Here is a 126,540-nt window from a genome sequence, read left to right as displayed (position 1 = left end):
AAGCATCTGTTTAGTACATGGGATGGATAACCGCATCTGGTCAAGTTAAACTAACAGTTCTATAGTTACTCGTATCACCTTTCGAACCCGCTTTTTGAATTGGTGATACATTTGCACACCTCCAGTCCATGGGGACCTCCCCTGAGTCCAAGGAAGCTCTCATAATTATGGCTAAGGTTTTGATTACTTCCTTTGTTGCCTCCTTTGATATAACTGGATAAGTATATGATATAAAATTCTATGGGAATATATACATATAAATGTATATCCATGAGCCAAAACATTATAACCACCTATAAAATAGTGTGTTGGGCTGCCTTTTGTGATGATAACCACTTGCACTTGGCATGGTTTAGACTCCATGAGACCACAGAAGGTGTTCCGAGGTATCCTAGTCAGGGATATCCATCTGGACAGAAGGACATCCCAGGGTTTGACAATGGAACAAAGCACTGGCAATGACTGGCAGCTGCTGTGCATCCCACAACTGGTTGATGGGAATGACATTGAGGGAATTTGGTGAAATTGGCATTAGTAGAGGCATACAATGCAAGAAAGCAAGCTTATGCAGCCTCAGCCAAAAAAAAAAAAAAAAACTCCCATTTCACCATTCCATTCATTCCAAATGCCTGTCCAGCTCAGCCTTAAATTTATTTAGGCTATCAACTTCCACAACAAAAGATGGAAGTCTGTTCCACTCATCAACTATCTGCTGGCTAAAGACAAATTTCTGCATATCTATTCTACAACTATCTTTCTTCAATTTGAATCTGTGTCCCCCCCCCCCTCAGGTTCTTAATCTGATCAAGAGGAAGAATCCCATCAGCATTCAGCTTGCTCAACCCATTCAAGGCCTTATACACCTCAATCAGATCACCTTTCAGATGCCTACTCACCGGGTGCTGTAATTTGCAGAACTTAATCCTCTCTTGGTAAGAGCACCCCTTTGTTCCTCTCACCAATCTTGTTGCCCTTCTTTGTACTCGTTCTAGCAACTCTACATCCTTCCTAAAATGAGGCCTCTAGACCTGTACACAGTACTCTACGTGTGGCCTTACTATTGCCTTGTATAATGGGATAATCACCTTCCTGTCCCTGCTAGTAAAATTCCTATATATCATTGACAAGACTCCATGACCTGCCCTGGCAACCCGTCTGCACTGCTCAGCAAATTTCATATTTGACTGCACAATTATCCCCAGGTCTTTTTCACTTTCCACTTCCCTGAGTGTAGTACCACACAGTTGGTACGTTTCTCTTCGGTTATTGCTACCCATATGCAGTACTTTGCATTTGACAATGTTAAACTTCAGTTGCCACTTCTCAGCCCATTTTGCCCAGCTTATCTAGATCCAGTTTGAGTAGCATACTGCCGTTAACAACCCTGCCAACCTTCGTATCATCTGCAAACTTGGACATTAAACCTGATATACCTTCATCAGTATCATTGATAAATATACAAAACAACAATGGGCCCAACACCAAACCCTGTGGAACTCCACTAATAACATTGTCCACGAAGAGCAGTGTCCATTGATTACCACTCTCTGTCATATTCCACTCAACCATCCCTTTATCCATTGTAGCAACTTTCCCTTAATGCCATATCTCTTCAATTTGTATAGCAGTCTTCCATGTGCAACCGTATCAAAAGCTTTCCTGAAATCGAAGTATATGATATCAAAATTATTTTTGGCATTCAGTTCCTTTGTGACCACATCGTAGTATCCAATCAATTTGGTCAGACAAGACCTCCATTTAACAAACCCATGCTGTGTCTTAACTATTACTGCAGTCCTATCTAGATGATCCTGCAATGCTTCTTTAGCCAGTGATTCCGTTATTTTCCCTGGAACACAAGTTAAACTAACAGTTCTATAGTTACTCGTATCACCTTTCGAACCCGCTTTTTGAATTGGTGATACATTTGCACACCTCCAGTCCATGGGGACCTCCCCTGAGTCCAAGGAAGCTCTCATAATTATGGCTAAGGTTTTGATTACTTCCTTTGTTGCCTCCTTTGATATAACTGGATAGCATGAGAAGCATACGAAATGCTTTGACATGATTTTTGAACCATTCCTGCCCAACATGAGCCTTGTGACACGGCATTCTCTTGTTGAAAGTATCCACTGCCATCGGGATACACAGTCACCATGTAGGGCAAAGCTTGATCTGAAACAATGCCGAGGTAGGATCTGGCAGTTAGGGTGTGTTCAATGGAAATAAAGGGATCCAGTGATATCCATAGAAACATTCTCAGACCATGGTACCATCCCCAGCCCATTTTAGTCCAATTGTGCAATCTGATTGCAACTATTCACCTGCTCACCATTGAATACATACCTGTCCATTTGGCATTATATGGAGCTGAAATCTACCTTGATTCATCAGGCCAGACAAATCTTTTCAACTTTTACAGGAATAGTACACCCATGTCCACTGCAGATGGAGGTATCGGTGACAGTTAGTCAACACAGGCATAAGTCACCTGCTCCATAGGCCTATCCACAAGAGCATATGCTGGATGGTGTGCTTAAAACATCTTTCTGTGCACCCTGGTTGTAGTCTGCCATTAATTGAGGGATCGTGAGCCTTGTGTTGTCCAGACAGCACTTGCTAACTGCTATTCACCTTGGCTGTCTACCAGTGATAATCTCCCCATCTCAGCATGTGTGGTATTCCTCTTCAGACCATTCATTATGGCCTTCAAACACCCAACAATATCTGTGGATGCTGAGATGCTGGTCTCCTCTTTCCTAGTGCTGCAAAACATTCCCCATTCAAACTCCATTAGACCCTTCTTTTTATCCATTATACAAGCTTCATACTGACAGACAAGGACTACCCATGCTCTCACTATATATGCTGCACTGGTCAGTGACATCACTCAGGTGATGTGGGATGCATCGGCCCATGTAGACAGGTGTGGCCATAATGTTTTGACTCATGAGTGTATATAAGATTAATGGTTTATTGAATACATTCCAATCATAGCCAGTGGCAGAATAATGTTGGTGTGGTTGATTTGGTGATCAATCCTAGTCTTCATTTTGATTAGGCCCAAAGTTAATATATCTATGAAAGCTTTGACAAAGCACTTTTAATTACATCATTCTAAGGCGCCTCCGTAGCCAGGTGGGAAGGAGCAGCAGTGCGTAGCACACGCTTCTTGATTAGACCGGGGTTCGAGCCCGTCACCACCAAATACGGAGGATGCGGAAAGATCAGGGAATGACCACCGCACCGGAGCAATATGGCCTTAGTTGCTAATGCTCCTAAAAACCAAATAACAACAACAACAACATCATTCTAAACTATTTATGGTCTTAGTATTAGTTTTAATAGTGGCATTGATGCAAGAAAGCGTGCTTATACAGCATAAGCCAAAAAATAATAATAAAATAAAAATTTTAAAAAATTCCTGTTTCATCTATCCAAAGCCTCCAATAGTTTGTCTAGTTCTTCCTTGAATTTTTAAACTATCCACATTCACAACAGTGAATGGAAGCGTGTTCCAGCAGTTAACCACCCATTGGTTGAGGGCAAACTTCTGAACATCTATTCTGCAGCCATCCTTCCTCACCATTTATGAGGAAGGATGGCTTGAATTTATGCCCCCTCGTGTGCATAGGCTGAGCAAGAGGAAGAATCCCATCAGCATTGAGTTTGCTCAAGCCATTCAAAGCCTTCCACTCATTATATATTTATTAACTTGTTATTATATAGTAGTGAATGTCTAAACATTACTGCAATGAGTGATGTGACATTGTTTTTAGCGATAACCAAAAATTATTTGGCTATCTAATCTACCTGTACTGACAATAGGATTAATTATAACTAACTAAAAGGTTAAATTTAGCTGTCTCTTTTTTTATGATTATTTTATCATTACTGTTAATCAGTCGTTGCCAAGAATGTATATAGCAGCCAATCCTTATACAGCTAATTCAGTAACAAGAATGTCTTACCTAAAAATATAACAATAAGTATAAACAAACAGGATATTGGGTTATTCTTTAAAGACCAAAATAAGCTGTATATTTGTAAAATTACAAGCCATGTGCAAATTGCGCAGTGCAAGTAAGTTTGATAAAACATGAGGAAAAAAATCAAGGTGTAGTCTTCAACCTGAGGTCTGCTTTGTAGAATAAGATTGACACATTAGTTTAGTTGCTTTGAATTGTTAATAGGTGGGTCAGTATTTAAGATTTTTAATAATTTAAAGTGGAAATGATTGTGAACTGTCCATTGTCTGTGGCAGAGCAGCATGAGGACCTAAATTTGTACAGTATCCTAGGGAACTTTCAACCAATTAATGACGCACAAATCAGGACAATCTAATATGGAGTTATAAAGTTTGCAGAATAAGACAATTGTTTTTAATTACACATTTGTGGAAGAGTGTTTATTTAAGGCATTCAGCTATGAAGGTTTTGGATTTGATAAGCTCATTGCTAAATTTAAAAAAAAGATCCAACAGAGGAACCAGTATTCAAGTGCTGCCATGTGTTTGAAATTTTAGTTTGAGATTCAAGACCAAATTGGAAAAACATAGTGAGAGTAACTGGGTTTTACAATTTTACTGAAATTCTTAATGATGACATTAGCCAAATGTGTGTGTGTGTCAAAGCTGTTATTTTTGAAACCCAAATAGCCTTGATGATTTGCAAGGTGGCTTTGGTGTTGGGCAAAATTTAATTTTTTTTGTCGCTAATTGTTGTCAAATCATTGAATTGAATTTTGTGTCCAAATCCTTCATGAAAGGTAACCGGAGGGGATGTCTGCTCCTTTCAAGGAAACTGCATGCTGAGAGGGGATCCATTTATAACTAATATACCAATATTCTGATTTTGAAGGACTGATTGACTAGTTACAAAATATTAGCAGATAGTCAAAAAAATTCATTTAAAGTGCTTCAAAGAAAAAAAATTTGAGAACAGATTGATGAAGGCAAAGAGAATCCAAGGCAGAAATAAATTTAATATCATCTGCATAAAATAAAACATTTCTATGAGTTGGGAGAAATGGTTGAAGGAGTCATGAAAAGAATACATCTGAAAAAATATCCCCTCCCCCTCTGTGCAAAAGGCCAGTAGACATCAAGAACCCTTGCACCCAAAAAGCAGTCACTAACATCCTAGCACTAATGATATTAAGAGTAGGAGATGGGCAGAATTACTTAACAAGTATAGGTCACTGTTGAAAAAAAGCCATGAAATAGGGTTGAATTTGAAAGTGTCTGCAATTCTGCCCAGACACGATAGGAGGGAGTATATGATGAGAGCCCTGTTGATCAATTCAGCCCTGGAAAGATTGTGCAAGGATCAAGGGTTAGAATTTTTTTCAGCCTGGTCTGTACTTGTTAACAGGAGAGACTGCTTCTACAGGGATGTGATACACTTAACTAGAAAGGGTGCAAGTATATTTGCTGATGCTATCGAGGCAGTGTTAGGTGGGTTAGAAAACTGCTAGTTTGAAAACTGTTAATCTATTAATCCTTGTATCCCCATACAAAGACTAATAGATTAACAGTAGCCACTGGCAGAGGTGAAAGTGATTCTTGCACTGCTTCTATTGAAATGAGCTCAGCCTGGAAAACAAGATGCAGGGTATTTCAGAGACTGCTGGGAGTCATTGCGGTACAAGTAAACACATGGGTTGTGTTAGGGTAACTAAGAATAGGAACAGGTGCATGTATACTTGTGTTTACACCAATGCTAGGAGTTTGGTAAATAAATTTGATGAATTTGAGGTATTGCTCAAAACATCAAAGGCGGATATTGTTGGGATATCAGAGACATCGTGTCACACAGATATAAGGAATGCAGAACTGGAATTTGGGGAGTTCAATGTGTACAGAAAGGATAGGAAGAGAGGAGGGGTTATACTATTAGTTAAGACACACATAAAATCCCAGGAAGTGAAGACAGTCGACATCGCTGGACAGTGCAATGTTGAGTCAGTTTGGTGTGACATAAGCATTGGGAGATCAAAATTGAGAGTAGGAGTGTGCTATAGGCCTAATGACTCTGATGAGTATAATAAGAAACTGTACAGGGAAATAGAGTGGGCCAGTAAATCAGAGAATCTTATAATGGGGGATTTCAATTTCCCAGATATTGACTGGAATTTGTGGGTTGGTCACTCACACACACTAGAAACACTTTTGTGGATTTATTGGATGATTGTTTTCTACATCAGCATGTTCGGGAGGTAACTAGAGGAAGTAATACTCTTGATCTGATTATCAGTAGTGATTCTTCATACATTAAGAATCTGCAGATAAAAGAACCACTAGGTGGCAGTGATCACAGTGTGCTGAAGTTGGATTTATTCAAAGAGGTAACTACCATTAGGGATAAAGGGAGGGGTTTTTGCTTTCATAGAGGTGACTATGATGGTCTGAGACAGTATTTAAATTCTATACAGCGGGAAAAACTGATGATGTTACCAACAGCAAATTCAAAATGGTAAGCATTCAAACAACTTATCTTGGAAGCTACTAGGCTTTACATACCAACTAAGAAATATTGTTCAAGGTTTAGGCCTAAATGGATGTCAGATGAACTAATGAGACATATGGCAGAGAAGAAAAATGCATGGTATACATATAAATTAATGGGTGACATGGAAGCCTATGATAGATATAAGCTGGTCTGTAACCAAATCACAAAGGAGATTAGTCCACTGGATATTGATGGTTCATCAATTGAGGATCCTGCTCAGGTGGCTAACAAATTAAACGAGTATTTTGCATCTACATTCACACGTGAGGAGTTATTCAGGAAGGGGAATGCCAGAGGTGAAGTAAACTCTGGCAGTGAGCTAGATGATTTTGTAATAACTGAGAGGAAAGTGGAGGAGAAATTGTTGAGGATAAACATAAAAAAATGCACCCAGTGTGGATGGGATCTATCCAGTTATATTAAAGGAGGCAGCAAAGGAAGTAAGCAAACCCTTAGCCATAGTTATGAGAACTTCTTTACTGGAGATGTGCAAATGTGACCCCAATTCACAAAGGAGGATCAAAGGCTGACACAAGTAATTATAGACCTGTGAGTTTAACTTCTGTTCCAGGAAAATTAATGGAGGCACTGGTTAAAGAAGCACTGCAGGATCATCTAGACAAGACTTCAGTTACAGCTCGGACTCAGCATGGTTTTGATAAGGGGAAGTCTTTCCTGACCAATTTGATTGGATACTATGATGCAGTCACAAAAGAACTGGATGCACGTAATAACTTTGATATTATATTTGGATCTTAGAAGGGGTTTTGATACTGTTGCACATGGAAGACTGCTGCACAAATTGGAGCAGTGTGGCATTGGAGGCAAATTGCTGCCATGGATAAAGGGATGGTTGAGGGGGAGAAGACAGAGAGTGGTAATCAATGACTAATGTTATTAGTGGAGTCTCTAAGGATTCGGTGTTGGGTCCATTGTTGTTTTCTGTATTTATAAATGATACTGATGATGGTATATCAAGCTTGATGTCCAAGTTTGCAGACGATACAAAGGTTGGCAGGGTTGTTAAGGACACACTACTGATGCTATGCTGCTGCAACAGGATCTGGAAAGGTTGAGCAGATGGGCTGAGAGGTAGCAAATGAAGTTTAACGTTGACAAATGTAAAGTACTACATATGGGAAACAGTAACCCCAGAGCAACATATCAACTCTGTGGTACTACACTGACAGTGGTAGAGAATGAAAAGGACCTGTGGGTAATTGTGCAGGCAGATATGAAGTTTTCTGAGCAGTGCAGGCGAGCTGCAAGAGTAGCTCATGGTGTCTTGTCAATGATATACAGGAATTTTTCTAGCAGGGATAAGGAGGTGATTATTCCCTTGCATAAGGCACACCTTGAGTACTATATACAGGTCTGGAGGCCTCATTTCAAGAAGGATGTAGACTTGCTTGAACGAGTACAGAGAAGGGCAACAAGATTAGTGAATGGAACAAAGGGTGGCTCTTACGAAGAAAGGCTTAAGTTTTGCAAATTACAGTGTCTGGAGACTAGGCACTGGCGAGGTGATCTGATAGCGGTGCATAAAGGCTTGAATGGTTTGAGTATGCTCAATGCCAATGGGATTCTTCCTCTTGCTCAGAATAATCACCTGAGAAGGCATAAATTCAAATTGAGGAAAGACAGATGTAGGATAGATGTGCGGAAATTAGCCTTTAGCCAGCGGGTAGTTTGTTGGTGGAACAGACTTTCATCCCTTGTTGTGGAAGTTGATAGCCCAAATAAATTTAAGGCTCAGCTGGAAAGGTATTTCGAACGAATGGAGGGGTGAAATGGGAGTGGGTTTTTTTTTTTTTTTTTGGCTGATGCTCCGTAAGCTTGCTTTCTTGCATCATATGCCTCTACTAATGCTAATGCTAAAGATTCTGAAAAGTGCCTGAAATTAATAGGATAGAAGCAGTGTGACAAGTAAGTTTGGACAGACAGTGCTGAAGTGATATATACAAAGGGTACTAGGAAAGTTTTGCAATATGACGCAACAATGAATCACAGGAAGCTGCTTGTTGCTGCATGTTGAGACATGTTCATACGTGCATAGTAGCCGCCGCGCCAAGTCGATGGGCTCAGTTATTCATTAGTAGTGAGAGTGTAAAGTGCTTGCGATGGCATCGTGGTCACGAAATGAGATAAGGACAGTTTTGCGGTATAATTTCGTGCGTGGTTTAACCATAGACCAGTGCTTAGAAGAAATGACTCTTGCACTAGATGATGATTGTCCACATTGTACAACGATATTCAGGTGGTATAGAGAATTCCAAAGGGGAAATTTCACTCTGGAGGATTCTGAGAGGCTGGGAAGGCCACGAACATCAGTTATGGAGGAAAACGTTACTGCTGTGAGGAAAATGCTTGACGAAAACAGGCGAGTGACCTACCAACAGATAGAGGAAACTTTGGGCCTAAATGCACCAGCAATTCGTTCGATTCTGCAAGATCATTTGCACGTGAAGAAACTTTGTTCTCTCTGGGTGCCGCATCAACTGACTGAAGAGCAGATGACACGACGTGTGACTTGGTGCCGGGAGATGTTAAAAAAGTTTGATAAGGGACAATCTCTGTATGTGAACAACATCGTGACAGGTGACGAGACTTGGCTGTACTATTACGATCTGCCGACCAAGGCTCAAAACAAAGTTTGGGTCTTTGATGATGACGACACACCCGTAATTGTCAGAAAATCCCGATCTGTAAAGAAGAAAATGATAGCTGTATTTTTCAAATCGAGTGGAATTGTGGAACGTGTCGTTTTGGACACGCAGAAGACAGTCACAGCTAAGTGGTATACTGAACAATGCCTGCCTAAAGTCATTGGATCTATGAAGAACCTGCGGCCAAAGTCAAGAATGGACACCTGGTACCTCCATCACGATAATGCTCCAGCTCACCGCGCCAAAGCCTGCACCGAATATTTGACCACGACAGGACTGAAACTTCTCGAGCACCCTCCCTACAGTCCAGACCTTGCTCCCTGCGACTTTGCACTGTTGCCGCATGTGAAAATGAAGCTAAAAGGGAGGCGGTTTTCCAGTGATGAGGACCTTCTACGGGCTTGGGACAACTAATGTGCTTTACTCCCTAGTGAAACTTGACAGAACTGGTTTAAAGATTGGTTTCGGAGGATGGAGAGGTGTATTGAATGTAGAGGAAATTACTTTGAAAAAATTAAATAAACAAAGCTGTATTGCAAAACTTTCCTAGTACTTTTTGTATATAGGTAAAAAATGTATATGTGTATTTAATGGTTTTATAATTAAGAGGTTTTTGGTGAGTAGAAATGTTGTGGCAGATGTACGAGCAATTCTGTAATGAGTGTGATCAGTGTAGACTGGAGAAAATTGTTTTGAAAAGTTAGGCAGAATGCAGCATTCAAATCCTTTATGCACTGATGATGAAATAGAGATTGGGCAATTGCATTTAACTGTATTGACATTATGACATTTTGGGAGGTGGGGAGTTGAAGACACTGGCAATTTTGAGAATAAAAAAAAAGTGAGTTATCAAGCCTAACTGTATTTTTGAGGAATATGGAAGTGATAACTTTTTTTTTTAACTAAAATGAACCGAAATGAGCAGACTGAATTAAATTTATGCATAATGTGCTTCAAATAAATCCAAAATAAATGCTTTTTATTCTTGCATAATTTATACATGACTGAAAATTCTTCAAGTTTACAATGGAGAATCTCTTTTTGATTCAGTTTTATTCCTTCTCCATCTCACTGGAATAACATAGAGTTTTTCCATCTTTTTGCAGTATCTTTTTCTTTTTACAAAAAAATAATAAGATAGTGTTAAAATGGGAATTTGTTTTATTTTTGTTAAACAAATATGGCCATTGGCCATAATAAAAATGCAAGAATAAGTTATTGCAATTATTCAATTAGCCAAGGCAAAAAAAACACACACTTCGAGTTTTTCATTTCTAATGCAGCCTCTCTCCATTTTGAAAGCAATAAAGATTAAAGAATTTAAAGTTTGCTAAAAACTAATATCATTAAAGGCTTATTTTTAAAGAAATTAAAAGAACAAGATGGAAACTCCTCTACTCACATTGCTGATAGCCTTGCGACTGCAGATAGGTTGCATCTTGAGTGCTGCATACAGGCTTGGAAGCCTTGTTTTAGGATGAATGAGGATGTGTTGGCAGGAGCACCAAAAGGTACTACAATGCATGCCACTTATTGTAATCAGGGATAATGTTATCTTTTGGAGAATGTTCTCACTCTTTTGAAGTCCCGAACAGAGAAATACACAGAAAGAATGCTGTTTATTGTAATCAGTGCATTTTATGTCATAACTTTTTTTTGCTTCATCAGTTTACACATGTGCAGTGGAAGTGATTATGTAACATCCTGATTCGTTCTTGAACTCTGAGATATGTGGCTAGCTACTGATTTTGCTTCATATTTGTATTGGTTGTTGGTGTCATTACTCATTGAAAGAATTTGATGTAATGGTTACTGCAATTGTTATACGTAAGTTATTGGTTACTGCAATTGTTATACGTAAGTCATTGTTATACGTAAGTGAATCAACAAAATGGTGAAAGTGGTATAGTTTTTTATCATATCTCATATTGTGAATACTTTCACGAGTTACATACTATTGCACTACCTCGAATAAGCAATACAAGTCTTCACCAGTGAAGAAGACTTGTTACTTATTCTCGGTATATACCACCACCCAGATGACTGTTTCAAGGCTGTTTGACCTCTGATCGAGACCCTGTTGTTGCAATAAGTGACAACCCAGTTATGAAGTATAACTTCACAATATGAGAGACACCAGATGGTATACAACAGTATAGACTGAAAGAATTTGGAAGGGCTATGGCTGCAACCTACGGGGAATTCAATTGACATTGGTTAGTGCAGTAGAATCATTGTTACACGTAAGTGAATTACTGAAATGGTGAAAAAAGCATCATTTTTATCATATCTCATATTGTGAATACCTTCACAACAAGCCTCTTAGAGAGACAATATGAGATAGCAATAACAATGATGCTATTGCATTAACTTGAAGGACAGGGTGGATGCCCTCGAAGGAACTAAATTGAGGGGCCCATCAAACTCTCAGCTGCCCACATCAACACCAGAGCTTGCACTTGGTCATCATGCAACACAGCGGCAACCCCCAAAGCAGAATGCGCTGGTCCCACAGGAACTAGTAGTTGGCAACTCTATTGTCAGGCAAATGGAGAACATGCTTTGTAAAAAAGGATAGGTGGAACAGGACCAGGGTATGTCTGCCAGGGGCAAAGGTTGATGATGTTGTAGAGCGGATATCATCTTTTAAGGGCACAAAAGGTGATATAGTTGTACACGTTGGCACTAATGATACCAAGAGTAGGAGACCAGCAGAATTACTAAACAAGCACAGGTCACTGTTGAAAAAAACCGTGATGTAGGGTTGAAATTGAAAGTGTCTGCAATTCTGCCCACACACTATAGGAGGGAGTATATGATGAGAGCCTTCTCGATCAATTCGGCCCTGGAAAGATTGTGCAAGGCTCAAGGGGTAGAATTTTTTTCAGCCTGGACTATACTTGTTAACAGGAGAGACTGCTTCTACAGGGATGGGATATACTTAAATAGAAAGGGTGCAAGAATAGCTGATGCTATCGAGGCAATGTTAGGTGGGTCGGAAAACTGCTAGCTTGGGGGGAGACAAAGACTAATAGATTAACAGTAGCCACTGGCAGCGGTGAAAGAGATTCTTGCACTGCTTCTATTGGAATGAACAGAAGCCTGAAAAACAAGATGCAGAATATTTCAGAGACTGCTGGGAGACATTGCGGTACAAGTAAACACATAGGTTGTGTTAAGGTAGCTAAGAACAGAAACAGGTGCATGTATACTTGCGTGTACACCAATGCTAGGAGTTTAGTAAATAAATTTGATGAATTTGAGGTATTGCTCAAAACATCAAAGGCAGATATTGTAGGGATATCAGAGACGTGTCACACAGATATAAGGAATGCAGAACTGGAATTTGGGGAGTACAACGTCTACAGTAAGGATAGGAAGGGAAGATAGGTTATGCTATTAGTTAAGAACCACATAAAATCCAAGGAAGTGAAGCCAGTTGACATCGCTGGACAGTGCAGTGTCGAGTCAATTTGGTGTGACATAAGCATTGGAAGATCAAAATTGAGAGTAGGAGTGTGCTATAGGCCTAAATACTGATGAGTATAATAAGAAACTGTACAGGGAAATAGAGTGGGCCAGTAAATTAGAGAGTCTTATAATGGGGGATTTTAATTTCCCAGATATTGACTGGAATTTGGGGGCTGGTCACACACACACTAGCAAGGATTTTGGGGATTTATTGGATGATTGTTTTCTACATCAGAATGTTCGGGAGGCAACTAGAGGGAGTAATACTCTTCATTTGATTATCACTAGTGATTCTTCATGCATTAAGAATCTGCAGATAAATGAACCACTAGATGGCAGTGATCACAGTGTGCTGAAGTGGGATTTATTCAAAGAGGTAACTGCCATTAGGGGTAAAGGGAAGGGTTATTGCTTTCGTAAAGGCAACTATGATGGACTGAGACAGTATTTAAATTCTATACAGTGGGACCAACTGATGATGTTACCAACAGCAAATTCAAAATGGGAAGCATTCAAAGAACTTATCTTGGAAGCTACTAGGCTTTACATACCAACTAAGAAATATTGTTCAGGGTTTAGGCCTAAATGGATAGCAGATGAACTAATGAGACATATGGACATATGGCAGAGAAGAAAAATGCATGGGATACATACAAATTAACACGTGACACAGAAGCCTATGTATAGATACAAGTTGATCTATAACCAAGTTACAAAGGAGGTTAGGCAGATTACAATAAATCTTTCGCTAGGGATGCAAAGAAAAACAGCAAAGAGTAGTTCTTTACTTATGTTAAACTCTAGAAGGAAAGGGATGAATCAGATTGGTCCACTTCATATCGATGGGTCAACTATTGATGATCCTGCTCAGGTAGCTAACAAACTAAATGAATATTTTGCATCGACATTCACACGTGAGGAGTTATTCAGTGAGGGGAATGCCAGAGGTGTATTCAACTCTGGCAGTAAGCTAGTAATAACTGAGAGTAAAGTGGAGGAGAAATTCTTAAAGATAAAGACAAGAAAGGCACCTGGGGTGGATGGGATCTATCCAGTTATATTAAAGGAGGCAGCAAAGGAAGTAAGCAAACCCTTAGCCATAATTATGAGAGCTTCCTTGGACTCAGGGGAGGTACCCACAGACTAGAGATGTGCAAATGTGACCCCAATTCACAAAGGAGGATCAAAGGCTGACACAAATAATTATAGACCTGTGAGTTTAACTTCTGTTCCAGGAAAATTAATGGAGGCACTGCAGGATCATCTAGACAAGACTTCAGTTATAGCTCGGACACAGCATGGTTTTGTTAAGGGGAAGTCTTACCTGACGAATTTGATTGGATACTAGGATGCAGTCACAAAAGAACTGGATGCAGGGAATAACTTTGATATTATATACTTGAATCTTAGAAAGGCATTTGATACTGTTGCACATGGAAGACTGCTGCACAAATTGGAGCAGTGTGGCATTGGAGGCAAATTGCTGCTATGGATAAAGGGGTGGTTGAGGGAGAGAAGACAGAGAGTGGTAATCAATGGAAACTGCTCATCGTGGACTAATGTTATCAGTGGAGTCACTCGGGGTTCGGTGTTGGGTCCATTATTGTTTTCTGTATTTATAAATGATATTGATGATGGTGTATCAAGCTTAATGTCCAAGTTTGCATAGGATATGATGGTTGGCAGGGTTGTCAAGGACACTACTGACACTATGCTGCTGCAACAGAATCTGGAAAGGTTGAGCAGATGGGCTGAGAGGTGGCAAATGAAGTTTAACATTGACAAATGTAAAGTACTACATATGGCAATCAGCAACTCCAGAGCAACATATCAACTCTGTGGTACTACACTGACAGTGGTAGAGAATGAAAGGGACCTGGGGGTGGTTGTGCAGGCAGATATGAAGTTCTCTGAGCAGTGCAGTCGGGCTGCAAGAGCAGCTCATGGTGTCTTGTCAATGATATATAGGAATTTTTCTAGAAGGGATAAGGAGGTGATTATTCCCTTGTATAAGGCAATGGTCAGGCCACACCTAGAGTACTGTATACAGGTCTGGAGGCCTCGTTTCAAGAAGGATGTAGAGCTGCTGGAACAAGTACAGAGAACAGGCAACAAGATTATTGAATCTTGTACAACAAGGCAACAAGATTATTGAATGTAACAAAGGGGTGCTCTTATGAAGAAAAGCTTAAATTTTGCAAATTACAATGTCTGGAGACTAGGCACCAGTGAGGTGATCTGATAGAGGTATATAAAGCTTTGAATGGTTTGAGCATGCTCAATGCTAATGGGATTCTTCCTCTTGCTTAGAATAATCACCTGAGAGGGCATAAATTCAAATTGAGGAAAGACAGATGTAGGATAAATGTGCGGAAATTGCCTATAGCCAGCGGGTGGTTGGTTGGTGGAACAGACTTCCATCCCTTGTCGTGGAAGTTGATAGCCTAAATAAGTTTAAGGCTCAGCTGGACAGGTATTTCGAACAAACAGAGGGGTGAACTGGAAGTGGTTTTTTTTTTTTTTTTTTTTTTTTTTGGCTGATGCTGCATAAGCTTGCTTTCTTGTATCAAATGCCTCTACTAATGCTAATGCTAACTTCAACCAAATACGGAGATGCAGAAAGGTCAAGGAATGACCACTGCATATCCCCGGAGCAATATGGCCTTAGTTGCTAATGCTCCTAAAAACCAAATAACAACAACAGCATTAACTTCACAGTCTTCTCCACTGGTGAAGCATTGCTTATTCCAATTAGTGAAATTTAACCCCAAGGGCTCACATCTGGTGAATATGGGCTTGGCAAACCCAGCATCCTGATTTGGATATCATCATTCTTCTCTTTCAGGATAATTCTGGAATTTTTTTTTTTTTTTTTTTTTTCTGGCTAGTTCAGCATAAGCCTCATTGCTTCCTTGCACCACATTGCTAATAAAAATAATAAAATAGTATGAGGCAAGTTATTGCAAAGATATTCACAATATGAGATATGATAAAAATGATGCAGTTTTCACCATTTCAGTGATTCACTTATGTATAGCCATTAGCATTAGTAGAGGCATATGATGTAAGAAAGAAAGCTTATACAGCATCAGTCAAAAAAAAAAAAAAAAAACTTCCCATTTCACCCATCTGTTTGTTTCAAAAGTTTGTCCACTTCTTGATGCTATTGCAGCAACCGTTACCTCAAGTTGTAATTACCTCAAGTGGTAATAAGTGTTGAGGCCATAGCCCTTCTAAATTCTTTCAATGAAAGAATACATTGTATCTGTACTCCTACCAGTTTGGCTAGTTTACAGTAGAACATTAACCATTTTCTAGATTTTAATATTTTTTATTTATTTTTAATGGTTTGTATGGATTTGCAAGAGCATTATGACAGTTTCATTTTGATTGATGACTTCCTTGAAAAAATATGATCAAAGGTATTTTATATTACTTGATTTTCATGTTTTCTTTCTATTTACTTCCACCTTTTTATGTACATATTTCCACTCTGCATCAGTGAACAATGCTGAACAGCTGCATTTTTGTTCCATCAGTTATTTTTTATAAATCCATTATTGTATTATGTACTCTATCTGAGTCTCAAAGTGATTGCAATTAGTGGCACTCACTCTCTCTCAGGGTAACTCGGGAATTTGTTTTTGGCCAGGGCATCATAAGCCTCAGGCTTCCTTGCACCATATGGCTAATAATAATAATAAAAGACACCAGTTCTACAAAATGCAGCATCTGGAAATTGGGCATCTGAATATAGTGCTTAAGGCTTTAAATGAATTGAATAAACTAAATGCTGATGGCATCCTTATTCTTTCTCAGAAAACATAAGGGGACTTAAATTTAAATTGAAAAAGGATGGTTGCAGAATAGATATGAAAATTTGCTTTCAGTCAGTGAGTTATTGTTTGTCAGAATAAACTTCCTTCTGATGTGGTGGAAATAGGTAGTTTGAATAAATTTAGAAGGATTAGACATGTTGGTAGAGGGAATGTACAGATGAAGTGATGGTTTTTTTTTTTTTTTTTTTTGGGCAATCTCCCCTCACAAGCACCCAATGATCCAGTTCATCCCAGAGGTTCTCTGCAGGACTGACATCAGGGCTCTGGGTTGTTCAGTTCACTTTTCGATGCTAACATCCTGAAACCAGTCTGTCAGTATGACATTGTCCAGGACATCTACATGGATGTCAGCTCAGGGAAAATCATGAAAAACAGTCCCAGACCATCACACTGCCTTTGCCAAACTTCATTGTCAAGATGATACAGTCCAACAGGTAACTACCTCTGGGCATTTTCCACACCTTGGCACAGCCATCAGACTAGTAGACCATCTACCATGACTTGCCACTCCAAAGCACAGCTTTCCATCAGTCCACTAAGCTAGACAGCATTAGTTAATGTGATTAGTGGCTTGTGGACAGCTGCACAACCGTGGTAACCCATATCATGTGGTGTCCTGAGGACAGAACTGGTACTGACATGCTCCAATCATCTCACTAAGGGCCTAGCCTATGCCTGTTGCATTAGCATTAGTTTTTTTTTTTTTTTTTTTATCGTATGAAGTGAGCAATACATGAAGGAACCAGTTTTTTTCCTGTATCGTGGCCGTGAGGTCCAACCAGAGAGTACGGCACCATCGTAATATCCAAGCCCGAGGCGGGATTCGAACCCGAGACCTTTGGGTTGCCAGGCAGGCAGGCACATTACCCACCCCGCTAGCCCGGTCGGCATTAGCATTAGTAATGGCATATGATGCAAGAAAGCAAACTTATAGAGCATCAGCCAAAAAAACTGTTGCGACAACATCAATCTTTGTTCCAAGCAAATGACACTTTGCAGCACTCTCCTGTCACATTCTGCCCGCTTCAGCAGCTTTCCAGGTCATTTTTGCACCAGTTGAAATGTCATACACAAACTGATTGCTTGTGTGGCACCCTACTATCATTCTTCACTGGAAGTATTTTACTTCCAGTCACAGTTATATTAGTGTCTTCTCAAAGGTATGTGAACATATTTATAATTGTCTGGCACATGGTGCCTGGATAAGATGTGACCAGCTATCAACAGAAGAATGTTCGGATATTAATTAAGTTCCAAATTAAGTACTGCATGGTGTATGCTAAGCAATGCTGGATTAAAGTATGGGCTAGCAGAGCCTTTGCCCAGGGCACCAAAAGCAGAAGAACAATGCGTCCAAAATATCTATATCCTTAGTAAAGGGTGCTGAAAAATCATTTTGCCTGGGGCATGGAAATACCTTAGTCCGGCACTGATGCTAAGGCGGTTGATGACTAATCACTTGCTTAATTTGCTTAGTTTTCTGTTCTACTAAATAATCTATGATACAGTAGCCACCTTTCTTGTATTTATAATTGTCACTCTCTAAATATTAGTACCCTAAATGCTTAATGCTACATCCTAAAACCTCCGTTTCCTTTTTATAAGTTTTGTAGTTGGTCATGTAATCAGTGTGTATTGTATATAATCCTGTTTTTTTTTTTTAAACTTACATATGTATGCTTGCTTTTTCCTCCCTCATTAAAGCATATTAGGAATGAAGAACGGTTATGTTACAGATTTACTGTTTTCCTATTATTTCCCATAATTTGCACTTATTAATGAAAAATCACACACTTGTATTAGGTGAATTGTTGCATCTCATTTGTATAGTTGTTGCATTTTTCCTTCATTAATGCAATCTGGGAATGAGGGTTCATGATTATTGCCAAATCAAGCATTTCTTGTTATGAGTTTACTAATATCAATACTGTTTTATTTCTTCAAACATACACTGAATTCAAAATGATTTATTCATAGGTTCAGATGACTTTATCTGTTTCAAGAAGATATTTATCATCTTGAAACATAAAATCAGGTACACGAAACTTTGCATGTCAGTGCAGTTTCTGTATAAGGACTTGTGGCATTGCTTATGTGGACGTCTGCTCAATAAACACATTAATTCCTTTATTTCTTAAAAAAACTAAACTTTATATATAAGAAAATTAATTTGCTAACTATTCTCATATATAAGAATGGTCAGCAAAGAAATTTTAATGTGAAAGCTATGCAAGAGCTTAAAACAAGTTATAAAGGAAGTTGTTAAATAGACAATTACAGTACTTTAAATAGAAGTATTACCAGAATTTAAGGCAGTTAAAATGTAAATTGACAGTGAATAAACAAATATTTTGAATAAAAATTTTTAGTTCATAAGTGTGATATAAGGCACATTTCAGAAATCATTTTGAACAACCTTGACAAGTAAGAGCAAAGACTAGGTATAGTCCCAAATTAGATGTGATTATAAGGATGAGCAACAATAGCCCTATTAACACAATTTAGTAAGCATTTTATGTTTAACACCTTTTATGATATTTTATAATGATCTGGTTTTGTTTATCACCTTTGAGAAATTATAACAAATGTATATTACAGCTTGATCATCAAGTTTTTCTTCTGTCCAAATAAGATATTTCACGAAATCCCAGATTATTCTAGATTCAACTAATTTTAACTAGATTCAATCAACATGCTGTTTTTAGACTATAATGATCAGCAAATAGGTAATATGAAGGTAATTCATGATCTGTGTGCACTTTTATTTATAAAGAAATTTGTGAAGATTAATAAAAGTGACCATAGTCTTATCACTGTGGTTACTTCTTGCTATACTCTGTTACACTTCTCACACTTTTCCTCTTTATGCTGAAATACTTTATTCCCTACTGTCTAGAATTCTCTGGGTTTGATAACGGAATCTTGATTTCAAGGTTGATTTCCAAAGTTTGCTTGACTTAGACCCAGTACTTGCAACCTCCAGAATGATACTTAAGCAGTCTAAAGAATGTAATCAACAAGAATATCATTTTGGATGAATGGAGAAATAATACATGATCTCTAGTTCCATTTCTAACAGTCTTGATGATCACATTGCTGAATGAGAATAAATGGCATCCTCACCTTACTGAATTTCATAGGATGATTCTCTACACTGCCAATGTATTTATTGCAGCAAAAATATTATGTCCTGAGGACTACTCGTAGTTACTTGTGCAATGTGCTTAATGTTTAATCAAATCAGTTGGTTGCTTAAGCATACAATAGAGATCACCCACTTTTTGTTTTTTTTTAATTCATATTTGTGGAATATGTTTGTATGCATCCCTGTGTGACAAGTGATTATTTCGGGGGGCTCACATCTGGTGAGTATGGGCTTGGCAAACCCAGGGTCCTGAGCTGGATATCATCATTCTTCTCTTTCTTGGTGATTCCTTTCTACTTCTCTCTCTCTCTCTCTCTCTCAGGGTAACTCGGGAATTTTTTTTTTTTTTTTTTTTTGGCTGGTGCAGCATAAGCCTCAGGCTTCCTTGTACCATGTGGCTAATAATAATAATAATAATATTTGTTCTGTTGTACCTAATCTGCAAGTTTTTTTTTTTTTTTATCCACAAAAAACTTGATAACATGTAGTTGTACTAATATGAGATGAATTGTCTAATAATTTGTATTTAATTCACATTCCTTTCTCTACCAGTGTCACCTCTTTCTGCACTGTTTCATGGCCACAGCATTATTCGTTGCCTTCCTAGAAAACATTACATGCAAACTTTGAATGGCTCTTGTAGCAAAATATGTGAAATGAGAAAAAAAATCTTTTGTTTTGCATTTAATTATCAATTTGAGAAAAGAAATACATAGCCATATTGCATAGGTCAGTAGAAATTGCCTCAGACATTTATTGCAGATTTTTCAGCATGTCTGACAAAATTTAGCTCAGTCAATTAGTGTCATTCATAGAAAGTCGGGATTAGAGGAAATGATTTGGCTGACATTGCAGCCAAATCGGCAGCCCTGATGGATAATCTTGACCTGTTAGTCCCCTATACAGACTACAGGCAAGTGATCCGTAGCAACCTACAATCTCAGTGGCAAGATTCATGGCATCGCCTGGTTACTACAAACAAACTATGTCGAATTAAGCCTGTGATCCATCCTTGGCAGTCCAGCTTACGCAGGGATCGCAAAGAGGAAGTTGTTCTTGCTCGGCTCTGCATAGGACACTGTCATGTGACACACTCCTTTTTGCTGAGGGCTGATGACCCTCGTATGTGCGAGCAGTGCGACACCGTTTTATCCGTCCAACACATTTTATGCAATTGTACCAGTTTTATAAATGCTCCTTTTAGCACTTTTACCCCTTTTAAAATCTGACTGAGCCATATACACTCAGTCAGATTTTAAATGACAACGACAATGTGTCAGCAGTTTTTAAATTTTTAAAATCGATCAATATGTATACACTCATATGAAATATACAATTTGCTTTTATCATTGTACTGATTTTATGTATTGATATGTCTGTATATATATATATGCAACTTTAGACGAAGTGACCTTTTTAAAAGTAACCAGTCTAATCTTTTTTGAATTTTAATCTTTCCATGGCGCACTATAACCTTGCTGTTTTTGCACCACAAAAAATCAAAATCAATCATAGAAAGTTATGATTTGTATTTGGTACAGAACTTTCATGTAAAGTGAAACTGTGTGCTGTAGAGTTACGGTATTGAATTATACTGCTCATATGATATATATCGTTTGACATGAGTATTGTGCATGCATGTGAACCATATTATTTGACACACTAAGCATATTATCTTAGGAAACAGAAACCATTGGGAAAAAAAAAAATTTCGTATAATACTTTGCTCGTTTCCTTCAAAATTATAAATATGTTTTCACAATTAAAATGTATCTTGTATTTATACATACTTTATTTGTGCTTGTATCTCTCACTAGTCAACTACTACTCAATTACATTCAATTAAATGGTTAAAATATGAATCATTGGCAGCATATTACCCCTTTTGAAACAGTAAAATATTATTATTATTAGCCATATGGTGCAAGGAAGCCTGAGGCTTATGCTGCACCAGCCAAAAAAAAAATTTCTGAATTACCCTGAGATTGAGAGAGATGGTCAAAAGTAGAAAGGAATCACCAAAAACAAGAGAAGAATGATGATATATGTTTAACCATAGAGTACTATTGATGAATGAATAGGTATGAACACATTGTTATCACACTGAAGAGTAGCATTCTTCTTGGTGCTGTCCACCTATTAGTTTCTTGCAATGCTCACAGACAGTAGTGGTTATCCTCTGCAGTCTTGACGAGCAGAAGGGACACATTGTGTTAGTAAAAAATGTAAATACTACAGCTTTATAAATATCATCAGGAGAGAATAACACCACTTATGAATTTTTTCTGAGAAATTCTTTAAAAAAAAACATCTTTATGTAAAAATAAGTTACCAGATTTAAATATAGTACATTAAAATTTCCAACATGTGGTAATACTAACAATATGTAATGTTGAAAACACACTCTAACTGGAGAGACAAAAGTGTAGTTATTAACAAAATATAATTCTGCCATTATGTTTTTTTAAATAGATGGTAACCATAACTGCATCATAAATTTTAGAAGACATGGTAATCTAGGATTAAGAATGGGGTGATGTGCACTTTTAGGAACAAATTTGGAATGGAAGATGAAACATAAACAGTATGTGAACTGTCCATTGAAGCCATAGTTGAGTATAGACAGAAATATGACTGAATAATTTAAAGCATTGTTCAGTGTAATTTTTTACCTTTTGGGTTCAAAACCAACTGAAAATATTCAGTTTTAGTTTTTTATTTTGTTTTGATAAAAAAAAATATTGCATGATAACTGTACTTGAAAATTACTCCATATACAGAATTAATTATTGTCTGTCAATTATAGAAAACATTTTACAACTAAATAGAAAAATTCTTCAGTGGAGCAGCAAAAAGGATAAATGTTTTATGCAAGGAAAAGTAGAGAAAGATGGCTCTTCTGTGGGAAAAAAGTAGTCAGGCATCAAAATTTTGGACTGCTGCTAGGCCTAAATCTTCTGCAATATGACAGAATAATTATGGCTAAGGGTTTGCTTACTTCCTTTGCTGCCTCCTTTAATATAACTGGATAGATCCCATTCACCCCAGGTGCCTTTTTTATGTTTAACTTCAACAATTTCTTCTCCACTTTGCTCTCAGTTATTACAACATCACTTAGCTCCCTGTTAGAGTTTGATAAACTTCTGACACTCCCCTCATTGAATAACTCCTCATGTGTGAATGTAGATGCAAAATACTCATTCAGTTTATCAGCTACCTGAGCAATCATCAACAGTCAACCCATCTATGTTAAGTGGTCCAATCTGATTCATCCCTTTCCTTTTAGAGTTTACATAAGTAAAGAACTCTTTGCTGTTTCTCTTTGCATCCTTTGCCTAGGATTTCTTGTAATCTGCCTTCGCCTCCTAACCTCCTTTGTGACTTGATTACAGACTAGTTTATATTTGCCATAGGCTTCTGTGTTGCCTGATACTTTATATGCATCCCATACATTTTTCTTCTCTGCCACAAGCCTCATTAGTTCATCTGACATCCATTTAGGCCTAAACGTGGAAAAGTATTTCTTAGTTGGAATGAAAAACCTAGTAGCCTCCAAAATTAAGTCCCTGAAGGCTTCCCATTTAGAATTCAACATTGGTAACATTATCAGTTGATCCCACTGTACAGAATTTAAAAACTGGCTGAGACCCCTATAGTCACCTTTACAAAAGCCCTTCCCTTTAGCCTTGATGGTAGTTACATTTTTAAGTAATTCCCACATCAATACATTGTAATCACTATCACCCAGTGGTTCCTTTATCTGCAAATTCTTAATGCAGGAATAATCACTGCTAATAATCAGATCAAGAGTATTACTCCCTCTGGTTGCCTCTCGAACATGTTGCTAAAGAAAACAGTCATCCAATAAATCCACAAAAGCCTTGCTAGTGTGTGAGAGTGACCAACCCACAAATTCCAGTCAATACCTGGGAAATTAAAATCCCCCATTATAAGACATTCTGATTTAAAGGCCCACTCTGTTTCTCTGCACGATTGCTCATTATACTCGTCAGATTCATTAGGCTTATAACACACACCTGTCATTTTTCCTTTCCCAGTGTTGATGTCACACCAAACAGACTCAACATTGCATTGTCCACCAATGTCAATTAGATGCACTTCCTTAGAAGTTATGTGTTTCTTAACTAACAGCATAACCCCTCCTCCCTTCCTGTCCTGTCTATTCTTTCTGTACACATTGTACTCCCAAAATCACAATTCTACACTGCTTATATCTGTGTGACACCACGTCTCTGATATCCCAACAATATCTGCCTTTGATGTCTTGACTAGCACTTCAAGCTCATCTAATTTATTAACTATATTCCTAGCATTAGTGTACATGCAAGTATACATGCACCTGTTTCTCCTCTTAGTAACCCTAACACAACCCATGTATTTATTTGTTCCACTATGACTCCCAGCAGTCCTGGAAATCCCCATTGCTTTGCTTTCCATGCTGCTGCTCATTCTGATAGAAGCAGTGAAGAATCAAAGCACTGGTTAAAGAAGCACTGCAGGATCATCTAGACAAGAATTCAATTATAGCTCAGACACAATCGTGTGTTTGTTAAGGGGAAGTCTTGTCTGACCAATTTGATTGGATACTATGATTGTAGTCACAAAGGAACTGGATGCAGGGAATAATTTTGATATCATACTCATATATTTGGATCTTAGAAAAGCTTTTGATACTGTTACACATGGAAGACTGCCGCACAAATTGGAGGAGGGCTGCATGCATTGGAGGCAAATTGCTGCTATGGATAAAAGGATGGTTGAGTGGGAGAAGACAGAGAATGGTAATCAATGGACACTGCTCTTTGTGAACTAATGTTATTAGTGGTGTCTCCCCAGGGTTCAGTGTTGGTTCCACTGTTGTTTTCTGTATTTATTAATATTATTTATGATAGTATATCAGGCTCAATGTCCAAGTTTGCAGATGATACGACGGTCGGCAGAGTTGTTAATGACAATACGCTGCTTCAACAGAATCTAGAAAATTTGAGCAGATGGGCAACTGAAGTTTAACATTGACAAATGTAAAGTACTGCATATGGGAAGCAGTAACCCCAGAGTAATGTATCAACTGTGTGGTACTACACTGACAGTGGTAGAGAATAAAAAGGACCTGGGGGTAATTATGCAGGCAGATATGAAGTTTTCTGAGTAGTGCAGACAGGCTGCAAGAGTAGCTCATGGTGTCTTGTCAATGATATACAGGAATTTTTCTAGCAGGGATAAGGAGGTGATTATTCCCTTGTATAAGACAATGGTCAGACCACACCTTGAGTACTATATACAGGTCTGGAGGCCTCATTTCAAGAAGGATGTAGAGCTGCTGGAACGAGTACAGAGAAGGGCAACAAGATTAGTGAATGGAACAAAGGGTTGCTCTTACGAAGAAAGGCTTAAGTTTTGCAAATTACAGTATCTGGAGACTAGGCACTGGCGAGGTGATCTGATAGAGGTGTATAAAGCCTTGAGTGGTTTTAGCATGCTCAATGCTGATTGGATTCTTCCTCATGCTCAGAATAATCGCCTGAGAGGGCATAAATTCAAATTGAGGAAAGACAATAGAAAAGATGTGCAGAAGTTTGCCTTTGGCCAGCGGGTGGTTGATTGCTGAAACAAACTTCCATCCGTCTTGAATTAGAAGTTGATAGCTTAAATAGATTCAAGGCAGAACTAGACAAACATTTGGAGCGAGTGGATGGGTGAAATGAGATTTTTTTTTTTTTTTGCTGATGCTATATAAGCTTGCTTTCTTGCATCATGTGCCTTTACTAATGCTAATATAGGACCATTTATTTAAAAGCAAAAGTCTTCAGTTTTTGGGATGACAGTTTTTCAGTATTGTGCTAATGGACACTTATTTCCAGTTCTCTTACCTGATGGTATTGGTATCCCAGGATTTGGTTGGCCAGAGCAGATGCTGGAAACTCCTACATTAATGGTGTTTCCAGTTCTCTTACCTGATGGTATTGGTATCCCAGGATTTGGCTGGCCAGAGCAGATGAACAGAAATAATCATAGAATCTAGGCTTTTCATACCAACTAAGAATGGATGTAAGATTATCTATTGAGACATGTGACACAGAAGAAAAATTCCTGGAATGAATATAAATTATCAGGTGGTACAGAAGCCTATGGTAGATATAAATTAGTCTGTAATCAAGTAACGAAGGAGATTAAGAAATATAAGGCAGATTTTGAGAAATCTTTGGCAAAGGAAAACAACAAAGACTTTACATGAATCACATTGGTCCACTTGATATTGATGGTTCAATGTTGATGATCCTGCCAAATTGTTAACAAACTGAATAAGTATTTTACATCTACATTCACAACATGAGAAATTCTTTAGGAAAGTGGAAGGCAGAAGTTTATCTCAAATTCTAACAGAGACTAAATGATTTTGTAATAACTGAGAGGAAAGTGGAAGAGAAACCATTGAAGTTAAACATAAAAAATGCACCTGCAGTGGATGGGATCTATCCAATTATATTAAGGGAGTCAGCAAAGGAGGTAAGCAAACCCTTAGCCATAACTGTAAGAGCATCTTTGGATTCAGGGGAGGTCCCTGTGGACTGGAGATGTGCAAATGTATCCCCAATTCACAAAGGGAAATCAATGGGTGACATGAATAATTACAGCCCTGTTAACTTCTATTCCAGGGAAAATAATGGAGCCACTGGTTAAAAAAGTAATGCAGGACCATCTAGACAGTAGCGCAGTTGTACTTCAGTCACAGTATGGGTTTGTTAAGGGGAGACCTTGTCTGACCAACTTGATTGGATAATGTGATGCAGTAACGAAGGAACTGGATACAAAAAATAATTTTGATATCAAAAGGCTGCTGTACAAATTGGAGCAGTGTGGCATTAAGGGAAAGTTACTGCTATGAATAATGGGATGGTTGAGTGGGATATAGTGATTATTAATGGACACTTGTCATCCTGGACTAATGTTATTAGTGTAGTCCCACTGGGTTTGGTGCTGGATCCATTGTTTTCTGTATTTATTAATGATATTGATGAGGGTATATCAGGCTTAATGTCTAAATTTGCAGATGATACAAGGGTTGGCACAGCTGAGAAATGTCAACTGAAATTTAACATTGAAAAATGCAAGTTACTGCATATGGTTAGCAGTAATCCCAGAATAATATATCAACTGGGTGGTACTAATTCAAAGTAACGGAAAATGAAAAGGACCTTGGGTAATTGAACTATCTGATATGAACTTCTCTGAGCAGTGCAGAGAGGCTTCCAGGACAGTTCATTGGGTCTTGTCAAGGATATACAGGAATTTTGCTAGCAGGGATAAGGAGGTGATTATCCCAGTTGTTATAAGGCAATGGTCAGGCTACACCTTGCATACTGCACACAAATCTGGTGGCCTCATTTTAGGAAAGATGTAGAGCTGCTGGAACTTATATAGACAAGAGCAGCGAGATTGGTGAGGGGAAAAAGGGATGTTCTTACCTAGAAAGACTTCAGTTCTGCAAATTGTAACATCTGGAGACTAGGCACCTGTGAGGTGATCTGAGTGAGATATTCAAGGCTTTGAATGGCTTGAGCAAATTCATTATGGATGGGATCTTCCTCTTGCTCAGAATATCTCTATATTCTGAGCAAGAGGAAGTAGAGATAGGGATGTGATAATCCCATTATATAAGGCTTTTGTTAGACCACACTTGGAATACTGTGTTCAAGTATGGAGACCGCACCTAAAGAAAGAAAGATATCGAGCTTCTTGAAAGGTTGCAAAGATGGGTCATTCGCCTGGTGAGATCGGCAAAAGGGCATCCTTATGAACAAAGACTTCGAATATGTGGGTTGCAGAGTTTGGACACTAGACACCTTAGAGGAGATTTCATTGAGGTGTTTAAGGCTCTGAGAGGCATCAGTAAAATAAATGAGGACGAAATTTTCAAGGTTATAAATGAGGCTAGAACTAGGGGACATAAATTCAAGTTACGGGGGGGGAAATGTTTAGATTTGACTGCAGGAAGTTTTATTTTAGCCAGTGAGTTATAAATTACTGGAATAAGTTGCCTACATGGGTGGTAGAGGCTGACAGTTTTGGGAAATCCAAAGGTCATCTGGATAGCACATTCGGGTGAGGAAAGCGCATAGGATGATAGATTTAATTTCCTTTTTTTTTATTAATTATTATTATTTATTATTTTTTTTATCATTGTTTTGTTCGTTTTTTTTTTTTTGGCTGGTGCAGCATAAGCCATAGGCTTTCTTGCACCATGTGGCCATTACTAATACTAATATGCACACGAGAGGAAATAAAGTCAAACTGAGGAAGAATGGTTGTAGAATAAATGTCCAGAAGTTTGCCTTCAGCTACTGGGTGGTTTATTGCTGGAACAAGCTTCCATACATTGTTGTAGACGTAGATAGTTTGAATAAATTCAAAGAACTAGACAAACTGTTGGAGGGGATGGATAGGTAAAATGGGATTTGGGGGGGGGGGGTTGATGCTGTATAAGCTTTCTTTCTTGCATCATTTTCCCCCATCAATACTAATGATCCTTCAACCTATTTCATTCTCTGGTAGAGAATGAAAAGGACCTGGGGTAATTGTGCAGGCAGATATGAAGTTCTCTGAGCAGTGCAGACGAGCTGCAAGAGTAGCTCATGGTGTCTTGTCAATGATATGCGGGAATTTTTCTAGCAGGGATAGGGAGGTGATTATTCTCCTGTATAAGGAAATGGTCAGGCCACACCTTGAGTACTGTATACAGGTCTGGAGGCCTCATTTCAAGAAGGATGTAGAGCTTCTGAAACAAGTACAAAGAAGGGCAACAAGATTAGTGAATGGAACAAAGGGTTGCTCTTATGAAGAAAGGCTTAAGTTTTGCAAATTACAGTCTGGAGACTAGGCACTGGCGAGGTGATCTGATAGAGGTGTATAAGGCCTTGAATGGTTTGAGCATGCTCAATGCTGATGGGATTCTTCCTCTTTCTCAGAATAATCACCTGAGAGGGCATAAATTCAAATTGAGGAAAAACAGATGTAGGATAGAAGTGCGGAAATTTGCCGTTGGTTGGTGGAACAGACTTCCATCCCTTGTTGTGGAAGTTGATAGCCTAAATAAATTTAAGGCTCAGCTGGACAGGTATTTCGAACAAACGAAGGGTTGAAATGGAAGGTTTTTTTTTTTTTTTTTTTGGCTGATGCTGAATAAGCTTGCTTTCTTGCATCATATGCCTCTACTAATGCTAAATGCTATTTTGCACATTTGGCATGGTGAATAGTTGCATTGTTATCCTGAAAATAATCTGCCCATAGGGGGTAATCATGTAACATTGCCAAGTGCACCTGATCTACAGTGATGTTCAGTATCCTGTGGCAGAGGAGTAATAGTATGAGTCAGGTAACCAATATTATTATTAGTCATATGGTGCAAGGAAGCCTATGCCACAATAACACCACACTATCACCACCACAGCTACCTGTACTGTTGATACACAACAGAATGGTTTCCTCTATATTGCGCACCTTTCTGTTGGTGCACTGAAATATATAAATCAGCTCATCAGACTGTTAATAAAAGTTTTTTCTTTATTATTACAAAAATAAGAATTCTGTTGTGTAACATTGAAATGACACCTCTTCCCCATATTTGTCTGTTTTAGTGTTAGCAAGAGCAGATTAATTTTAATAGGAATTGGCAAGGGCATCAAGAGAGGTTAAAGCAAGTTTTTTTATGTCCAGGCCTGGACATCATATACAGAACCTGGATCTAAAGGAGCAAGAGGAAATGCAGGCCCCAGTGAGACTGTTGTTTGCCTCATGGTCCATAATGGGTCTTGACATCCCTGAAAGTCAGGACCTATAATATGCGACCAGTAATCAAAATCATAACTGCTGACCTTGAAAGTATTGAAACATGGGAAAGATTAGTTATTCGTGAATTTTAATTTAAGCATATAATCTCTATCAAAATGGTTAATCTGAACTTTTCATCTGATCTGCTAAATACTTGTTTATTTCATGCTGTTATGCACCTTGCATTACTGTATTCATTTTTTGTTGACAGCCACAGTTTATTTTTTATGCTATACTACGCACATAAAAAAAATTGCTTTGAATTTAATGCATGGAATTTGCTGCACTGAAACAAGGAGCTGGTGCTAGTAATCTGCTACACATCTCTAGCCTTCTGTATCACCAACAGAACATCTGGTGAGTCTGCTACTTATAATACTGAGATTAACAATCGCAACTAGTTACTGCAACATAACTGCCAACTCTGTGGACTTCATCATCATCACTGTCATTCTGATGTTCCATGGGTCAACATACGAAAACTCGCCATCATGCCTTGTCCGTGTACTTCTCTCCATAATTGATTTCATTCCAGTTTCCTCCTCTCTTAATGACATTGGTCTTTATGTCCTGCCACCTCATTCTTGGTCTTCCCTTTGGTCTTTTGTCCTTTAATTGTAAATCAAACATTCTTTTTTGGCAAATGCCTCTTGTTCATCCTCTTGACATGTCCAAACAATTTCAAACGGGACCTTTCAATCCTGTACTGGAGTTTTTCAACATGAATTCTCACCGTAATCACATCATTCCTGATTTTGTCGTGCCTTGTCTTTCCGGCTATGCCCCTCACAAACTCTGTGCACTTATGAGAGATAATTCTCCTTTTCCACTTGATTTGATCTCTCTTTCACCATTGTACTACACTAAAAAAAACCACTGCCCTCCATACCCCTTCCAAGAATTTGTCTAGTTCTTCATTGAATTTATTTGAACCATCCACTTCCATAACAACATATGGAAGCCTGTTCCAACAATCAATTACCCACTGCTGAAGGTAAACTGCATGTCTATCCTGCAACCATCCTTCCTCAACTTCAAAGCTTACACAATTTCTCACCGGTAGCACAGTAAAATCGCCATTTTCCTACACTGGGCAAAAAAGACCCGAGTTCTAGTCCCATCAATGGCATGAGGAATTTTTTATGTGCCCTTTTCACAACGTGGCTGAATTAGTTGGTCTCAGGTGAGGATGGCATGGTTTTTCTCCCAGAAACCCAGTTTTTTTTATCCAGCAAAACAAAATCAACCACAGAGCACACGCAATTTACAGACAATAAACAAGGAACAATATGGCCTTAGTCGCTGATGTTCCTAAAACACTACAATAACTTACTCAATCCATTCAAGGCCTTAAACATCTCAATCAGATCTCTCCTCAGGTGCCTAGTCAACATACGTTACAATTTGCAGAACAAGACTCTCTAGGTAAAAGCACCATTTTCTTACCTTCACCAATCTAGTTTCCTTCTCTGCACCTGTTCCACAGATCTACATACTTCCTAAAGTGAGGCCTTCATACCTGTATACAGTACTCAGTAAGCCGACCGGGCTAGCCAGGTGGGTAAAGTACCTGCCTGGCAACCCAAAGGTCGCGGGTTCGATTTCTGCCTCGGGCTTGGATCAAAGTACTGCAAAAACCTTGGGAGGTGCATTATGGCCACAGAAGCCTATGCGCCAACAACTACCAAAAAAAAAAAAAAAAAAAAAGTACTCATTATTGTATACAGTAGTGTGGCCTAACTGTGGCCTTTTACCACAGGATAATCTCCTCCTTATCCCTGCTAGCAAAGTTTATATCATTGACAAAACCCAATGGGCTATCCTTGAAGTGTCTGCACTGCTCAGAGAATATTCATATCTGACTGCACAATTACCCCAGGTCTTTTTCATTTTCCACTACCCTGAGGGTAGTACCACACTCAGGGTAGTATAAAATTATAAACAAATGGTACATTACTCTGGGGTTATATTGCTACCCATATGCAGTACCTTGCCTTTATGAATGTTAAACTTCAACTGCCATTTCTCACCCCATCTGCAGTAGCATACCATTATTAACCATCTTGCCAACCTTTGTATCATCTGCAAACTTAGACATTAAGCCTGATTTGCTCGTTCAGTGATTTTATGACACATCAGCATCTGAGGCTATATTGCACCAAGTCAACATTTAAGCCTGATCCCCCCTTCATCAGTATCATTAATAAATATTGAAAACAATAATGGGCCTAGTACCAAACCCTGGGGGACTCTGCCAATAACATTAATCCATGATGAAAAGCAGTGCTACCGATAACCATCCTCTGTCTTCTTCCACTTAACCATCCCTTTATCCATAGCAGTAACTTTCCCTGAATGCCACACTGCTCCAGTTTATACAGCAGTCTTTTATTATTATTATTATTATTAGCTACAAGGAAGCCTGAGGCTTATGCTGCACCAACCAAAAAAAAAAAAAAAAATTCCCGAGTTAACCTGAGAGAGAAAGAGAGAGTCAAAAGTAGAAGGGAATCACCAAGAAAGAGAAGAATGATGATATCCAGCTCAGGACCCTGGGTGTGCCAAGCCCATACTCACCAGATGTGAGCCCCTGGGGTTGTGCAACAGTATCAAAAGCCTTCCTGAAATCCAAGTATATGATATCAAAATTATTTTTTTCATCCAGTTCCTTAGTCACTGCATCATAGTAACCTATCAGAATGGTTAGACATGGTTGGCCCTTAACAAATCCATGCTGTGACTGCAGTATAATTGCATTCTTGGCCAGATGGTTCTGCATCACTTATTTAACCAGTAATTCCCTTATTTTCCATGGAACAGATGTTCGCTAACAGGTCTGTAATTACTCATGTCACATTTTGATGCTCCTTAATGAATGAGGGGTACATTAGCACATCTCTGGTCCATAGAAATCTCCCCTAAATCTAGGGAGGGTCATAATTATGGCTAAGGGTTTGCTTACCTCCTTTGCTGCCTCCCTTAATCTTCCAATTTCCTCTCAATTATCACAGTGTCATTTAGCTTCCCATTAGAGTTGATCTGGCCTCCCTTCCCCTAAAGAATTCTTCATGTGAATGTAGATGCAAAATGCATATTCAACTTGTCAGCAACCTGAACAGGGTCATCAACAGTTAATTCATTGACATCAAGTGGCCAATATGATTCAATCCTTTCTTCTATTGTTAATATGAACATAGAAGTCTTTTCTGCATTTCTTTGATGGAGATTCCTCATAATCTGTCTTGGCTTGCCTAACCTCCTTTGTGACTTGATTACAAACTAATTTATATATACCATAGGCTTCTGTACTTCCTTAATTATTTATATGCATCTCATGCACTTTTCTTCTCTGCCATGTGTCTCAATAGATCATCCAATCCCTGTCAGTATATTAGTAAAGGCCACCTTCCTTTGTCATTAATGATTACAAATACCAATGAGAGAAGTGCAGAAAAATGTTGCACATCAAAACTGATTTTTTATACATACCGTTAAAAAAAATTAAAAATAAAATGCATGATTCCACATTGCACCATCAAGATTTGCATTCTGATATAATCCAGTGAAATGTTGCAACCGAATATTTTACTCATAACAAAAGCTGAATTTTTGGTAAATTGTGATCTTAGTTTGGCATCTGGCAACCTGGCAGGCCATTGAAAGACGATGCTGAGCAGTTGCAGGCGGAGGTTTTGAATTCCTAAGAGCCAAAGTGTGTTTCCTTACAGCACGCAATCAGAAGTCTAGTCATTGGTTGACAAAATTAACAAAGCAAAATGTTTTTCATTAATATTTTATTGTGAACAGTGTCACTGAAAGCGAATATTTGTTATTATTGACATCGTAGCATGAAAATTCCAAGTAATCATAGAAATCGATGTTGCACCTTACAGAGGCACAATTTATGAAAATTATTTATGCCTATAAAATCACAGGTTGCAAACAGATCACTTCATTCCCATCTTTTGGCTTGCTCAGTGGAATAGCCAGATCTCCAGTATTCAGGAGGGCAAGTCATCATCGTTTAGATGGTTCATGGAAATAGCGGGCCTTTTAATGGTGATGGTGAGCAGTTTCAGGCAGAGGTGGCACGTTGGCTTAATGTGTCACGCAGTGTTTTCTTGGCACTATAGGAGCAGTTTCAGGAGACGAACCATTACAAGAAGGGCTGGCTAAAGTCGCCTGAGGGCTACACCAATCAGAACAGAGCACTATCTAGCTCTAACAGCAAGATGGAACCCTACAATGTCCTGTCATGAACTGCCTCTTGAGGTTGATGCAGCCACAGGTGAGAACATCTACAACCAGACTGTGTTAAGAAGGCTCAATTCAAGTGGACTCTATGCAAGGAAGTCAGCAATTTGTATTCCATGAACCTCAAGAACCATAGAACTCATCGAATCTAGACATTTCATAGTAATAGTGGCATGTGATGCAAGAAAGCAAACGTATGAGCTTATGTAGCATCAGCCAAAAAAAAAAAAAAAATTCACACAACCATTCCCTCTAAAAGTTTGTCCAGTTCCTCCTTGATTTTATTTAAGCTATCAACTTCCACAATGACAGTTGGAAGTTTGTTCCAGCAATTAACCACCCGCTGGCTAAAAGCAAATTTCCCCACATCTATTCTACAACTGTCTTTCCTCAATTTGAATTTATGCCGCCTTAGGTTCATAATCTGAGTAAAAGGAAGAATGTCATTAGAAAGGAGCCTGTTTACCCACTCAAGATCTTATACACTTCAATCAAATCACCTCGCAGGTGTCTAGTCTCCAGCCGTTGCAATTTGCAGAACTTAAACCTCTCTTGGTAAGAAGATCCCTTCATTCCCCTCACCAATCTTGTTGCCCGTCTCTGTACATGCTCAAGCAAATCTACATCCTTCCTAAAATGAGGCCTCCAGACATGTACGCAGTATACTCAAGGCATGGCCTGACCATTGCCTTATACAGAGTGATAATCACCTCCTTTTCCCTGCTAGCAAAATTCGTGTATATCATTGACAAAACCCCATGACATGCTCTGCAGCCTGTCTGCATTGCTCAGAAAACTTCATATCTGATTGCACACTTACTCCCAGGAGACAACGAGGTTTGTTGGTTGGTTGTTTTGTTGTTTATTGGCGCATTGACAACGGAGATCATAGTGTGCCGACAATGAGGAATGTCATACCATGCCTCCAACATCAGACAAAGGAACACTTATGGTGCAGGCGGTGTTCTCGTGTAGGGGGGAATAATGATCAAGAGTCACACTCCTCCATGTTTTTTATAGGGGTACCGTAACTGCGCAGAGGTACCGAGGACAGATCCTTGAACCCTATCTGCGACTTTCTTTTAGGGATGCAGTTGTCCCAGATTTTCTTTAATTGTACGACAATGCCACTCCACAGAGAGCTCAAATGGTGGAGGAATATCTTGAAACTGAAGATATCCAATGACATGGCCAGCACAAATATTCAAGATGTTGCATTGAATGCCAACAGCCAACTGTTTGGTCACTTGAGCTAAGGTCACTGCTGGTGGAAGGATGGAATTTGTTTCCACAGAATCTTATAAACAACTTTATATCAAGCATGGTTCACTGCTGTCAGGCCTGATTAATCGTTGAAGATATATGTCATACTCATGTCATGCGACCATATTTGAGCATCTTGTATTGACTTCTGTAATGTGACCCTTTTTGTAATTCTTATACAACCCCTATAAATGTCCCTTATACCTGTCCGAAGTTTCTTGCTTTCTCCTCATTTCGTTTTTATTCTATGGTGCACCACCACACCAAATTTTGTCCCACTTCATAACAAGCTGCACAAGTTACACCTCATTTTCTATGTGATTAGTTAATTTTGTCGAGCAGTATAGATAACAGAGCTAGGCAACAGCAAGTTGCCTAGCTCTGTTATCAGAAATGCTAAGTTAGATGTTGTAATTATAATCATATTTGGAGAACCAACTGGTCAATACTGCTATTCGAAGAACAAGTTGTTTTTTTTTTTTTTTTTTTTTTTTTAACCACATTAATACGTCATCAGCCATTTTCAATCCACTGCAGGATGAAGGCCTCTCCGGCAACTTTCTAGTTCCTTCTGTTTTGTGCAATGGATATCCATTTACTACTCACGAACTCGTGAATTCCATCTCCGTCATTGTCTTCCAGGTTTTCTTCTAGCTACTCTTGGGTACCATTCTGTCAATTTCTTACTCCATCTGTCATCATGTCTTCAAGCTATGTGTCCTGCCCAAGACCATTTTAGTTCTTTAGTTTAATAAGGATGTCCTTTACTTGAGTTTCCTACCTAATCCATGTGTTTCTCTTCTTATCTAACAGTCTGATTCCTAATAATATAATTCATTCCATTCTTCGCTGTGTAGTTTACAGCCTTCTCTTCCATTCTTTTGGTAAGTGCCCAAGTTTCACTTCCATATAAGTCATGGCGGGGAGTATACATTGGTTCATTATTTTACGTTTCAGACAAATTCGGATATTGCTCCTCAGTATGTGACTATATTTCCTGAATGCTATCCATCCAAAATTTATTCTTCTCTTGACTTCCAGAAATTTATCATTATTACAGCTAATGACTTGTCCCAGATAAGTATATGAATCCACCATTTCAATTACTGCTCCTTCAATGATTATATTCCTTTCTGTGGCATACTTGTTCATCATTACTTTTGTTTTAGCCATATTCATCTTTAGTCCACAAACCTTACTAACCCTGCATAACTGATTAAGATTGTCTTTTTTAAATATTTAGGATCGTGGCTTATGATAACAATGTCACCTGAAAATCGTAAATGGTTTAGGTACTTTCCATTCACATTGACTCCTTTCTGCGACCAATCTAATCTTCTGAAAGCTTCCTCAAGGGCAGCAGTAAACAACTTTGTCGATATTGTGTCTCCTTGTTGAACTCCTTTCTCAATTTTAAAGTTGCTACTGTCTTTGTCTAGTCTAATAAAGGAGGTAGCATTCTCATATATTTTCTTCAAAATCATAATATGTGGGGTATCCATGCCCTGTCTTTCCAGTGCCCAAAACATTGCCTTATGCTGTATGGAGTCAAATGCCTTTTCATAATCCACAAATGCCAGGCATAATGGTGTTTTATATTCATTTGCTTTCTCCATTAGCTGTGATATTACGTGAAGGTGATCCATAGTTGAGAATCCTGTCCTAAAGCCAGCTTGCTCTTTCGGTTGGTTCTCTTCAAATATTCTTTCTAATCTTTTAGTAATGACCCTTGTGAACAACTTGTAGATGTGGGATAACAAGCTAATTGGTCTATAATTTCCAATTTCTGATTTATCTCCTTTCTTATGCAGCAAAACTATGATTGCATTATTCCACTCCTTAGATGCATTTTTTGAAGAGTCTTGCCAATTTCTGTGTCATGTCTCTTCCTCCCAGTTTTAACAATTCTACAGTAACTTCATCCTTTCCTGGCTCTTTCTGATTCTTCATTTTCTTCAACACATGTTCTGCCTCATCAGGAAGGATATCGGATATGTTGTATGTGTTACTAATTTGCAATCCATCTTCCCCACTGCTGCCATCATTCCTTCTCTCCTTGTATAATTCTCTATAGTAGTCTTCTGCTATTTGAATTATGCCTTCTCTGCTATTTATAAGTACACAATCTTCAGTTTCAGTATCATTTGCTGCTGATTTAAGTCCTTTGTTTTCCCTTAATGCTTGTTCTACTTTTCTTGTGTTAAATCTTCTTATGTCCTCTTTGAGTCTCTTTCTAATGGCTTTGCATAACTCAGTATACTCAATTTTGTCCTTGTCAGCATTTATCTTGCTCTTCATTTCTTATCTTCGGTTCATCATGACAAGCGTTTCTTGACTAATTTTTTCTTCTTTGGATTTTTTTTACCTATAGGTTTCTTGGGCTTTATCACTTTCAGAAAGTTGTAATATTCCTCCTCAATATCTTGGTCCTGAACAATCTGCAGAAGCTCAAACTTTTTCTTTAAGATACAGTATATACTGCTTTTTCTCCTCTTCTGTTATCTCAAAGATCTTTGTATTATTTACTCGAGTCATTTTTTTCTTTCTTTTCTTACATTTATATCAAGTATGCATCTTACCATTCTGTAATCACTTTCAACATTTACCTTGTTCAGGACGGTAAAATCGTTCACAATATATCTTCTTTTAGTGAGGATGAAGCCAATTATATTAGTAGTTGTTAATCCATTTGAGCTCTTCCATGTCCACTTTCTGTTCACACTTTTCTTGAAAAAAGCGTTCATTACTGACATCCCCCGAATCTCGAGGGATGTCAGTAATGAACTCCAGAATTCCACAAGTCTTTCACCTCTTTCATCAATTCCAAAATTTCCCATAGTTCACCTTTCTGCGCTGTTTTCTCTCTTTCCAAACTTGTCTGCGTGCATAGCACAGTAGTATCGTCACCATCCTTCCCACACCGGGCAGAAAAGGCCTGGGTTCAAATCCCGTCGATGACGTGATTAACTTTAATGGGCTTTTTTCACTCTGTAGCTGAGTTAGTCGGTTTCAGACGTAGATAGCAAGGTTTTTTTCCCCAGAAACAGGGGTTTTTCTTCCAGATAAATAGGCAAATCGACCACAGAACACATGCAATTTACAAACATAACACATAAACAGGTATAGGTATTTACAGGAGACCCTAATATAATAATTTGATTTTTTTTCTTTTCTTTCCAACCTTATCATTGAAGTCCCCCATAATGTAGTGGGTTTTCTACTCATCTAGAAGTCAATTTCGGTGTACATTTCTTCAACCTCTTCTTCATCGTAGCTCGACGGTGGTGCATAAATCATTATGCCCTTTAGCTTGTACCTTTTAGAAATCCTGAGTATTAGTCCTGACACCCTTGGTGATGTACTTTTGAATTCCAAAATATTGTTTTTTATATCTTTATGAACCAGAAAGCCAACTCCACCTTTGCTTCTTTCACTGTTTCCATTGGTGTACAGCAGATTTCCACTTGATAAACGTATAACTGATTCATTTCTTCTTTCAGCTAAACCGATGATATTCCAATTCACATTTTGTAATTCCTTTTCCAGCTCTAATATCCTTTCTTCACCGATGAGCAAGCGATCTTATGTTGTAACAGGCCAAGTTCAGTTTCCGTGCATGGCAGTCTGGTCGTACCCAGGGATTCTTAGCACCCTCTGCTTCCACTCTGATCCTCTCGCTGCCGTAAAAGTTAGAGTGAAAGCTGCTTGGGGGCTGAGGGCCATTTTTTTCGTCATACTGTCATGTTCTGGAGGGTTTGGTCTTTTCCTCTTCACGCTGACCAGTAATCTTGAAAAGAACCACTCTACAGGTTCGTTGCCACCTAAGTGATATAACAGGGCTATATAACTGAGAAGGTGTGCATGAATGGATTTTAGGGAATCAGGCCAATCGGACTTCTCCTAAATCTTCTGAAATAGAAAGATATTGGATCCATCAGTGTTTTAGGCTGAGTGTTGATAACATTATTTCGACTAAATAAACTACAAGCAGATACAATTTGGCCTCAGTAGCCCTTGTTTCGTTAAGCCAAATGACAACAACAAACAGAATGCCTGTTCTCCTCTAAGCCCCTTAATGCCTGTTCAGAATGCCTGTTCCCCTCTAAGTCCCATTAAATTAATGGAGGCACTGGTTAAAGAAGCACTGCAGGATCATCTAGACAAGAATTCAGTTATAGCTCAGACGCAGCATGGTTTTGTTAAGGGCAGGTCTTGCCTGACCAATTTGATTGGATACTATGATGTAGTCACAAAAGAACTGGATGCAGGGAATAACTTTGATATTATATATTTGGATCTTAGAAAGGCTTTTGATACTGTTGCACATGGAAGACTGCTGCACAAATTGGAGCAGTGTGGCATTGGAGGCAAATTGCTGCTATGGATAAGGGGATGGTTGAGTGGCAGAAGACAGAGAGTGGTAATCAATGGACACTGCTCAACGTGGACTAATGTTATTAGTGGAGTTCCTCAAGGTTCAGTGTTGGGTCCGTTGTTGTTTTCGGTGTTTATGAATGATATTGATGATGGGATATCAAGTTTAATGTCCAAGTTTGCAGATGATACAAAGGTTGGCAGGGTCGTTAAGGACAATACTGACGCTATGCTGCTGCAACAGGATCTGGACAGGTTGAACAGATGGGCTGAGAGGTGGCAAATGAGGTTTAACATCGACAAATGTAAAGTGCTGCATATGGGAAACAGTAACCCCAGAGCAACGTATCAACTCTGCGGTACTACACTGACAGTGGTGGAGAATGAAAAGGACCTGGGGGTAATTGTGCAGGCAGATATGAAGTTCTCTGAGCAGTGCAGACGAGCTGCAAGAGTAGCTCATGGTGTCTTGTCAATGATATACAGGAATTTTTCTAGCAGGGATAAGGAGGTGATTATTCCCTTGTATAAGGCAATGAGTACTGTATACAGGTCTGGAGGCCTCATTTCAAGAAGGATGTAGAGCTGCTGGAACGGGTACAGAGAAGGGCAACAAGATTAGTAAATGGAACAAAGGGTTGCTCTTACGAAGAAAGGCTTAAGTTTTGCAAATTACAGAGTCTGGAGACTAGGCACCGGCGAGGTGATCTGATAGAGGTGTATAAGGCTTTGAATGGTTTGAGCATGCTCAATGTCAATGGGATTCTTCATCTTTCTCAGAATAATCACCTCAGAGGGCATAAATTCAAATTGAGGAAGGACGGATGTCGGATAGATGTGCGGAAATTTGCCTTTGGCCAGCGGGTGGTTGGTTGGTGGAACCGACTTCCATCACTGGTTGTTGAAGTTGATAGCCTAAACAAATTTAAAGCTCAACTGGACAGGTATTTCGAACGAACGGAGGGGTGAAATGGGAGTGGGTTTTTTTTTTTTTTTTTGTTTTTTTTGGCTGATGCTGAATAAGCTTGCTTTCTTGCATCATATGCCTCTGCTAATGCTAATGCTAATATGTATCAATCTCAAAAAAAAAAAAAAAAAAAAAGAAAGAAAAAGAAAAAAGTTTATATAACAGGGTCCTTGGTTGTAAAACTGAAAAATCAGATGGAAGCTTGAAATATAACGTAAGTTATTCGAAATCATTCTTGATATTTTAATAATTCCTCATAAGACTTCTGAGTATTCACAAAAATAAACTCTCAGCTAAGCAAATGTTTAAAAGCATACTGCACTGGAAAACTCTCCTGTGCAGGGAGGATTCCGGGTATGGGCTATAGCTTCTCCCCCCCCTTATTAAAAAATGTATTTGGATTTCCTGCTACATAATGGAGCCCTTGCAATTTTTTTTTTTTTTTTTTTTATTATTAGTGGAAGTAAAAAACAAAAATTTAGGCTAGTCTAGTGAACTCTGAACGTCATAAGCTGACTAGAATAGAATACACGCATATCACAGCCTCAAAAATATCACTTTTGCCCTGCGGCAGTAATGTACCGGATAAGTTTGCCTGTTCATTTATAAGTAAATGAACATTTTAAATTTAGAGTTCAGTTTTTCTTGAATCTGGATCCTGGCAGTAAATCCTTTAATAGATAACTTGGAATTTTAAATGAAATAACTTTTCGTCTTTTTTTAAGTCATTTTCATATATTGAAGTACAAACGTTTTGTGATGTGCGAAAGAGTTTTGGATAGTTCCGACGTGAATATAGGCATTTTATCTCGAATTGCCAACCCTTTCTAGCTAGCAAACAAGTGGAGCGGCTGGCAGCAACAACACAATACTGATCGAGCGACACACGGGGAATGAGGGGAGAGAGAGAGAGTATTTACAGTTTCCGCTACACGCCAACTAGCTGTTAGTTCCGCCTGCTTTGGACTGTGAATAAAGTAGTCCATTGTATTTTTTTATTTGTGTCCTGTGTGTACGAGACGCTCCGGCCTGCAGGAAACTCAGTAATGACAGGCTAAACTTGGTGTCGTGCATGATTTAATATTGCGCTGCAAACAGCTGCTAGGTCCTCTTTTTGCCGTCCGTGAAATATGCGGTGATAGTTGCCGCAACCAGGTATATGAGATCAGATATGAACAAAGTACATGATTTTTCGCAGGCGTACCCTCAGACGCACGTGGAGTTTTCTGTGCATGACCGTTAAATAGCACTTCCTTCCTCGATTATCCTGTCGATTTAAGCGACTCGGGAAAGACGGTCGATATCACAAAGCTCGTTCGTTACCTGTGATTTAAAAAGGAAACGTACACTGTACGCAACTTTTCTTCAAGAGACATATGAAGTATGATGCCGACTGCTTTAACAAATAAAAGGACATTATAATCACCACCTTCATGACACTGCACCGCATAAATAAAAAAGTGTGATCACTTTCGAGATTTCAATGGACGATTGCTTTTAATATAATGCATCCATCCTAGTGCTATCACCAATTATTTTTGTACAGTTTTTGTAATGCAGATCTTCATCAATTTTACCATACCATTATAGGAAATTTTTTCAAATAAATTTTTTTTAAGGTTGAGGTTTTGTCTGGTTTATTTTCCCTTGATAATAACAACATGTTGTTATGTATGAAGATTTTGTATCATCCAGCTTTTTTATTCCACTAAAATTTCTGGAGTTTAGTTTTAGTGAAACCAGTTCAATATTATTTTCAACTTTTTTTTAGACACTTGTTTCGAGCTTTTTCTTTTCTTTTTCTTCTTTTTTTTTTTTTTTTTTTTGCTGAACATAAGAACAACAACCAAGCGCTTGGAGCCAGAGCCGTGCCGAGGGTGAGGCGGACGAGGTTCTTGCCAGTGCCGAACCAAGCTATTTTCGCATCCCGGGTAGAAAGATTTTTCGGCGCCCCCTTTACTAAGGATAAAGGGGGTGCCGAAAAATTTTGGCCTATTAAATAGTTAAAAAATTGGAGCTGTTTTTTCATGATTTGTATTCCCCTTAAAGAAAGGCGCCCCAAGCAAGGGCCCTGCTAGCCCATGCCTTGATCCGGCACTAGTTCTTGCCTCAGGTTAAAAGCTGAAAGGGGGGTCAAAAGAAAGATTAAATAATTGCCAACGTTTACGATTTTATGTTTTGATTATTCCAATCCGTTTATCATCTTGCTTTTGCAAGGCGAAATCTTTGTACAGATACCGAGCCCTGCACGCTAGCGCTATCTGAGGCGACACCATGGTTTGTCGCCCCACTGATTGTCATTTTTATAACCACAATTTTAATTTTTTATTAAAACGTACCAGAAATGTATTTTAAATAAGTCATATTTTTTAAAATTATTATTTTTTTTAATATTTTAGAGGAAGGCGCAATTTTTCATTCTTACCTCAGGTACTAAAATGGTTCGGCACGGCCCTGCTTAAACCTATTGGCACTTTGATTATGTAGTGGCTGTTACTGAAAAGTGGATAAATTAAAAGGAAATCACGGGAATTAATAAACATTTCTGATTTTGTTCAATAATAGTTTACACTGGGCAGTATAAATTAGGTCAACAGATGACAATAATTTTTGTTACACAGTATAATGAAAGTTATTTATAGATGACGCATTTTAAGTATGCTAAATATACGTTCAAAATAGTTGCAGCTGTTCTCTATGAGTGTTTCTGTTGTCTTGAGTGTTTCTAAATATTTGGCTGATCTTTCAAATACATTCGTTTCGACATTTTAGTTCGCCGTAAGTGCTACTAACTGTATTCATGATTCGATGCAAAGTTCTTCCCATATCTGTGATTTTGTTTTCATTTATAAGCATGTCGTAACTTTAAATGCTTATAACTCTGTAAAGTTTGGGATACATGTTCAAAACGAACGTTTCCAACTCAAAATTACCTGATTAATTAATAACCTGCAGAACTTTGGTCATTATTTCGTGAACCCCAGGGACTCATATCTGGTGAGTATGTGCTTGGCACACCCGAGGTCCTGAGCGCTGGATATCATCATCCTTCTCTTTCTTTATGACTCCTTTCTACTTCTGAGTCTCTCTCTCTCTCTCTCACACACACACACACAGGGTAACTCGGAAATTTTTTTGGCTGGTGCAGCATAAGCCTCAGGCTTCCTTGCACCATATGGCTAATAATAATAATAATAATCACACCGCATGCTAAATATCTTTTCTTTATTTATTTTGTCATTTGAACTTATATTCAATATTTCTTAGTTTATAATAATTTAGCTAATGCTGAACTCATTTAGAATGAAAAACCTCTAGTGGTTTGTGTGTAGAATATTTTATCGATGATTACATTTTTGAAATAGTAACTGTTATGGCAAATATTACAGTTGCTGACCATTTATTTTTGCATTAAGGAAAATATATTACATATAGAATATAAACTTGTTACAACAATTTATTTGCCGCTAGGAGTCTTCAGGTCACTCCACCAAACGATTTCGTTTGTTTACATGATGTAATCGCGTAAGATATTTTAGATTTCGTATATTGGAAGCATTTGCTTTAAATATTTAATGTTTTAAACTTTTTTTTCACTTTGTAGGGTAAAATCTGCAGTAAACGTAAGTAGGAATAAAGAATCACTTTTACAATGTTGCTTTATTTACAAGTATTATTATTACAGTGATTCGGTAATGTGACTAGAACACTTGGAATTGAAAACATTGTCTACCTGAGCTCTCCATTGTAAGGAATTAATTTATTGCTTTCTTTTCTTTCTTTTTCCCCCCTCTATCTACGTGCTATGTCTCAGATAAGTCATTTACATGCATTTTCCATTACAATATTTCACTAACCTTAAATATCTAAAGAAAATAAACACTTTATAACGAATTAAAAAATAATCTATTAACAAAAGATTTTTGATGACTAGATTATAAGTTTGCATGACATTTGAATGTCATACTTAGGAAACTAGACTGGCACGCTAGCCTATCTTGTGAATAAGTAGGCTAAGACTAGATGTAGTGGGCTCTTGAATAGAGAAAATAGTCGCGAATAACTGACTGTTATTGGGATGACGCAAACAAGATCACAGAATTGTAGGGTGGACTCACAAAAATCGAGAAAAGTTACACTTTTTTTTTTCTTCTTCTTCTTTTCCGGTATGGTCACACAGCTGTATCACAATTACACATCAGAACAGCTTGATATTAAAAAAAAAAAAAAAAAATCTTGCGGTCATTACATGCCTATTAGGCAACAGTTTTATCACATAAGATTGTAAATGTGTAATTTATACACCTGTTGCGCACTTCAAACTTTAAAGAGACCTCTCTCACTTCAAATTTTGTTTTCCATTTTTACTTTCGTTAATCCTGTTATATTCCTGGATTCTTTAGTTGCTGTTTTCTTATGAAAGGATAAAAATCTGTCCGCAACTTCAGATAATTCTCACTCGGATGGTGTCTGCTGTAGGTTAACAAAAATGGACGAACGTATTATGTGCTCTAAGAATCGGAAGAGCTGTCTCCTGGTTGTTTGTTTTTTCTTGGATCTTCTGGAGTCCACACCTTAGCAATCATGATGTTGCCACTCGAAGAGCTATGTTTTTCACTTGACCACGAAAGAGAGTGCCCAGCTAGTGGAATATAACCATTAGGTCCTCCTGGAAATAAAATGAAAAACAAATTAGTAAGCGAAAGGATATTAATATTTTACTGATGAAGTTTCACTTATTATGTAACTCAGTTACTGTACGGTGTCACCTGTTAAAGATAAAATTAAAATTTTCTGTTTATACTTCGGCACGACAACCAAGTCAGTAGAGTTTACAATAAATCGTCAATGCAAATATTTATCGTATTTAGTAGACACGGGATTGAACCCCGGTCCAATCAAGGAACGTGAGCTATGTACTCTCGCCCCTGACCACTCGGCTATTAACCTATTTTGAATTTGACCAAACTGCATAATCATACCTGCCAACTTTTCCGGTTTGGTTGGAATATTTCTGGTGTATTCGTATATCGTTTAGGATTTTCTTCCAAATTTTAGTCAAGATTGTAGGTACTGTTTTATTGCATTTTTATATTTTTCAGATGCGCGTTTACGTTCAGCAGCGGTGACTGTAAGTTTTGTGTGATTTGTTCACTTATAATTACTTCTTCTAATTATTAGTTACTTCTAATTATTAGCTTTCTTAAAAAAAAAAAATATATATATATATATGTATATATATTACGATAATACCAGTGAGTTAAAACTTTAAAATATTATATATATACACACAGTATATTTATTTATATTTTTTTATTATTTTTATTTATTATTATTTTTTTTCAAAATGCAACTTTCTCGAAGACTGACTTATTCTACGAGTATTGCCTTTTCTAAATGCCAGAAGATACTTCCACTTCGGCGCCTCCGTAGCCAGGTGGGAAGGAGCAGCAGTGCGTAGTACACGCTTCTTGATTAGACCGGGGTTCGAGCCCGTCACGACCAAATACGGAGGATGCGGAAAGGTCAGGGAATGACCACCGCATATTCCTGGAGCAATATGGCCTTAGTTGCTAATGCTCCTAAAAAAAAAACAAATAACAATAACAACAACGCTTCCACTTCAAAATATAATCAGAGATTCTTTCTTAAGGAAGATTAAATAATATAATTATATTACCTACGATTATATACACTGAGTGATCACTGAATTGTGACCACATACCTAATACTTCGTAGGTTCTCCTTTTGCCGTCATTACAGCAGCTATCCAACGTGGCATTGATTCAACAAGATGTCGGAAGCTTTCGGGAGGTATGATCAACCAAGCTGTGTGTAACGCGCCCAGCAATGCAGGTGTAGAGGTGATTGGTGTATCCAGACGCCTGATATGCCTTTCCATAGTGTCCCATAAGTGCTCAATGGGATTGATATCGGTGGGAGTTCGGAGGCCAATCGATATGCTGGAAGTCAGAACTGTGTGCCTCAAACCATTCCTACACAACAAGTGCCCGATGGCTCGGCGCATTGTCATCTTCGAAGACACCATCGTCATTCGGGAAAAAGTGTAACATAGCGGTGTGTACACAGTCAGCAAATAAATAAATAAATTTTCTGTTTATACGACCAAATGATCAGAGGAGTCCACAAGATAGACAGAATTCAAGAAACAGCACCGTATTCAGCAGTCACGGGCTTGAACACCGGTCACTCAAGGCACGTGTACTTATGCACCCGCGCGCCTGACCACTAGGCTACAGCAAGCAGTTAACTATAGCGGAGACCAGTGTTACGTAGTTTCACATGCACCAGGGGTCCAAGTTCCTGCCAGTGAAATATGCCCCACACCATACAACCGCTTCCACCGGCCTGCACTTTTGATACCATGCATGATGGATCAAGAGCCTCATGTTGTTGACGCCAAATCCCTACACGACCATCCACGGTGTGGAGTAAATAACGTGACTCATCCGACCAGCACACCTCCTTTCAGTTTTCTAACGTCCAACTTGCATCCTCTTTGCACCATACGAGTCTTTTACGCCGATGAACCTTTGTTAGGAGAGAATGTTGTCTGCTGGTATAGCCCATACTTGCGAGCGTGCGACGCATGGTCATGCCAGATGTTGTTCCGGGTTGGCTCGTGTTGTATTGGGTAGTCAACTCTTCAACAGTGCTGCGCCTGTTCGCCTGTACAAGTGGTCGGATCCGCCGCTCACCTCTAACATCAACCTTTCGCTGACCTTTGCAGTTTTGCCGTCGGGTGTATTTGGCCATTTTGACGCTAGTCCTGATACACTAACTACGGCGGCTCTCGAACACCACACCAGTTCAGCCGTTTGGGAAATCGAGGCACCGGCTCGTCGAGCACCCACAATCTGTCCTTTATCAAAGTCCGATAAATCCTTCTTTTTGCCCATCACGCTCGGAATTTTCCTACTTACTGAAACATTGACACCTTATCTATGCTACGTAGGTCGACTAACTCCGCACTCTCGCCTCCTCACGTGGTCAACGGGTCGCATTCAGTTTTCATAGGAGTGGTCACAATTTAGTGATCACTCAGTATATATTTACCTAGGTTATATAATATATACACTCAGCGATCACTGAACTGGTGTTGTATGATTTAGGAGCATCGGCAACTAAGCCATATTGCTCCATGTAAACTGTAAATTGCATGTGTTCTGAGGTCGATTTTCTATTTTCTGGACGAAAACCCCGAGTTTCCGGGAGAATAAACAATGCTACTCTCACCTGAGACCGACTAACTCAGCCACGTTGTGAAAAAGCCCCATAAAATCCTCACGTCATCGATGGGACTCGAACTCAAGTCTTTTCGACCAAATGTGCTACCACGAGGGTTCACTGCACTGTGACCACCTGCCTAATACATTGTTGGGCAGCTGTTATCTGTGCTAACACCGTTCGCACGGATAACAGCCGCTATTCGCCTAGTCATTGACTCCACTAGATGTCTGAAGGCATCATCAGGGATCTGCAACCATGCTGCTGCAAGGCTTTTCGCAGAATAGATAACAGTTGCGTGTCCATACGCCTCAAATTTCTGTTCCAAAACATCCCACAGGTGTGTAATTGGATTGAGGTCAGGCGAATTTGAAAGCCAATCAAGATGGTGATATTTTTACTCTGTTCCTAGAACCACTGGTGCACATTGCAGGCCCCTTCACATAGCGCATTGTCGACTTGGAAGATCCCGTTTCTGTAGCGGAAAAAATGCAACGTGGCAGGGTGCACATGGTCTCCTAAGATCTGCCAGTAGACCTTACCAGTGAAACGTCATTAAGCACCAAGATTCCTAGTTCTTGCTAGCAAAACATGCTCCATATTAAGCAACCATAGCCACCTGCCTCGAAAGTGGGCACCATTCACGATGCCCACGTGGTAGCACAGTTGGTGGGATCGCTGTTCTCCCCAAACTGGATGTAAAAGACCTAAGATCGAGTCCTGTCTATGGCGATTGGCTGAATCTTGTTGGGTTTTAGGAGCATCCGCAACGAAGGTCATGTTGCTCCATGTGTATTGTCTGTAAATTGCGGTGTTCTGAGGTAGATTTTCTGTTTTTGCTGGACGAAAAACCCGAGTTTCCGGAGGAAAAACCATGTTACCCTCGTCTGAGACCACTAACTCAGCCCCGTTGTGAAAAAGGCTCATAAAAATTTCTCACGTCATCGACGAGACTCAGGTCTTTCCCGCCAGGTGTGGGAGGATGGCTATCCTACCAACTGTGCTACCCACGAGGGCGTCGATGGCGGGAGGAATTTTTTTATGGGCTCTTTTCACAACGTGGCTGAGTTAGTAGGTCTCAGGCGATGATAGCATGATTTTTTCTCCCGAAAACTCTAGTTTCTCATCCAGCAAACCTAAAATCGACCTCAGAACACGCGCAATTTACAGACAATATACACGGGGCAATATGGCCTTAGTCGCTGATGCCCTTAAAACCCTACCACTACCATTCACGATGGGTCCATGTATTGTGTTGCTTGCGCCACACGCGAAGGCGTCTGTCCCCATGTTGCGCCAGGTATTTGGACTCATTCAACCAGCATACTCATTTCCAGTCCTTCAGTGTCCAACCAGCTTGTCGTTGACACCACAGCATTCACTGTCGACGATAATCAGCGGCAAGGAGAGAGGGCGCCTCTTGGGTGGTCTGCTGCGGAACCCCATACGTCTGAGTGTGCGGTATCGTCATTTTGAACATTGTCTTTCATTCCCCTGTAAGAAGTAGATCTTACAAATATAATAGAAATATTTGTTTTGCTAAAATAAATCCAGGAAGGGCAGTGGAAAGTGAAAATTAGTATTAATGCACGAGTATTAATTTAAAGATAATAAATATTAAGATAGAATATTTAGGTTGAATGCAAAAAAAAAGGTTAAAGTTCGAAGAACACTGGATTTAGTAATGGACAGTTTTAGGTGTGGGAATTAAAATAGTGGCTAAATGGAAACAAGTAATTTAGATTAATGTAAGAGAGCTAACAGGGACAGCAGGACTAGGTAGAGGGTGCCATTTGATAACAGGTGTGAAAGGGTTGCTAACAATAGGACCATTGTCCTATTGTAAGAACAATAGGACCGTAAAATGGGATTACGAAGCGTCTGTTTTGGTCTAAGCCACCGTTAGGAAGTAAAAAGGAAATGAGTGGACGTCCAGTGTCGCTGTGAAAACGGTGTCAAGCTGGCCATATTTAGAGAGAAAGTGTGAACACGAAACTGGGTGTTTTCGTGGTGACCGGCAAACATGAAAGGGCCATACTGTCGTGTGAAAAAAAAATAATAATAAATTTCTAGAGAAGGGTTGGTTTGTGCGCTAGGGAGACAGCTGTGGTGAGATGTTTTAGCAAACAGAAAGGAATGAAAAATTAAACAGAGTTTGGGAATTGGTTACGAGTCCTTGGGGCAGGCGTTCCAAACTTGAGGGAAAAAAGAAAAGTTCGGGGAAGTAATTGAGAAAGTGTCAACTCTGTATCTGACTTCTCTGTAGTCAAGGAGAGAAAGTCGTGAGTTTCCGGGGTGAAGTGGAAGAAGTAGATTTTTTTGGTGGTCGGAGTTCACAAATCGTGGTAGCAAGATGAAGAAGAAAAAGAATAAAAGGGGGGGGGGGAGTGCAAGAAATGGGTAGTGAGGTGTAGGGGACGCGAGGAACTGCGGACTGAAAGTGATGATGTGTTTTTGGAAGCATGGAAGAGTGGGAAACATGTGTGTCGAAGTTTTAAGGCTAAGGTAAACGTGCAAGAAGAGAAAGAAAGCCTGGTCCGGCACCGGGAGGCAGTGATAATGGCCAGTTGTGCAGATATGTGAGCCAAGAAAAGAAAGAAAGCCCGTCCGCCCTAATGTAAAGCAGAGCCCAAGAAATGGAAGAAAGCCTGTTTGCCATGAAGGAAGCCTGAACGCAAAGGAAATTGAAAGTAGCGGCCATTCCGGAATGTAAGTCTGTTCCTGTTTTTTTTTTTTTTTTCTCACAATCCTGAACATAAAGGACTCATAACCTAGCTCTGTAAGGAATTGAGTGATAGTCCTTTAAAAAAAAGAGAAGAACATTCATGTTGTATTAGGCAAGTTAGTTACTAAGGTTGAGATAATTTGTTACGAATCTAAATGATTATAAAATAACGTAAGGGTGGTAAAGAGGATGACTAAGATGATAACTAGAGAGTAATTAAGGTAGAATGGATGATCTATATTGAATATTTTTGAGGTAAGAAGTAATAACATTTGTAATACATTTCATGTGTTAAAGGCTAGAAACAAATATACAAAAAGAGTGATAAGAGTTGAAATGAGTTTTACTGATGTAAGTCATAAAAATTGGTAATGTAAGGGAATGATTGAGTAATCATCGAGGATCCATATTTAGTAAGATACAACTGATGTTAATAATTTGTAAATTGAGAATAGTTGACGAGAGACAGGTAGTGTATTGTACTGTAGTATGGTTCAAATATATGGAAATTGGTATACATGTACTGTATATATATGTCCATTTTTTTTTTTTTTTTTTTAATGTTAAGTGCTGTATATGATGTTCATTAAAGGTTTGTAACTATTTTGTAAAAAATGTGTCTTTAATGTTCGGTTAACACCCGCTTTACACATCCTAGAATCTAGAATTTTCTGTGAATTGTAGTCAGATTTTCGTTTGTGGGGTGGGATTGTGACTTCAGTAGGGTGGAAGTCAAAACAGCAACAAAAACAAAAGACAAATTTTTTTTTATCCTCTCCCCCTCACCTCATATTGTATTGCGATTTCAACTGTCGCACAGTGACCTGCCGTTTAGTCCTTACAACCTGCTGCACCCTTCGCTTACCACAAATCTTGTTTTCAGTCTTTTCAGTTCCTTCGGCAGAAAGTTGTTTCAGCTGTTCTACACCATTCTTTATACACTTTAACCACAGTGGACGGTGAGCACCCGAAAAGACGTGCCGTTTCCGATAGGGAAGCACCGGACGCACGAGCTCCCACAATCATGCCCTTCTGAAATTTCTGAAATTCCTGGATAGATTTACTACGTCCCATAACTACTATTATTACTCTGTCTCACACGACCAGATGCAAATTACCACTGCTCTAGAGTAGGAACTGTTCGGCTTTTTATACGGAGAGCTATGTGGCATAGTCCATTACGGATGGGGTGGTCATAATTCAGTGATCACCGAGTGTAATAATATTACCTCGTAAAACTCATAAAATTGAGTTTTAAATTTTAAATACGGTCAAATTCAAAAATGCTTTTCTTACGAGTCTCCCTTTTAAAATGCGCCTGTGTTGAACTGCTTGACCAAACATTTAACCAACAGTAATTTTTGAATAAGCTATAAATAATATTAATTTCCTGACACGGATTTAACTTTAACAATAAAAATACTACAGAAAATCATTAATAATGAATTTATTTGTATTTCTAGTTATTTTTAGGTGGGTTCGCATATACAGGTTGTCCTTGAAATCGATGTCCATATTTATTGAGGGCAGGGGCGTTCCTATGGTATGTGGCGCCTGGGTGCCAGTTGAAATCTGGCACCACCTTCAAAATTTTCTTCATATGTGTATGTAAGTTTCATATTTTCAGGCGCTTCTTGAACGTTGACGCCCGGGTGCAGTGCATCTCTATCATCCTCGAGTCGGCCTGCCCCTTATTAAGGGAATAGTTCATTGATATACAAGAAGAAAACCCTACACTCAGTTTGAAGTAGGAGCAACAGGTTTTCAGTTAGAGCATTAAACAGATTAGTGACTCATTTCCGCTTCCAGCGTTTTGCGTATAATAGTAAATTAATGGAAAGCAATTATGAGAAAGCTTACTTTAATTACAAACGTTTCATTTATGTAAAAACGTTTTTATTTTAATTATTACAAAGTATCTGAATTATCTTACTTGTACCGTACATGATTATCAATAAATCCAGAACAATAAATGTTTGGTGATTAAAATTTAGCCATGAATTGAAGAACACTCAGAAACTCAATAATTGTACAGCAGGAATAAATGAATGTAATAATATTAGTACTGCAATCAAACTGACGCATGATCAAAATATGTTAAATGAGTGCCGTGTGGCAGGAGATAGGCACGCTGTGAGAAGGAATCCCGTACACAAGGAATCGTGTTGTTTATAATAGCAGTGGCAGCTTCGTGGATGCGATTCAAAAAGTCATCCTGGATGTTAACCTTTGTGGCGTAAACAAATTGTTTCGTGTAACCCCAAACATGAAAATCCAAGAAGGTCAGGAGAGCGTGGCGGCCTAGGAATGGGACCTCCGCGACCAATCCAGTGATTCCAGTAACGATCATTTAAGAATGTTCTTACTTGACGCCCATAATGTGGAGGGGCTCCGTCGTGCTGAAATCCCATATTGGCATGTACACTTAAAAAGGAACATCTTGAAGAAGCGTTGGCAATGTCCTCCACAAAAACTGTTAGTAGTGATCAGCGTTTAGGCAGGCAGGGAACGCGTGATGAATAAAATTATCTCCTACAATGCAGGCCCACATATTGAAGCTAAACACCCCCCCCCCCCACACTTGAAAACGGGAATGCCGAATGATGTGAGGATTTTCCACTGACCATGTTTGGAGATTGCGCATGTAAATATTGCCTCGTCTGTCCACAGGATGTTAGCAACAGATTCAGGGCTGTTGTTGATACGATTAATATCCATAAACAAAACTGCTTACACTCAAGTGAATCTCCTGCTTTCAATGCCTGAACTCTCTGCATATAGTATGCATACATCCCGTGTTCGCGCAGTGTGCGCCAAACGAATGTTTTGGGATGACCCGTTCTTCAGCAACTCTTCCTGATATGGTGGAGAGTTCTAATGTCACGATTTCCATCACCTCTTCTTCTGTTTTTGTAGTATATAATCGGAGCCGGCCTCGGTTGTGATGCCCTTTCACTGTACCTCATTCCCTCAAATTACAGTGGACGTTGACAAACACACCAATTAGGATGTCGACTTGTTGGAAAACGACGCTGGTATTCGGTGGCTGAAGCTCTAGCATTTTCTTCATATGCACATACCCAAAGTGAATGTGTGCATATTCTTCTAACGTTACTTCTGCTCGCCATACAAGTAATGAAGTTACTGTAACACAGCAACAATACGTTCTTTGCAGCCTTACATCTTCATCGCACATTTAAAAAAAATACAGTATGACAATTTGCATAACATTTTATGCAAAAATTTGATTTTCATACCCAACTTTGTGATATTTGCAAAACGTTAGAAGCGGAAATTACGTCACTAATCTCTTTAATCCTCGCAGTAGCACAGTTGGTAGGATCGCCGTCCTCCCCACCGGTAGAAAAGACCTGAGTTCGAGTCCCGTCGATGAGGTGAGGAATTTTTAATGGCCTCTTTCACAACGGGACGAGTTAGTCGGTTTCAGGCGAAGGCAGCATGGTTTTTTCCTCCGGAAACTCGGGTTTTGCGTCCAGCAAACAGAAAATTGATCTTGGAACACACGCAATTTAGAGATAATATACACGGAGCAATATGGCCTTAGTTGCCGGTACTTCTGAAAACCCTACTACTTCTGAAAACCCTACTACAACAGCAATCTGTTTAACGCTCTAACTGAAAACCGGTGCTCCTGCTTCAAACTGAGTGTAGACTTTCTTCTTGTATTTTAATGAACCATTCCCTCAATAAATATCGATGTCGATTTCAAGGACTCCCTATGTGTATACATGCATATGCTCCTATTGTCTTCACTGTCCGTCCGTCCGTCTGCATGTAACAACTGGGCTTGCACTGGACGGATTTTTATGAAATTTTATATTTCGGCCTTTTAAAAATACTTGTCCAGCCATTCCAAATTTCATTAAAATCGGACAAATGGAAATCTGTCAGTTTTTTTTTTATTTATATTATTATGTATACAATTTGTATGTAAAAAAGGTATTCATAGATTAAATATCGTGTTAATGTAGCATTATTAGCGTTATACAGTCCGTGCATGCGTCGCGTGTATTGAACGTGGTATCGCTTGTGAAGATATATATATATATATTTATTTATAGAGAGAAAATAGACTTAAAAGAAAAAAGAATACAGGCAGCTCTCGGTTTACGAAAATTCGCTATAACGAACGTCACAATTCATTCAAAATTTTTTAAAGTCGCCAATAGATAGAGTTCCTTATAAAACGAAATGCCAAACTTATAGCGGACATAATTGTAAGATTTAAATAAATAAACTTTTAAAAAATGTATTTATTACAATAATTGTCAGAAAATTATTATATGATAATTATACTGAACTGTTCTTAGTTAATAAAACTAATCTAGCCAGTAAAAAAACGTTGGTTTACATGTCACGGCGCGTAAAATGTTTTCTCGTGGGAGAAAATGGTTGCAGCTTTTAAATCAATTTCTGAGGGGTTGGCAATCTTTGAAGAAGAAGAAGAAGACGCAAATATGGAAACAATTGCAAAAGTGAAAAGAGGCGTTTATGACTGTCTAGCATGCTACAGTGAGATTTTTGAAAGAAAAAAAAAAGTTACTGTGCAGTCTTCTATAAAAACATATTTTAAAAAAATGGGAACCCAGCTGTTTCTTCATTATCAGACACCCTTCCATATACCTCACCTGCACCTAGTGTCACTTATGTGGAAAATATTGAACTCTGATGAAGATATTTACGAGTAAAAGTTGAATACAGTACATATGTATGTACAGTATTTCTTTATTTCTATTTTGCAACTCTTATTAATGTTTTTAATTAAAATTAACAAGTACGATATATTGTTTTTTTATTCTTTTCTTATTTTATTTTACGTTACTTACCATATACGATAAACCATACATTATAATAAAACGTATTGTATAGACCATTCGATGTTTAGTACGTAGTTTTAATGCTTTAAAATGGCTGCTAACGTACGCAATACGTATCGTAAGAGCTCAGGAATAAGCCAACCGGGCTAGCCGAGTGGGTAAAGTACCTGCCCAGCAACCCAAAGGTCGCGGGTTCGATTCCCGCCTCGGGCTTGGATCAAAGTACTGCAAAAACCTTGGGAGGTGCAATATGGCCACAGAAGCCGATGCGCCAACAACTACCAAATCAAAAAAAAAAAAAAAAAAAAAAAGCTCAGGAATACAAGATACACATAATGAACAACGTCTTGGAACGGAACGCGTTCGTATACCGAGAGTAGCCTGTATACTGGAGAAGAGTAATAAATATACAGTTGTAATTAAACAAAACGGCTAAGTTTAGAGAACGTAGAACTATAGAGTTTTATCAAGTGTTCTATAAAGTTATATTCTTCGTAATTAATCGATAAGGAGATAACTATATCTACTTTTCACTTCTATTAATTACAAAAGAAGAAAAAAAAAGTAATGAAAAAAAAAATTTTTTTTTCTGAAATCATTTAATTTAAGAAAAAAAAAAAAAAAAACCAACGCCCCTGAAATGTAATGCGCTGCGTTCATTAACTAAAATTTTGCTTTTGATATAATTAATGCAGCCTTGACGATTATGACCAACCTAATAAAGCGTATACTGTATTGCGATTCTCGTTAAAATATGTTTTCGCTCTTTTCGGTTTAAAGCCGATGTTCATTAAAATTTTTCCGATTTCGAAAAGTCACAGGTTTACACTACCCTTATGCAACCACCCCTTTTTTTATAGTCCATTGGACCTTCCCGGATAAACAAGTGACTCAGATCAGCATATAAGGGAGATATGAGCTACAAACTTAGCTATCCTCATCGTGGCACGTAGAACTGATCTGACTGATATGAGATGTTATTGTCCGATTTCACATTGTCGGCTTGTCGATTCGCGCAATTGTTGACAGCCTACACCATCTATATTCTAACCGTTGGTGATGTTATGAAATGGAAGCGTGGCGATACCACCACCGTCCAGCACTCAACATCACTACAACGATACAAAACATAAAACATTACACAGCACAATATCCATACACTTTTAAACCTCTGGCCTCTACCCTGTTCTGTATCACACCACAACGTACACTATGCGGAGATGGGGGTAACCCCTGGTGCCGTTAGACCCTAAACACACTAAACATTAAACTCCACATCACTAGAGGATCCTCGGGAAAATATTGCAAAATCTCTTCAGACATTCCTGCAGAACGTCAACTGAGAGCTCAAGGATTGTTTGAAAAACGAGGCTCATAAGCAAAACAAAAGCCGTAATTGATCCACAGAGCAGTTGAAACGTTCTTTGGAGTGATGAATCTCGCTACACTTTATTCCTATCGGGTGTGGAGGATGGAAGATCATCTGTTGCTGGAGTGCATTATGCCAACGTTGAAGTTCGAAGGAGGTGAGGTTATGGTGTTATGCTGTTTCTCATGGTATGGCTGAAATGTTAAGGTAGGCAGACTTGGAATATAGATTCGGTATCCTATACAGGTGAAGCGACGTCACACAATTTTGTTATTAGGCGCGGAACTGATTCTAATGGCGGCAAAGAATCCCATTCGGATCTGATACTAGGTATAATTCAGGCGACTAGGTATAATTAAGTTAAACGAATCGTGCCCTTACTCGGCCCGTGGAGTTTTAGAAAATTCCTGCAGTAGTTCGACATAAAAGATTTAGGACCGCTGCTTTAGACCACCTTACGTGCCACAGTAATTATACCATTTTTAAATGAAAAAAAGAAAGAAAACAAGTTCCAAGTGTTTTCTGACTACATATTGGATTATAAACAGAATTGGATTATAAACAGCCCTGGATTATAAACAGAAAAACTATTTTTATTTATTTTTTTTTTTTTGCTCAATAAAAGATTGTATTGTATTATTATTATTATTATTATTATTATTATTATTATTGCTCTTTTATTTCTCCCTGACTGGGGTTCCACCCCGTGACGGGTATTGCTATAACAAGTACACAGGGTGGTTGTTATGTCTGGTGTTACTGTTGGTCGAGAAACTCTGAATATTCTACAGGTGTTCAGGATTGCAACTTTCTAGAGTTCCTTGTAGGTGTTCTCTGGATAACCTATTGCTACTAAACTGTTATGCAGGGTCTTTGGCACCATACTAGTGGTTGACACGATGATCGGGATGGTCGTTACTTGATGCATATGCCACATCTCTTTGATCTCCTGTCTTAGGTTCGTGTACCTCCTGATTTTTTTCCCTCATGCGTTCTAACCGTTGGTGATGTTATGAAATGGAAGCGTGGCGATACCACCACTTCTTTACCCAGGTTGCCAGTGTTGGGCACCGCTATGTCAATTATAGGTAGCCCTTTCCTTCTTGTCAACAAGGGTTATGTCCGGTCTTTTGTGCAGGATTGTCTTATCCGTTATTATGGCGCAGTCCCAGTACAGTTTGTGGGTTGAGGTGTATAGCACTGCCTGGGGTTCGTACTTGTAATACGGTACACTTTCTTTGATCAACTGGCATTTCTTTGCTGGTTTCGGATGTATTATCCTGGCTACCTGGTCGTGCCTACGAATGTACTCAGTCTGGATGATCACCTTGCATCCCGAGGTGATGAGTTGGATCGTTTCTGAGGCCAGGTGGCATCGTCGACATGTGTCATCGAACACTCCGGGCTCCTTGGCGATGTATTTTCTATAGTTTCTGGTGTTGATCGCCTGGTCTTGGATGGCGAGCACGAATCCTTCAGTTTCGGAAAAGAGCGTCCCATTCATGAGCCATGCATTGGAAGCAGTTTTATCTATGTGGTCTTGATGGGGATCATTGTAGTGTCTGCCCTGGAGTGCCTTCTTTACCCATCTTTCTAGCTTCGTTGTGCCGTCTGGGCGGGAGAGAACTTCTAGCTTAGGTTGAGTGGGGTATGCCGCTTGTCTGTCTTCCTTATGGGCTGGTAGATTGCTGCTGCGTTTTTCTGGAAGTAATTCATCAGGTTAGCTATCGCTGTTTTCTGTTGCTCGTTGAGGTCAATCGGACCCCCTTCCTCCCTCTTTCCGAACTCTTGTTAGTCTCTCCACGGCTGACTTCGGGTGGTGTTGGCGGCTCTTGGCCGTCTTTGTCCCTGTCTTCCTCATGATATCCTCCAGCTCGGTGTTAGTCCAATCTATGATACATTAAAATAATTTTCCTCCTAGTGATATTTATTCAGCCAATGGAAGAAGAGAGAGAGAGAGAGAGAGAGAGAGAGAGAGGGATGCGGGTTAACCGGTAATACGTAACAGAAGCTTGTTTTACTGTGGTAAAATAAGCGTGGTAATGCTAGATAAAATAAGCGTGGTAATGCTAGATAAACCTCGTGCACCCGCTATGTTTATCTGACATGACCACGCGGTACCATTCTTGATTTCCATATGTAACGTATTTATGTATTCATAGCTCAGGAAGAGACACACATACTGTGGAAAGCTTCTGTAAATATTTTATTTCATTTTATCAAAAGAAGCGAGCGCAACGAGCAGGGGGCGAAGCCCCCCTAGTTATATTATTATTATTTGAATTTTTTCCTTTGTTCCCTCTGTACAAATATTTTGTCTAGTGCCCCTTGTCTCTGATGGCTTTTTGACCAGAGCCGCAAATTTTTAAATGCTCCCCTTTCACGCGAAATACCAGCCTTTAACCGGCACACAAAACATCATTAAAAGTGAGTTCGCAATGTTTGTTGAGGAAAATATTTTATTCTTAAGCGCACGGACTCCTGATCGCCGCCTTTTTGTCTAGTAACTGTCAGAATCAGAAACGTAGTTTATTCTGCAGATAATGGCCAAAAAATTATTTTATTAATAAATAATCGAAGATATCCCTCGTGAACATTTGTCAGATTGGAAATAAATTCTACGTCAATTTTCCTGAGACATATCTAAAGTATAGTTATCACCGCCCATATAGTTCCGCTACATAAAATAATTACCGTAATTATCGATTCAATATCGGTTTGCAAAGCCTTGAATTAATGAAGCATTATTCACAGCATCTAGGACACATTTGGCGCTTAACCTGTTAGTTACGTGCATTCGAGTGGTCTCGAATGATCTTATCAACTTACTGTCTATTTTGATATAAGTTGTCCTGAGCTAGCAAGTGCTGATGAGATTCAGATCACTAAAATTGCAAAAATAAACAAATAAATAAATACAACAAAGATCTACGTGTGTAACTTTAATGATAAAATTAATGCAAAGCCAGGTTTATTGTCTTTGTCTTATTGAATAAAAGCATTCAGACAGGACTAAAATAACTTCACAATTATTATTCAAATACAGGTTATTACTAGATTTTTGAAATACAAAATTAGGGAAAAAACTAGCCACATTTTGACATAATGGTGAAGACATCGGCAAATTAAACAGGAATTAAGTGTCAGTGGGCTCTCAGTCAAATAAAACTTTCGTAGTTCGTCTGTATGAAGAAGCACCAGAGATTGAAATATTGTTTACTTGTGCTTAGGTGGCATAATTTTCCGGTTAACACGGATGACGTTCTTCCTCCGTGCTAACCCGGAAAAAAAAATAAAATAATAAAATAAATTTATAAAAATAAATAAATAATAATAATAATAATCCGGAGAAGAGGAGAGGAGGAGGGATAAAGTCCGTCGTCGAGACTAAAGACGAATTAAATCATAAAATTTATCTCTAAATTAAAGAAATAAAATATAAAGAAGAGTTTATAGATTCAAGTAATTTTTGTGAACTGGGGTTAGCGGTTGTGACGATTGGTTAAGGGTTGTGATACGATGCCATTTAGAAGTACAGTACCACATTCATTTTACTATACATGAGCTGTATAGCTCATGGCTGCCATTAAAGCAGATAACTGATTAGTAGCGCAACCGGGAAGGGAGGGGTTGCAAGGGTGCATTTAAAATAATAAATAAAATAAATTTTCTGTTTATACTCCGGGACGACCAAACGGTCAGAGGAGTTATCCACTTTAAGATACTATCTGAAAATAAAAGGAAACTATACTTCATTTTCAAAGTCAAAAACAGAAATTGTTTTGTTTTTTTTTTTGTATATGCAATAATAAATTAATATAGTGCATAAATTAAAATTAAAAGCACTAGCTTCCTCAATATGAGTTTGCAATTCCCCGTGTAAATTTCTGGTTGCGTCCCTGTAATTGGTAATGATGGTGCTTAAACTGCAGAAAAGATAAAAGTTCTCGCAATAGTTTTCCGTATCTAAGCAAAGGGTTAGTGAAATTATGAATCTATTGGTAATTTCACTAATATTTGCAATGCACACATCAATGGAAAAGTTCACTGCAAATGATTTCTCTTTTCGCTTATTTTAATGCATGGTTACCAGATTTTTGAAATACGGTACTGTGTTTGCTTAGATCGCATGGTTATCTAAGATTATACACGTTAAGGGATTTTGCATTTAAAATAATATTTTTAGTTTTAAGTTGCATACTGATAGTATAAAAACAGATTCTTCCCTGTAAAATGAAGCAAACATTTTCAATTTGTTTCAAGACAAATACGTTGCTTCCTCCAGCAACGAAATTACTGCATATCAATACCCACATAATTTTTATGCGCATGCGATTTCTCAGCTGCTGTCTTTGATATAGTTTGAGTAAACCATTTATTTTATTTATTATTTTTTTAAGGTTTAATTTTTAATCAATCTGTTTTACATTTATCTACGTTTACCAGTTTAATTTTCCTTTTTAAAGTATTTTATGTTGTTGCCATATTCGAGCGATCAAGCGAGAATACAGAATTATATGCACTTTGAATAGTGGTATTCATATTTCAGATATATACTGTATTTTCAAAAAAAAAAAAAATTTGTGGCGGATACATTTGAGCAGATGTATTTTTGAAAATACTAATGAAGAAACATAGTTATGATGCTTTTATAGTTCAGCTCTTTTGGTAGTCTCTTTTTTTTTTTTTTATGTTGAACACGTTAACGAGTTTATGGCGAGTATCTAATCTACACGCTGCAGTTGTTAATAATCACAATAAAGAACACACAAGAAAATCATCATTCAGGTGGCGTTGTGTTTGGAAGCAACTTATGTTCGGAACGTTTTAAGTAGTCTAATACCAAATTAATCTATTAGCCATCAAGCGCAAGGGTATAGAAGTACACGCGCTTTGAGTTACCGTGGTTGAAACCCATGACTGCTAAATACGACAATGTTCTTGTATTCTCTCTATTTTATGAACTCCTCTGACCTTATGTGGTCATTCTGGAGCATAAACAGAAAATTTATTTTTATTTATTTTGTAAAATACAATATCGTCTTACCACTATATTGTATTTGATTCCAACATTATATGTAGGGAACAGCTCCATAAATGATATATCATTTCTTCACATCTGTTATTTTCATTTTTATAATTCTTCTTAACCACATACCTCTATATTGACTTAATACGTGGGATTAGCATATTAAACGTATCCTACTAACTTGTTTAGAAGCAATCAGTTATACCATTTGGGTAGTATTTAGGGTGTTTACATTATGGACCATGCGGAAGCAACTTCCATTATAAAAAAAGTTAATTTTTACCCCGTGAGTTTTTGCTGCCCACACAACATGAAAGGCCGCCCGTGAACATACATTTGTACACAGTTAATACACAAACTGGCATGTGAACTAGATTACCATTGAAACTGGCACATTACGTATAGCCTGCGTAGCCTATGCGCCAAAAATTCTCAAGACCAAGCAGCAGATTGTTCTTGGAAATTCTACATTGTTTGATCCTCAACATCATGTTATCTCTAAATTTACTACCTCTTTCGGCAACACACTAAAGAACCTGTGGCTCTCATGTTTTTAATCGTATCAGAAGAAACTGGCCATCGTGTAGCAGTAAAATAATGTGGATTATTTTACTGCTACACGATGATTAAAATGAATGATCCCTTACCGAACACTCCTTTAGCCACTTCCATAGAAAATCCCAATACCCCGGGTAGGAATCATTAACTTTAATCATCGTTCAGTTTCAGTTAAATTCATTTCACTTGGTTTCAAAGGCACAATAATTCCTTATTATTGATACATCACAGACAGTCAATAAAAAAGTTATTGTCTGTTGTATTGTATCTTATCCTTTGAATAATATTTTTTAATAAACATAACTGAAAAGTTCCTTTGGCAGTATCTCATTTTATTAATAACTTTATTTATTATTAAATATATAAATATTTAATATATATAAATTTTTCTTGTCCGTCCGTCTGCAGTAATAACTCGATTCACAACATTTTCATGAAATTTTATATTTCGTTCTTTTATAACAGTCTGTCGAACTTTCTCAAATTTCATTAAAATCGACGAATAGAAAACAGGCAATTATTATTGTTATTTTTTTCACAATATCACATATGCTTCTTATATACTGGATAGTCTATGTCAGCGTTTTCCAAACTGGGATCCGTCAACCAGTTCCAAGGGGTCCGCAAAACGTTGGTCGACCATATATATATATATGTGTGTGTGTGTGTGTATCCGCAAACGTTTTTTGATTTTTGAAAGGGTCCGTAGATCTCAGTAGTTGTTTGTGAACCACTGGTCTGTGATATTGTAGCTGAAGCACTGGATATTATGTTTGTAGCCATGCGCTGGTTGAAGGAATGAATGTGCAATATGGCTGCTGCACAGAAACGAAATGTTCTCAGTTTGCGCCTAAAAGTTGTTGATTTTTTGTCTTTTTTTGTTGTTGTTGTTGTAAATCATGAATTATTACTACTTGCTAACGCGCCAGAAATATAAAGCACTGCGTACATTAATCTACTTTTTTTTTTTCATACATATCACATAGGCTATCCATCTACCCGTATGTTGTAGCTGAAGCACTGGATATTGTTTGTTGCCATGCTGTGCTACAGCACCGACTGAAGAGGCCTTTAAGAATTCCTCCAGCATGCAATGGAGTTCAAACCCAGACCTCTCCAAACGAATGACTAGTGAATAAAATAATTGTAACGATTTAATAAAACGAAACCGAGTAAACCGTAGATTCTTATACTGTATATTAGTCTGCCTTCGCTTCCCTACATTTTGATTGAACTTGTTCAGCGAGGCCTCTTCCCCTTACACTTTCAACTCAAATGAGTATTGATTATCAGATTATCTGCACTTGAAAAGTTGCTGAATTTACGATTGTGGTATTGTTCTATGAAACTAAATAAGAAAAAGTGGTTCACTGTAAAGAACTTTTAACCTTTCAATCGTATGGTCGAGTTAGTCGATCTCGAAGGCGAGTTGCATGGATTTTTGTATCACAGAAACTAGGCAGACCGATCATATAATATACCCACTTACAGACACTACGCACTTACACCTCACAGGAGATAAAATAATGATAATTTGACATACTCTTAAATAAAAACAAAAATTAAGACTGTAGGGTACGGTAAGAAAATGGATATTGGAAAAGGGAAAGAAAGTTTTAAAGTTTCAAAGCTGGAAAGGGAAGAAAACATTCAGAACGAGCAATGGATGACTGATTATAATGAGAGTTCGTAGGAAAATCAGTTTAAATTCATCATAGCAAATTAAGTTCATCACTGCTAATTTTGCCATGGCCTGAAACTAGAAAAGTCAACTTAGTGCCACTGTTGAATGGGTAAATAACAAATGCTGTTGAATCAAAATCATCTAATACTGAACGTGTTTTGCGTTCTGAAGTGGTCAATGAAAATACGGTAACGCCTTTCACTTGATTAACTATACTTGTATATTATATATTGTATATTATACTATACGCTCCCATTCGACCGTTAAATACGGTTAATGATGGTGTTCTTGTCAAAATCTGTAAATTCTTTTGATCTATGTGGTTGTGCCAGAGTATAAACAGAATATATGCTTAATGAACTGCAATCGCTCATTGAAAGGGAAAGCTGATGAAATGTGGAGCAACTGTACAGTTTTGATAAATCTGTTTTCTAGAATGTTACTAAGAAAATATTTGGATCTGAAACCAGCTCCGAACAACTCCTGGAAGTTAAGCAAAGAGAGAATTGCAATTTTAGTTTGCTTAACATTTTAACTGCCGTGAGACCTGACAGCTGGGTCTCACGCGCTGCGGTTCAACATGCCTTGAGATCCTCCTTGCGGTTCCTTCACTGTTTATTCGTTCGAACTCTGCGAAACAGCAGGCTCTCCATCGTTCATTGTATGGATATTGGTGGTCGTTTGGACGTTTCAGAAAGGTGGTCTGGAGAACCTGAATATGATTTAAACCTGCAGTTATGTGAAATTAATAGATAATTAAGTTTCTTTCTTTAACACATCTTTTTATGTTTCCTTAATTATAATCTAGAGGGAGAACTATATGACAATTCTGAAAATACAATAATGCAAATACCGTATAATAAAGCACAATATTTCGAAGTTCAGATATTATGGCCAGAAATTACATTTTTTTCTAATTGGGCCTCTTGGAGCGGTTCTCATAAAAACAAATAAATAAAACTTTTAGAACAAATTCCGGAATGGTTATTAGGTTGCTATTTTATTGTAGAAATTCGTGAACTTATTTTCTGTAGGCTGGTTATTCTTTTTAAAGAATAGATTAGTCCTTATTCAAGGGATTAGATTATAGCTATGATGTTTTTGGAGACTCACTTATTGCGAAGTCCGGTGTGTATGAAGAGTATGCGATTAGCTTAAATTTCTTTTCTCTCAAAAATTGTTGCACCTGGGTAGCAGATAGGGAGAGCGTTGTCGGGATGGAAGCGAAGATGATTCGTAGGATGTGGGTTTTTGCTTCAAAGCCGTTAGCTGTTTCTTGTAGTGCTCTTAGGCATGTGTGGGAGGATGTTACCATCTCCAGAAAATTATGGCCACCGTCTCAAGTTCATTTTCTCTGCACTTGAAAAGACAAAATTTCTTCAGTAGCATGAATCAATGTACTTCCATTGGCCGACTGGCGATTGGTCTGTCGGTTAAATAACGGGATCCACGTCTCATTCATGGTGACAACTGTGGGGAAGAAAGTACTAATCGTTGCAGAATCTCCTAGAGACATTGCTTGGCCCACGTTGAAACGATTGCCTTTCTGGTTTTGGATTAGCATCCTGGGTGCTCATTTGACTGAAACATACTCATTTTAGATCTTCAAGCAAAATTGTATGCATGAGCCCGCATACAATTCAGTACCTAACGATGTCACGAGTTCTTCAACTGTCTGTCGTTTATCCTCTGGCTATCTATATGCTCTATCTGTGGTCTGGCTATATGCTAATAGGGTCTATCTTCCAACTTAGCATCTGAGAGTCGTGCTTCTAGAGAATCCCACAACCTAGGCTCAGATCCAGTTTGATGTTCGCCGGTCACGCCAATAGACTTTGCCTTGGCTGATATCCTTCCCAACCAAATGCTCGACACGATAAATAGATGCCGATCTGCACAGTTAGCGAAAGAGAAAAAGTACAAAAAGCACATTCTCCTTATCACAGAGATCCCTCCCACATAAAAGTACAGTGCTCACATCAGCAACCTTGAGATTGCCTGCACATGTTCTGCTTCGTATGGTGAAGTGTCCATGGGACCTTAACGAAGTCGACTCACCTGGATATGCTACTACCCAGTGCTGTAGTTGTAAAATTAGAAGAAGGTATACTTTGTGGGTTACGTACGCAGAGTATTAAAAATATTAAAAATAATAAAACTAAGTATTGCCTAAGAATCAGATTCCAATAAATTTATTTTTTAATTTTCAGTAAATATTATAATAATATTTATTTTTTCAAGTCTTTCAAAAACCAGAAGGTTTCTGAAAGACTTGGAAAAAAGACGCTATTCAGGTTATACGGCGTATACCCTCCACTACAGCCCTGCTACTACCTGTCTTCCACTTCTGATGCCTCATATTGTAAAACCCTGGCACTCCTGTGCTGTGAAGGGATCAGGGCTGTACTTACACTTCTCGGAACCCGAGGCGCTAAGCTCTTACGGGGTTCCCTTTAAGATACTGAGGTCCAGAGTCAAAGAAAAAAACTTGCATATATAAATATAGTCAGAAAAAAAACTTGCATATATAAATATAGTCAGAAAAAAAAAACACAATTATTTTATCGATCTGTTTAAACACAAACGTTGCAATACAAAGATTGCTTTAAAAATATGAGATTAAAGAGCCATGCGAGCCCCCCCCTATGGTGAGCCCCGAGGCCAGCGCCTAATGCGCCTGTTTATAAGTACGGCCCTGAAAGGGATTTGTCTGTAGTTTCTCTTAACACAATAAAGATTATATTTATTTATTCCATAACATTTTGCCTGAACAAGGCAATGTTAGCTAGGAAGGACTGGTTCACGGTCGTGGTTGACATGTTTCATTCTCACACGATTCTTGTTCTTCACGAAACTTAACATACCCAAAATTTATAAGACCTTCAAGGCGAAAGTTTAACTCGTGAATATTGATGGGATTCTTTTTTCCCTCAGATGCAAAAATCTGATTATAACAGGCTACGCTTACGAGGAAACGGCGCCATTTACAATATGTCACAAGTTACCAATCGAAATGTTATTTCAGAGTGGTGCACTTTTTTCTTTTTTTTTTAATGAAAACCCCAAACACGAAAGGAGTCAAAACCTATAGTACTTAGTACCGTGCATGGTTGAAGGAGATGAGGAGCGAGAGGATGCCGGAAACTTTGCTCTAGTGCCTAAACATGGGTTTCACCACTTTAAGCCTCCAATAAGCAAAGTGGTGGTATTACACCGGTTGATGAGAGTCAGCTACCACCTAGTGTTATTATTAGTACTATTTTAGTATTATATTATATTATATTATATTATAGTGTTGTATTATTAGTGCTATTCTATATGTGTATTAGTAGTGGTACTAGTTAGTATTAGTAATACCATGCATGGGTTGAAGGAGAGGGGGATGCCAGAAAGTTTGCTCTAGAGACTAAACATTTGTTACACAACTTCAAGCCTCCAATAAGCAAAATGTTGATATTGCATCGGTTGATGAGATTTATCTACCATCTAGTGTTATTATTAATACGTATTAGTGTTATATTATATTATAATATTGTATTATTAATGTTATTTTATATTAGTACTAGTAGTAACGTGCATGGGTTGAAGGAAAAGGTGAGAAGGGTGTAGAAAACTTTGCTCTAGAGCAGGGGTCGGCAACCTGCGGCTCTTTAAACTTTTAGCCCACTTGTACGACAAGAGCGGCGCGCAGCGGGCGGCGACATGAATATAACATTAGTTTCACGCAAGCCGCAAACACTTCTCAGTTTAGTTTCCATGCGCATTGCGAGAATTAATAAATAATATTTCAAAAAAATATTTTTTTTTTAATAAAACACCTTCCTACTCTATACAATTTCGTAAAAATCCCCCTCCTCCCAGCTTGAGCTGAGGTACGGCTCTTTGGATTTTTTTTTTTTTTTTAATTACTGTATATCAAAAATGGCTCTTCGCTCAAAAAAGGTTGCCGACCCCTGCTGTAGAAGCTAAACATGGGTTTCATCACTTCAAGCCTCCAATTAGCAAAGTGGTGATATTACACCGGTTGATGAGAGTCATCTACCACCTAGGAATTGAATGATTATATTATTCAATTAAATTAATAATATACTGCTTCCACCGACTTGACAGTCCACTAAAACAGAAGGCCAACCACACTGCCAAAATGGCAAAACATGCACAATCAAAACCGAAAACATGCACAATCAAGGACACAAAACAGTAGACCACGATCAAGATGGTGCTGTATATAATATATCTGTAAATTGCGTTGTGTTCTGTGGTCTATTCGCTGTTTGCTGGATGAAAAAAGCATTCTACCCTCACCTGAGACTGACTAACTTAGCGACATTGTAAAAAAGGCCTATAAAAATTCCTCATATTATTGACAGAATTCGAACTCAAGTCTTTTCCACCCAGTGTGGAGAGTATGGTGATTGTACCCACTGTGCTACCCACGAGAGCTGATATACTGAGGTATACTGAGGTCCACGAGTATACTGAGGTCCATTCTGTTAAAATCACTTTGTTTAAAAATATAAAGAACTGATTTTATCATGATTTTAAATAAGAATTAAAATGTGCTCTGCATTACTGTAAGCTTTTTTTATAATCTTATTTTTAATTTAAAGAAAAATCTCGATACATGTATGGAATGAATTTATGCAAATAATGACCGAAAAATTTATGTTTTTAATGTGCTTTATTTGGTGTCATTTATTGTAATTTTAGCTCCTTTCTAAAAATCATCTAGCATGATTAATGCTAGATGATTTTAAGTATCTAACAGTTTTCTGGTATTTGGTATGCTTTTCTGAGTTCATCTACTAGGGTAAGGGTCACAATTTGAGGAGTTCTTAGGCAATTGCTAAGTGCAGCCATTATCAACCCACTGCAGGATGGAAGCCTCCTCAACAATTTATGCTGAGGGAAATGGACCATAATCTGCCACGCTGGTCCAGTGCGGGTTGGCAGATCGACCGTATTCAGCAGTCGAGGGCTTGAATCCCGGTCTACTCAAAGAGCGTGTGCTACTGCACTCCCGCTCCTGACCACTCGGCTACGGAGGCCTTTTTTTACCTTTTAGGCAATTGCTCCGATTTACAGCACTGTTTTTCTGTACATTTAGACCGTCACACGTTTCCTTGGGCTTCACCTCACTCCCACATCTTTTAAGTAAATATCTTTTACGTCATTATTTATCTTTATTTTTTCCTTCTTTTATTTTAATTTTTAAATGTGGTTCCAGAAACAGTTTCATTTGATCTGTTGTTCAGGGTACATGCTTTGAAGTTGACCCAAACATCACTCATTATCATCATCATCATCATCATCATCATCATCATCATCATCATCCATCATCGTCCCGCTGTTCTACAGGTCGACGTATGATGCCTTGCCACCACGCCCTGTCCGTGTACTTTTCTCCGTCGTTGATTTCACTCAAATTTCTTCCTCTCTTAATGACATCGGTCTTTATCATGTCCTGCCATCTCATTCTTGGTCTCCCCCCCCTGGTCTTTTGTCCCTTAATTGTAAATCAAACATTCTTCTTGGCAAACGCCTCTCGTTCATCCTCTTGACATGTCCAAATCATTTCAAACGGGACCTTTCAATCCTATTCTGGAGTTTTTCAACCGGAATTCTCTCCCTAATCACATCATTCCTGATTTTGTCGCGTCTTGTCTTTCCGGCTGTGCTCCTCACAAATCTCATTTCTGCCACCTGAATTCTGCTTTCATCCTTTTTCTTCATAGTCAAAGTTTCAGATATACAGGGTGATTCACTACCAGTGCGACAAACTTGCAGGAGGTGTAGGGGGCACAAAGACGAATCGGAATCGCATAGCATTGCAGGGTCCGAAATGCCTTCGTCATGCCGTAGAGGACGTTCAACGTCCTCTACGGCATGACGAAGAAGCCAAGTAGCAAAAGTCCTCCGGAGTGGATAATCCGTAGGCTCCAATGATTGAACGCGTTGCAGATGGTATGAACTCATTTGGTTTGTTGACAGTATCCTCCATACAGTGGATTGGGAAATACTCAATCGTTGGCCTATCGCTCGAGTACTCGTACTCGGATTGGCTTCTGCAAGACGTAGGACATTCTCCTCATTGTCTGGCGTCCTCGTCGTTCGCTCTCGATTCATGGTACCTCTCGTGAAACAACCAGTCTCACGTAACCTTCTCATCATACGATTAAAATCGTATGATGAGGAACACGCCTGTGCGGGAAACGTTCCTGGTACAAGCGCAGAGCGACGCGCCCGTTACAGTACGACACGCGAGGTGCATGTCGGCCAGTTCAACGTTTGAATACTCGTCCATCCTACTGCCTCGGGAACTGGTTCGCAAATGCTGACTTCCAGCGGGATCGCTGTTCACGCGACCTCCCGTTCAACGTCCTCTACCGCATGACGAAGTATTTCGGACCCTGCACTGCTATGTGATTCCGATTCGTCTTTGGGCCCCCTAGACCTCCTGCAAGTTAGTCGCACTTGTAGTGAATCACCTGTATATGTCAGAATTGGTACGTAATAGGCCTGATATAAAATTTTTTTTATTTTATTTTAGGCCTGATATATAGCCTTCTTGCACTTCAGTGGTATGTTTCTGTTCAAAATCAGATCTCTTGTCTGCCTATAGAAATTCTCACTCGCTTGTATCCTTCTACTTATTTCTTCATCTATTACTCCAGTCTTTACGTCAAGCTCGCCACTCCTCTTTAAAACCATTACTTCAATCTTCTCCTGACTGAAAACAAGTCCAAATTCATTGGCCATAATAGCCCATATATCAACTAGGCATTGCACTTATTCCCTGCTCCCTCTCCATATTCAGAGGTCATCAGCGAAGAGCATGACTTTCATTTGATCCTGTCCAAGTTGTTCCACCACTCTACATTGCACATCATTCATGACAGCTATGAACAGTAGTGGTGACAGAACACCTCCTTGCCTCAAATTTTCCTCATTTATCCTCATATCGTGGATAAATCAAAATGGCTGACTCGGTAGAATTACTGTGACCTTGAAGTTTTCAAAAATTAATAACTCAGCAACAAGTGAGTATTTTTAAATACAATTTGGTATCCTGAAAACTTCTACAGCAAAACTATCATGTAGCACAACTGTTTCTGCTAAGAAGTCCCAGTGACTGATAATTTATCGATCTTGAAATTTCCTGTTTTCCTCTATTCAAGAATAATAATGGTAGCCATTTTGAAAAACGTTCAGTCGGAAAATGAAACCACCCTTAGGTCCCAAATCTTAACTTATCACTCACCAACACTTATTTTATCTAAAATATAACTTCTTTTTTGAGCAACACTCCCTAAAAACTTTATTAATTAATTTTATTAGCGCAATAATTTAGCTAGCATACAGCTGGTGCCACCAGCGCCAAACTATGTGCAGTAATTTTGCTTTCACTATAAAATCATGGTCAACAAGGCACAATGTCACGTTTAAATCGTAGTTTTTTTTTTTATTGTTGTTTTTTTGCTTTAATACATAAACTAAAAAAAAATCCCGTTATTCTCCAGATGGCTGAACATTCATTATAAAACTTTGGTCTACACAGCAGAATGTCATGTTTAAATTTAAGTTTTTCAGCCTTAAACTAAAAAAGTTTCTGTTTATTCTCCAGATGACCGAAGCCAGAAGTTTTATAAATTCATTGTGATTGCATTTATACTGAATTATTACAGGCAGCTCGATTATCAATGCCACAGTTAAAAATGGGTCGTTACTGTACTTAAACCTACAACCTCCTTACTTGTGGTTTCACATGCTGGCTACTCGACAATAACTGACCAGTATCTTTATTAAAAAATTGAAATTAAATAATAATAAATTTGAATTTATTAAAATTTGAAAATTAAGATCATTGCGCTCTACTGAACGCTATCACCTTAATTTTCAAAATATCTGTTTTTGGTTTTGTACTACAATTTGTCTTCTACTGATTGTCACTAAAGAATATTATTATTATTCCATATTTTATTCCATAAAAAATATTATTATTATTATTATTCCATAAAAAATAAAATGGTGTTGAAATCTCATGGGAGGTGCCTCAGAGGAGCACACACACACATGTTACCCAATGTGCCATCCATATTCATTAAACACATTTCTGAAATATAAATTACGAAACCTTATAGCTCGAATATTCCTCATACATTATTCCATTAATCCACTTCCAAGTTATAAAATACAATTGGTCCGCTTCACTAGATAATACGGGGATAAGTTGCAAACAGGAAATGATCCGAAGCGTTGATAAACGCTTCAGGCCATTTACAGTGGAAATATCGTGACGAGGTGCGCTGACAATTTTGTTTTTATTCCGAACAACCCAAAACGTTCACAGTTACGACTGCTTTTACATAATTCATCTCCATGGTGTAAGTATCATCATACTCCTTAACTACCGAGTCACATGTAAGGTTCGCCTGGCAGGTATGAAGCGACAAGTCAGGCAGACAGACGCTGAAGAAGCAAGAGTCTAGTTCTCTTGAAAGCTATTTAGTTATTTTCTTTCTTTTCTCATTGGGTCAGCGTGTGATCATTGTACACTCTGTGACATTAAAAATTTCGCATTCCGAAGGAACAGGAATACAGAGAGGACACTTAGAGCAATGATAGCCAAGGAGTTAAGGTAGTAGTGGGGTTTTAGGAGCATCCGCGACTAAGACCATATTGCTGCGTATGTACTGTCTGTAATTTGCTTGTGTTCTGTGTTCGATTTTCTGTTTGCTGGCCGAAAAACCCGAGTTTCCGGGGGGAAAAACCGTGCCATCCTCGCCTGAGACCTAACTCAGTCACGTTGTGAAAATGGCCCATAAACTTTCCTCGCGTCATCGACTGGCCTCGAACCCGGGTCTTTCCACTCGGTGTAGGGAGGATGATGATTCTACCAGCTGTGCTTCCCACGATGGTAGGAGTTAAGGAACACATGATAAAAGTCACAGACGCAAATGTGTGTGTGTGTGAATACATTTAATGACATAAAATGATGCCCAGTGTTGACAAATCAATATGATGAAGTTCCACCACGGTTGCGGATACATTGAGCCAAGCGTCTTGGCATTGAAGTCGTAGTTGTTGAATGGCCTCCTACGATATTTCTTACCTCTTGCACAGAGTCCGGCGCAACCAACAATCGTAATCTGTGTTTGCTATTGGGTGGCTCTGTATATTATTATTGTTATTATTATTATTATTACAAAAATTTTACTCCTTTATGGAATTTTTCCCGCCCCATGACGGGCACTGGTACTAAGTGCATGGGGTGGTTGGTTGTGTCCGGTTACTATGATTATTGTTATTATTACTGTTGATCAAGGAACTCTTACTGTCCTACAGGTTTTCAAGATCGCGGCTTTCTGGAGTTCCATATAAGTGTTCTTGGAGGTCTATTCCTGCTAGGTTCTTATGGAGGCTCTTTGGCACCATGCCGATGGGTGACACGGTGATTGGGATGGTCATTACTTGTTCCATATGCCACATATTTTTGACTTCCTGTCTTAGACCTCAGTACTTTCTGATCTTTTCGTCGTATGTTTTCTGGAGGTTTCTGGTGTGTTGGGCACTGCTACGTAAATTAGGTAGGTAACCTTTTCCTGCTGTAGATAAGGGTTATGTCTGGTCTGTAGTGCGTGATCGTCTTGTTCTTTATTTTGGCACAGTCCCAGTGTAGTCTGTGAGTAGAGGCCTCTAGTGCGGCCTGAAGATCGTACTTGTAATACGGTAAACTTTCTTTGATCAGCTGGTATTTTTGTGCAAGACTTTTGATGTATTATTCTGGCCACCTAATCATGTCTGTGAGTGTACCCCGTCTGGGTGGTCACCCTGCTTCCTGCGATGATATGTTGAATTGTTTCTGGGGCCAGGCAGCATCGCCGACATGTGTCATCTGTTACTCCGGGGTTGTTATTATTATTATTTTTCCCTGATGGAGGGGGTTCCACCCTATGACGGGTATTGCTACCAAGTGCACAAGGTGGGTGTTATGTCTTATGCTACTGTTGATCGAGGAACTCTCTGACTGTCCTACAGATGTTCAGGATTGCGACTTTATGGAGTTCCTTATATTGTTCTCTGGGAGACCGATTGCTGCTAGACTGTTATGTAGGGTCTTTGGCACCATACCGGTGGTTGACATGATGATCGGAATGGTTGTTACTTGTTGCATATGCCATATCTCTTTGATCTCCTGTCTTAGGTCCGTGTACTTCCTGATCTTTTCCTTGTGGATTTTGTAAAGATTGCCAGTGTTGGGCACTGCTGTGTGAATCAGATAGGTAGCCTTTTCCTCGTTGTTGATAAGGGCTATGTCCAGTCTGTTATGCGAGGTTGTCTTGTCCATTATTATAGCGCAGTCCCAGTACAACTTGTGGGTGGGGTCTCTAGTACAGCCTGTGATTTATTTGTTCGTATTTGTAATACGGTACACTTTCTTTGATCAACTGGTATTTCCTCGCTAGCTTCTGGTGTATTATCCTGGCTACCTGGTCGTGTCTACGAGTGTACTGCGTCTGGGTGATCACCTTGCATTCTGCGGTGATGTGTTGGGTCGTTTCTGAGGCCAGGTGGCATCATCGACATTCGTTATCTGACTCTCCGGGCTCCTTGGTGATGTATTTTCTATAGTTCATGGAGTTGATTACCTGGTCTTGGAGCAGTTTTCCTTTCATTTATTTTCAAAACCAATTCAGTCTAAGTATTCTAAAGTTTCCTTATTGTATTGTTTGCTTCCTTGCTAAGTTTAAATGCAATTGCTTGCTGTTTAGAGGTAACAAAAATTTTTAAATCATCTGCATATGCAATGAATTGTTTACAGTTTTGAGCTAAAAATGGAGCAATTGCAATGGCCAAGAAGGTGGCGTACTTCTCTGGGAACAGGACAATTTGCTGATTTATTTCCGTTAATTGCAGTAACTTGTCTTTCTTGGAGGGTGTTGGTTAGAACGCTTAAGGTTCTTCCTGTTATGAGAAAATACTCCTTCAGAATTACTGTCAGTGCTGGGATAGAAATGTTGTCAAAGGCTGCTGCTATATCCAAGAAAATTATATTTAACCGTGTTTATTATTTAATTCTTGCTGTATCCGTAGTAGTGCTTTCATTAAATTTGTAACAGTCGACCTTCGTGGAGCCATGGGACGTGAGCATTCTGGTCTGTCTCCAAAGCAGTGCTGATTGATGATGTTTAAGATTTCCTTTTCGAATATTTTTTTGTGCAGAGACCATCCAGTATTAGGCCTGAAATCTTTACTGGATTTAGAGTTATTTTTGGAACTGGTTTCACATAATGTCTTTTCCATGTTTTCGGAATAGCCCCCTCTTTTAGTATTCGTTGGATGAAGTGATGGAGTGGGTCAATTATGTATGCACTACATATTTTGTAATGAATAATGGAAACTACCCCGATCCTATCATTGCCTTACTGGGGAGAGAATTAATCGCTTATTTTAAGTTATCCCTAGTAATATTAATTTCATGTTATACTATGTTTACAGCTCTAGTTTTGTTAGCGTATGCGGTTTCCATCAGTTTCTGATTTATTTGCGGCATCTCGCGGATGTTTTTCTGGTTTAGTGGCATCCGTCTCGAAAGAAAATACTGAAGTCTTTTTTTTTTTTTTTTACAAAACGTTCGCAGCATATCTAATAAACTTCACACCTTAAAGAGCCTTCTATTAAATTCAGAGACCTGGCTCTAAAATAATAAGTAGTTGAATGCTCTGGTAGACAGTTTATGCTATAAGTGTATTGCAAGACGGAGGGAGATCAGTAGAGGCAGAGGAGTAATGATTCTATATAAAACTGACCTCTTGAATTTGAAAGAACAAAGCTCTCATTCGGAAAACTTTGAATCTTAATTGCCACATTCTTAGGTGAGAACCGGAAGATATAAATATGTCACCAGAACATAAGAGAGAAATCAGAAATGGGTTTTTTTACCTGACTCCCCTTAAATTTAGATGTAAATGTAGACACAATGATCATAGGTGATCTGAATATGCCCATGCCGAAGAATAAAGGTGAAAAAGCAGAGCTGGACATTACAGTAGAAGCACTTGGAATGAAACAGTTAACAACACCCGCAACAAACGGACTGCATTGCCCGAATTTAATTTATTATAACACACAAGATATTAATTTAAAGATAGTTCCATGGGATTTTCCTCTGATCACTGTGTGCTTACAATTGAAGTTACTCTTCGAAGACAGGTTGCCGACCAGAATATCGGCATATATCGGCGTAATAATTTGAAATTTATTGAAACGTCTACAGAACGTCCGTAGGACGTCTACAGAAGAAGCCATCGAGGAGATTGCATATTTCCTCTATAGAAGCAGCTAAAGTATTAAAGATCTCTGATAGAAAGAACTCTTGGTTTTCTCCGCAAGTCAAAGTAAATTTTAAAAAGAAACAAAAGATATTCAGAAAATGGTATGGACTGCGTACCCGACTGATTGGACTAAATACAAATGTGAAAGGACGATTTTTATTCAAATGAAGAGACAAGCATACTATGAGGGTATGAGAGAGAAATTAAGAAAAGGAAAGAGAATAGTAAGCAAGAAAAGTAACAAAGAAAAAATATTGGACCAGCTTTTTTAAAGATTGGACAGAAGCCACATTATATGGTGTCCAATCATGGTCCACACGTGTGTGTTCGATGGAGGAGAAATCTGTGGGCCTGGTTGGCCAATATACAAAGATACTCAGAGGGATCCCCTGCGATATGTGTTTCGGCGTTGTCCTGCTGAAAATTGGCTCAAGCATCCCAGTTAGAAAGTGGAGAGCGACGGGTTCCAGAATCTTTGCGACATAGCAGCGAGCTCGAACACGAATAACGACCGACTATCAAAACTGATAGCTTCTCCATAACGCCAGCAGAGTATGCAGTAAGTTCGGAATAAGTTCAACAGTGGCGCTAGGATCATTGCGTTTACCACATGTGTATGTGGCGATCATCGGGCTCCAAGCAAAGGCGAGATTCATCGCTGATCACCACTTGATGCCATTCTGTATCCCAGGTGCACGTGTGTGGCAACATTCTAGACATTGTTGGCGATGGTCCGGTCAGGGGTAATCGACGCAATGGCAATGCTCGGTGGCCCTTTGTGCAGTGGTCGATGAGTGACAGCCAGGTGACGCGAGGAATTTTTATGTCTTTTTCACAACGGGGTTGAGTTATTCAGCATCAGGCGAGGGTACATGGTTATTTTTCCTGGAAACTCGGGTTATAGCAAAGAGGAAACTATGATTATAGCAAACAGGCGCAATATAGTCTAAGTCGCTGTTGCGCCTAAAACCCTACAACAAAAAAAAAAAATTAGAACATATGTGAAATATTGCATGGATGAGACGTGATTCCCAGGCAAAGCGATAAAAAAAAAAAAAAAAAATGCTAAAAACTTGTATTTAATTGCATGTAACTCTTAAAATTAAGAAAAAAAAAAAGTTTTAACACTAACTGCCTACCAGAATATCTTTGCTCTGTTCCTCCTTTATTTAGCAATTGCAATCAGTTAAAATAAACTTTTGGTGATGGTTGGAAAAGTTAGAAATCCCGAAACCGTAATATAATAAATAACCAGGTACAGGTAGAAGCCCTCTTATCCGACGTGATGGGTACCTGTTGTTGGTCAGGTAATCGAAAAAGCTGATTAATTTTATTTTCACTTAAAACCAATACATGTGCATTCATTTACATAAAATAAGTAATTTTCATCTGTTTTGATGAAGTGTGACGTTTTGTAGCATAATTCCTCCATTTTTTTTTTTTTTTTTTTAAATAAGCATCACATTGTAGATTGTTGAATCAGGTTGTTCAATATACAGTAAACCCCCGCGGGGGTTACGTTCCTGAGAAATGCCGCGAATACCGAAAACGCGAATACTGAGTTATGGCTCCCATAGTAATAAAGGGGTTCCGTTCCAAAGTATGAAATATATAAGAAAAACTAGTCTAAAATTTTGTCTATGTATGTATTATATGTACCTTCATAATATGACTATGTACATAGACAGTACATAGTGAAATGCAAGCATATGGCATCGAAATGAAAATAAGAAACAATTTAATATTAAATGTAATATTTATTAGAAATTTCAAACAAATCTTTCAAACCAGCGTTTTTGCTAGCTAAAAAACTTATCCCGCCAGTGCTATCACCAGTTTCGCTAAAGTGTTGATAAAGGAGTTTTGCTTTTTCATGAATGATGAGTGAACTTAACGGAATTTTATTTTGAGTTCAGTCTTCTATCCACAGATTTAAAGTCTTTTCCATTTTTTCTAATTTAACTTCACGAGTTACAGAGCAAATTTTTGAAGCAATTAGCGCGTTTTCACGGACACTACGCGGATTTTTTCTTCCGATTTTTTGATTGATCACACCGTTGACACATTGATTTTATAATGTTTTGCCACTGAGGAGACACTTTCACCATTAGAAATTTTGTCTAATAACTCAATTTTATTCGCTAATGTCATCACCTTCTTTGATCTTTTCACATTTCCCTTGTTATTCGTAGCCATATTTTTGTACGTGTTAGAAAGAACTTGTCCACAATAAAGTCACTTTCTTCCGTTAACACACTCGAAAAAAAAAAAGTCTATTTTACACTGCAAAACGGTAGATATTACTTTTGTAAGCATATCAATTTATAAATTGATAAATTCATTCAATTTATAAGCATATAAATTAAAAGCAAACGACGAAACCTTCCATGACAAGCGCATAACACATACTGAACAAGGATTAGCGAGAAACATCCACGCTCGCGATTTTTTCACCCCTCTCCCCCCCACCCACTGAGCGCTGTTTTGACCGGGAAAGATAATTTTAGCCACGCCCATGTTTTTTTATGGCGGAAAATGTTCACGGCGTTTTAAAATTCACATTTTTTTAGGTTTCATTTTATATTAAATCAGCGACCGCGAATACGCGAAACTGCGAAACCGCGAATACAGATACCGCGAATAGCGGGGGTTTACTGTAATGTAAAGCTGTAACTTTACAGGATGTTTTTCGGTCTGCATGAGAAATTTTTGGCCTTGGGTTTAATTCAATCTCTTCTTGTTCATATATAGATCTATCGGTTTCCATCACGTAGTATGAAACTGATATTTTATTTATTATATTTTATTTGTTTATTTTATCTATTTTAACTGATTCATTTTATCTTACCATCACGTAGTATGGAAAGCGATAGTTGTTTGACCAGAGGCTAACGACTTTTGTTAGCCTCTAGCCAAAGTTTTCTCCAAGATTTAGTAAATGTTGAACTTGGAATTTCTCTCCGTACTAGTGCTATATTATAAACACGTCTTTGTTAATGATGACTTTTAATGATTCTATAAGATTTATATTCCTGTCTTCTTCTCTCTTATTTTATTTTTTCCAAAATTGAACTCAAAAACTTTCGCCTGTGTCGTCTCTTTAAACATTGTAGGGCCGCTTTTTTCATAGGCTGGATTAAGTATGCTACCTTTGGTGAAAGGGCCTCCGTAGCCGAGTGGTCAGGAGCGGGAGTGCAGTAACACACGCTCTTTGAGTAGACCGGGGTTCAAGCCCCTGACTGCTGAATACGGTCGATCTGCCAACCCGCACTGGACCAGCGTGGCAGATTATGGTCCGTTTCCCTCAACCATTGTTGAGGTTTCCATCCTCAACAATGGCTTCCAACCTGCAGTGGGTTGATAATGGCTGCACTTTACTTTTACCTTTGGTGATAAAAATATGGCCCTTATGATTCCTTCTTTGAGTCGTACTGGGAGGGAAGGAGGGTTATCCAGAAAGGCTGCAATGTGCTGTTGGCATCTGACAGTATTTTTTTAAGAGGGAAGGGCGAGCGTTGGTTAACCCGTTGAGTCTGTCAACAAACTTCTGTGTAGAAGAATTCATTTTCGATTAAAGAAAATATCCTTACCAGATGAAACAAAGTACAGTATGTTATTTTTGAATCAGCATTGAAACATTATAGAAAATAGCGTTTTTTTTATTTGCTGACCATTGTTATTCGAAAATAAAGAACGCTCGGAGCAGTGATATTGCATACCTTTTTAATCTTATATTGCACAAATTTTGTGATAACTATAACACGAATAAGAAAGCAGCCATGCATATCAGACATATTGTAAAATGCTCGAGACATGGATCCTTGGTTAAAAATTGTAATTTTTATCTTTCATTTTTGTTTCATTAACATTGTATTTTATCTTATCATTTCTTTTTTTCTTTTTTTAAGTTTTTTTTGTGCCTTCTTTTTCATCTCTCTCTCTCTCTCTCTCTCTCTCTCTCTCTCTCTCTCTCTCTCTCTCTCTCCCTTTATGTCATAAGAAATTTTACTTAATGAAACTAACGCTGCGATGTTGACTGTTATAAGAACTTTTTATACGGAAGCATTAAAACATATTTCAGTACATATTACTAACAGACACTATATATCTGGACATGGTGGCCTAACTATTTAGGTCACTGAATGTTTTAACTTTTTACATATGACCGGTATTTGGCGCATTATAGCCTCAGTTGCTGATGCGCCAATAAAACCCAAACCCAAACTAACAGACATGTGAGATTTCTATTTACCTTTCCTTGATTGGCTATTTTAAATTTCCCCATTGTAAGGCTTGCTTTCAGTGGCTTCATTCCTATGAGACTGATCTCACAATAATGACGTCCTTTATTTTAAATTCCACCTTTAATTCTCGTCTTTCATCTTAACTCTGGTTTTCCAACAAACGTATTAAAGCTGTTAGAGACGAGTATAAAGCATAACAGTTTACTTACATCAAAATCACAACGTCTGTTTTTTGCCTATACTTTAAAATTTAAATTTGAAAGGTTCAAGAATAAAAATTGTCTTTTGTCTTTTACAATCTTGGTAAATTTTCTCCATTCAAATCAGCCTCACTCAATGCCTCCTTTTTGTTTTTCGGTAGAAAGGGATCGGAATAATCTCGAATAATCTTATATTAGAACATTTAATCTATATCTACGTAAAATCTCGTGGCTTCATAAATAAATACAGTTTCTGTTTCTACTCCAGAACGGCCACATAGGATCAAAGGTATTTTCAGGATAAACTAGAAGATCCAGGGATTCTCAACCTTTCTTCCAGTGGTGACCCTTTTAATCAGTGTGCTAGGTGTGCCTTTAACGCCAAAGCAACTAAGTCTACGAGGCGTTCAGCATATATGCCTATAATTGCTTGTAATCTTCGGTTGGTTTTCTGGAAGTTAGTTTCCGAGAGCAAAAACTCTTGCCTGAATTGTACTATATATAATTGATAATGTAAGTTACTTTAACTGTTAAACCTCCATATTAAAAATTTATGATATATATTCGTTTAATCGTGGACACGCCGATATTTGAGTGCGCAATGCGCATGACTTCATTCCATTTCCCTCCCCACGCGCCCGCCCATACGGACAATTTTTTTTACTACTTCTAGGTGTCTTGCAGTAGCATCTCACATCTATTTTAGGTAGCGCGCTGGGTTGGATGGGGTCGATATTTTATGTATTATTCTTTGTACCCTCCCGTGTATCTCCTCAACATCTTCCTCGGTATCTTATCAGCAGCCTCTTGGACGCTCACTAAGACCTTCAATACACAGACTCGCAGATCTTAAAAAAATAATGAATATTTTCTTTCCAGCTCAACGCTAGTAGTGAGTATTACTTAGCTCCTGGTCGTGTACACGACCAAGTATCAATACGGCTTGTATATCATATTATTACTTTTTATTATTTTCTTTAGTTAAACTCTATGAATTGCGTTGCTCATGTCCTTTTAAGTCACTTGGATATACAAAAAAATTCTGGCTTTCCGTAAATTTTTTTCCATATTCTTCATAAAAATAATTTTCAGCTATTGACAGCCCTGCTGGCTGTTGATGATATTACATAAATAATTATAATTAAAGAAAATTTTCTGTTTTTTCTGGGAAGACCACATAAGATCAAAGGAGTTCACAGGATGGAATACAAGATCATGCGCGGTTGAACCACGGTCACTCAAGCGCGTGTATTTGTGTATCCTTGTGCTTGACCCCTCGGCTACGGCGGCTGTTAAATAGCTATGTCAATTCTGCTCGAATCACTATTTTTTTAGTTTTAAAAAATGATAACTTTAAGAAAATGCATAGTACTTTTCCTGAATAAAGAAAAATAAAATTAAAAACTTGAAAAGACAGATCTCGAGAAGTATCATATTTGCTAAAATAAACCACCACTTTCCATAGAACTCACTATTTTGAAACAGAGAAATGGGCTGAATTCAATTTAATGCATTCATTTTATATTTAAACGTCTATTTCCAATTAATTTTTATACCGCTTCAAGAATATCTCTTCTAAATCAATTATCACTAAAGCAGTAAAGCAGAATAAATCTATGTGTTATTACCCATTATGTTTATTTATATTAGCTCTCACTATTATACATCAGTGTGGAATGGTGGGCGTAAGACTAATAGCTTAATAGCATACAGTCTAGTGCTGCTTCACTTATGCCCATCTTTAACAACACTCAGATTTCTTAATAAGAAAAGAAATTTTTAGTCATAAATCGGAGTTTCCAACATTTTGGATGCTTTTTCCATGTTAAACAAACAAACAAAACTAGGCTGTTCTATTTTGCTTTTGGCGTTATTTTTATTATGAGTTCTGTGCGAATCTGAAAAGTACTCTACAATTCCATATAGTTCTCGCATATATGAAGTTTCCCAGAGGATATCTTACAAAAAAATTTTCGAGAGTATCTTCGTAACAGAGTCTAATTAGGTGAAACAGCGTTCCAGTCACGCAGATGTTCTGAATGGAAATATCTGTTGTCTACAGATATTTCCATAGTCACTGTATGTGTTTTTTTTTTTTAAATTGCCATCTGTAATTCCACTTCTTTCTTCCAAACCACAGAAAACACTTGCGTCTTCAGGGTGGTTCGAATCAATAGTTTGAGTACATCCATTCATGATTTAGCTACAAACACACCGACGTAACTTTTCTTCATTTTCATATATTTCGTCTGGAATAAGTTCTCTCTGGAATAACGTTTCCCTTTATGTGTTTGCTGAAAATTAAAACCTGCGAAAATTCAAATCCAATGTCAACAAGTTTTTTCCTAGTTTCCCAATCATAAAGTCATCCTATAAGTTTAAGTAACTTGTTTCGGGGGGGGGGGACAAAAAAGTACAATGGATCTTTATTTATTGTTATTGACTTATTGTTAATTGAAAAGGCCGAAGTTGAGCATCAGTATAGAGTTATAAACGCTGTATGTTCAAATGCATGTGATACAGAAAAATACGGTAATATTCTTATAGTCTAATTTCTATTTGTACTCCTCTGATCCTACTTCGCCGTCTCGGAGCAAATAAATAAATAAAGTTGCGTTTATACTCTAAGCGGCCGAAGTCACAAGACTTTACGACTTCATTGTAACTGTTTTATTGCAGCTGATTTACCAGCGAAAACGGCTATCAATGGACCGTGCACTTCCTGTGGTAGTGTACTGGTTCGATCTCACGTGTGCGAATTTACATCCTCGTAAACAATGTTTTTGTTTTTTTTTTAATTTATTTAAAATGTTCTGTTCATACTCCGGCACGACCAGATCGTTCAGAGGAGTTTAGAACTAATCATCTTGACTAGAACACAACAGTTAACCGTGTTTAGCAGTCACGTGACTCGAGTCACTGTCAACTCAAACGCGTGTGCTGCTGCAGAATATTTATTTAAACAACTTTTAATGACAGCAGTGGTCGAGAGCATGGACTGTGGTGAAACGTTTCTTTATTAGCTGTCAAGGTCATATTTCTTATTTCCTTTTGTGCCCCTACAAAGTTCAGGGCCTGGTGTAGCTGCACCACCTGCTCCATAGGATGATACGCCGCTATGTAACAGCTTTTTAAACTGCTCAGCCTATTGCAGATGGGCATAAGTTCTGGCTTGACTTTTGCAACGCAAATTGTGTGTTGCATAAGAGATGAAAACAGTATAACTGTGATTGGTCTGAAGATTTTAATCCTGAGTGCTGGCAAACGGACTGCAAAATGAGGGAAAAAAAGAAAAAAAAAAAAGACACACTTATACGTGCATACTCTTCTCCTCTTTTTTAAAAAATTAGATTGAATTTTAATGTTTAGTACAAATAGCACTGCCGATGTCTATCTTGTAACTCTCAAAAAGAAATAGGCAGCATCATTCCATCATATTCATAACACAGGAATAAAATTTAATATCATAAGTAAATCTATACCAGCGTGCAAAGTTCTTAAAATTGGACAGCGAAACTTGCCATAGTTTGGATGATCAGTCTTTATTTGAAGTTAGTACCATCCGTTTTCGATGTAATATAAATTTTCTGTTTATGTCCAGGGATGGCCATATAGAGTCAAAGAAGTTTTCTGTTATAGGGATTTCTATTAACAGTGTAGCAAATAGAAACGGATGTGTATATGTAATTGGAGAGGTCTTGATTTAAATTTTTTCAAAGGCTCGAGCAATTTATAAAGGCTTCTTCAATCAAAATTGTAGTTAGCTGATTTCAGTTAGCGTAACCACAAACTTGATCGGCTAATCCAGTTTCCCTTGAATTAATTTAGCTCGCACAAAATGCAAAACAGCTTGTAAACGCAGATTTGTACAGATATAACCAAAGTAAGCGATGCTACAAAACAGTCAACCAAAGCAAATCAGGTCGGCTTGGCTGACTGAAATATTACTTCAGTATCAGTTATATACAGTTTCATATATATATATATATATATGTGTGTGTGTGTGTGTGTGTGAAATACACGCAGGAACTCTTATGGAAGAAAATATTTCAGCCTTAGTACGAAAGTATTTTTAAAGATTAAAAGTACATCTTATAATCTGTTTGTACATTTATTTCCTTTCTCATTGCAAGAGAATTTGTTTGTTCGACGGCTGGTAGAAACAAAATCAAACAAGATCTCTGTCAAGCCTTTCCTTTCGTTAATGCTCCAGATCTCAAATTAGCGCACATTTCGAAAAGGCTTGCAAATATCTTAACTGAAAAATAACAGTACTCTTCGTTTAAGCAGTCTCCAATCATCGTTTTTCCAGACTAGAAGAGTCAGAATGGTCTCCCACCAGAATCTTTGCCAGAGCAAAAAATTTGCAATGTCAAATATACTGAGCACGTATTTTGCTTATATATAACAAAATTGCTCTATCTAGATGGATAGAGCAATTTCTTCAGTGAGAATCTCTTAACCTTACAGAAAGGGGAATCAAAGGAAAATAACTTTAAAAGTAACTCAAACATTAACTCATGCATTCATGAAATTATATGTATTTGTATGTCCTTTGGTGTTGTTAAACGAAAAGAAAACTATTAGTAAGGAATGAGAAGTATTTCATTATGTCTTATTCCAGTGAAAGATAAACTATCGTGTTAACATTTTCACCACTCTCGGCAACTTAACAGCAAACACATGAGAATTCTTACAGTTTCACACCTACTACTGAAGAAGAAATTTACCTGCAAGCAAATAAAGAATTAAAGTGTTTACCTTTTACACGTGAGGTTCGAGTAATATTCTGACCACTGGCTTGCCTCTCGTGAGTAGATATTTATCTTTCACCAGAACGACAGTGTGAATTCCTAGAACTGTAAATAAGTGGCAAACGTGTGGCTCTCACAAACCTACCTCGATGACACTGGATGATGACCTTCTTGGGCTGGTCCGACACCTGAGTCTGTAGAGAGTCTGTGGGGTGCCTTCCCGAATTCACTAGCTCGCTCAGAAAGCCGATGTATCCGATAGCCAGACGTAGGGTGTCCACTTTGGAAAGTCTCTTCTCATAGGGTAACGTCGGTATGTGTGCCCGAAGGCCTTCGAAAGCATCGTTAATGGACTGCATCCTTCGTCTTTCACGTAAATTGGCCGCTTGTCGTTGCTGGATTTGTTGCTGAACACATTTCTTTTTCCTCCTCTTTTGCCGTAAGTTCTCTTGGTCTGGGTGACGGCTGTACGGCGAGCTGATCGGAGCTGCTCCGTACGCACCAGCGGAGGAGTCAAAGTGAAGGTGCTGTTGCAGGAACTGGCGGTTGACGTTGGCGAGGTCGATGTTTTCCATGTCGTAGTTCGGTCGTGCTCGGCCGGAATTGGACACCGTGCCGCAATGTGTCGAAATCCCCAGGGAACGGTTGCCACTTGCAGCCGGTGACAAGAAAGGTCACGCGCTACGGCTAGCTGTGCACTCCCATGTATGAGTGGTTCATCGAAGCCACGTGCATGCGGCTGTATTACTTTCCGGCAACGAATGAGCGGCACGCGCCGCCTCTTCACCTCGGCCAATTACAGTATAGGACTACGTGTGTGAGGCGCGTGCCGTGCATACGTCGTCCCACCTCCTGAAGTGCTTACAAGCACCGAAAAGGTATTTGTGGTTGGGTTTGCTTCTGTCGATGCTTGAGGGGAACGATCGATGGCGTCTGCCTGTACAGCTACGCTGAGAGACGTACGAAAGATGGTGGGAACAAAACGACTAGGTAGTCTGGAGCTAAACGGGCAGATGTTTAAAGACGGACAAGTACATCGAAATAAACAGCCGACAAATTTCTGTTCCTCCCACTTGTCCATCCAAAAAAAATAAATTAATAATAAGAAGAAAAAACTCAAAAGCCAACTTATTTTTGTACAGACATATCAGAAAAATTGAGCAATCACATAGAAACGATGTTACTTCTGTTTTATCTGAAATCAACTTTAAGCATTCAGTAAGTAATCGGTATGAACAAATCTGGGAAATGAAAGGGAATAAAAAAGTTTTTGATTCATTGTTATTATTTTATTATTGTAAGAGCGTCGTACAAGTAGTATAAAGATTCGAGAAAAACGAGTTCAAGCATTTCTAGAATAAAATATATAAGTTTGGTAGGGGGCGGAGGGGGTTCCAACAGCAAAATGAACGGAAACTTTAATAAGTCACAAATCCTGAGTTTTATATACGTATGTATGCCGGAATGTTTTTTGAAGGAGATAGAAATTTCTGTATGTATCACTCTCTAGCTCTCCTGAATATTCTCTAAGAAATAAGCTTTTATGATGTATCTGCTGTACTCCTGGAAGGAAGGTATAGTTATCTCTCGGAATATTTCTTTAACAATTTTCATATTTTTTTAATATGACCAAGCATGTGCCGTTTGTAATCTTTCGCCACTTTGCTTGCAGATACGCGTGGTAAATAGCAGCTGCATGTGCCGCCTACCTGTCCGGAGAGATAAGGAACGAAGGACTTCAAGTTGTGTCACCTGCTTCGGGAAAAACTTCTCTCTTGGTATGTTTGATGTGCACAAGCAATTTCAACACCTGTCGCCTATCACTATCTCGGTTTCGCACCTTAAGCATGGGTTAGAGCGTCTGATGGTGTTTGTTTTTGTTACGGCATTCGCAGGTGACAGGACGCGTGTAGCATTTTGACCATTGACCTTTTCCTAGTTGTCGATTGATGGGAAGAGAAATTCTAAGCTATCGTTCATCAGTTCTATTATCTTTCAGGCTTGCTACTTAGTTACGTTCTTCTTCTTCTTCTTCTGTACAGAAAGTAATAAATTATGGATTTTGAAACGTTAGTGCCAAACTGACTGGGATTCTCGTCCTAATTGCAATTCTTGCTGTATACTTTGAGAAAAATTAAGTAACTTTAAACTCTGTTACAATTATTGAGGTAAAATTGAAAAATATAACGAAGTAATCAGCAAATGAAAATGTAATTATGCGAAGAGTGTCATCGATCCTGTATCTTTTCCGTAAAGGATGCTGTATTTCTCTTTTTACTTTTCCCTAGCATCCCAATTGGGATGCTAGGGAAAGTAAAACGTTATAGAACTAACACTTTGGTATATTGCAGTATGAAACTGCTATTTCTACAAATTGCATTCAGTAACGTTGCTCTAAGGATCATCTAATTTTTGTCAACCCATAGTGGGATAAGGTCAAGCAAGCCAAAAAAGTTTTATCCTACCCTGTAGCGTTTTTCCAAAAATAAACTATTTATACACTTTGTACACCACGATAAATAATTTTAATAAATGAGCATTACGTTACAAAATCCTTTACCGAGTTCTTGTTTATTTTTGGATGGATAACGCCCGCGAAAAAAACGTCTCATACAAAGACAGGATTAAAAACTTTAGTGTTTTGTTTTCAGCAATTTATTTTCACTCTTCTTTTCAGCAAGCAATGTAATAGTCAGTTTGGCCCAAGGTTACTATTAGTATTAATATTAAAATGGCATAATGATACAAGGAGGCAAACTTATTCTGCATATCTCGTATTATTTAGAAAATGAATACCAATTCTTCCGTGAATTTTTCCAAACTCTCTCTGCGTTGTCCACCCTTGCAGGCTTATTCCAACGTTCTGCAAAACGTTTCCGAAAGTAAACCATATGATCTCGTGATCAGCTGTATTCCTGGAAGGAAGGTGTAGTTCTTCCCACGATTTTATAGTTGTGTCCCCTGGTTTTTGTTTCACTCAACAATTCATAAGCCAAAGAGGTGATTGGCCAATTATAGACCAGTTAATTTGATTTCTGTAGTTAGTAAAATTATGGAATCTATGGTTAAAGATACAATACAGGACCATCTCGACAAGAATGGTATTTTCTTAAATGTCTCATTATGGTTTCGTGAAGGACTTGTCTTACTAATTTGGTAAATTACTATAACGAGGTTATAAAGAAGTTTGGCGAGAAACAACTGACATTATATATATATATATATATATATGTATTTTAGTGAGGCTTTTGATATGGTTCTACATGTGAAGTTATTCTATGAATTAGAGCAGATCGGAATAACAACTAAGTCATCTCTGAGTCCGCTCAGGGAAGATCTCTCGGTGGATTAAAAGTTGGTTATAGGATAGGAGACATAGAGTAGTTGTTCAGAATGGACTGGAATAGCAGGTGTGGTCCCTCAGGGATCAGTGCTCGCACTTCTCTTATTTCTTATCTTCCTAAATGATACTGATGAGAGAATACAAGGGAAGCTGTCAAAATTTTCTGACTACTTAAAGTTTTGGAGGGCGATTAACAATCAGAATCAGGCTATATGGATTCAAAAAGAGTTGGATCTACTGCAAGTGTGGTCTGAAAAATGGCAGCTAAAGAAACAGAAACCCAGGAGTAGTTTGTATGTTACGGGAGGGGAATTAAAGGATGTACATGATGATAAAGACTTGGGAATTATGATACGACATGAAGTTTAAGCAGGCGACAAGAAGGGTACATTGTGTTATATCTCTATGATTTAATGAAGTTTTGCTAGGAAAGACTAGGAAGTCATTATCCATCTCTGTAAGACGATGGTGCGACTACACTTGGAATATTGTATCCAGATCCGGAGAGCGCATCTAAAGAAAGATGTAGATCTTCTGGAGGTGTAAAGAAGGGCGACTAGATTCGACTGAAAAGACAAGCATACATTGAGGTTATTAAGGAAAAATTAAAAAAAGGAAAGAGAATAGTTAGCGAGAAAAACAACAAAAAAGAAATGACGGACCAGCTGTTTAGAGAGTGGACAGAAGTCACATTCGGAAAACCTTTGAATGAAAAGCAGAAAAATTGTGAGGAAAACATCCGCGAGATGCAGAAAATGATTGAAAACCTGATGGATCCCACTGGCACTAACCGAACTAGAGATAGAAACATATTACGTGAAATTAATATCAGCAGGGAAAACTTAAAGGAAGCTATTAACTCGCTCCCCAATAAAGCAACGATCGGGCTGGACCAGTTCCCGCTATTCATGATAAAAATATGTAGTGCTTACATAATCGACCCGCTCCACCACCTTTTCCAAAGAATACTAACTGAGGGGGTTATCCCGAAAACATGGAAGAGATATTACGTAAAACCAGTTCCAAAAATAAACAATCCTAAAACCAGTAAAGATTTCAGGCCCATCGCAATCGGATGCTCTCTGCAAAAGTTTTTGAGAAAGCAATCCTCAACACCGTCAATCAGCACTGCTTTGGGGACAGGCCAGAATACTTACATTCTGTGCTTCCTCGAAGGTCGACTATTACAAATTTAATGGAGACTCTACTCCGAATACAGCTAGCTTTAAACAATAAACAACAGTTGGACATCGTTTTCCTGGATGTAGCAGCAGCCTTCGACAACGTCTCAATTCCAGCTATAACAGTAATCCTCAAGGAGTATTTCCTCATTTCAGGAAGCACCTTAAGCATTCTCACTAACACCCTTCAAGAAAGACAAATTATCGCAATAAACGGGAAACAAACAGCAACTTACTATATCTCTAGGGGAGTACCTCAAGGGGGCGTATTGTCCGCCACCTTCTTCGCAATAGCACTAGCCCCATTTTTAGCTCAAAACTGTGAGCAATTTATTACATATGCTGACGATTTGAAATTTTTTGTAATCTCTAAAGAACAAGAAACTGCACCCCATCTATCAGAGGAAGCAAACAAGGCAATCAGGAAACTAGAAGAATATCTGCACTACATTGGCCTGAAAGTTAATGAAAAGAAAACTGCCCAAATGGCCTTCACCAATAAAAAGAAGAAAAATGAAATTACGATCTTCGTGAACAATACCAGAGTCCAAAAATCTCCCGCACTGTTGACCTTGGCCTTAAGTGGGATGAAGGATTAAACTTCATACCTCACTTCGAATACATTAGGAAAAAGACATACGCAGCACTCTGGAGCACTAGACAAGAACTCACCGGTCTCCGAAGCCCTCATCTCATGATTCAATACATCCTTAAATGCGTTACACCGATTCCGTTGTACGCATCGACTATCTGGTCATCGGCCCCCGAGAACAACATCAAGGCCTTCTTAGGAGTAGAATACTGGCTCCTGAGATGGCTAAACAAGATCGCCTGGAAACCGTTTACCATCTCAAAAGCGGTCTTGTCTGCCAATCTGGACATCACACCCTGGAAGTATATCATCACAACCAGAAACATCTTAATTCTGGCAAAGCTACTAACGGAGAGAACAGATGCGCCGAAAGTGGGAAACGTGATCACTCGCCCTCGGATGACACGACCGAGAATAAACAGAGAAGAACCAAGTCTCAAGTGCCAACTGACTCAATTGGACTCTCTGGGGAGATTTTTCCCAGCAAATACTGTGAATTATTTTAATAATTTAAATATAGATGCAGAGAAACTATGTACAGACAAAATGTATAGGACAGAAATATTTGGTAATGTGTACCGGCAGGTACAAATATAAGAAGAAGACTAATTTAATAATTTATATAATAATATTTAGCATTTAACAACTGTAAGATCTGAAAATCTTACAAAAATAAAATATTTTTTTTGACTTCTGAAGTTAGTTTTCCTTTTTGGATTATTGCCGTTGGGAGAAATGTTAATAGCGTCAGTTTCAATAAACAAGAATTATCCAGTAAGGATTGTAAAACTTAAAAGGTAGGAAGAACGAAAAACAGGAAAATTAGCTTTGCATCCGTCAAAACAGAAAACTGACGGAGAATACTATGACAAACCCAGCAGGGGGTCCGGCGCTGCAAAAACAACTTAAGTTTTATGAGGGGTCACGCACCGGAAACGCATACGGCAAAACGCACACTAGTTTCTAAAAATAGATGCTATAGTAGCTAGTGTCACAATTTGTGGTTTTTCTGAAGTGCTATAGAGACAAGCTGTGATGACACAGGAGGAGGTGTTTTGATGCATTCGGCCTACATGAAAGAGCTCAACGGATGTTAACAGGTAGGAAATAAAAAAGGAGAGGGGTATTGTGAATCACGTGCCACTAGGCTGGCTGACCTGCCAACAAATGAAAGGATAAAAATGAATATAGGAAAGAGGTGATTGGAAGAAACCCACTGTGGGGAGGCGTGGAAAATTCAGGAGTAAGAGATTGTTTTTGGTCGGGTGAGTGGGAGAAGAAGTGCGGAGGGCAGGAAGAAGAGAGTGGGTCAGTGTCAGTGAGTTGGGCAGCAAGATGAGAGTGGGTGAGTGTCAGTGAGTTGGACAGTAAGAGGAGAGTGGGTCAGTGTCAGTGAGTTGGGCAGCAAGATGAGAGTGGGTGAGTGTCAGTGAGTTGGACAGTAAGAGGAGAGTGGGTCAGTGTCAGTGAGTTGGGCAGGAAGATGAGAGTGGGTCAGTGTCAGTGAGTTGGGCAGTAAGATGAGAGTTGGAGAAGAAAAGAAAGGAATGAGTTTTTTTAGATAGAGTAGCCGGTGGAGAAAAGTGGCTAAGTTCTAATGTGTAGTGAGTATGAGGGGTAGATAAGCTTTAAGTGAACAGTTAAGTCAGTGATCTAATAAGTAGTGAGAGAAGCAGTCGAGTAAGTGGGAAGATGAAGTTGGAGCGCCGAAGTCGGTCAGACAGTCAGTCAAAGTAGACTGAGTTTCGAAGTGAGAGACGAACACGTGCCATAGAAAAGAGGGAAAATTTTTCAAGATCCTTAAAGCAGATGAGAAGGAGTCAACTCCATTATGAAGGAACGAGATTGCCTGATATTCTGAGAGCAAGTACGCTGGAGCTGATGAAATCCGAAGCCGGACAAAAAGAGTACAGCCATTCTGATCAGATGAAATTAATGCGTCCATAAAGAAATACAAAGGTACCCAGGAAGGAATCCAGCATCTTATGTCGAACGCCCCCAGTGATTGTGAGATGCGACCCAGATAGAAAGGATCCCCTACTCGTTTAGAGAAGGATGTACCGTGAAGTCTGCCAAGTTATGTCAGTAAGTGATTAGTTTGTTTAAGTACTCTCACCATCACATCGATTATAGACACTTGATAACCAATTTATCAGAACTTTTGATTGAACACATATGTATAAGTAGTACTATATTATAATGAATAAGTTAGTGAATGTTATGAACTGAAGGACATTACCCAGGGCAAGTCAATATATATAGATAAATTTTGGAAGGGAATAGATATAAAATTTTTGAAGTGATTGATACTTGTTAATATTTGGTTAAATAAGTGAATGACTAAGTATGAATTTTGAAAGGGGATAGACGGATGTCAGTAACCCCCGAATGTGCAAGTAGTTAATTGTAGAAATTTGATAGTATTGATTACCTAGATTAGAGAAGGTTGTAGGCTATAATCTGTTAGAAACCAGAGTAATGATTTATACTGAAATTAAGAGTATCGGAGCTTTATCAATTTGGAGTAGGAATTGTTTTGTAATGAAAGGAGAATGTTAATAGATTCTTTTGAAAGTTAATTGAACTCAGGAGTAAGGAAGTAGAAACATTTTGTTAGTTTAAAAGAGGAGATAGTTGTTTATGATTTATGTAAAGGAATTAGCCCTCCTTGAGTTTGCTCAATAGGCAAATTACTTTGCTCATTTACATTCTGTTATAAGAAGATGAAATTAAATCTATTTGGTCATGAGTTTAATAAATTTCTTTTGTTTGATGTATCTATGTAAAAGTGTCCAATAAACTGTATTTTTATTATACAACATTTGTGTGTCTCTTTGTTATTCTGAGAAAAAGCCTATCCAAAGGGAATTAAACTCATCAAGGAGATTTTCCCCTAGAACTTGGAAATTTTCTGTGAAGTAAAATAGTCAGATTGCGCAAGTGGGGAGTTACTATAAAGGGGGATTGTTTAAAAGTGGGGATAAATAATAAACCCCCCCCCACAATTGGCGAAAGCAAGCCAGGATATAATTCCCAAACGGAAGGCAGTGTACCAGAATAGCAAGGAAATAAGTTAAGCCCAGTTGCTGAAACTGAGAAAAAAAATTCAGCTGGCGAGCCAGAATACATATCATATCGATTTAGAATTATTGTTTAATATAAAATTGATTATTGGTTGAAAAATATTAAGGTAAATAATGGTGGAGATAAAAAGTTAAGTATTGAGTTTGATTATTTATGTATTATTGGATTGATCATCAGATAAATTTGCTAAGATAAGAAATTTATAGATTTAAAGTGTTAAACTTTGAAACACGTTTAATTATGTATTAGTGAATTGATCACAGATTGAACTTGGATTGAGTAGATAAAGGTGAATATAAAGAAAGGAATATTGAAGCATTAGGAGTAATTAAGTGTATAGGAATTCATTATTAGGCTAAGAGATAAGCATTTAGGACAGATTAAACTTAAAAAGGGCAATTATATTACTGTTAATTAATTTGTCAATTAAATTAAAGATGGCTACAAGAAGGGCACATAGCAGTAGGGACAGGGAAAGAACAGAAAATAATGGAAGGGAAGAATCAGTGGAAACAAGTTCTAGCATAGTGAGTAACAATAATGGATCCCTTAGATTAAGTAAGTTCTTAAAAGTTTTTAGGGGCGAACCATCGGAAAGTGTAGACTATTTCCTGCGTAAACTGATAATGATAAAAGAAAAGGAAGGGCTAACAGAATTAGAGGTAGTCACTATGGCCGAGTTTAAATTAGAAGGCGCAGCACAGAGAAAATATTTAGAAACTACGCAGTCCACAGAAGTTGAAACTCTCGAACAATTCGAGAAAATATTAAGAAAGCTATTCTCTGAGAAAATTACCTTCCTGGAAGGAATCAATAGGCTAAGCAACATAACACAAACCAGTCGCGAAACCGTGGAAGAATACTATAAGAAGTTTAGAACAATTAAACTAAACACCGAAGTTTCCGAAAATGAAAATGGAGCCTTCGATAAAATTCTAATGGACCAGTTTTTATCGGGAATTAGAGAAAGATATAGGCGAGAGATACTAAGGAGAAAGCCAAAATCCTTAGCAGAAGCGGCAGAACTAGCCGTCGAAGAGGAGAAACTAGATTTTCACGGTAGGGGGAACACTAGAAAGGATGTTAACATATTAGTATCCGAAGGGGAAACAAAACCCGAAAACAGTAGGGATAAGAAATTAGAAGGTTTAGAGAAACAGATCGCAGGGGTGGAAGCCAAATTAAACAAGTTATTAGAAGAATTTAATACCAAGAAACAAATAAAGGAAGGGAATAAGGAACAGTTAGGCGAGAATACGCGGACCTGGGGAAGACACAACCACTTAGAGGAAAACGGAGATGGAAGGGAAGGATGGAGAACTGGAGAGGCTGACAAGGGTAGAATTCGTAGGTGGTGCTATAGATGCCAAAGGACAGATCACTGGACCCGTGACTGCAAGGGAGGCGAACTAGCAGAAGGATTCGAGGGGAGGAGAGAAAAACGGGGTTATAAAAATAACTGGGGAGATTATTGGGATCGAAATAGAGACTATCGATTGAGTAGGCCAAAAAACTCAGAACAGGTAAGGGAGGAAGCGCGCACTAATTATAGAAAGGGGAGCCATTGGCAGGAATACGGTAGGGAGTGCTGGTACAGAGATAGGCATCACGAGAGCAGAAATGAATACTGTCACAACAGGGGCACAAATCAAGGGCAGCATATAAGCATAAATGCTCTGCATCTTAGACGCTGGAAAAATAATTCCTGTGAAAAAAGGAGCAATAAATCAGGCGGCACAAGGAGGAAGCCACACACACATAGAAGTGAGTTTATGAATAGAGAACCTATAGTTGTGGCCACCCTAGGACATAAATGGAATCATCCAAGTCAAGTCAAGTGTTATAGGTGTAACAGATATGGGCATATAGCTAGATTTTGCCCAGCAAGAAGAGTACATCACAGAGATGAATATAAAGCTGATGACCCAAGAAATGAATGGAAACTGAAGAGGGGTCGGTTCTATCCATGGCGACCAAAAAACCTGAAATCCGGGCCAAGCGAAAACGAAAGTAGATCCCATAGGATCAAAGTTGGTTATCAGATGAGAGAAAATGATGATAAATGTAAGACACCGACTGCAGTGGTGGAAGCGAAAGGAAACATAAGGAAAGGCAATGAGAGGCAAGTGCAAAGAACGAGTCAAAAGTTACCGCAAAGAAAAAAAGATGTTGATAAAGTTCTGATTGCGCAGGAAGAATTAAGAAGATTAAGGAGAAAGAGAAGAATTAGAGAAAATGACGAAACAAGGCAACAAGCAGAAAACAAAATAGTGAATGTGGAATTAGTAGAATTAACAGAGAAGGTTAGGCAAAATTCAGGGCAAATAATATCTCAAAGGGAAGGGAGACTAGAAAATAAAAATAGGAAACCTCAAACGGGAGTAGCAGGACAGTGGAAAGAAGGACTTGCGAATCACAGTGCAGAAAGGGCAATTAAACTGAAAGAATCAAACAGACTCCAGCAATTATATTTAGTGGGAGGATTAATTGATGAGTACATGGGATGGGAATAGTTTTAGTAAAGCCCAAAATATACATTTAATTAATGTACTTGTATATAATTGTAAATATTTGGCATCAGAAGGTAGTGTATAATAAGTGGTTGTATATTAAAGTGATGTAAATAGATGTAGGTGGTTAAATTCCAGGGAAGGTGATGGAGTATAGAAAAAAAAAAAAAAAAAAAAAATGGAAAAAAAATTTTACACAGGTATAATTTTTTTTTGGGAGAGGAGCGGCAATTGTAAGATCTGAAAATCTTACAAAAATAAAATATTTTTTTTGACTTCTGAAGTTAGTTTTCCTTTTTGGATTATTGCCGTTGGGAGAAATGTTAATAGCGTCAGTTTCAATAAACAAGAATTATCCAGTAAGGATTGTAAAACTTAAAAGGTAGGAAGAACGAAAAACAGGAAAATGAGCTTTGCATCCGTCAAAACAGAAAACTGACGGAGAATACTATGACAAACCCAGCAGGGGGTCCGGCGCTGCAAAAACAACTTAAGTTTTATGAGGGGTCACCCACCGGAAACGCATACGGCAAAACGCACACTAGTTTCTAAAAATAGATGCTATAGTAGCTAGTGTCACAATTTGTGGTTTTTCTGAAGTGCTATAGAGACAAGCTGTGATGACACAGGAGGAGGTGTTTTGATGCATTCGGCCTACATGAAAGAGCTCAACGGATGTTAACAGGTAGGAAATAAAAAAGGAGAGGGGTATTGTGAATCACGTGCCACTAGGCTGGCTGACCTGCCAACAAATGAAAGGATAAAAATGAATATAGGAAAGAGGTGATTGGAAGAAACCCACTGTGGGGAGGCGTGGAAAATTCAGGAGTAAGAGATTGTTTTTGGTCGGGTGAGTGGGAGAAGAAGTGCGGAGGGCAGGAAGAAGAGAGTGGGTCAGTGTCAGTGAGTTGGGCAGCAAGATGAGAGTGGGTGAGTGTCAGTGAGTTGGACAGTAAGAGGAGAGTGGGTCAGTGTCAGTGAGTTGGGCAGCAAGATGAGAGTGGGTGAGTGTCAGTGAGTTGGACAGTAAGAGGAGAGTGGGTCAGTGTCAGTGAGTTGGGCAGGAAGATGAGAGTGGGTCAGTGTCAGTGAGTTGGGCAGTAAGATGAGAGTTGGAGAAGAAAAGAAAGGAATGAGTTTTTTTAGATAGAGTAGCCGGTGGAGAAAAGTGGCTAAGTTCTAATGTGTAGTGAGTATGAGGGGTAGATAAGCTTTAAGTGAACAGTTAAGTCAGTGATCTAATAAGTAGTGAGAGAAGCAGTCGAGTAAGTGGGAAGATGAAGTTGGAGCGCCGAAGTCGGTCAGACAGTCAGTCAAAGTAGACTGAGTTTCGAAGTGAGAGACGAACACGTGCCATAGAAAAGAGGGAAAATTTTTCAAGATCCTTAAAGCAGATGAGAAGGAGTCAACTCCATTATGAAGGAACGAGATTGCCTGATATTCTGAGAGCAAGTACGCTGGAGCTGATGAAATCCGAAGCCGGACAAAAAGAGTACAGCCATTCTGATCAGATGAAATTAATGCGTCCATAAAGAAATACAAAGGTACCCAGGAAGGAATCCAGCATCTTATGTCGAACGCCCCCAGTGATTGTGAGATGCGACCCAGATAGAAAGGATCCCCTACTCGTTTAGAGAAGGATGTACCGTGAAGTCTGCCAAGTTATGTCAGTAAGTGATTAGTTTGTTTAAGTACTCTCACCATCACATCGATTATAGACACTTGATAACCAATTTATCAGAACTTTTGATTGAACACATATGTATAAGTAGTACTATATTATAATGAATAAGTTAGTGAATGTTATGAACTGAAGGACATTACCCAGGGCAAGTCAATATATATAGATAAATTTTGGAAGGGAATAGATATAAAATTTTTGAAGTGATTGATACTTGTTAATATTTGGTTAAATAAGTGAATGACTAAGTATGAATTTTGAAAGGGGATAGACGGATGTCAGTAACCCCCGAATGTGCAAGTAGTTAATTGTAGAAATTTGATAGTATTGATTACCTAGATTAGAGAAGGTTGTAGGCTATAATCTGTTAGAAACCAGAGTAATGATTTATACTGAAATTAAGAGTATCGGAGCTTTATCAATTTGGAGTAGGAATTGTTTTGTAATGAAAGGAGAATGTTAATAGATTCTTTTGAAAGTTAATTGAACTCAGGAGTAAGGAAGTAGAAACATTTTGTTAGTTTAAAAGAGGAGATAGTTGTTTATGATTTATGTAAAGGAATTAGCCCTCCTTGAGTTTGCTCAATAGGCAAATTACTTTGCTCATTTACATTCTGTTATAAGAAGATGAAATTAAATCTATTTGGTCATGAGTTTAATAAATTTCTTTTGTTTGATGTATCTATGTAAAAGTGTCCAATAAACTGTATTTTTATTATACAACATTTGTGTGTCTCTTTGTTATTCTGAGAAAAAGCCTATCCAAAGGGAATTAAACTCATCAAGGAGATTTTCCCCTAGAACTTGGAAATTTTCTGTGAAGTAAAATAGTCAGATTGCGCAAGTGGGGAGTTATTATAAAGGGGAGTTGTTAATAGGGGAAATAAGAATAATATATAAAATAACATTTTCTAAATCCCCCCCCCCCACACAACCATTCGCAATTAATCCATTAACACAAATTCTGTGTTTTGTCATCTCCAAATATTGTAAATAAGTTCATGTAAATATGCTTGGAAATACTGATATAATGTAACCACACCCTCTAGCCACGTGCTGTCTATGTCTGTCTCGTAAGAGAAATAAACAGATAATAATAATAAAAAAATAATAATAGATTGGTGGTTTACAGAGCTTAGCAACTAGGCATCTTTGGGGATTTGATGTGTATGAGGCCGTTATTAAAATAGGGTTATTAAAATGAATGAGAGGGAAATATTCTCACTGGTGAGTGAGACAAGAACCAGAGGACACAACTCAACAGCAAGCAATATGACAATCAGTATGTTCTCGGGTTACTGTTACCCATGCAAAGCACCACATACAGGAAATATGTCTTGTGTTGGGGGGAGATAGTAATTTCCCTCCCTTCCACCTGCATCTTTGAGTGGTATGATTAGCAATAACCACGGAAAATACCATAGGAGGGAAGAAAAGATGTCGCCCAGTTACAAATGGTATTTGTCCAAAAATAAAAAGTTCATTCTATAATGCAAAAGTTTGCTGTAATCATTCCTCTGATTTTTACATGTACAGTATATAAATATTGACGTGTAGTACTCGTTATAGCATTTAATTTTGAATTTGTATATTTGTAGGCAAGTGTCAGCTGGCAGAGTTTTAAGAAGCCACAGTGTATATAGACTACTTCTAGCACTGAGCATTCCTTTGGTAAGTTTAGTTTAGTTTTAGTTTTTTTTTCTCATATTATTTCTTTATTTTTCTTCTCTTCAGTGAAAGTAGTGCGGATCGCCGATTTGCATTGGAAATCCAGTTTGTAAGTAGGGTCTGCTGAGGGCCGTGTTAAGATAGCCGCTTTCGTGCTTCAGCTCTCAAGGGCAGCAAAATGAATAGTATCAGTGGGACCTTTTTTATATAGTGGGGCGGCTGAGAAACGAATACAGTATTACTGAGAACTAATGTGTATGACTGATTATGGAGAGTGGCTTTATTTTCTTATTTGCATCCCAGCTTTTAAAAATCTTCACACGCTCTGAGTCAAATTTTAGTCAAAGTACGCGTAACAAATGACCAAATTGCACTTTTATCAGAGCTTAGACAGGTTTTATTGTACAGTGAGATGATTACTGCATTTCAGTTGTGTCTTTTTTATTTTTTTAAATTTTATTCTTTTACACTGTAATAGCATCCGTATTTCTGTTTAAGTCCAAGTTTATATTTAATGATGGAGATAAAAGAAAAAGAAAAAACTGTCATATTAGACCCACCTAAGACCGAAGTCATCTTCCCATGTGTAATATGTCCATAAATTGGGTGTGTTTTCCGGGCGATTTGCCTGTTTTCCTAGAAGAAACTTTGCTATCTACGCCTGAGATCGACTAACTCAGTTACAGAGTGAAAGAAGCCCATAAACGTTCCTCTCTTCATTGAAAGGATTTTAACCCAAGCCTTTTTCCACCCGTGTGGGAGAACGGTAATTAGAACCGCTGTTCTACCGCGAACTACTAGAGATAGAAAACTTCTACGTCAAAAACTACCCGTAAAGAAATTGACTGAATTGTGTGGATGAAATCATGAAGAGTCCCTGTTCTTTGTGCTGTCCGACGTGAACGTTCTTTTTCATGGCTACGTGTTAAAAGGTTAAAAGGAAGTAATTCTGATTAGAAGCACTTCCTTTTCTATAAAAACTAAAGACAGTTCTAATTGAGATGTATAAGGCCTGAAGGGTGCCCTCTACCTTCCTGGTTCAGTAAGAACCAGGAAGGTATGCTCACTGGTAGAAAGGAGACGAACCAGGGAACAGAAATATAAAACCTGAGGGAGTAGCAGAAGGTTGGACTTATGAAGTTTACTTTCGGGCATCGTGTTGTAGCTTAAATTATTGGAATAAGTTACTAAGTTACTGAAGCGGAAAGCTTAGTAAATTCAAATTAGAATTGGATGGACACTTTTTTAGCGATGAAAAAAATATGTGACTAGGGTGGATGGGTTTTTTTTTTTTTTTTTTTTTTTTTTGTAGATACAGAAAAGGTCCGCTTTCTTGCATCATTTAGCCATTTCTATTATTAATACTGAATATAATAATAATATTAATACTAAAATTTCATTATTCACTATACTACCAGAAGTCATGAGCAATCTTCTGCACGAAATTGTTTTATTTATAAAAATTAACCGTTAGAAGGATTCGCTGCAAGAACTGTTATTTTTAGTGAAGAGAAAATTATTAGAAACTGATGTAAACCACAGACACTGAACAAACTACTTACTATTATATCAAAAAAATATATAAAATGTACCAAAACGTATAAAATAAAGTATGCAGACGTATTAAGGTAAAAAAAAAAAATATATATATATATATATATATATATTTAATTTATATATACAGTATATATATACTGTATATATAAATTAAAAATCCTTTACACTGCCGCTTACTTCAAGCGCAGTACCTCTGGTTATCGCTCTCACTAATTTCCCCTCCCCACTTCAGACAGCCCTGATTGTAACCTAAAATGACAACCCCATTTCCACTTGCAGTCTGCCAAACCCCATGTACTTTTTCTAATAGAATCTCAGTTATCAGTTAATTCAACTACTGCTCATCTCAGTTGCCCAAATTATTCACTGTGTGATTCCTTTCGCCTCAAAGGAGGTATTTGTGCATATGTCCGTTCCGATATTCCCTGCCAGAGAATTGGTAATTTGGAATCTCCTCTCTTCGATCTTCTCTGGCTTAAAATCTCTCTACCTCATTGTGTCAAATTCCTCTGTTGCCTCTACCTTTCTCCCAACCCAGCTAGTCACACCGACCCAGCTGGTCGAGATGCCGAGGCTTTTGCAATTTCTAATAACCTTGCACAGATTGTTCATTTACCTACAAGAATACTAGACAATCCTGACCATACTCTGCCAAATCCTCTGCTTGCACCTTCACGATGGTGGGACTGTTAGTAATCCTGGGTATAACCTCCATGCACAAGTACATGGTGGGTGACCACCCAGGTGTGAATCAACGTAAGCAGGGGTCGAGGTGTGGCGCCCACACCACATGGAGGAATGCCGCCCCCTCTATGTTACCACGCAGTACTAGGTGGTAGATGACTCTCATCAAGCGGTGCAGTACTACCACTTTGCTTATTGGAGGCTTGAAGTAGTGGAACCCATGTTTAGTCTCTAGAGCTAAGGTCCGGTCAACCCTTCCCTATCTCTTCCATCATGCAGTATGGTTGATGATTTTTCAGGTTATGATGAATGTCGTGGGGAGATCCAATATTCCTTACATTTCGAGGGTACAGCTCTAAAACGGTGTTCGTGGGCCGGCAGCCAAATAGTACACTGGACCAAACCTATTGGTAACTCTCTAGGAGGCTTCCGGATCAGCTAGTATATAATCTTGCTACCTCTACTCTGCCAGATAGCGACTGGAGGGAGTCCGAGTAGTGTGTATGCGAGGAGCATTGTCGAGGCCACGTTATGCCAAGGATCTGGGTATATTCTTACCATGTGTACGCCATATCCAAAAATTTCATTACTTCATACAGCATGTCCCACCCACTTTTTCTTACTATTGAATACACCATGAATTGTCAAACTAATAGAGCAAGCTTATCTCCGAAAAGATCTAAACCTCCCAAGCACTTCCTAATTCATTTTACAAATATACGTGGTCTCAATTCTAATTTCAACAATGTCCATTTCCACTTGAAGCCTGCCAAACCCCATGTACTTTTTCTGACAGAATCTCAGTTATCGGTTGATTCAACTACTGCTCATCTCAGATGCCCAAATTATTCGCTGTATGATTCCTTTCGCCCTTCGCCTCAAAGGTGGTACTTGTGCATATGTCCGTTCTGATATTCCCTGTCAGAGACTTGGCAATTTGGAATCACTTCTGGCTTAAAATCTCTCTACCTCATTGTGTCAAATTTATCTGTTGTCTCTACCGTTCTCCCAGCTCCACTAATCACTTGGAGCTCTTTGACTTCCTCTCTTTGCAACTTGACTTTCTCCAGTCCAACTTTCCTAATAGTGGGGTAATTTTCCTTGGTGATTTTAATGTTCACAACTCCAGCTGGCTTCCGTTTTCTAGTCACACTGACCCAGCTGGTCGAGATGCTGAGGCTTTTGCAATTACTAATGACCTTGAACAGATTGTTCATTTACCTACAAGAATACCAGACAATCCTAATCATACAGCCAATACGCTTGATCTTTTTCTCACAAACAACCCTTCTAAGTACACGGTCGAAGTGAGAGGTCCTTTAGGCACTTCAGATCACAACTTGGTGATTGTCTCTTCTCCAATGGAACCGTTATCTCATGGCTATTCCAAACCTCGTGTTGTTTGGCATTACAAGAATGCAAAATGGGATGACATGTGAGACTTCTTTTCCTTGGTCGGATTACTGTTTGAAAACTTCTGATGTCAACGTTTGCTCAGATCGTGTCAGTGAAATTATTCTTGCAGGAATGGAATCCTTTATCCCACACTCCACTTTAAAATCTCGTCCTTTATCTAAACCTTGGCTTTCCAATAAATGTGCTAAGGCTGTTCAAGAGAAGAATGTTGCATATCGTAATTGGCTTGTTTCTAATTCTCCAGTTTCATTTTCTGCGTACACCAAAGCTCGCAACAATTGTAAAGCAGTTATTAATCAATCCAAACTAGAGTTTGAACAGGCTAAGAGTAGAAAACTTGCTTCTTGCCCTAATCGTAGCCGAGCATTCTGGTCTCTTGCCAGAGCTATTGGCCGCAACTTTTGCCCATCTCTGCTCCCACCTCTGTCCAAACCAGATGGTTCTGTTGTCACTTCAGCCAAGGATAAAGCTGACCTGCTAGCATCCCATTTTTCTTCCAACTCATGTATTAATGATCTTGGTAAAACACCTCCCACCATTCCCAACACGCTCCATTCAATGCCCCCTGTGGTCTTCCGTCAAAAGGATGTCAGAAGGATTTTAACGAATCTTGATGCTAAGAAAGCTCCAGGTCCCGTGGTATTTCTCCACTTGTTCTCAAAACCTGTGCTCCTGAACTTACTCCTATTCTTTGTCGCCTTTTTTCACTTTCTTATTCCAAAGGTGTTTTTCCTTCTGCTTGGAAATTTGCTCATATCCAGCCATTCCTAAAAAGGGTTACAAATCCCTCCCATCCAATTATCGTCCCATTGCAATTACAGTACTTCTACTCTTTCTAAAGTAATGGAGAAATCAATTAACCCCCAACTCTTAAACTACCTAGAAACCTTCCGTCTGATCAACGATCGCCAGTATGGATTCCGTCAGTGTCGATCCACTGGTGATATTCTGGCTTATGTTACCCATTTATGGACTAATTCAATGGAAAGATTCGGTGAAACACAAGTAGTTGCTCTTGACATCTCAAATGCTTTCGATCGTGTTTGGCATAAAGGTCTTCTAAACAAGCTTCCATCTTATGGTTTGCCAACTGTTTTTAGTAATTGGTTATCCAGTTTTCTCTCTGATCGCTCACTGAGGTGATGGTAGATAGGTGGCGCCTCCTTAGCCAGGTGGGCAGGCGCGGCAGTGCGTAGCACATGCTTCTTGATTAGACCGGGTTTCGAGCCCGTGACCACCAAATAGGGAGGATGCGGAAAGGTCAGGAAATGACCTTGAACAATTACCACCGCATATCCCCAGAGCAATATGGCCTTAGTTGCTAATGCTCCTAAAAAAAAAAAAAAAACCAAACAGATGGTAGATAGCTCTCTGTCTTCTAACTTCTCCACTAATGCCAGTGTCCCCCAAAGTTCAGTTCTTTCCCCCCACTATTTTCCTCCTGTATATTAATGACCTTCTTCCATTGACTGGAAATCCTATCCATAATTTTGCCGATGACAGCACCTTGCATTCCAGTTTGAGAAACCTTGCCTTGCTCAATCAGCTTCAACTTCTCGAATATCCGCTACCAATTCCTTAAATGCCGATATCCAAGTAATTCTCCAGTGGGGCAAAGACAACTTAGTTGATTTCAGTCCTTCCAAAACTCAATCTTGTCTTATATCTCGCAAAAAGGATTTTTTGCTCCTGTGCTTATCTTTAGTGACACTCCGATTTCTAGGCAAAATGATATATCTCTTTTGGGGATTTCCCTGACATCTAATCTCTCTTGGCACAAGCACATTACAAATATTGCTTCCTCTGCATCTAAAAAACTTGGTTTTCTCTTTCGCTCTCGGCATTACTTTTCTTCCAAACAGCTGTTCAATCTTTAGAAATCGCAAATCCGCCCTACCATGGAATATTGTTTCCACATCTGGGGTGGTGCCCCCAAAACCTCTCTCAGGCTTCTAGATTCCATTCAGAAGAGGGCAGTTAGGTTAATCAATGATTCATCTCTAACAGAGGCCCTGCACTCGCTGTCTCATAGACGTACTGTTTCTGCTGCATGCCTTTTCTACAAATACTTCCATGGGCACTGCTCTTTTGAATTGGCTTCTGTAATTCTCGCTGTCTCTTTCAAAAAGTCCGAACACGTGCAGCCACCAGCCAACATCCATTTACTCTCGAACTTCAAACTCACAGAACCAACTTTTCCTCTTCCTCGTTTATTAATTCAACTGCCATTTTCTGGAACAACCTTCCTTCATACGTATTTTCTGAAAATTACAGTCTACAGAAGTTCAAGTCTAATGTCCACAAATATCTTCTTTCGTCCTCTCAACCTCCAACCCAAGCACGGTACTAAGTACTATATAGGTTCTAATACCTCTCGTGTTTTGGGTTTTCATAAAAAAAAAAAAAAAAAAAAAAAAACTAATTCCTATCAATCATGTTACTAGGTTTTCTCGACACGTAGATGAAATACGTTTAGAGAAACTGGCCACTTGTACTCATATTTATTTATCTTCAATTAAACAGTTGTTAATTTTATTTTGTATTCAAATACATTTAATTAAAAGTGACTGTTGAAAATTTCGACGATTAATTTAAAATCTCGTGACACGCGTTGGTAACCTCTGAACTGGTGATTTCCTTTTATCTAAGTTAGGTCTGTTAAATGAAATGCACCCGTTGGGCAATTTTTTTAAAATGTTTATTTTCGACTATCGCATGAGGAATGTTCACTTTATGTACAATGCGTTAATTTTAATGAGAAAGTTTCCTGTTTCTTTGCGTTAATATAAACACTGTATCTGCTACAGTTTTCGTGGTGTGCCCACACGCACACAAAATACATTAGACTTCGATTTAAACCCCTGAGTCCGAGTTCAACGACATAAAATATTCACTGGAATTTTTAAATTGATATTAGAAAAGCTTTGCAGAGATAGGATACAGTAAAATAATCACCAAATACGGAGAATGCGGAAAGGTCAGGGAATGACCACCGCATATCCCCGGAGCAATATGACCTTAGTTGCTAATGCTCCTAAAAACCAAACAAACAAACAACAACAGTAAAATACAAATCGGTTTGCGACCTTAGCAGGTCAGACATAAATTGCAAAAATTTTATAGATTGTTGCTATTATCGGGAACCCTTTTGAGTACTGTACAGTATATAATATTCAGGTTTAACCCCTGTACAGCATTTTCGCTAAGACGGTACTTATAATTTTTATTGTCAGAACCACAAGATATGACTACTCTTGAATATTCCCCCTTTTACCGTGCCAGTGCTGTATATGACTCAGAAATGCCGATAAGCTCAGCGAATAGCTGTTAATAAATGACAATTCAAACTGTAGTGGATCAACATAACTGCCATGTAAATATTAAAAAAAAAAAAAAAAACTACGAGCATCTCGGAAGTAATTTTCTAGCAGGAAACAACAGCTGTTTATCTTAACAGTGAGATTCTCACTAAGCTAGAGAAGCAATTTCACTTCGCACAAAGGGGGAAAAAATAATCTGACTGACTATTTTTACCTGGTACTATTATAATCAGATGTTAAGCAACATGCAAGTTGGTAATAATGCTGCTCATTACACCACAGAATTTTGCATCTTTATGATCAGCATTTAACAGGTGGAAGCCCGCGGAAAATGGTCATAATGAATTCTAGTTAACTGTTGAATCGGTTAACATCCCAGCAGAATTAAATATATTGCGAACAATGAATTATTTAACATTAAGTGAAATTTTTAGCAACGCTAAAATTCTAACATAACTTTTTTGCATATATATATATATATATATATATATATACTTTTTTTTATGAAATATAGAGTTATTTTGTATACCAAAATAATTTTATATTTTGGAAATTAAAAAAAAAATCCTATTCCAGAAGCATCAGATACTTCTGGAGTCACATTGTCACAGGAAAACATCGCTAACCTTTCGTTAACTTTTATGAAACAAGGTTTGAATAGTTAATTTAATGTTCTCTGTGAGATTTCTACTTTTTGCACAGTATTTGTGTCGAGTAAGATTAATATGCCAATAGGCCGGATGACTTCTGTTACGTAAGTATGTGGAGAAGTCATGTTAGCTTCAAGAAAGCGTCCCTTAACTCGAGCCATAAAAAAAGACCTACTTATTGTACTTGTAAAGTAGGCGACCAGGACAAGAGTTGTGCTCCGCACATATGCTGCACTACTTGTTCATCAAAGCTCAACGCGTGGGTGAATCGAAAGCGACGTTTTATGCCTTTTGCAGTGCCCGTGATATGGAGGGAACTAACAAATCACGTTACACTGTTACTTCTTTATGGTGCCTCCTATTAGAAAAGGGATGACAATGAAGAAAAAGTGGACAGTGACGTACCCAAATATACCATCTGCAATTCGTCCTTCTGAACCACATAAGATCACAGAAAGTAAGCTTAATGACCTCATCGGGCTCTCGAACTGCCGAAGAATAAGGCAGAGCGTTTGGCCTCGAGGCTACAATAGTGAAAATGACATTTCGTACTCGAAAAAAATACTATGATAAAATCTACCAAGCCGAAGGTGAACTCACTGTTTTTAAGTATGTTGATGGTCTAATGGCAGCAATGAACATGAGGCACGTTCCCGAAAAATGGCGACTATTTATAGACACTTCTAAGTTTAGCCTTAAGGTTGTGTTATTACGCAGTGAAAATATGCTGCCTTCAATGCCTCTTGCGTGTGCTGTCCACAAAAAAGAAACATACGCAAATGTGGTCCTCTTATGTGCACACTATCAGAAGTATGAGTGGCAGATATATGGTGATTTAAAGGTAATCGCCATTTTATTAGGACTACAAAAGGATTACACCAATCGTTGTTGCTTTCACTGTGAGTGGGATAGTCGTCCAAGTATATGCACTACGAGAAGAGGAGTTAGCCTCAACGAAAATCATTAACACCTGGAATGAAGAACGTAGCATTTGAACCTCTGGTAGATCCAAGTAAACTTTTGCTTCCACCACTTCACATCAAACTAGGGTTCGTGAAGGCTTTGGAAGTTTGTTATTTGGTTTTTAGGAGCATTAGCAACTAAGGCCATATTGCTCCGCGAATATGCGGTGGTCATTCCTGACCTTTCCGCATCCTTCGTATTTGGTGGTGACGGGCTCGAACCCCGGTCTAATCAAGAAGCGTGTGCTACGCACTGCTGCTCCTTCCCACCTGGCTACGGAGGCGCCTGGCTTTGGAAGTGAATGGTCCTGCATTCACATTCTTGCAAAAGAAATTCCCAAGACCTAGTGCAGAGAAGATTAAGGCAGGCACAAATAAGGCAACTTTTCAAAGACGAACAGATTAAACAGTTTATTAAACAGTTTACTCCATTGCTAATCCGGTTTCTTTCAAACTTGAAAACGAATTGGAGAGAGAGATAATTGGAAACATCGTCTTTCATTTCGCGTCTGTCTGGTTTGGGGCCAGTTCATTCGTTGTTTCTTTGCTGGTACCTTATTTCTTATATTCAGGATTATTCAAACAGTTGTTCCTTTGGAACCGTTAATTTATGTATGTCCTGTTGCAAGTCAAAAAATTGTATTTTTTTTGTTTGTATCTGGCACTTAAAAGTTTTGATGACGGCCACTCATCATAGATTCGAGAGTGGCACCTCTTATCAGATTTAATTCTGATGCGAAAATATAAAATGAGGAAAATCACTCACGTAGACACATCAGATTTCGATGTTAGCAGTGCCGTAGGCAGAAATTTAAAAAGAGAAAGGGGTTTTGACTTGTAAAAGGGGGAAGGGGTTGTGACCTATTAATTAGACATCGTTTCGGCCATTAAGGTTAAAGGAGAGGGGTTTAAATATCTAGAAAACTACCATGCTTAGGGCTTTGAACGTTAAATATGTACGGCAATTACGAAACGGAGTATGGGTTTCACCGTGAGTTATTCTGTGTTTTTCAAGTCCCATTATAATTTTTTTATTGTCACGATAGTTTCGTTATCAAGATTGTTTTCACGTTTCGTTATCATGATAATTTCGTTATCAAGTTATCAAAATTGGGTAAAGGTTCAAAAAATAAAATTTATTCCAAATTTTCTTTTTTTGTACTTAGAATGCACCTGGTGAATGTGGTATTGTAATGTAAAAACCGTTATTGATTTTAGTGTTTGGTTTTATTGGTACCAGAGTAAATTGCTCTTGGAAAATCGTGAGGCCATAGTGAAAGTATGCGTGCGTACCCTTTAACGATTAAAAGTTTTTTGATAATAAATTGTCAGACTTTTAAAAAGGCAAACGTCGCTGTGTTCTAGAGAGCGCGGAGTAGCTGAGTGGTATTTGGTGCAGTTGCACCTGTGAGATCGCATCAATAAGATTGCCATGTCTAACGATTCTCTTTTAAGTCCTAATTTTCCAGGAAACAAGCACCTTGCTCTAAATTTGGGAAGGGGTAATATTAATTTGTGATATATATATATATATATTTTTTTTTTTCTTCAAAAAAGCACGACAGTGGCTTTTTTGAAGAAAAAAAAAGTGATTTGGAAGTGGGAAAATTCCAAAGTGATTTGGAAGTGGAAAAATAAATGAACTTTTCTCTTTGGCAGTACTGTTTACTCAGAAACACTGTTCGAATTGAGTCGAAATGATGTTTCAGTTGGTAATTTACTTTTTATACAGTTATGTAGAAAATGTTCCATTTATTCAGCTTCCAAAATGTTAAGATGATTATTTCCGATTGCAAGTTAGGGCACATTCATAATCAGTCGTGAGTTCCGAATTCAGAACCAATGAGAACTGATGCGTAATGTTTGCATGTTTTTGATAAACTTTTAATAAAAAGTATATTAATCTTGTTTTCGTTGCGAAGTATGAAGGAAGTATTGATGAAAATATCTTCCAATTCGAGTACTGTCCAGAAACACGAGAACTTGTGGAATCATTGAAGTTACGGACATTTTGGTGTGTTTTCTTATTCATTGCTGTTTTTATTTTTTGGGTCATCTTTAAAATGCCAAAGAAACACGCTGAAAGATTCTAAATGCCAAACAAACGAAACAAAAAACCGGAAGTGAATGCTAATTATAACACGTGTTAGTTCACAGAGCATGACTATGGTTTGACGCTATTAGTACTTCAAGTTGTAGCGGTGCCGTCTACGAGGGTGGTGTGAGTGAGCTTAACGTTATGGTTCACCGCTTTCGCTGTATGACGACGGAGTTGGACGTCATAGACACCCCATATTTTACCTGCCCCCCTACGTTTTATTGTTCCCACACTTTATTTCCTACATGAATGGGGACAGTTCACTTGGGCTTAATCGTATCGGGGAGCCTTGCCTGATTCAGCTACTGGTTCGATGGCCAGGTGGACAACAATAGAATCGCACCATGACGAAGAGGTTGTCTGGTGCCATTGAATACCGAATCGCAGCGAGATTTTTGCATTTTAATTAATTTATTATTATTTTTTAAATTCGAAAGCTCTGCTCTACAATAACAATTTGTTGTAGAGCAAGGCTTTCTAGGAATTGCACACATCTTCTTACACAAATTGTTACTCTTTAAAATATATGTTTGGTAAGGATAAGCCTGACGTAGCCAAGTGGTCAGGAGCTTGAGTGAAATAGCACGCGCTCTTTGAGTATACAGTACTGTGGTTTAAGCCCGTGACTGCTAAATACGATTAACATTTGTATCCATCATTTATTGTAAACTCCACTGACCTCGTAGTCGTGCCAGAGTATAAACAAGAACATTCGGCCAACTGACGTAGCCGAGTGGTCAGGAGCGTAAGTGTGCAGTAGCATGCGCTCTTTGAGTGGACCGGGTCTCAAGCTAAATACGATTAACATTTGAATTGATGATTTATTGTAAATTCCACAGACCTGTTGGTCGTGCCGGAGTATAAACAAGGATATTTTTTTATTTCATAATTAATATAATTAATATAATTAATATATATATATATATATATATATATATATATATATATATCCGGCCGCCGTAGCCTAGTCAGGCGCGGGTGCATAAGTACACGTGCCTTGAGTGACCGGGGCTTCAAGCCCGTGACTGCTGAATATGGTGCTGTTTCTTGTATTCTGTCTATCTTGTGAACTCCTCTGACCGTTTGGTCGTCCCGGAGTATAAACAGAAAATTTATTTTACTTTTATTAAAGTAAGACTAAATGCAACTGGGCATAATATTTTTAAGAGTTATAATTATCTACAGGGTGTTTCAGTTAAACGTTTCAGAACTTCTAAGAGGGGTAGGGTACATCCTGACAACTCGAAATCATATAGCAATGTGGGGTCGGAAATGCTTTCCTGAAGCGGTGTTGTACACAGAAGCACCATAAAGAAAAGAGACCGTAAGTGAGAAATCGTTTTAATAATACATGAAAATAAGCAAAAGGTACATGGATTAAAGTAAGTGTTCGAAGTTTCTTCAATGCACGCCTCACATCTCCGACGCATGGACATCCGAACATTCTGGAATACTCCAGGCGAATTTCGAATTTCTTCGGCAGCTACTGCGATTCTTGCAACCAGCTCCTCAGCATTGTCAACAGGGGTGTCATAAACTAGCGATTTCATATGACCCCAGAAATAAAAATCAAGACATGATAGGTCGGGTGACTGAGCAGGCCAACGCACGGGACCACCACGTCCGATCCACTGTTGACCAAATGTGACATCCAGGTAGTTACGAACATCTCCGCTATAATGGGCAGGGGCTCCATCGTGTTGGAACCACATTGTCTGTTGCGTCGATGCAGAAATCTGTTCATCTCAAAAGTTGTGGCAATACTTGCTGCAGAAAGATCAAGTAGATAGGTCCGGTTAGACGACACGGTAACAGGTAAGGTCCGATGAGGTGATCTCCCATAATACCGGCCCATACATTGACCGAAAATCGAATCTGTGCTGCACGACGTCGTATTGCATGCGGGTTCTCGACCGCCCAGATATGGTCGTTATGCGTGTTGAAAATTCCTTCCCTTGTGAAGGATGCCTCATCGGAAAACAACACTTCAGCAGGAAAAAGGGGATTTGTAGCACATTTTCCAAGGTACCACTGTGCGAAAGCAATACGAGGTGCATAATCCTCCGGTTGCTGTGTCTGGACACGCTGCACGTGAAACGGATGCATGTCTTGTTCTCGGAGAATCCTCCAGACGCTGCAATGGGAAACCCCGACTGCGTTTGCTAGACTTCGTGTACTCGTTCTTGGATTCCCCTGTACATGCTGCAGCACATTCTGTTCGACGGCTGGAGTCCGTGCTGTTCTTACCCTGTCCCTGTCAGCTCTTTCAAATGAACCTCTCTCAGCTAACCTCTGGTGCAGTCTTGCAAAGAAATTATGACTGGGAATACGCCTCGTCGGATATCGTTTCGCGTACAAACGCTGTGCGGCTGGCCCACTACAATTTGCAGCCCCGTACGCCAAATGCATATCGGCTAACTCTGCGTTCGTGTAATCATCCATCCTACTAACTTGGCGTTCTTGTTCAAGAAATTCGAAATTCGCCTGGAGTATTCCAGAATGTTTGGATGTCCATGCGTCGGAGATGTGAGGCGTGCATTGTAGCCCGTGGAAGAAACTTCGAACACTTACTTTAATCTATGTACCTTTTGCTTATTTTCATGTATTATTAAAACGATTTCTCACTTACGGTCTCTTTTCTTTATGGTGCTTCTGTGTACAACACCGCTTCAGGAAAGCATTTCCGACCCCACATTGCTATATGATTTCGAGTTGTCAGGATGTACCCTACCCCTCTTAGAAGTTCTGAAACGTTTAACTGAAACACCCTGTATATAATATCGGTGTAAAAACACCATAGACAACTCTTAAAGGAAAAAATACAATAGTACTGTAAAAGGCATCATTTCAACTGTATCTCATATTGTGCTCATCCTTCACAACGAGTTACCATGTAGAAGAAGAAGAAGAAAATCTTTATTGTACAGTAAAGATACACAACCTCGAATAAATAACGCTTCACTAATAGAGAAGACTATTTTACACTTTACGGATCTTCAGATAAATTGAAATCATCTGAAGTTCCATAAAGTGTCATTCTTTTTTTCTTTCTTCTTTTTTCATCTCGAAATGTAGCTGGTATATCCATCCATTTTTTCTGGCAACAGCAGATCCGAAAATATCATGAAATTCACTTTCCCGTATTTCTTGGAGATTTTTTTTTATCAATCCGCTTATTAATTGGGAAGAGTTACGTATGCAATGCTTTTTAGCTTGCAATGCTTTACTCACACAGTCAATATTATGAAGAATTTTATTCCATATAGCCAATCTGCATAAAAATGGATAGTCTATTTGTAAAAGCAGACTGTGCAATACTGATAGTTTCTGCATTTGCAGACATATCTTCAATATTAATTAAGACTTCATGAACTTTTGTTATTTGTAAGAACAAAGATTTTATAGCTCGTTCTTGAGATGACCATCTTGTGTATTTATATCTTTTAAGTGAAATCTTCAACGTATTCATTCAAATTTCCTAACGACTAGTGGAACCAAAGAAAAAAAAGTAAATATCCTTTGAACAATGCTAAAAAACTTATAATCTCAGACGTTATTGATGTTGCATGTATACCAGCTAAATTAAGACTGTGCCGAATATAGTACAAACGTTGCAAATTCATTTTTTTTAAATTATTGACTGTACGCCATTATATTTTCCGCCATATTGGCCCCGTTATCGTATTCCTGCTTCCTTACATTTTTAATGTCAAATCCATTCTTTTCTAATTTGGTAAGAATTTCTGACGCCAATCCAATTACAGTCTTTTCTTTACTTTCTGTAAAATCAATGAAACTTTCTTCTATTGATTTTTTTCTGTCTATAATTTTCACGTACCTAATTGCTTTTAATTTGGAATATTTGTTCATTCATGGTGTGGTAAATCGGATGTGCAATCAATTAACAAGAAGACGTACTTAGCTGTTTTAATTTTTGAAATAATATTGACCCGTATTTCATTTCCAATTAAACATATCAGTTCGTTTTGAATTTTATGTGATAAATAATTCACAGTTCCTGTTCGATGATTTGAAATTTGTTCTGCTAGTTCTTTATTATAATGACTTATAAGTTCAATAATATTGAGGAATATTTCAGCTTTCGGATTCCCAATTATCTCATTTGAACCTCTTAATGCAAGATTATTTTTTGCACAAAATAATATTGCGTCCATAATAATTTTTAAAATTAGTCTCCATTTTCCCTTCTCTGTTAAAATTGCTTTTTGTAGAGCATCATCAATAAGTCCAGAATTTTTTAGACTCTTTTCCATTGATTAAATTTCGTGAACACTTTCTAATACAGTATTTCCATTTTAGGGTTCTAACAAATTTGTGATTTGGAATACATCGATGTAAGTGTTTTCAAGAGGAAAAGCCTTTCTTTGAATTGATTAGTGAAGGCACATTGCCAGTATTTTTGTTAAAAATTTAACAAGGGGAATGCTAAAAGTTTTATAGTAAGTTAGTATATTACACGTTTTATCGCACATACAGTATCGTAATATTTTAGAAAATAATTACAATTTACAAGTACAAATAAAAAGTAAAAAAAAGAGTTAATGGTCACTTTTTTTCTTTTTTTTTTTTGTGTGTGAGAAAACCCGTATATGCGGCATTCGAAAACCCGCTTCATTGTAGTTGATTGCTTATTCTGGAGCTATGCGACTGCCATGTATGATTAGCAAAAGACAAACTCGATAATACATTATTTTAAATAGGAGTTTGCTCACAATCTGCATTTCTGTAGCATAAAAAAGTATATATATATATATATATATATATTTTTTTTTTTTTGGAGGAGTAACCTCTTTGCAAATTAAATACAGTAAGTGCAGTGAACTTCGGGATGAATACATTGAAAATAAAAAACATACAATTTTGTACTCGTATGTCTTTTCTACTCCGTTCTCAGAACATTTTGACCACACCTCTGTTATTTAAGACTACTTCATACAGATGGATTGATGCGATACAATATATTTATCACTTATCGCTTATCTTTATTACGATGCAATGACGCCGGCTATGCAATGCCGGCTAAGCGATGCAATGGCTATAGCCTCAATACCTCAGGGTATCGAGGCTATAACCATTAGTCTAATTAGAAGCAAAAATTCCATCACAGATTAACTTTAAAAACTTTTTTTTAAAGGTCAGTTAGTTTGAGAAAGAGAGCGTAGTGCGGTACAAGGTTAAGTTCGCTATTTCTGGAAATATAAACAAAATTAAGAAAAAAATCAAGGTATACTAAACACCAATTTACAATTAATAGGACATAATAATTATAAAAAATTACAGTTATCTATTGCGTTATTCCTGCATAATCTGTTTACAATCACGAAATGCTATGATATACACTGAGCAGGCACTTTGTTACGTACACCTACCTAATAGCGAGTTCCTCCTCCCCGCCTTTAGCTCTCAGAATAGCCTGGATTCGTCGTGGCATGGACTCAACGAAGTATCGAAAACGTGCCACAGGATGCTGACCGATGTTGATTCAATTGCTTTCCATTGTTGTTGCAAATTGGATGATTGCAGATCATCTAATTTCCAACAGGTTGTTGTTGGGTTTAGGAGCATCAGCGACTGAGGCCCGTGTATATTGTCTGTAAATTGCGGGTGTTCTGAGGTCGCTTTTCTGTTTGCTGGACAAAAAAACCCCGAGTTTTCGGGCGAAAAAAAAAACCATGCTACCCTCTCCTGAGACCAACTAACTCAGCCACGTTGTGAAAAGTTCCTCTCGTCATTGACGGGACTCGAACACAAGTATTTTCCAGCCTGTATTGGGGAGGACGGCGATCCTACCAACTATGCAACCCACGAAGGCATTTCCAACAGTCTGAGATGCTAGTCTGTGTTAACTCAATTGCTTCACACAGTTGTTGCACATTAAATGATTATAGATCTCTACTCCAAAGAACTCGTTCCATCTCATCCCACAGGTGCTCAATTAGAGTGATATCTGGTGACTGAGGGGAGACACCGAAATTGGCTTAATTGATTTTCATACTCCTGAGAACGAGTTCTGTACGAATCTGGCCTTGTGAAACAATACATTATCCCGCATTCAGTATTGTAGTCGTAAAACAACCCCAGGGGCTCACATCTGGTGAGTATGGGCTTGGCACACCCAGGGTCCTGAGCTGGATATCATCATTCTTTTCTTTCTTGGTTATTCCCTTCTACTTTTGACTCTCTCTCTCTCTCTCTCTCTCTCTCTCTCTCTCTCTCTCTCTCTCAGGGTAATTAGGGAAATTTTTTTTTGGCTAGTGCAGCATAAGCCTCAGGCTTCCTTGCACCATATAGCTAATAATAATAATAATAATAATAAGTTCTACTCTGTGAACGTATGCAGAGAGTATACTGTGCGTATTAATCGAATTACAGAGGGTATACGGCGTATATTGTATATATATATATATATATATATATATATATATATATATATACACACAAAGTCTTTCAAAAACCAGAAGGTATACGTTATTCACCTAAAAAAATTCAGAGGGTATACGGCGTATACCCTCCACTACAGCCCTGCCTGCATTCATTGGCAAATCGATACACTGTAGTCATTAAAGGATGGAAATTGTTTCCATATAAAGGCATTCAAATGTTTCTCGTCTGTTATCAAGGATACAATGAACAGCACGAAAACACTCCTCACATTATACTGTCACTACTGTCGTGTATTGTTGACCTGCTTGGATGAGTCCATGGATTCATGCTGTTTTCGCCATAATGTGGTCATCCCATCAGCGTGAAACAGCAGGATCCCAGATTCGTCAGAGCAAACAACGTTTTTCCAATCCGTTACTGTCATTATTGGCGTTGCTCATCCACTGTAACCGTGCTTATTATTTTTTTTTTAATGTGTTAGGAGTGGAATCCGGTTCTGCTGTTAGCTGCAATACCCCATCCCTGACAAGGTGCGACGAGGTGTGCGTTCTGAAATGCTTCTGTGGTTTTCCCATTGAATTTGACTGATTGTAGCCTTCCCACATGGGGATGTGATGGTTGCGATTGTGGTTTGTAATAAGAACTTGAGTGACACAGTTTGACTTTCTCTTTTCTACTCACAACGGCCGCGTGGAGCTTATAGGTAATTTTGGGCAAGCATGTTGTGTAAATCTGTATTGTCAGTGTAGTGAGGAACTTACTGGATGCATAAACTATATGGATAAGATTTGGCATCAGTTGAAATCCAAAAGACTTGATATTGGAATGGATGCCCATGCTCGATCCCCATTGTGCTGCAATCAACTGAATGAAAAGGGCCCAGGAATTGGAGGAATTCACTTTCGAAAAGAATCTAGTTATTTTAAATGATCCAGAGAATATCACGACTTACTGTTCAAGTAGAGGAGAATCACATACAAATTTGTATATATGTGATCTTGTGTAATAATTCGATGAGGAATATGATAAGTAACTGACAAGTCAGAGATCGCTGGACTACCAGCGATCACATAATTTGGACTACATGTGTGGTAATAATGTACGAAAGGACATAAATAGATATTCGTTAAAAACCGTGAGTTGGGAAGGTATGATGGGAAAGTTATTGAAAAAACGGATGAAGTGAGACAAGATGAACAGCATAATATGAATGCAGACGAGAAAATAGAAATTCTTCAGAATATATTACAAGAGGCCTCCAGAGTTTCGATGAGAAGAATTAAACACCAGGAACGACTTGACTAAACTGGGAAAAAAAGGTGAAAGTTGCCAAGAGACTGCTCCAACGGTTCGTAGGCTAAGAATTCCGGAAGTGGTTTTTTGGTATAAAAGTAAATACAGTGACATTAGGAGGCAATATAATGGGCTAATACTTAAAAGTAAAAATAAAGAGTTCCAGGATTTTGTACAGAAGGAGGGTCAGGTCCCATAGAGTTCTGTGTATAAAATTGTCATAGATAAGACGAAAGTAGAGCAAGTAGCACATACAGTAATTGATATTCAAGGAGACAAAACTATTGTCTGGTATGACACAATAGTAAAGGCTTTAGAGAATTTGTTTCCTGGAGATTCTGAAGAATTAGAAGATGATTATCATAAGAAACTAAGAACAGAGAATGATGAGTGTATCGTGAATGAAAGGGATATAGAGCTTGCGCATGAACTGGATTATGCGATTCAAGCTATGAAAGTTAATAAAGCTCCGGGAATCGATGTGATTGAGATGGATGTAGTAAAAAGGTTTTTAGGATAAGACTGCAAGTTTTGAAGTCGGTTTTTAATGAATGTTTGAAAGAAGGTCGATTTCCTGATATTTGGAAACGTGCTGTGTTGAAGAGAGATTATGGTAAAGCTGCAGATGATATTGCCTCATGTAAACCAATTGCATTTTTATTAGTAATTGGAAAATTATATGAGTGGTTAGCAATTAAAAGACTTAAGGAAAGATACCAAAATCAAAGATTGGTGTCTGAAATGCAATTTGGTATTGTACCGGGAAGATCAACGGAAGATGCCCTATGTAGGTTAATTCAGACGGTAGTTGAAGCTAATTCTTATGTTATGAGATTGTTTATTAACCTCAAATTTCAATCAGCTTTCGATATTTTATATGGCCTCGGATTTTGATGCGATTGCGAATAATGCAATCGCATCAAATAGAACAGTCATAGTTCGGACAAGGCTTGCACAGATCGAAAGGATTGTGCAAAACGGATGTCCTCAGTGATCTATTTTCGGTCCTAGTTTTTGGAATATTGTGGTGGGTGAGTTGTTATGGGACCTTGTCTGTCCTAATAAAAGCTGCATATACCGATGATTTTTTGAAATTGGTGGAGGCGGATTCCAGGCATCAGCTGGAAACAAGTCAAACAGTATGTTCAGGAATGGACACGAAAAATTAGGTTGAAAATCTCGATAAAGCAGCAGCCATTATCAATCCACTGCAGGATGGAAGCCTCCTCAACAATTCATGTTGAGGGAAATGGACCATAATCTGCCACGCTGGTCCAGTGCGGGTTGGCAGTTCGCCGTATTTCGCAGTCAGAACCTTGAACCCCGTTTAGCCAAAGAGTGTGCTAGTGCACTCCCGCTCTTGATACTCGGCTAGGGAGGCCGTCTGGAAATCTCGGTACCTAAGTCTAAATGTATACTGCTCAAAGATATGCTGAGTGAAAGGAAACACCCCACAATTAAGGGAGAAAGAATCACAATGGCATATTCTAGGATGAAATACTTAGGAGTCGTTATTGATGATAGCAGTCTTTCCTCGATCATGTGAGGTTTTGCGAGAGGAAGTAGTGAATATTTATATGAAATTACGAAGAGTTCTGCACGCAAGTTTGGGAATAAAAGGGAAGCATTTAAATGAATGTTTATTTATGAATGCTTTTTTTGTTCCCATAATAACTTATGCAGCAGGAGAATAGGGAAACAGAGCTGATAAAGTTTCAATTAGAATGCAGCTGTTATCTTCACAAAGACCATCCCTATTGAGTGATACTCAATAGGGATGGTCACAAAAATAATTTGGTGTCATCCTGAACTGCAGCCCGTAGGCGACGTCTACGGGCAGCGTTTCAGGAGGGCGCCAAATTTTTTTTTGACATTGATTTCTGATCGGTTAACGTTTATGTGTATTCAACATTTAGAGGCGAAAATTTATTTTACCTAGAGTCGCGGCGCTACTGAAGGAAATGAATCGGAACAACACCTATAATTCTTTGTTTACACCTTTATTTACACCTATAATTCTTTGTTTAGAACTATTATTCCGGTATTTTCCAAATGAAAGTGAAAATACTATCTAAAATTACTGCAAACTCATTTTTGTCCTGGGCCTCGCTCTCTATTCACTGAACCTTCTTCCCCCTCCCCCACACATATATACACTTTAATTTTTCTGTTCCAAACCTGATTTGCCATTATTTCATTAATTAAGAGAATCTTTATTTCAATTTCAGTATACGAAGATGCCATAAATTGCAAGGCCATAAGGCTAGGGGGGGCTGGCAGATTTTGATAAATGTTCGCCTAACGTTATCAAAAGGAAGCCTCATCTTCCATTATGACTTTATTGATTACATTAAATATAACTGTAAACAAACATATGTGTCAAAGGAATATGCATCAGTTTCTATGTTTTAATAATTTCTGATAATTATTAGCTAACGATAAAGAAAATGAATTAATTCATTTTCTTTATCGTTATTTCACTATCAAAGGACTATATATTATCGAATTGCGGGGGGGGGGGATTATTTACATTCAAATCAGGGGCTTTTGTACTATTCGTTTAAATATTTCATTTGTGTATTTAAACATATAAGGTAAATGATAAAATGTGTTCAGATTATAGAACTGAACTGTCGATGGGTTGGAGGTGAACCCGGATCAACTGTTTGCAATGCAGTTTATATACTAACCACTATACTCATCACGTGCTAAATGCCCTTTAAGTTTTTTTTATTTCTATCTTATGTCACTAGTTTCTGCTGGCAAACAAATGAAAAATAAACTCATAGAAAAATGGCGCTTTGAACGAATTATGAACGACCATACCATTACATACAGACGGATTTCTTTACTAGAGCTGAAGGTGGATATCGCAGTACAGAAGAACATTGGAATGCATACAAATATGATGAATGTAATGATATTTTCAGTAAGATTTATAGACCATTATTTCTCCTCTGATACTAGCACACACACATTTCAGCTGTTTATGTGCCATCTTTTCGTTTGTGCATTTAAATTTATAAGTTAAATGATAAAATATGTTTAGTGGTGAAAAGAATGAACTTTGTGATGGGTGGGGATTAGCCATGCTAATCACTATACCATAATGGCATACTATAAACATTTTAGTTTCCGTTTTGTCACTGTTTTCGGGTTAAAAAATGAATGGTACTTTGAACGAATTATGAATCGATATTACTGTACAGACGCGTGTCATTATTAGAGCTGAAGGCGGAAAATATGCTAGAGAGAGAGAGAGAAAAAGAGAGAGATCGGCGTTGGAATGTACATGATGACTGTTACAGTGTTTTCATTTGGACTCAAAGTATGATTCTTCGGCACACATTACAACAATTTTTGGGCGATATTTTAATTTTTTGAAGTACAGAGCTATGATGCTCAATACGTTCCACGTTATCAATATTTGTAGAAGAATAAGAGAAATTTACCTCAATATAATACGTAGAACACTTCCCTGTGATACTCTCCAGGAATTAAAACGAATGAAAGATTAACGTAAAATGATCACAGTACAAAATTAACTAAAATTCAAAAAACAATTTAAAAACATTAATTAAAAATCAATTAAATATATACAAAAAAAATTAAAATATATACAAAATTTTTAATTTTGTATATATTTTATTTGTGAATTTAAATGTGCAGTATAAGGATATGTTAAGAAATTAAAATTTATATATAAATTTGTGATGACTTGAAATCTAATCCAGATCAATTGTTTAAAACGTAGTCATGTCACATTCCAAGTAGTTAAGCGATATTGGATAAAATATTTTGCTGATCTAAAAATGAAAGCAGTCGTGGCCGAGTGGTTAAGGCGATGGACTTGAAATCCATTGGGATATTCCCGCGCAGGTTCGAATCCTGCCGGCTGCGGATTTTTTTATTTATATTTCTTTTATCTTTTAGTTAATATTGTGCTGCGTTTAATAATAAGAAAATAAATCGATTTTAAAACTGTTGCTTTTTTTTTTTTTAATCAAGATTATATATTTCATTGAAGTTAAATACAAAAAATATTTTAAGATTAGACAGTAGCATTCAACATTAAAAAATCTGCCACTCCTGTTATATGGCACGTATGATCTCATCTTATTAAATATGATAAACGTTCTGCTTATATTTGCGAAGCTTAAATAAGAAGTGAAAGAACTGTTTATTTTTTTGAAATACAGTTACCTTCCCCTCTTCCTCCCGAACTAAGCAATGCTTTTTTTTTTTCAAATATACTTTCTATACAGTTACCAAAACACGAAATTCTTATAATTAAAAAAACAGCAAAAAAAAAAAAAAAAAACATATATATATGTATTTTTTTCTCTCCGGAAATTATATTCTCATTTAACTGAAAACAGTGAAATATACGTCAACTCCATTTACACCAAATAAATTAAATGCATTTTCTGTTGATACTGATAAACTTATAGACCTATATAACTATACTGATAGACTTATATAGAGAAGTTTATAAGATATAAACTTCTCTATAAGTTTATTTCTTATAAACAATATAATAGAGAATGTAATGTACAATATAATAGGTTACATTAAGATAGGCAACCTATTTTTCTTGCTAATACGTGATTTTATAATGAAAAAAAAAAAGCCATAAAATAAATAATAATAATAATAAATTAAAAGAATTAGTTGCACATTTTTGCAACTAATTCTTGATTAAGAATTTTTTGCAAATTCTTTCTTAAATCATTCTTAATTTTTCAAAATCATTCTTAATTTTTTGCAAATTCTAAATTAAGAATTTGCAAAACATTCTTAATTTAGAATTTAGAATTTTTGAATCAAAACTCTGGTTAAGGTCTCCTGGGACCAATCATAGTTTGCACCCGAGGGTGAGGATACTTAGAAAGAAAATAGGGATTTGGATGTTTTAGGCTTAGACATATGTCGAAACACAAAATTTAAAGCTAATACCATAATTTCGTAGTGCTTTTTATTGATTTACTTATTTTATAGGCAGTTTGTAAAAAAAAAAAAAAAAAAAATCCTTAAACTTGCTGTGTGAAGTTGTGGTGAAACTGCATTTAGCCAAGCTATGCGGTACGAGTAGTGTGGATACCGTGCTATAATGTCATGTGATGTCGATTGGCCTCTTGACTCGTGCGATTATGGAACCCCAATCACCTGTTTACCGTCCTTACCACGGGGAGGAGGACCAATTATTACTTGAATCAACCCCCTCCCCAACTACATCCATAACGAATTCCTAAAGAAGATTATAATTGTTTTTGTTCGGGTATAGGCCCGTCACCAACTTAGCCCGTATTGCGACATTGTGCATTATGTCTGTACAAGTACCAGGGCAGATCATGGAGTCTTGTCAATGATATATAGGAATTTTGCTAGCAGGGGACAGGGAGGTGATAATCCCGTTATACAAAGCAATGGTCAGGCCACGCCTAGAGTACTGTGTACAGGTCTGGAGGTCTCATTTTAGGAAGGATGTAGAGTTGCTAGAACAAGTACAAAGAAGGGCAACAAGATTGGTGAGGGGAACAAAGGGGTGCTCTTACCAAGAAAGGAGGCACCTCCGTAGCCAGGTGGGCAGGAGCGGCAGTGCGTAGCACACGCTTCTTGATTAGACCGGGGTTCGAGCCCGTGACCACCAAATACGGAGGATGCGGCAGGTCAGGGAATGACCACCGCATATTCCCAGGTGAAGGTTGGCGTCAGGAAGGGCATCCGGCCGTAAAAATTGCATGCCAAAAAAAACAATAAAAACGCACCCCATATAATAATGGGAAAAGGCGAGGACAAAAAAAAAAAATTATTATTATTATTATTGAGATGCTTAACTGTAAGAATTTACGAAGATCTCACGTTTTCGGCAGTGATATCTCCTCAGGAATTTTTTCGCTCAGTACATTTCCAGTGCGGTTCCACTCAAATTAGTATCAAGAAACGCGAGGCCTTCGTAAACAATCAAATTGATATCGTTATTTGTAAATACTTTCTCGCCAATTCCTAGAGACTGTGATCGTTGCGATTTTCCACTTCTACATCACCGATTTTTTTTTTTTTTTCTTTTCTTTTCTTTTTCTCTCTTCTTCAAACCGGTGTCGATAACGATTTGAGGGCAAAATGTTAGTTCGCAACGATCAAAAGGTACTTCTTCTTCTTCTGCAAGATGCTAATTTAGATCTTTATGGTGACAGTTTTTAACAGCTAAAAGTACCTTAAAGTTGTGCACCATTGTACAAGCACAGACACATTTCGGACTTCTTTGGCAGGAAATCATCTTATTCTGGTCATGGCAATTACATGGCATCCCTGGAATGTTGCTGCGGCACCCCGGTTGAAAACCACTGATTTAAACAGTAATTTTCTTTAGGTCACAGCATTTATAATGTATTTATTTGTTCACTTAGTACAATTTACAATTTAAAAAGGAAAAATCAAAATGGAGCAAGCATTGGTTACTGAAAAGGGCTCAGTTATTCACGTGAATTAGTGAACCAGTAAATTGGCACAACTTCGTGGGTATGGACGGGCATGAACTTAGTTGTGAACTAAGTTCATGCCGTTCACAAGTACGCCACTTGTGCGTACTTGTGAACGGCACTAAGTGCCCCACACGTACAGTTTGTACGTGTGGCGCACTTAACAAACAGTCATGTCAGGTTTGGTAATTAACAAATTCGTGCCAGTTTAGGGCGCGCGCGCACACACACACACACACACACACACACACACACACACACACACACACACACACACCGAAGCATATGGAGGCGTGGACAGTAAAAGTGAGGGAAATCCCAATGACTACACGAAACCCTGACCCAAGTTTTCCTCCGATTTTCATTGCCCACACCTCCATATTCTTCGGTGTGACTTGATTTTTACTGTTTGGGCGTGAGTATGGCTGGCTTCAGTACGGGTTAATACGAATATTTTGAACGGCATTTTCCAGGAACGTGCTCAGGGCTTTTCTTTTTTCTGGGAAGGGGTAGAGGATCACAGCCGTTGCTGTGACCTAAAGAAAATTACTGTTTAAATCAGTGGTTTTCAACCGGGGTGCCGCAGCAACATTCCAGGGATGCGATGTAATTTGGGCTTAAGTTACTTAAATTTTTTGAAATTTATAAATTTATTTCATTATAAAAAAGGTGTACGATATCCATTGTACCGTATCTTTTTAATTTTGTGGTGATCTAAAATTGTCGGAATATAAAGGTGTATAAAGAATAAAATTATTATATAAGTATACAGTATATAATTTGTATTATGAATTGTAATTTTGTTTATAATTATATTATTATAATAACTATCATATAACATATATATTTTTTTAAACATTACACACACAGAATCGGATTATTAAAAGGTCAAAACCACTGTGTTAGCTACTTCTTTTGGCCTAGAGGCTCCGTGAACAGAGAAAGTTTGGGAACCTCTGGTTTAAATGTTGTTTTATTTCATTTGAGTCTCTTTAGTTGGGAATGGGATGAAGCCCCACAGCTCCCTCCCTTGGATGGATGCGAATTTTCTTCGTATTATCTAAAATAAAATAAAAAATTAATAAAATAACCATGAAGAAAACTTGTACATTGCAACCGTGTATGCACATTTGGGTGTATTATTTGTCATTTTGTTTTGATAGTTAAAGCGGAAAATTTCTGCATCCTAGTCCTTGCACAAATCCAATATACAGTATTTTACGGTTTAAGAAACAGATACGCTGTCACTCTTTACACTTTCGAAAATTTTTTTATTCATCCTTTCGGTCATTTATTCTCTCTCTCTCTCTCTCTCTCTCTCTCTCTCTCTCTCTCTCTCTCTCTCTCTCATTTTTTCCTCTTTTCTTTGCAGTTTCCTCAATTCTTTCTTTCAATCTGTCTCTCGTTAAGTTAACCACCATATCCAAGTTCCGTTTGCGTTTGACACGGACGCGTTGCGAGATGGTTACTCCACCACGTCCCGGCCGACTCTATTGTTTCCCAATCAGTACGACGGCGGCGTGTACTCCATTGTCACCACCCTCCCGTCATCAATATGCTTCTGTTTACAGAGAGGTCAGGCGAGCCTTTTGCCTTTTGCGCCCGACCACGTGCGTAAAATGTGCACACAAAGATGAGAAGCGCTTGACGGGATCCTAACGACTCTGAAGCATGTCGGCAGTTTTGTGCCTGCACGTGCACTATGATTCCTCTCTCGACTTAGTAGGGGGCTGCTACTGTTGAAGTAGCTCTGTGCGACAGTACGGCGAGGTAGGCAGCAACTGAACCCTCTACAAACAGAGTAGAATATAGAGGGGTATTTTCACTAAGTAAGAGATAAAAAAAAAAGAAAAAAAGAAAAGAGTGTATAAGGACTGTTAGAAGTAAAGAAGAAACATCCAGATATGTAAAACAACAAATCCCAGTACAGTATATAAACATTGTAGTCAATGGACTAGCAGTAGAACTTAGCGTACCTTTACCAAAGAGCATAGAAACTAATTTAATAAATAAATAGATTGGCGGAGGGAAATGTAAATCTCACAGCATGTCATGGCTGCCTGTGAAATCATAAGATGAACTTTATACATTCCCCCCCCCCTCTTTTTTTTTCTAACTTTTATTCTGCCTTTTTTAAACTATTAAACTCATACATCGAGGTTTTTGTGTTTGTTTGTGTGTGTTTGTGTGTTTCATTTCCCTACCGCTTCCAAAAAAAATCGAAACAGGTTTTGTTACAAAGTGTTGCATTTGTATCCGTAGAATATTCAAACTACTAATTACTGATAAGAGT

General features: G+C 38.2%; 1 protein-coding gene and 1 non-coding gene across 2 annotated transcripts; one reads left to right on the top strand and one right to left on the bottom strand.

Moving 5' to 3' along the window:
• Positions 1-44,653: 44,653 nt before the first annotated feature.
• On the bottom strand, positions 44,654-85,896 carry LOC150085372 (pancreas transcription factor 1 subunit alpha-like). Its single transcript, XM_090374543.1, has 2 exons — positions 85,467-85,896; positions 44,654-45,006 (listed from the first exon to the last, which is right to left on the bottom strand). Exons 1-2 carry the CDS (start codon positions 85,894-85,896, stop codon positions 44,849-44,851), a joined length of 588 nt encoding a protein of 195 aa, XP_090230669.1. The 3' UTR covers positions 44,654-44,848.
• A 35,687-nt stretch (positions 85,897-121,583) lies between these two features.
• TRNAS-UGA (transfer RNA serine (anticodon UGA)) lies at positions 121,584-121,665 on the top strand. Its single transcript has one exon. It is a non-coding gene; the product is annotated as a tRNA-Ser (tRNA).
• The last annotated feature ends 4,875 nt before the right edge of the window (positions 121,666-126,540 follow it).

This window comes from Mastigoproctus giganteus, chromosome 5 (genome assembly GCF_048544385.1).
Source record: "Mastigoproctus giganteus isolate SK-2022 chromosome 5, ASM4854438v1, whole genome shotgun sequence".
In the NCBI taxonomy this organism is placed as follows: domain Eukaryota; kingdom Metazoa; phylum Arthropoda; class Arachnida; order Uropygi; family Thelyphonidae; genus Mastigoproctus; species Mastigoproctus giganteus.
Note: the sequence above shows the minus strand (reverse complement) of the source record. Positions and strands in the feature narration are given on the sequence as shown.

Coding starts and splice junctions, on each gene's coding strand:
- LOC150085372 (XM_090374543.1), bottom strand. CDS start 85,896: ATGGAAAACATCGACCTCGCCAACGTCAACCGCCAGTTCCTGCAACAG. Junction 45,007..85,466: donor CATCATCCAGTGTCATCGAG/GTAGGTTTGTGA, acceptor TTTTATTTCCAG/GAGGACCTAATGGTTATATT.